The 139,286-nt window shown below is 46.8% G+C and overlaps 7 protein-coding genes, 1 long non-coding RNA gene, 1 other non-coding gene and 1 pseudogene across 21 annotated transcripts in view; 4 read left to right on the top strand and 6 right to left on the bottom strand.

The window, feature by feature from the left end:
- Nucleotides 1-9,036, top strand: part of ELOA (elongin A) — a 20,634-nt gene extending 11,598 nt beyond the window's left edge. Inside the window, exons 4-11 of the mRNA XM_025278743.3 lie at nucleotides 539-1,724; nucleotides 2,071-2,185; nucleotides 3,199-3,354; nucleotides 3,448-3,545; nucleotides 4,363-4,543; nucleotides 4,840-4,951; nucleotides 5,509-5,690; nucleotides 6,586-9,036. Coding sequence (XP_025134528.2) covers nucleotides 539-1,724; nucleotides 2,071-2,185; nucleotides 3,199-3,354; nucleotides 3,448-3,545; nucleotides 4,363-4,543; nucleotides 4,840-4,951; nucleotides 5,509-5,690; nucleotides 6,586-6,647 — 2,092 coding nt within the window. The 3' untranslated portion in view covers nucleotides 6,648-9,036. The remainder of the gene's footprint in view (nucleotides 1-538; nucleotides 1,725-2,070; nucleotides 2,186-3,198; nucleotides 3,355-3,447; nucleotides 3,546-4,362; nucleotides 4,544-4,839; nucleotides 4,952-5,508; nucleotides 5,691-6,585) is intronic.
- Nucleotides 9,037-17,843: 8,807 nt separating this feature from the next.
- Nucleotides 17,844-25,498, top strand: PITHD1 (PITH domain containing 1). The gene is made up of 6 exons (XM_006077944.3): nucleotides 17,844-18,170; nucleotides 18,792-18,835; nucleotides 19,207-19,284; nucleotides 22,952-23,056; nucleotides 23,696-23,804; nucleotides 24,570-25,498. Exons 1-6 carry the CDS (start codon nucleotides 17,973-17,975, stop codon nucleotides 24,669-24,671), a joined length of 636 nt encoding a protein of 211 aa, XP_006078006.1. The 5' UTR covers nucleotides 17,844-17,972; the 3' UTR covers nucleotides 24,672-25,498.
- Nucleotides 25,499-28,011: 2,513 nt separating this feature from the next.
- On the top strand, nucleotides 28,012-32,494 carry LYPLA2 (lysophospholipase 2). Of its 3 annotated transcripts, none has more exons than XM_006077952.3 (10): nucleotides 28,012-28,167; nucleotides 29,636-29,739; nucleotides 29,987-30,018; nucleotides 30,112-30,177; nucleotides 30,655-30,702; nucleotides 30,788-30,858; nucleotides 31,001-31,074; nucleotides 31,156-31,257; nucleotides 31,364-31,537; nucleotides 32,430-32,494. In XM_006077952.3, the coding sequence occupies exons 2-10, from the start codon at nucleotides 29,662-29,664 to the stop codon at nucleotides 32,466-32,468; spliced, it is 684 nt and encodes a 227-aa protein (XP_006078014.1). In that variant the 5' UTR covers nucleotides 28,012-28,167; nucleotides 29,636-29,661; the 3' UTR covers nucleotides 32,469-32,494. The 3 variants fall into 3 exon arrangements, with proteins under 3 accessions (XP_006078014.1, XP_006078013.1, XP_044794062.1); XM_006077951.4 differs by having other exon boundaries at nucleotides 31,617-32,494; XM_044938127.2 differs by lacking the exon at nucleotides 28,012-28,167 and adding an exon at nucleotides 28,300-28,345 and having other exon boundaries at nucleotides 31,617-32,494.
- A 53-nt stretch (nucleotides 32,495-32,547) lies between these two features.
- On the bottom strand, nucleotides 32,548-37,180 carry GALE (UDP-galactose-4-epimerase). Of its 7 annotated transcripts, none has more exons than XM_006077948.4 (11): nucleotides 37,030-37,180; nucleotides 35,191-35,316; nucleotides 34,917-35,032; nucleotides 34,715-34,828; nucleotides 34,329-34,505; nucleotides 33,938-34,051; nucleotides 33,800-33,866; nucleotides 33,622-33,707; nucleotides 33,432-33,509; nucleotides 33,102-33,216; nucleotides 32,548-32,931 (listed from the first exon to the last, which is right to left on the bottom strand). In XM_006077948.4, the coding sequence occupies exons 2-11, from the start codon at nucleotides 35,309-35,311 to the stop codon at nucleotides 32,873-32,875; spliced, it is 1,047 nt and encodes a 348-aa protein (XP_006078010.2). In that variant the 5' UTR covers nucleotides 35,312-35,316; nucleotides 37,030-37,180; the 3' UTR covers nucleotides 32,548-32,872. The 7 variants fall into 7 exon arrangements, with proteins under 7 accessions (XP_006078010.2, XP_006078009.2, XP_006078012.1 ...); XM_006077947.4 differs by having other exon boundaries at nucleotides 37,041-37,179; XM_006077950.4 differs by having other exon boundaries at nucleotides 35,191-35,407; nucleotides 37,041-37,155.
- Nucleotides 37,181-38,668: 1,488 nt separating this feature from the next.
- HMGCL (3-hydroxy-3-methylglutaryl-CoA lyase) lies at nucleotides 38,669-56,925 on the bottom strand. 5 transcript variants are annotated; one of them, XM_006077955.4, is made up of 10 exons: nucleotides 56,771-56,829; nucleotides 52,714-52,797; nucleotides 50,707-50,796; nucleotides 50,470-50,577; nucleotides 49,727-49,822; nucleotides 47,600-47,748; nucleotides 45,036-45,099; nucleotides 41,764-41,952; nucleotides 40,346-40,471; nucleotides 38,669-39,342 (listed from the first exon to the last, which is right to left on the bottom strand). In XM_006077955.4, exons 4-10 carry the CDS (start codon nucleotides 50,536-50,538, stop codon nucleotides 39,241-39,243), a joined length of 795 nt encoding a protein of 264 aa, XP_006078017.3. In that variant the 5' UTR covers nucleotides 50,539-50,577; nucleotides 50,707-50,796; nucleotides 52,714-52,797; nucleotides 56,771-56,829; the 3' UTR covers nucleotides 38,669-39,240. The 5 variants fall into 5 exon arrangements, with proteins under 5 accessions (XP_006078017.3, XP_006078015.3, XP_006078018.3 ...); XM_006077953.4 differs by lacking the exon at nucleotides 50,707-50,796 and having other exon boundaries at nucleotides 56,771-56,925; XM_006077956.4 differs by lacking the exon at nucleotides 52,714-52,797 and having other exon boundaries at nucleotides 56,771-56,834.
- An 11,644-nt stretch (nucleotides 56,926-68,569) lies between these two features.
- FUCA1 (alpha-L-fucosidase 1) lies at nucleotides 68,570-90,803 on the bottom strand. The gene is made up of 8 exons (XM_006077958.3): nucleotides 90,339-90,803; nucleotides 80,466-80,600; nucleotides 78,638-78,775; nucleotides 75,732-75,837; nucleotides 72,629-72,829; nucleotides 71,348-71,532; nucleotides 69,541-69,640; nucleotides 68,570-69,323 (listed from the first exon to the last, which is right to left on the bottom strand). The coding sequence occupies exons 1-8, from the start codon at nucleotides 90,737-90,739 to the stop codon at nucleotides 69,180-69,182; spliced, it is 1,410 nt and encodes a 469-aa protein (XP_006078020.1). The 5' UTR covers nucleotides 90,740-90,803; the 3' UTR covers nucleotides 68,570-69,179.
- Nucleotides 74,732-74,838, bottom strand: LOC112583160. Its single transcript, XR_003107503.1, has one exon. It is a non-coding gene; the product is annotated as a U6 spliceosomal RNA (small nuclear RNA).
- Nucleotides 90,804-93,401: 2,598 nt separating the features above from the next.
- Nucleotides 93,402-94,172, bottom strand: LOC102398041 (annotated as a pseudogene).
- A 5,852-nt stretch (nucleotides 94,173-100,024) lies between these two features.
- CNR2 (cannabinoid receptor 2) lies at nucleotides 100,025-137,590 on the bottom strand. Its single transcript, XM_006077959.4, has 2 exons — nucleotides 136,225-137,590; nucleotides 100,025-102,351 (listed from the first exon to the last, which is right to left on the bottom strand). The coding sequence occupies exons 1-2, from the start codon at nucleotides 136,537-136,539 to the stop codon at nucleotides 101,221-101,223; spliced, it is 1,446 nt and encodes a 481-aa protein (XP_006078021.1). The 5' UTR covers nucleotides 136,540-137,590; the 3' UTR covers nucleotides 100,025-101,220.
- LOC123332233 lies at nucleotides 107,703-111,828 on the top strand. The gene is made up of 2 exons (XR_006549046.1): nucleotides 107,703-108,106; nucleotides 109,547-111,828. It is a non-coding gene; the product is annotated as an uncharacterized LOC123332233 (long non-coding RNA).
- Nucleotides 137,591-139,286: the final 1,696 nt, after the last annotated feature.

Genomic DNA, 139,286 nt, shown 5'->3' with positions numbered 1-139,286 from the left:
TTTTGGTACTGCCTCATGGCTTATGGGATCTCAGTTCCCTGACCAGGGATTGAACCTTGGGCCACAGTAGTGAAAGCCCAGAATCCTCACCACTAGGCCACCAGGGAACTCGAAAGAATAAAAATTTCTAAATTGTACCCTTCAGAGATCAGCATTATTGACATTTTGGAATGTTTCTTTCTAAGTTGGTCTTAGTCATTTTTATACAGTTGTGAATAAACTGACATAAATTACTGCCCCTTTTTAATGTAACAAATTCAATATTTCCCTGTGTTGAAAAGCTTTTTAAGCATTTTCACGTACACAAGATACTTGATCTTTGTAGCCTGTAGTTAAACTCATCATGTTCCATTTATGGAATATTTGAGTTTTCCCAGTTTTAAAACCTAGTTGAGTATCTTTGAGCAGAACCTTCTTCCCAAGCCCATGTTTCTAACTATGTAAACTCTTCATCTTTTGTCATGTTCAGGTTCTGTGACTTTGTCCTGTGAACAAGGATTACCCTGAACTTTTTCTCTGTTTTTTCCTTTTGTTTTAGAACCACAGAGCCTGAGGAACAGAACTTTGAGAAGAGCAGTTCTCGGAAGCGCCCCAGGGATGCCCTAAGGGAGGAGGCAGAGATAGAGGGGGACTACCCGGAAAGCTGGAAAGCCTCCAGCAGCCAGTCGTACAGTCCTGATAATAGACAGAAAAAGCACAGAAAACTCCCAGAGCTCGAGCGGTCTCACAAAGTATCTCACAGTCATGCGAGGAGAGATGAAAGAAAGAGGTACCACAGAACTTCTCCAGTTTACTCTTCAGACCATGAGTCTTCCGATTACGGCCATGTTCAGTCCCCTCCACCATCCACCAGCCCTCATCACATGTCTTTGGACCATTACAGACCCCTGGAGGAGGACCATGAGCCCTTTGTTCCCCACCAGAAGCCTGGCAAAGGCCATAGTAATGCCTTTCAGGACAGACTGGGGGTCAGTCAAGAGCGACACCTGGGGGAAGCCCAGGGGAGAGAAAGCACGAGTCAGAGCAAGGAGCACAGATCTTCCCATAAAGAAAAACGTCCGGCGGATGCCAGAGGAGACGAGAAGTCTTCTCTGATCAAAGAAAAGTCACACAAGGTCGTCTCCAAAGAGGAAAATCGGAGGCCGACCTCTGGGGACAGCACAAAGGAGAAACCGCCCTCTGGTGTCAGGAAAGAGAAGGAGAAGGAGGGCAGCGCCAAGAAGAAGGTCTTACCCGCCTTGGAGGTGGCTTCAGACAACCACCTTAAAAAGCCCAAACCTAGAGACTCCGAGAAAACCAAATCAGACAAAAACAAGCAGAGTCTAGAAAACTCAGACATGGGCAAGGGGGCAGGAGACCTGTTGCCCAAGGCAAAAGAGAAGGTTTCTAACAACCTGAAAACTCAAGAAGGGAAAGTCAAACCTTCGCATTCAGATAGAAAGTCGGTGGCTTCCTTCCCTAAAGGTGAGGAGGCAGATTCGGATGATGAATTTGAGAAACCCACCATGTCTTTTGAGTCATACCTCAGCTATGACCAGCCCCGGAAGAAAAAGAAAAAGATTGTGAAAACTTCAACCACAACTCCCGGAGAAAAAGGACTTAAAAAAAATGATTCAAAAAGCACTAGTAAAAACTTGGACTCAGTTCACAAATTACCTAAGGTGAATGAAAACAAGCCTGAGAAGCTTCCGCCAGTTGGAGCCGACTCAGCCAAGCTGAAAAAGGTAACCCCTGCGGCCCCTTCCACCCAGAGCACCTGGGCCTGCAACCCCACTGCTGATTTGCTTGGCTGGCTTTTCCGTGACTTGCTGAATTTCAATCTGAAATAATTTCCTCCTGGCCTCTCTGGCCACCAGGGTCGGTAGAACCCGAGAAAACTTTTTCTGAGGCATTCCATCGCGCTGGGCCCATCTGTGTGTCTCCTGACTTAGGTGGTATCAGGCATGGCTGCTGCCTCTCCTCCAGGCTGCCTGTGAAGTTACTGCCACATCAGCACTGCTGGGCATCGACTGTGGGAAGGAGCTGTGCTGGTAGAAAGGGGCTCTCCAGTCACTGGTCTCTTCTCTGCAGGTCCCCAGCGATGTGTTGCCAGTATTACCTGACCTCCCATTACCTGTGATCCAGGCCAATTACCGTCCACTTCCTTCCCCTGAATTGATGTCATCTTTCCAACCAAAGCGAAAAGGTAATTTGCTTGTCTTTTTTTTTTTTTTTTTTAAGGAAAAAGTGATTTAAAAAATTTATTATCTGACATCATGAATGGTGCATTTTCTAAGAGCACAGGTTCTAGAGTTGGATGGCTTAGGTTTGAATCCCAGCTCTGGCCTCTACTACAAGTTATATGATCTTGGGCAATAACTTAATTTTCTTGGGCTTCAGTTTCATACTCTGTGAATGGATGGAATAGTGGTGTCTGCCTATGAGGTGGGTTGAAAGTGATAATGCTTGTAAAGCTCTGAGCTCTGGGTTTTTACACAGAGTAAGTGTTCGTTAAATCTTAGCAGCCGCTATTACTAGCAGGCTTCTGGTCTGTACATTCCACAGGGGCTTAAAAAAGGTCTAGGTTTTTTCTGGGTTTGGTTTTTTTTTTTTTTTAAGGTTAGTTTTAATAGCAAAAGAATTTGACACTGCATAGGTGTTCCTTTGTCTATGGGGTCACACAGAGTCGGACACGACTGAAGCAACTTAGCAGCAGCAGCAGCAGGTGTTCCTTAGTAAGAGGCTCACAGATGGATCATGGCTCATCCACACCATGGCATCCTATGCCACTTTTTTTTTTTAAGTGGAAAAATCTATGTATTGAGGTGATTTCTAAAATTCAGTAAATGACAAAATGATAGTATGTTATTGATTAAAAGGAATAAAATGTTAGCTTGTTTTTGCATAGACTTTCTGGAAGGACATAAGAAACTGTCTAATTCTTTTGCTTTCTCAGAGGCACTGGTTGCCTCAGAAAGGGAACTGAGAGGCTGAAGAATGGGGTGGAAGGAGAGTTTTCATTGAAGAGCCGGTGCCTTTTTAAAACTTTTTTTAAAATCTTTTGATGGCAGCACATGGCATGTGAGGTCTTAGTTCCCCCACCAGGGGTTGAACCTGCGCCCCCTGCATTGGCAGCTCAGAGTCTTAACCACTGGACCACTAGGGAGGTCCAGCTTAGTGCCTTTTATAACTTATATTCCTGTTTTTCTTGTCTTGCAGCACTCTCCTCACCCCAGGAAGAGGACGAAGCTGGATTCACCGGAAGAAGAATGAATTCTAAGATGCAGGTCTATTCTGGTTCCAAGTGTGCCTATCTCCCCAAAATGATGACCTTGCACGAGCAGTGCATCCGGGTGCTTAAAAACAACATCGACTGTAAGTCACATGCTTCTCTTCTGCTCCCTGGCACGTTGGGTCACTGGGTGACTTGACCGCTACTCAGTCCCTTTTACCCTCGATCCTCTGCAGCGATCTTTGAAGTGGGAGGCGTCCCATATTCTGTCCTTGAACCTGTTTTGGAGAGGTGCACACCTGATCAGTTGTGTCGAATAGAAGAGTACAATCACGTGAGTGTCCTGCTTGGATGGCAGGAGGGCAGTTTGCTGGCTTGTGTCTGAAAAAATAGGTTTGTCTCTGATTTGCCACAGTGATGGGCAGGCAGCAGTCAGAGCACTGTTCTGGGTTTGCCTATGGGCCTTTAAACAAGCAGAGTGTTAGCCCCTGCCCCTAGCATCTTAAGTAGGCCTCTTAGGCTAGAATCAAGGTGGGATTAAAAGGTGGGAGCGGGGAGAGGTGGACCATTTCCCACACGTCCCTTGCGCTTTCCTAGATTCAGAAGTCAAGGGAAAATTCTAGAAGCACAGCCCGTGGGATCCAAGGCAGGGATTGAGCTTTGTTCACCAGACACCTGAGTGTCTACACGGAAGATTGACTGAGTGTCTTCTAGAGGCAAACAGATCTATCCCCCAGTCCTCCTAAGGCCGGAGACACTCATTTGATTGCGTGAGCTGTCCCTCTCTGGTTCAAAGGATCTGTGGCATCTCCTCCTCGGGCGGCCCCTGGCCATGGCGGTTCAGTGTGGTGCTGGGGGAATGCTTGGACTGGACTTCAGTTCCTTCCCTGCACAGGAAAAGACTGATCTGAAGCTAATTTGGTGTTGTCTTCTCTCCTAGCCCCTCAGCCCCCAGCAGCAGTTAGCAGTGCCTTGCACTTAATATTTTAATTCAGGGATTTGGTTTTTCCCGGAACCAGGGTGCTTCACAGCACTACTGCTGTTACCGTGCAGACCAAAATACTGCGAGGAACCGGCCGCCCCGGCAACTGAGGGCAGAAGGAGGAGGCAAGAGCGCGCGCGTGTAAATGACATCCTGGTTCTGATTTTAGGTATTAATTGAAGAAACGGATCAATTATGGAAAGTTCACTGTCACCGAGACTTCAAGGATGAAAGGCCGGAAGAGTACGAGTCATGGCGGGAGATGTACCTGCGGCTTCAGGATGCACGAGAGCAGCGGCTGCGAGTCCTCACAAAGAACATCCGATCTGCACATGCCAATAAGCCCAAAGGTAAGACTGCAGGCCGGGACTGGCAGAAGAGTGAGCCCTGTGCTCTGCTCATGTCAGGGCTGTGGCGGGCTCAGCTAACCTCTGGCCCCTAGCACTCTCGCATTTGCAGAAGTGGGCAGAGGGCAAGGTGTTTGTTCTGCCACTACCCATGCTACCCTACAGAGAGGTTTCCAGGGCTGGTCGATTATCCACTACCTTTGGAGGCCCTTGAAAAGCCTTTGTCTCTTAACAGCATAGATTATTAACAGTAGCATCTCAGCTCAAGAAGGCAGGTATTAACCTCCATTTATCCACAGGCCGACAAGCAAAAATGGCCTTTGTCAACTCTGTGGCCAAGCCACCTCGTGATGTTCGAAGGAGGCAGGAGAAATTTGGAACAGGAGGAGCAGCTGTGCCTGAAAAAATCAGGTAAGACCTCTGTTCCTCTGTGGTTCTGCCTGCTCAGGGAGAGAGCCCGAGGGCAGGCCCTAGGGCAGGAAGCAATTCATTTTGTCTGGGGGAGGGGGGAGCCTGAGGCCAGAATGGGTTCTGAAGGCTGTCCTTGACCCACTGGGCCCTAGCTCCCTGAGCCGCAGCTTCCATGGCTGCACTGTGGCCCGGATAATGACCCCTGCCCCTCAGAGAGTTCTGGATTACATGGAGAACAGGGCCTGCCTCTGAGACTCATTCCCTAAGGCTTTCCCTTTCTCTGCTTAAACAGAAAACATGTTACTGCAATGACTATGTTATCTAAGTACGTTTGCATTTTCAAAATACAGATTTACACTGAAACAGTGAAAAGTTAGTCAAGATTATCATTCATCCCAAAGACTACCATGTCACTTCCAAGCTATGAGCAAAATCGAGGTAGCCGGTCCACTGTTCATAGCCACAGAACCGAGTCCGCAGGTCAGCCCACTTCAGGCTGTTTGTGCCGAGGGTCGGTTTCTCCTGCTTTTGACTTTCAGCTTTGCTCTGTGTTCCAGGATCAAGCCAGCGCCGTACCCCACAGGAAGCAGCCGGGCTTCCTTCAGCAGTGGCAGCAGCAACAGCTTTAATGCCAGCCCTGAGGAGCCGGCCTACGACGGCCCGAGCACCAGTGGCGCCCACCCAGCTCCAGTGCTCAGCAGCACCGTTTCCTATGATCCTAGGAAGCCAGCCGTGAAGAGTAGGTGCCTCGGGGCTCTGCTCAGTTGCCTCAGCGCTAGTCCCCACGAGCGTCGGCGCCCGTTACGTCGTCAGTGCGGCGCCAGCCGTGCGCCTGGTGTGTCGGGTGTGGCGTGCGTGAGCCTTGCCCGCGGCTGGTCTGAACATCAGCGCCTCCTTCCTCTGCCTTGTTCATATGCGTGTTGTGTGTATCGTTTAAATTTTGAGCGTAGTGAATATTCATTTCGGTGCTCTGCTTGTTGTTTTTTTTTTTTCAGCCTAAATGTAGACTTGCTTCTCTAGGCAACAGCATGGAGTTAACAGCTGAATGATTTTGTTGAAGTTTTATAAGCCCAGCTTCCAAGTATTTATTTTTTATATCTAGTTGGATCTAGTTTGTGTCTCACTAACCTTATTACCATAGACAATCCTAAGTATTCTGCAGGGGTGTCCTGACTTAAGCATTATTCTGTATTGACTTCAGGGCTCGCAGGAGCGTGGGAGCTTTGGCTGGGCTCAGGCTAACCCATTTAGAAGCAGGCTAGTCCTTCTTAGGTGGTATTTGCATTTAGCTCATCTCAGACCTGTTGCTGCACAGGACAGGTATGAGAGTGGGTGCTTTTTGCTGGTTTGGATGTTGGTGAAGCAGAGTTAAATTGCGGCTCAGAGTGGCCTGTAGAGTCTGGCATGGATTGAAGCCCATTTCTGTCACTTAGCGTACAGGGGCAGCCCAAGAGACTTAGAGGGAGTGATTGTCGGGGCCCTGGTGGGTGCTCGGGAAGCATTCGCTTTGGGCTGCTACTTGCATCGGTTCATCTGGCTGCGTAGAGCCAAGAGTAGCAAGCCTTGGGTTTGCCTAAACCACTGGTGTCCAAACTGCCGTGGATCTGAAACAACTGCCTTGTCTCTCTTCACAGAAATTGCCCCAATGATGGCCAAGACGATTAAAGCTTTCAAGAACAGGTTCTCCCGACGATAAATCGAGGACTTACCTTGGAAATGAATTCTGGGGGGAGGAATACAAGGACGGTGGGGGTTGGGGAATGGAACTTCCAGAGGAGACCAGAGCCTTCCACTCCGTGGAAGCTTTCGGTCCCTGAGTCCTGCGCCGTCAGCGGGCGTGTGCCTGAGCCGGTGTCCGCAGCCGCTGCCTCCTTGCCTGGCGAGCACTTCAGAGTTCTGAAGACGTGAAGCTTCGCTCTCACCGAGGATTTTAAGGTCGATTGTACCTTTGTTGTTAATTAGCTTCTTTGTAAACTATAAGACATAGTTTTAATTAATAAATATTGCCCCCAGATTGTATTTATATTACCTCCCTCTGCCCCCAGTTTTTCTGTTCTGTTTTTTTTTGGTCCTCTCCCACACACTTAGCCTTTTATTTTTAGGGCTCTTTGTTAGAAGCCTAGTGGAAGTCTTTCTCCTGTCCCAGTTCATCTCTCCTGAGCGGACTCTGGTCCAGAGAGAGGACTGGGTGTCCCCGGAGCCTGTGCGGGGCACGCTGCGCTGCGGGGTGCCTGTGTTGGAAGGGGAGCCTGGCCTGGAGACCGGCGTGTTTAGGGCGGCCCCCTCCCTCCGGGAACCCGTCTCAGTGTCGCGCTGCAGTCCTGCACAGGTGCATCTCTTCCCTACTCATCACATAGTATTTATTAAGGGACGTTCTAGAGTCTTCCCCCCGCCCCACCATTCTTTTTGCCAGGTCCCGCTTCTTTTGAGGCTTAACTTGAGGACACAGAACCCCAGTATTTTTACAGTTTCCAGTTTCTAATTGAAAACTTGAGGCTCCTTTTCCTCCCTGACTTTTCCCTCTCCCCACTGGCATGGGGCAGAAGACAAACACCTGGCGGGGCTTTTTGTAGGCCCCCAATGCAACTTAAAGAACCAGCACTTTAATCTCTTACTCCCTGTGAATCGCTGAATGGTTTTAAAAAGTAATGCTATGTTGGAAATCGGTTTTGTTTTTGCCTTTTTTTAAGATCATGTGATTGAAAGAGCACAATTTGCTATGTTTTGTAGAGAACTTTGCAGCTTGAAACTGTCTCTATCTTTGAGTCTTTAAGCCAGAATTCGGAGGAAAGGACCAGTTTAAGGAAAGGGTTTGAGCCACAGGGGCATCCACAGGTTTGGAAGGGAGAATCTCACTTTGGAGTTGACATAGGACGAAAGATTAGAACTAGGAGGACAGCGTCAGTGTTCTTGGCTGTTGAAGGGCAGTGACCTAGTAGGAACCCCCTTGGTCATGACCCTGGTAGAAGTAGATACTATAAATTGGAGATGCCCATCCTTTAGAAGTCTGAGAAGCAGATTGAGGGTGTGGTTAGTGTGGCAGCCCATGGAGCTTGGCAGTTGGTGATCCCTTTGACAAGGTCACTCAAAGCTCACAGCATGGAGCCCACTGTTTTTAACCATCCTGTAGACCTCAGGCTAATGCTGAAGGTTGCAGAGCGACACAGCAAGAAGTCTGTGCAGCAAAAGCTGCATTGTTCAGCGTGCATTGCTGCGCAAGGTGCCTGAGGGACGCAAGTATCGCTGTGTTTTAATTTGCTGTGTTTTTGAACTGGGTAAATGCATTCTTTCTCTTGATCATATGTGTTACCGTTCCACCAGTCCCCCGGCCCACTCCCCAAATGTGGCACTAGGAAGCCTCTTCTCTAAAACCACAAGCGCACCAGGGTCAGGCGCCAGGCGTCTGTTGCCTGGGACAGCTTCCTCGGTGTCCACACCTTGAATTTGTCTCTTTACCTGTGTGTTGAAGTCTCTGCCACTGAAACCAGTTTTCCATATTTGATTCAGTTGTGTGTGATTTAATTTCCTTCATTAGGAGTCTTTGAGCAGGGAGGGAATAAAAGACACACCCCAGCATCACTCCCCATCTTTGGATCACCCGTTTACATAGAGCCAGATCTTCCTCCCGCCCCCTCTAAGAGTGTCTGCATCAGGGATATGACTTGGTGGGAAGGGTGAGGGAAGAGGAGAAACCGAGTTTTCAAACGACCGCCTCTCCTGGATTGTTGAAATGGCTGCAGAGCAGACACAGGTTGATGTTGAACCTTTGGTCTCATTTGTGAAAACTTGTGCAATTCCTTTTTTCTGTGCTACACTACACACAAATCACCAAATTGCAAATTAACCCATTGTGATCCTTGGTGTAATGAACAGTTTCTTTGGGGCTTTTTCTTTCTTTCCGGGAAGTGGGAGGGAAAGGAGCAAGGTATTATCTTGCTCTTCATTTGTATTTTGGTCCCAAAATGTAAATACGATTTTCTATGTTACTTTTTTGTGGTAACTACCAAGATGAATATTTTAATTAGATAAGTTATATGAAAAGAAAGGAAAATTCCATGTCTAAATAAAAAAAAAAAAAATACCCATATTCTGTTGTCTTTCTTCCGTTCTTCCTTATTGTGTCAGAATGGTAGTCAGTCACAATGTCTGGTTCCTGGGCTGGAGGCAGAGATCTTAATCCCTGGGCTGGGCCGTAAAGGATGTTGAATTTCTGTCTGTATTGTAGCACAGCTGTTCTGGGGAAGGGGGACTCCCAGCGGGGAGAACCCTATGAGCAATGCAAGGCAACTCAGATACAAATGAGCACTTAGTTTAAAAACTCTTGGCTGGGCTGGGGAACTTGCATGTTCACAGCAAATACTTGTGTTGCCCCTGCTCTGTCGCTGCGTAAGACAGACACGGCCCTGCCTTCATGCAGCAGCATCTAGTAGGGGATACAGTGATGAAATAACAACACAAATAGTTTGTGTTTTTCTTTTATGGCTGCACCGCATAGCTTGTAGGAGCTCAGATCCCTAGCCAGGGATTGAACCCAGCTCCTCAGCAGTTAAAAGTGCAGAGTCCCAACCACTGGACTGCCAGGGAATTCCCAAAATCATTGTTTAAAATACAGATTTCTGGGCCCCACTACAGAAATCTGAATTGGTCTGAAGTATGATCTGGAAAAAGGTACTTTTTCATAGGCCTCCCTCAATGAGTTGCATGGGTAGCCTGGTTTGGGAATGCCTAATACAGTGGGACGAAGAAGGCAATGGCACCCCACTCCAGTACTCTTGCCTGGAAAATCCCATGGACAGAGGAGTCCGGTAGGCTGCAGTCCATGGGGTCGCTAAGAGTCAGACACGACTGAGCAACTTCACTTTCACTTTTCACATTCATGCATTGGAGAAGGAAATGGCAACCCACTCCAGTGTTCTTGGCTGGAGAATCCCAGGAACGGAGGAGCCTGGTGGGCTGCTGTCTATGGGGTCGCACAGAGTCAGACACGACTGAAGTGACTTAGCAGCAGCAGCAGCAGCAGCAGTACAGTGGGAGGACAATGCATGAACTTCGGAGTAAGTCAGATTCAGGTTTAAATCCTGGCTCCACCACTCTAGCTTTGTGAAATCTCTCTGAGCCTCGGCTTTCTCATCTATGAAATGGGAATAATGACACCTCGCAGGAATTCTTAGAAGGATTAAATGAAAGAAGTAGAGCTCAGTAAGTTTTAGTGTCCTTCATTCTCTCCAAAGGTGGAATGAAAGGCAAAGTTTTGTTTCCAATTGACAGGAATTAAAGCTTTAGGGTCACAAGCTAAGCACTATTCTGAGGTCAGTCAGTCCTTCCTGATAACTGAAATCTTAGCCCCTGCTGCCCCAGATAGATTAGTTCAACTTCTCTGTTTTAGACTCCTATCTCTTCCAGGTCCTTTAAACCATAGCCCCCAACAACCACCAAAAAGGCAGCCACTACCTAATTTCTTGTTATCTCAGGAATCACAAATGCCAGGAATTTGGTGTAAGACAGAAGTGGTGGGAACAGAAGGAAAATGAGCTATTAACCCAGCTCCACTTGATTGTTTCCAGGTAGACGGCAGGGTCCAGTGTTGCCACATCTTATGAGTTTTAAATAAAAGACAGAAATCTAGATGGATGTGTAAAATCCCCCAGTTTCTAAAACCCTGTGTCACAACTATATGCGATACTTCAGAAAACCTATATATGAAGTGGATGATTCTCCAGAAATAGAACTTATCAAAATGACCCCTATAGAAATGGCAAATCTAAACAGACTAATTACCATAGAAGAAATAGAGAAAGTGGTTGCGGTGCTTGCCCTATAAAAAAAGCTCCAGACCCAAGATGTCCTAGGGGAATTCTTTCAGCCTTAACGATCAGATAATACCAAGGCCACTTAAACTACTGCAAAGCAAAGAAAGAAGAGCTTGGGGAATCTGGGGCTTGGCTATGGTACAGTAACAACTAAAATCCCAGTGACTCAAAACAACTAAGCTTTGGGGACTTCCCTGGTGGTCTGGTGCTTAAGAATCCACCTTGCAATGCAGAGGACGCTGGTTTGATCCCTGGTCCAGGAACTAAGATCCCACGTGCCCTGGGGCAACTAAGCCCACGCGATGCAACTACTGAAGCCTCGTACCACAACTAGAGAGTCCATGCACCACAGTGAAAGATCTTGCATGACACAATGAAGGTCCAATGTGCTGAAACTCAGATCTGAGGCAGAAAAATAAACATTAAAAAAAAAGTTTGTTACTCAGTCTCCCTTAGGGAGGCCTTTCCAAGTAAGTGCAGAATACTGCACTGGACCCTAGGCTGTGTCCAGAGGATACATCCATCATTTCCATCATATTGCACTTGCTGCACCAGAACTCAAGGGAAGTGCAATTCATCCATATACCTTGATGCAGAGCACCGGAAATATTTGCTAACTCCAAAGGCAATCATAGTAGCCTGGACTCGGGTAATCCACAAGCCCACCCAACTTTGGATCCCACACTTCTGAGTGTCAGCAGGCCAGGTAAGCTCTCTGTGTCTCAATATTTTCCTCCAAAAATGAGGACAATACACCAACCTTATAGAGCTATCATATAATGATTTAATGAGATAAAAATATGTCAAGTGCCTAGAATAGGGCCTGGCACATAAAAAGAGCTCAAAGCATGTCAGCCAGGACATTGATGATGAATTAGGGGAAGTACCCAACATGGAAGGACCCCACGTGGCGCAGTGGTAAAAGAATCCTCCTGCCAATGCAGGAGACCATCCCCAGGTCAGGAAGATCTTCTGGAGGAGGTAATGGCAACACACTCCAGTATCCTTTCTTGGAAAATGCCATGAACAGAGGAGCCTGGCAGGGTACAGTCCATGGGGTCAGAAAGAGTCGGACACAACTTAGCAACCGAGCATGCACACACACACACACACACAACCAGACTTGCAGCTCAGAGCCGCCGCCTGGTTCAATGGGAAATTGCAATTGCTAAGCGGGGTGGATTTGGAGGAAACCAGGAGAATCCCAGGGACGGGGGGAGCCTGGTGGGCTGCCGTCTATGGGATCGCACAGAGTCGGACACGACTGAAGTGACCTTTAGCAGCAGCAGCAGCAGCAGCTGTTGGAAGGGTAGCCTAGCTCTGAATTGCCTTTTGCTTTGGCAAGCAGATTCTTTACCACTGGGCACCTGGGAAGCCTGACAGTCTGGTTAGCAATAAGTAATCAACACTATTTAACCTTTTCCTACCCAGCAGATGGTGTTTCGAACCTTTCTCATACATCATTTTATAAAGCCCTCATAGTAAAATACTATAAAGTAGGCACTCTTTTATATAAGAGATTTAAAGAAGCGAAGCGACTTGCCCAACAGGCCATACCCAGTATTTGTAGGACTGGGGCAAGAGTACAAATAAGGAAGCTTTGCAGCAGAACAGCTTCAAAGTCAATGGGGTAGAGTAGCCAGTACAGAAGTGCGTCTGAGGTGCTGGCTGTGGATTTCAGTGCGATCATTTGCCCTCACGTGTTCATTGTCTGGCTTTTGCTTCTACAGATGCTGCTTTGTATCTGATTTAGACAGACTGTGAACATATCTTTTTAAAATACCTTTCAAATTCTTCGTAGGGTATAATTTTGATAGATGACTGCAGATTTTCCTATAGTTTTTCAAATTAATAAAGACCATATGACTTCCCCCAAAAAAGTTATAAATGGAACTAATGAGCTGTTAAATAATATACAGCCTAGGGAATTCCCTGGCAGTCCATTGGTTAAGGCTCCAAGCTTTTACTGCTGCGGGCCTGGGTTTGATCCCTGGTAGGGGAACTAAGATCCCGCAGACGGCATGGCCTGGCCCCAAATAGCCAAACAAACCAAAAATACAGCCTATTCTGCTACTTTGACAAATAAATACCTTTGCGATGACCTGGGGGCCACATTTAGATTTCTGAGCCTTTGGAGCTCTGCACTAGAAGGTCATGGAATGGGAAAAGGCAAGGCCCTACCCCCACCCTAACCCTCTTCTCAGACCCCTAAATATGTTTCCCTGCAAGGGGGCTTGAGCACAGCTGTGCAGGTGTCCTCATCTGCGTGCACACATTCTCTTGTAGGGTTTATAAATTGAAAAGGTCCATCAGGTATCCAGTACAGTGAATGATGAAAGAGCCACAGCATCACATCTCAGAATACTAGGGACCAAAAGAAGATCTTAAAAGCTTCCAGGGAGGAAATGGAAATCCACACAAAGAATGACACTGTATTTCTCAAAGCTGGGAGAAAACAGAATAATACCTTCAAAATCTTGAGATTCCATCCTCATCCAAACTACCAATTAAACGTAAGGGAAGTTTAAAGACATTTTCAGGGGTCACTTCTGATGCACAGTAGCATGGTAGCCACCTACAAGAGGGCTTCTAATAGGTTCTACCTCTTGGTATTCACAGCCTTATGGTGTTTCCTCTCACATGAAATATGGCTGACGTATGGAACCATGGAATATTGCAGAGTCAACAACATGTGATTTCTAAGGCTTAGTCATAAAAGATACTGTATTTTCTATTTTTCCCTCTCTTGGATCACTTGCTGTGGTGAAAGCCAGCCACCATGTCAAGAGGACACTCAAGCAGTCCTATGGAGTGGTCCACAGGAGGAACTCAGGTCTTGTGCCAACAGCCAGCACCAACTTGCCAGTCGTGCAAGTTCACCATCTTGGAAGTGTATCCTCCAGTCCCGGCCAAGCCATCAGAAGACTTGAGTTTCATGAGAGAAGAGACAGACCCCCCCTGCCCACACAAGGTCAATTGTTGCCTTAAGATTAAATCTGGCAGTGATTTGTTACATAACAAAAGGTGAACAGGGGTTCACTGGGGGCAGGGGAGCAGGGAGCCATAGTATTTTGCAGTTCTTCCAATTAAAAGGTAAAGTCTATATCTCAACTCTTGAATTTGGATTTAGCCAATAAAACTTGTTTTGGCTGATGGAACATTAACAAAAACGATAGAAGCCTGAGGTTATTGAATGCTTGTGTAATTGGCCCTTCCCTCCTGTGCTCCTGGAATTCAGTAACTGCAGCAACGTGAGTGAGCTCAGGTAGCCTGCTCGTGACCCTTGGCCGTCACCTCCGCTAACAGCTCGTATCAACAAGACATGTGAGTGAGGCCATTCCAAACTAATCAGCCCAGCCAACTTGCCCAGAAAACAACTGCCCTGGTGATCTGCAGAACCATGAGAAACAGTAAATGTTGTTGTTTAAAGCTTTTAGGTTTTGGGGTGATTTGTTACACAGTATAAGCTAATTGATACAACATGTTTGCTTTATGTATACCTTTTTGTTTCAGGAAAACAAAGGAGGCTCAAAGCCTAGTTTCTTCTCAGACTTATCTGATCTTGGGCAAATTAATTCATTTCTTTTAGCCTCAATTTTCCTCACCTTCAAACTGGAGAAAATACTGGGCAATACTCCCTATCTCTTAAAGATCATGTGACAAATAATTAAGATGAACCACATGAACTACCCTGGTTGCTCAGCTGGTAAAGAATCTGCCTGCAATGTGGGAGACCTGGGTTCGATCCCTGGGTTGGGAAGATCCCTTGGAGAAGGGAAAGGCTACCCACTCCAGTATTCTGGCCTGGAGAATCCCATAAACTGTAGAGTCCATGGGGTCACAGAGTGGGACACAACAGGCTGACTTTCGTTTCACATGAACTACATGGGCTTCCCAGGGGGCGCTTGTGGTAAAGAACCCAATATTCACTGGAAGGACTGATGCTGAAGCGCCCATACTTTGGCCACCTGATTGGAAGAGCTGATTCCTTGGAAAAGACCCTGACGCTGGGAAAGATTGAAGGCAGGAGGAGAAGTGGACAACAGAGGATGAGATGGTTGGATGGCATCACCGATCAATGGACATGAGTTTGAACAAACTCAGGGAGATGGTGAAGGACAGGGAAGCCTGGCGTGCTGCAGTTCATAGGGTCGCAAAGAGTTGGACATGACTGAGCAACTGAACAGCAGCAGCAGCCAAGGCAGGAGATGGAAGAGACCTGGGTTTGATCCCTAGATTGGGAAGATCCCCTGAAGGAAGGTATGGCAACCCACTCCAGTATGCTTGCCTGGAGAATCCCCATGGATGGAGGAGCCTGGCGGGCTATGGTCCATGGAGCCACAAAGTGTCTGACATGAGTGAAGCAACTTGACACACATGCATACAAACTACATAATGTGCTTAGCATGGCACAGGGTGCAGGATAAATCAGTAAGGGATGACAATGATGCAAATGACAGGAAAGAAGACAAAAATGGGCAGAAGGGCAGGGTAAGGCCTGGGTTAGTCCTGAAGTGGGACACAGTCTTTCCAAAGAAGGACTGCTGAGTGTATCATTCAATTAAACAAGTATTTGCTAAGTGTTTAGCACACGCTGGGCCCGATCCCTGAAATTGTAATGTAAAAGCAGGAATAGGTCATGACATTGAGCTATTTGAATCAGAACCAAGCTTGCCTGCTTCACAAAGAATTGAACTAGGACATCAAAATATTTCTGAATGGAACTTGAGGAGATGGATATTTTGTGGCTGCCCTCAGTCTCGTCTGCATACTTCGGAGCCAGAAGTGAAGGGCAGGGGATATTCACAGTATCCTTTTACTGTCCCTGCATCCTATCTTTCCCCGTCTCCACCAAGGAATAAGCACGCAGTCTACCCCCAAACCAGAATTACTCCAGCTCTAAACAGTGCTCCCCACCCTTGATCTCAACCTGAAACAGAGCAGGTCTACGGTCCTTGCCCCCTTCCATGTCCTCAGCCTGCCTTTTTTTCTGTGGAAAAACACTTTAGCCAAAGAATACGTTTAATCAGAGAAGTGAGAAAACGCAGAAACAAAGAGCAGTCAAAGGAGACCGCATAGTAATAGTGTAGTCGTGAAGCATATTCAAGGACCTTTTACTTCCTTCTCAAGGGCTACAGATAATATTCTGAGCCATATCCTGTGAGCTGTCTTATAGATACTGAAGCCTCCACCAGGTGGAAGAAGTTGACAACACAATGCCATGACATAAGTGGCCATAATTCCAAGAACTGGCCTCAAGAAATGCAAACAAACTGACCTTGGAACTGAAGATTAACTGTGCCTAAAACTATCAAGATGATACTGGTTGGACCACCAATGACCAATCTGAAGATGACTGTCAGGGCTGACTGCTCTTTCTGCATGTAGCCCCCTCCCTCAGTCTAGAAAAACTCTGGCCCCTTAAGTGTCAGGGGAGCTGGGGAGTCAGCCTTTGGACAGGCATTTTCTAAAACCCCTCTGCCTTCCATTTCAGGCATCCAAAATAAAGCAAACTTTCCTTTCCATCAACCTATATAATGACTTCTGAGCAGCAATCAGCTGGACCTGGGTTCAGTAACAAACTCACAAGATGAAAAGCATTTTAACTTGCACCTGAGTATACAAATCTGAAGCTGAAACAAAAGTTCCATAAACTGAGTCTAAAATGTGTAATATATTCTGAGTTTTAAATTCTATTCTATTTAGTTTTTTAAATGCTGGTCACAATCCTCCTCAACGGATTTTAAGACATTAATGGGTCATAACTAGCAGTTTGAAAAAACTGCTCTGAAATGTCATATGAGGAGGGGACTTAAAGGTCATCTAGTCCAATCCTTTTACTTCACAGAGGGTAAACTGAGACTTAGAGAGGTTAAATTAATTGGCCCAGGCCCCACAGCTGGTAAGTGGTAGAGCTTGGATTGAGCCAAGATTTGACTTGACTACTGAATTCTTACCATGTGTCAGCAACTGCGCTTTCTTGAAGTGCAGTGTTTCATTTAATGCTCACTGTGATCGTATGAAACAGATACTACTATTGCCACTTTACAGACGAGGAACGAAGTCTCAGGATGGGGAACGTGACTTACTCCGGCTGTAACAAGGTCAATAACAGACCCGGGACTTGTTTCAGATTCAGCTGTCCATAAAGCCTGTGGTCTCCAACACGAAGCCCACTGTGAGGAAAGTGATCATGTAGGTTCGTGAGCTCTAAGCGCCTAAGCCTGCACATGTGAGGCAGTGATACCCTTGTGTTCCCTACTCTTCAGGGCCTTATCACTGCTATCACCAGCTCCTCCAAAAAACGCTGGTGGGTAAAACGAAAAGAGAACAGACTGTAGCCTAAGGAGGAGGAGGAGGATTGGAAACCCGACCTCACCATTTACTGGGAACACCAGCATAATCTCTCTGCCTTTTTTTTTTTTTCCCCTTAAGTTTCCACATCTGTGAAGCTGGGAGAGCAATAGCATCCATCTTCAGGACTGAAAGAGTCAACGTGAATTTCCCAGGCTTGAAAAGCAGGGACGTTACTTTGCCAACAAAGGTCCGTCTAGTCAAGGCTATGGTTTTTACTGTGATCATGTATGGATGTGACAATTGGACTGTGAAGAAAGCTGAGCGCCCAAGAATTGATGCTTTTGAACTGTGGTGTTGGAGAAGACTCTAGAGAGTCCCTTGGACTGCAAGGAGATCCAACCAGTCCATTCTAAAGGAGATCAGCCCTGGGATTTCTTTGGTAGGCATGATGCTGAAGCTGAAACTCCAGTACTTCGGCCACCTCATGCGAAGAGTTGACTCATTGGAAAAGACTCTGATGCTGGGAGGGATTGGGGGCAGGAAGAGAAGGGGATGACAGAGGATGAGATGGCTGGATGGCATCACCGACTCGATGGACGTGAGTTTGAATGAACTCCAGGAGTTGGTGATGGACAGGGAGGTCTGGCGTGCTGCAACTCATGGGGTCGCAAAGAGTCGGACACGACTGAGCGACAGAACTCAACTGGGAAGCGCTTTAAGCGAACGTCCATACTCTCCGAGCCCCGCCCTCTCCAAGCCCCGCCCTCTTCTTCCCACGCGCATGCGCCACTCAGGGGCGCCTGTTAAGACGCGGCGGCAGCGGCGCGCTTGGCGGCCAGAGCGAAAAGAGCGAGTCGCGGGGAGCGGCGGCGACGGCTGCAGGGCCGAGGGGACGCGCAGGCGGTGGCGTCGCCATGTCGCACGGTCACAGCCACGGCGGGGGCGGCTGCCACTGCGCCGCAGAACGGGAGGAGCCGCCCGAGCAGCGCGGCCTGGCCTACGGCCTGTACCTACGCATCGACTTGGAGCGGCTGCAGTGCCTCAACGAGAGCCGCGAGGGCAGCGGCCGCGGCGTCTTCAAGCCGTGGGAGGAGCGGACGGACCGTTCCAAGGTGGGCCTTCGGGGTCCTGGGCGGGCGGCCGAGGCGAGGCAGAGACCTGCGCGGGGCCTCAGGCCACCCGGCTGCTCTGTCAGCCTAGTTCCTGAAGTTAAAAATAATCGCGGCCCGATTGCCAGGCGCTTTCCCATGCCCGTCTCCTTCCAGCCCTTTGAGAGGCGAACAGGGTTGAATCTCCCCATCTTGCAGGTCGGGGAACTGAGGACCAGAGACGGGAAGGGGCGCTTTGCTTTTACACGGCCAGCGTGCAGTTCCAGGGATTAGGGAGGGGTTAGTGAGGGAGCATGTCCACGAGGGCGTGTTCCTTATCGTTTGACCACCGGTCCCAATGGCTGCCTGATCAACTTAACCACCTGATGAAGACCAAAGACCAGTCTTTGGGAGATGAAGCACGTGATCCTATCTAGAGCATTTACCATTGTGGGGTTGCAGAGCCATTTGAAAGTTGTGGACCGCAGAGGTACAGATCTTTGTACACAATTTCAGGAGACTAGTCGGCCCTGGAATTTAGTATATGCTGGAGAACAGAGGGAGGTTGACTATTTGCATTGCATGCCAGTTGTAAAACAGGGTGGAAAATGTCTGAAATTTGTTGCTTTCTCCTCTCTCCTCCAGTTTGTTGAAAGTGATGCAGATGAAGAGCTTCTGTTTAATATTCCGTAAGTATTTTCTTGGTGCTTGCCTCAGGCTAAATAGGCTGAACCCAGTTGCTTTATCAGGATTCATTCAGTGGTTCTATCGAGAGCACACATCTGTTTCTAGAAATGGGCTAAGTTACTGAGGTGGGTGTGTGAGTAGGAAAGGATCAAAACTTTTCCTGGTGCAAAGAAAGACATTTGTTAAAACATAACTGAGAGGTCAAGGTAACGGCAGAATGCCAGAGGCAGACAGGATCTTAGAAGTTATTTAGTACAAGTCTGACACGGGAGTAAAGTGAGGCCCAGAAAGGGGAAGGGTCTTGCCCAGGGTCACGCAGCTCAGCAGAGACTCTAACCCAGGTTGACAACCCTCTGTTTTTGCATTCTGGCAGATTTACAGGCAATGTCAAGCTAAAAGGCATCATTATAATGGGAGAAGATGATGACTCACACCCCTCTGAGATGAGACTGTAAGTGGCAAGGGTCTTGGCCCTCAAGAAGCTTCTGTCCCTTTTTCTCTGGTCTCTGACAATGCTTTATTCCAGATTGGCAAAATTTTTTCTTTTTACTGGGTTAAATATCCCCTCCTCCTCTTAAAAAAAAAAGTCATATATTTGTTCTGCATCAGAATACACTAATCTCTTTCTGAATTAATGACATTTTTAGATTAGATATCTTTTGGACCAGCAGCTTGTCTCTTTTCAAAGTACTTGTTGTGGCACCATTCATTCAGAGAGCATCCTCTAAATGCCAACTGTTGATGACTTTGCAATTTTCTTAATAACCCAGCTGCAGATCTCAAATTATTTTTAAGGACTCTACTCTTGGGGTTAGCCTCAATGTTTTCCCTTACTGTTTTAGACAATTACAATCTTTCTGTGTGTTTTGTTGAGATGGGATAACTCCAGCTGAGTTTGCATGGCCTTTAGTTAGCAAAGTTCAATATAACTCTTGTAGCAGGTTCCCACGTGGCATAGTGGTAAAGAATCTGCCTGCCAGTGCAGCAGACGCATTGGTTTAATCCCTGGGTTGGGAGGATCCCCCTAGAGTAGCAAATGGCAACCCACTCCAGATTCTTGATTGGAAAATTCCATCAACAGAGGAGCCTGGTGGGATACAGTACATAGCATCACAAAGAATCGGACAAGACTGAGCAAATGAGGTATACACACACGTATACCTCGTTGTAACACTGAATCAGTTGATACCAGAGCTAGTACTCCCTTTCTGACAAGCTGCCTTATTTCAGTGCAGCCTTTCTAGAAGAAGGGGGACACCACTTGTGCTGTAGAAACAGAAATCAGAAGACCTTTACATAAGAAGTTCTTCTGAAAAATCGATCAATTTAAGTGAAAGATTTAAGAACTGGACCTTAAGGAAATGAAGTGGGTTTGAGTTGATGCTTTTTGAGACTCATTTACTTGGGAGATGGATTGGCTGGACAAGACTAGACATCCGTGCTGCATTCTGGTTAAGAGTGGGCGCTGGGATAAACTGGAGTTCAGATTCTGGCTGCGCCACTTGCTAGCTGCATGGCTTTGGGCAGTATACTTTTCTATATCTCCATTTTTTCATATGTAAAATGGTAAAAATAGTTGGAACCTCTTAAGATTGTGGAGAGAAATGAGCTGTTAACATATGAAGAGCTTAGAAGAAATCTGGAAGGTAGTATGTGCCCAGTTTTGTTTCTGGTGTGTGTGTGTGGGTATTTTGGGGGCTCCATCGCACAGCTTATGGGATCTTAGTTCCCAGATCAGGGATTGAATCCAGGCCTTTGGCAGTGAAAGCACAGAATCCTAACCACTGGACCACCAGGGAATTCCCTAGTATGTCCCCAGTCTTGCACCTCAGGTGCCAATACTTACATAGCCCTCCATTCTAAGCACTTTGTACTTTATTAAATCTAAGATATCATTGATTATAAAATGCACCATTATTTTGTGAACCAATAATAAAGAAATACATAGCATCTGTTCAACTATGACATGTCATTGACCCATCTAGAAAAGTTAAATTCAGACTTAAATCAGTGAAATTTGAACACAGACTAGTTGTTAGATATATTAAAGAATTATTGCTAATTGTTAAACTGTTAATTGTAAAATAGTAATCACTGCAGATGGTGATTGCAGCCATGAAATTAAAAGACACTTACTCCTTGGAAGGAAAGTTATGACCGACCTAGATAGCATATTAAGAAGCAGAGACATTACTTTGCCAAAAAAAGGTCCATCTAGTCAAGGCTGTGGTTTTTCCAGTAGTCATGTATGGATGTGAGAGTTGGACTGTGAAGAAAGCTGAGCGCCGGAGAATTGATGCTTTTGAACTGTGGTGTTGGAGAAGACTCTTGAGAGTCCCTTGGACTGCAAGGAGATCCAACCAGTCCATTCTAAAGGAGATCAGTCCTGGGTGTTCATTGGAAGGACTGATGCTAAAGCTGAAACTCCAGTACTTTGGCCACCTCATGCGAAGAGTTGACTCATTGGAAAAGACTCTGGTGCTGGGAGGGATTGGGGTCAGGAGGAGAAGGGGACGACAGAGGATGAGATGGCTGGATGGCATCACCGACTCGATGGATGTGAGTCTGAGTGAACTCCAGGAGTTGGTGATGGACAGGGAGGCCTGGTGTGCTGCGATTCATGGGGTCTCAAAGAGTTGGACACAACTGAGTGACTGAACTGAACCTAACTGATGATAGGTTTTTTAAGAAGTCCTTACTCTATAAAGATATATACAAAAATATTTATGAGTGAAATGATATGTTTGGGATTGCTTTAAAATATCAAGCATAGGGATTTTCTTGGTGGTCCAGTGGTTAAGAATCGGTACTTCCACTGCATGGGACATGGGTTTGATCCCTGGTCAGGGAACTAAGATTCCCACATGCCACTTAGTGAAGCCAAAAATAAATAAGTTGGAAAAAACAACAATAACAAAAAAGCCCCACCAAAAAACAATCATTTGACAGTTTACCCCTCCCCCCAAAAAAGGATCAAGCACACACAAAATGGGGGCGATAGGCAAAATTGGCTTAATGTTGGTTATTGAAACTTAGTAGTAAGTATATGGAGGTTCATTATATTTTTCTCTTTATTTTTGTGTATGTTTGAAATTTTCAGTAGTAGAAATTTTTAACAAGTGTGTCTCTTAAAACTGGTTCAGTTTAACATCCACATCAGCTGTATGGGATATGCACTATCACTAATCCCATTTTACAGATGAGGAACTAAGAGAGAGGTTAAATCACTTGCCCAAAATTACACAGCTGGTCAGTGACTCAGGCTTTAAACTTGGGAAGTCTGGCTTCAGAGCACTGCCTCCCATAATGCTGCTCATAAATGCTTACTGTTGGTAGTAGTACTATGCTGTGCATCATTCTTAGAAACACTTTGAAGCAAACATTTGCTTTCTTATATTGCATGCGTTTTGCTGTAGCTGATATCTAGACCCATCCCATGTGGGTGTGTTAATAAAACACTCTAGAGATTGAGGTGTATGGCTCAGTCTTTTAGAATTTGTGAGTTATAGAGGAGACTGGTCTTCCTTAGATATGTCTTTGAAAAAAAATTTTTTTCCTCATTAGCAGTTTTACTTGACTTTCCAAAGCGCCTTGTGAGTTGATGGCCTTTTATACCCTTTTCAGAATGGAAATCCCCTGGTTGTATTTTTTCTAAGAATTGTAAGGTGACTCGGTATATAGGATAATTTTGGACAGAGAGGAAAGACTGAATGTTGGGTTACCTGATCTTATCTCTTAACTGTGTTTAATATGTTTCTGCCAAAGTATTTTTTTCCCCATGAGTAAGCTGTTTTATTTAACATCCTCAGCTTGGTCCGAATGTGCTGAGTTGCTTATTTTCTCCATGCATTTGCTGCCTGTGACCAGTTTGAGCTGTCTTTTTGTTGTTTTGCTTCTCATGTGATTTTAACCCACTCAAAGATGTTATTGGCTTGTGTTGCAGTTCTCAGCTCTTTTCTTGCTGGGTTAAAGATATTTGTGTATAAATGCCAGTAAAATGTCATTTCTAAAATTTTATCTCCTTTTGATAGAACTGAGGGGAGTCAGTAGGAAGTTTTGAGAACCTGAAAAATGTGATAATGCACATTTCTTGATTTTTCTCCCCTTTCCTTTCTCAGGTACAAGAACATTCCACAGATGTCCTTTGATGATACAGACAGGGAGCCAGATCAGACCTTTAGTCTGAACCGGGATCTTACAGGGGAATTAGAGTATGCTACAAAGTAAGCACCGGGCCTCTTTTCCACTCTCTGGCTTCTCCTGAGAATAGCAGGCACTCCCTTGTTTGCAGGGAGCATCTGTGCATCAGTGCTTACTGGGCTTGCAATTTGGTTTTGGCTGGTCTTCTGCTGTCTTAGCATCAGAAACAAGTTAAAACAGTGGAGAGTCCTGATCCTAGGCTTGGTCAAATTTTGGCAGAGTTTCAGTGCAAGCCACAGACTTGTTAACCTGGAATCAGTAGACAGATCTGAATGAGCTCCTAGGGTGGTCTTAGGAAAAATGTTTTCAGAATTGCTCTTTGCATAGTGGGCTTACAGCAGCCAAGTTACATGTGACCACATATCTCTTCACTGATTTCTTTTTTGAGCTTGCTTTCAAATCCCTGTGTAGCCGCACAGTGGGGGCAGTATTGATTATTTTTCGTCCCTATTGCCTTGGACAAGATCTGGCCGATTTCAGTAAATGTTCACTGTATTAATTGCTTGTCCAGAGGAGAAGAATGAGATGTAAGACCCCAAGATGAGTCTCTGACATTTGTCTGGGTTTTACCACAAGACGGAGCTGGAACTGACATTTTTAACGTGGTGGTGAGCAGGCTCACTGACCTCTAATTGTTGTCTTCTCTCTACTCCATCCTCTAGAATTTCTCGTTTTTCAAATGTCTATCACCTCTCAATTCATATTTCAAAAAACTTCGGAGCCGATACCACAAAGGTCTTTTATATTGGCCTGAGAGGAGAATGGACTGAGGTAAGATGGGGTTGGAAATGTTCTTGCCCTTCCATGATGTGCACGTATGTGTTTGTAGCTATAGGCTGTGTTAGTAGGAGCTTGAAGGAAAGGAAAAAGAGCAAGTGAGACATTGATTACTTTGAGTCTGTATAATATTTCATGGTTTCATCACTGTAAACTATCTCATTTGACAGGCTATAGGAATTTTAAGGGGGTTGAAATAATACAGTTGATACCAGTTTGGTTTTTCACCTTAAAATTCTTCCCTTGATTTAACATTGTTAATAACTTTTCTTGTTCCAGGCAACAGAGATAGGGTGATAAACAAGATAGACATGTTCTTCTTCTCATGATGCCTCCATTATAGTGGAGAAATGAATGTTCTAAGTTACAGGGTGAATCATTGATTTGATCTTATCCAGGCTTCTCACGGGCTTCCCAGGTGGCTCAGTGGTAAAGAATCCACCTGCCAATGTAGGAGCTTCAGGAGACGTGAGTTCAGTCCTTGAGTCGGAAAGATCCCCTGGAGGAGGAAATGGCAACCCACTCCAGTATTCTGCCTGGGAAATCCCATGGACAGAGGAGCCTGGTGGGATGATGCAGTCCATAGGGTCTCAAAGAGTCAGATGCAGCTGAGCACACAGTGCAGACTTCTCAGGATAAAAAACATCAGAACGTGGATGAAATTAGAGGATGATGTCTAGAAATGAACCTGAATAAGGACTACTTCAGTGTATGGTCTGGGAAGTGGCCAGCTGACCCAGCCTCTTAATTTTCTTGCAGCTTCGCCGACATGAGGTGACCATCTGCAATTATGAAGCATCAGCCAACCCAGCTGACCACAAGGTCCATCAGGTTACCCCACAGACACACTTTATTTCCTAAGGGCTGGCCAAGACTCCCACAGAGGTGTTGTGTTGGTGAAGAAGTATGACATCCTGTTGGGAAGGACAAAGAGAGATGGGGCTCCAAAGAGAGTTGGCTGCCACAGCCTCTACCAAGCTTTGTCTCTGGGGCTTGCTGCAGAAACCTGGCCTATGGAAGACACCGCACCCCCAGGAAGGGTTGTGTGGGTGCCAAGGAACAATCGTGGTTCTCTAGGGCCCTTCAGAAATTGGGTCTTGGGCTGGTCAGTACCTGGCGACCGTGGATAATGCCTGCCTTCCCAGTTTATGTGGCCATGGGATCCCAAGTGTCTTGTTGCTTTGTGGCAGGATTATTGTGTGACTTGTTTTTAAAATGGAAACTATTCCTGGGCTGCAGTAAACTTTCTGAAGCCTCAGCATTGTGTTTGTATTAACCATCAGGAGGGTCTCCAGCTAGAAATACTTGTCCTTGCTTGCTCCTTCTCCCTGTCATCTTTCAACATTCTTGTCAAGTTGCCCAGCTTGGAGTTGTCTGTCATGCACCAGTGTCCCGTATTATAGCTTGAAGAGCAGAAATCTCCTGATGTTGCTTAATAGCTTGGGAGGGTCTTTTTTTCCTGTTGCCCAGGTAAGCAGTCTGAGGAGAGCATTGTTTCTGTGTGGGTATCCTGGTCAGGGTAAGATTGGGACTTTGATATGCTTCTCTTTGGGACATCCTTAATGTTTATCAGCTTTTAACTAGTGTTGTAAGCCCAATGGCAGAATTTGGAGATCTCAGTTCTTCTGTTCATGGCTTTTTATTCACTGTGACTAATAAGCTTCCTAATAAATCCTTGCCAGACTTAATGTTTGTATATTCTTTTGTGATCTTAGTAATTATGACACCTTTGTTGAGAACTGTATGAAATTTTGAAATCTCTTGTTATTTTGGACTAGGTAGATCATAAGTGCCACAATTGTATCAACACTAGATTAGTGTCTCTAGAAAAGGTCAGGCCACATTGTGTATAGTAGGGTAAAAAAACTCCTACACCCACTAACCCACATTTTGTAAAGAAGCTGAGGTTAAAACCCTTAGATTTCCTTTCTCACGTAAAGAAGTAACTTGTGGGGTGAAGTTTACAAAAATAAGGGAGAACAGATTCTTGAGTTCATCAGAAGAAACAGTGAGGAAAATAAGTGAGCAGCAGATACAGTCTGATGGTAGACCCAAGACTTTGGACTTAAGTTTTGAAAGTCAGTACACCAGTTGGACTTAAGTATCTTAAAAGAGATTTGAAATAGTATTTTCTCCCTTGCAGAAAATAGAAACACTTGATAATGGGAATTAGTGTTGAATTTGATCCTTTTGAGAGAATTCCTCTGAATCGGCCCACACAGTTGTTCGCCTGTTTCTCCAGCCTGTCCTGGGGAAAGTCTGCCACCACCAAGCCTGTCAAGCCTCAGAATTTCTAAATATGCAGTCTGAAATCAACCAGAATGCAAACATTATTCTTGATGTACTAAGGATAGTACTCACTCTACCACAGGCTTTCTATGTCACTTGGGTCATTTGGAGATAAAAAAGAATGACTTTAATTTGGAATAGGGGGGAAATAAAGATAGAAACGTTAGAGCAGACTAGCCCTTCATTAATCCCACTTATTAAAGCACTAGTCATAGGTAGCCTCTGGGGCAAGGCCTCTGAATTTGAGCTTCCCTTTGAAGAGTCAAGGCTATGGTTTTTCCAGTAATCATGTATGGATGTGAGAGTTGGACTGTGAAGAAGGCTGAGCACCCAAGAATTGATGCTTTTGAACTGTGGTGTTGGAGAAGACTCTTGAGAGTCCCTTGGACTGCAAGGAGATCCAACCAGTCCATTCTGAAGGAGTTCAGCCCTGGGATTTCTTTGGAAGGAATGATGCTAAAGCTGAAACTCCAGTACTTTGGCCACCTCATGCGAAGAGTTGACTCATTGGAAAAGACTGATGCTGGGCGGGATTGGGGTCAGGAGGAGAAGGGGATGACAGAGGATGAGATGGCTGGATGGCATCACCGACTCGTTGGACGTGAGTCTGAGTGAACTCCAGGAGTTGGTGATGGACAGGGAGGCCCGGTGTGCTGTGATTCATGGGGTCGCAAAGAGTCTGACACGACTGAGAGACTGAACTGAACTGACTTGAAGAGTTTGCTACAATTGCCACAGTGTCTCAAGTGATTGGGGTGCAGGAGGAATTGCTTATTTTTCCACAAGCAGACCCAACCAGGAGTCTGGGAGAAGGGGCAGGTGTGTTGTCTTCATCCACTCATTCCCCTTCCAGTCCTGGGTCCTTGGTCTGCTGTGGACCTCTGGACCAAAAGTTTTCCTGTTCAGGGCCACCTCTGACCTAATGAGCGCTTAAAACCAAAGCCCCTCTTGGGAAAAAGTGCTTTGCTGAGCTTTCAGATACTATTTTCTTTCAGTTCAAAGAAAAATCAGCATAGGTTACACTGGGCAAGTGAGTCCTGAGCTGCTGAGGGCTGACTCATTTCTTGTGTGCGGATGTCCACAGGCTCTGTCAGCGACGTGGTCCTTCAACTCAGCTTCCCACCCCTTCCAGCCTTTATGTGGGCCCTGAGTCCCGCTGCATTTTACCGGTGCAACAAGGAGCAAAGAGCGACCTCAGTGGTCCCTAACTGAAACCCTTTTTGTTAACAACTGGAGCCTACCGACGGTAGTATTTTGTGCACTGTCTGCATGCCATAGCTTGCCGAGGACAGAGCTAAGGTAACACTTCCGATTCCTGACCAGTTGCCCCGGACACTGCTGATGCCAGTGTTCCTTCTTTTCCCAGGGTCCTTTTTAGAGTCATTAAGTCCTCACACTGTGATTTTACACTATAAAGCATTTCCACACGACCTCATTTGAGCCTTAGCAAAGCTGTGAAGCAAGCAGGGTGGTTATTACCGCCGTTTTATAGCTCAGGAAGCAGGTGCAGAGGCAGCATTAGAGTAATCCTGAGATTGCTGTTTACTTCCCTCCCCTGAGCCTGTTTCCTTATCTTTAAAAGTAAGACCGGAAGACCAGACAGTCTCAAAGGGTCTTGTCAGCTGGAGTGTATGACTCCATGATCCTGGAATAGGACCAGCGGTGGGTACCCCAAGACCATAATGGATGGGAAGGCGGGAAACAACGCTTGAGAATGCCTCTAGCCTCAAGAAGAATGCCTCTCCTTCAGGAGACCGACGCATGGGTGGTGGTAGCAAGTGGGAATCACGGGTGCGTCGTCTAGACCCTGAGGAAACAACGTGGCCTAATCACGGGGAGTCGTCCCACCGTACCCAACATGGCAGCCCTCATCCGAAGATACCCTGACGCCCACTTCCGGGATCCGTAGCGCTGGCCAGGCTACTTCCGGCAGCGCGATGGCAGGGTTCCCGGGACTCGAACGGAAGTTCCGGCGGGGGCGGCCGAGGGGGGGAAGAGTGTGTGTGTCTGTGCCGGAGAAAGAGGAGAAAATCGCCCGAGAGGTCTTGAAACCCCCCAGGGAGTGGAGGTACCCTGGTCCGGGGCCAGCAGGCGGGGGAAGGGCACTGGGGTGGCCTCGGCTTCACCACGAGGGTCCTGGCGAGAGAGGAGGGGCAACCGCAATTGTGAGGGATGGGGGTGGGGAGTGAGGTGCGAAGAGGCGCCGGCCGGTCTTGGGGAGTTTCGGGGTAGAGACGGGGAAGAAGGTGAGGTCCGGGTATGCCGAGAGGGGCTTCAGGGTCGGAAGTTGGAGAATCCCACTGTGGGGTGGGGTGGGGGTGCTCTCCAGGGTCAAAAGTGGAACGCCCCTGTGTGGGCAGAAGCGGGTCCGGGATCAGGATACAGAATGTCACTGTGAGGCGGGCGACCCTCATTCACAACAGAAGTTCCCACTGTGGGGAGTGGGAGACCCTGAATCAGGGTGGAAGTTTTTAGTGGGGTGGAAGACCCCAGGTCGCAGGGGTTGCGAGGAGGGGAAGGCACCACTCTGAGAGGAACGACCTAGGGTGAGGGCTGGAAGTTGCTCAGTGGGGGAAGGAAGGGAATCCCAGCTTGGGGCAAAAGATGAATTCCTGTGTGGGCAGAGGGACCCCGGGGTCAGAGGTGAGGAAGGATCCTCCTGTGAAGACGGGCACTCGGAGGTCCTAGGGGGAAGGTGGAAGCCCTTTGGTAGGGTGGGAGGGGTGGACACAGGCGGGAAGGGTAGGCACTTAGGCTCTGGTAGCAGAAGCTTCCGGGGAGTTTGGAGGATGCTAAGGATGGGGAGGAGCCCGCCAGCTTGACATTCTTTTGTGTGTTTGGGAATCCCGGAGCGTGGTCGAGCTGGGTAGGGGGGACCTGTTTGGGAGTGGTGGGCAGCAGCAGGTAGACTCTTTCAGGAGGGGTGTGGAGGGCGTCATTTAGCGGGTGGGCGGTGGATCAGAGTTCCTGTGCCTCCTGGGGACACGGGCAGCCCCAGGGGCTCTCAGGTGGTTGAGGAGGACTGGATGGGAGGGGGTTGGACAAAATCGTGTGTGGGGTTGAGGGTAGGGGCCCGAAGCCTCCTTCCCTGGCATTTTTCTCCCCTTCATTCCCAGTAGGGCTGGGAGAAGGCGATCCAGGGCTCTAGAGAAGGGAGGTGGCTGTAGAGTAGGGAGAGGAGGCAGTCACCTGCTGAGGGCTGTCGGGTGGGGAGAAGGCTGCAGGGATCCCCTGGCTCCCCTCCCACCAACGCTCCTGAGCCCAGCCTCTGCCCACCTCCAGCCCAAGCTCAGGCTGTGTGGGGTGCCAGACCTAGGGCTGCCAGGGTGGCTGCCTCTGCTGTTCTGCCCTGGAATGAAGGCACACTTTCTCCCCGCTTGGCCCCAGGACTTTTTTGCCTGCCTTTCCTTTGTGTCCAGGAGCTAGAATCTAGGGTACTTGAGGGGCTCATGGCCCGGGTTTGTGTTTCTGCTCCTGGGTCAGGATGCTCTCTGCTGCCTGGCCTTGCCCTTGACCACTGCCCGGCATTTGCACAGGCCCCAGCCGTGGAGCCCTGCAGTGTATGTGTGGTAACACCATGTCTGTGCCCCTGCTCACCGACGCTGCCACTGTGTCTGGAGCTGAGCGGGAAACAGCTGCGGTAAGGGTCCTCTCCTACCCCATGCAGCCCCCAGGCCACCTGGGAACTGGCTGGAGTGGGTGTGGGGAGAATGGAGGTGGCAGTGATGAGAGGGGAGTAGCCTTGCAGCGGGGAGACAGGGGGCTGCTCCCTCAGTGCCCCCCCCCAGATCCTTGGGGGTGACGGAGGGGTGACCAGAGGTTGGAGGGCAGAGTGAGAGCGATGGCAGGATGATGACTGCTCTCTTCCCCATCTCCAACTCTTCCAGGTTATTTTTTTACATGGACTTGGAGACACAGGGTGAGTGAGCTGGGGACGGGGTGTTTCCGGGGAGGCCCGCGCCCTCCTCCTTCCCTCTCCACATCGGTGCCTTTTCTCCCTTCCCTCCTACAGGCACAGCTGGGCTGACGCCCTCTCCACCATCCGGCTCCCTCACGTCAAGTACATCTGTCCCCATGCGTGAGTATCACCGCAGCACAGGGGCGAAGGAAGGGGGGTGGTCCTGTGGTCCCAGGCCTCTTCTCTGCTGCCAGCTGCATGCTGGGGCCTGGGGCCCAGAGCGGTCTGAAAGGCCCTTTTCAGCCTTCATTCCTGTGGAACCCCCCAGGAACGGGGTCCAGCCCCAGCCCCCAACCCAGGGCCTCCTAGACCCGAGACTCCTAGGACCAGGATCCCCCTGCCCCCCTTCCCCAAGTACTTACCCACTGAGCTGGAACCCTGTCACACCGAGTGCTGGGTTCTGCTTCTCCATCGCTGCTGCTGATGCCCCAACCACAGCCTTCAGCCCCACGTGGCAGGTTGCCTGGCAACACCTTAAACACAGGCCCTGCCCGCTGGGAGGGTTCCCCAGGGGCTGCCCTGCCCCCTCCCGGGCTGTCTGCTGTGGCTGCCTCATCCCTCCTGCACGTGACGGTCGTCCTTGCTGCCCCTCCGCAGGCCTCGGATCCCTGTGACACTCAACATGAAGATGGTGATGCCCTCCTGGTGAGCTTGGGGAGGGGATAGGAGCCAAGGGAGCTGCCCAGGGCCAGCCTAGGTCTCCCAGTGGCTGCCAACTCCTCTACTCCAGGTTTGACCTGATGGGGCTGAGTCCAGACGCACCAGAAGATGAGGCTGGCATCAAGAAAGCAGCAGAGAACAGTAAGGCCCCAGCCCCTCCTCGGCATCTTCCCTCTCCCCCTCAGCCCCCCAGGAAAGTGCTGGGCAGAACCTCTTGTCTGGCTCCCTTCCTGGAGTCCCTCCAGCAGCTTTCCCCCCACCTGGTTATGCCCCCTCCCCCTAGTCAAGGCCTTGATTGAGCATGAGATGAAGAACGGGATCCCTGCCAATCGGATCGTCCTGGGAGGCTTTTCACAGGTGAGGGGAGAGAGAGGGCAGGGGTGGGTGATGGATGCTGAGCTGTGCCCTTCGTGACCCCTCATCCTCTTCTTTCTCCAGGGTGGAGCTCTGTCCCTCTACACCGCCCTCACCTGCCCCCACCCTCTGGCTGGCATCGTGGCATTGAGCTGTTGGCTGCCTCTGCATCGGGCCTTCCCCCAGGTGACCGTCTCCACGACCCTGCTCCTGTCCTCTGTCTCCTCGGGGCTGGGGGTGGATCGTGCCCAAGCCCCGGGTTTTGCCCTCTTAAGTCCTGTCTGGCCCACAGGCAGCCAACGGCAGTGCCAAGGACCTGAGCATCCTTCAGTGCCATGGGGAGCTGGACCCCATGGTTCCTGTACGGTTTGGGGCCCTGACAGCCGAGAAGCTGCGGTCCGTTGTCACACCTGCCAGGGTCCAGTTCAAGACGTACCCAGGGGTCATGCACAGCTCCTGTCCCCAGGTCAGTGTGCAGGGGCTCTTTCCTCTCCCTGCCCATCTCCCTCTGGCCAGGCGCATCTCATAGTCCTCCTCACCCCCAGGAGATGGCAGCTGTGAAGGAGTTTCTCGAGAAGCTGCTGCCTCCTGTCTAACCAGAGTTGCTGTCCCCCAGCACAGTCCCCCCGCTCACGGGGCGGGGGGACTTGGCACGCGTGGCACCATCTTGGATCTGAGCCGGTCGAGCCCCTTTCTCACCCTCCTGGACCCATCCCCTCTTCTCACAGGCCTCTGGGGCAGACAGGCCAAAGCCTGGCCAGGCCCTCCTTCCTGGCTTCAGCCCCCTGGCTGTCTGCCGCAGGGGCTGGGCTGCTTTCTTATCCCATTTCCCTGGAGGTGGGGGCCACCCCCCGGGCAGCAGTATTGGAGGGGCTGTAGGCAGCGGGAGAAAGGGGCCCAGCCGCTGACCCACTCACTCAGGACCTCACTCACTAGCCCCGCTTTGGGCCCCCTCCGGTGACCTCAGGGTTTGGCCCATGGGGCCCTCCCAGGCCCCACCTCCTTCCACCTCTCCCCAACTGATTCTGCCCAGATAATCGTGTGTCTCCTGCCTCCACTCCAGCTGCTTCTCAATCATGAATGTGTCCATGACCCGACCCCTGGCCACTGTGGGCTCCCTGCCCCTGCGCAGGAGTGTGGGTGACGGGGCCAAGTCTTTCGAGGGGGCCTCCCCTCAGCCGTTCTAATGTGGGGGCTGGGCCCTGCCTCCCCATTACCCTCTGCCCCCCGCGGGCCTGGAGCCTGCCGGGCTGGACTGGGGCTCAAGGTCTGCCTCAGCCGCTTCACCCCACGTCGTCCCCACGCTAGGTCTGGGGAGCTGGGAGGAGTCTTGTGTCTCGTCTTCTGTCTCCATGTAGTTTCGGGTGTTTTTCTGGTCGTGTCCTGGATTCCGATAAAATTAAAGAAACTGCTTCAACTCTCAGGCCTGGGCGATTCTATCCAAGGGGTAGAGCGTGACCACGTGCAAGTATCTGCTCCAGTGTAAGAAAACTGTTTATTTTAAATACTTTGGGACGCTCCTTCATAGCAGTATAAATTAGTGCCTGGGAGGAGGGGCTTCGGCGTGTCTTAAGGCTCTGCTGACACCACTCAGCCTTGGTGGTCTGCATGGGTTCCTGGCCCCTGTGGCACACAGACCCGATACCTGGTCAGTGGAGACCTTGGCCTTGTGCCTGGTGGGCTCAGTGGGCCCAGCTGGGGTCCAAGGTAGCGGAGCCTCTGGGGCCCCCGGGTTCCTGCCAGAGGCTAGAGAGCAGGCAGTTGCTTCTCTCCCTTTTCTGGTCCGTGGGAAGCCAGGGTCTCAGGCCTGCGTACCAAAGCCTGAAGGATTCTGCTTCTGCCAGCGCCATAGATCTTCACCTGGAACGGGACAAGGTCCGTGCTCAGGGACCACACTGAGTGCAGGGCCCGCAGCGTCTTGGGCAGCCCAGGATGGGCCAGTCTGGACCCCAGTAGCCCTTTCCTGGCCCCCGAGTCTCTCCCGGCGGTCAGGTAAGCACCCAGGGTCGGGGGTTAGAGCGAGCACTCACACATCCTGTCCAGCCCTAGGGCTGCTGACCAGCCCAGCTCCTTGAGGGCCAGGCTGGGGTTGGCATAACAGGCAGCCACGTCGCCTTCACGCCGGGCCACCACCTTGTATGGGATCTGCAGGAGAGGGGGCGGGTGTAGCCTAGCTGAACCATCCCTGGCATCACCCACCAAGTTGCTGACCAGCCCTCCAGAAATGGAGGTGTGGAGCAGGGTCTCACTCTCAGGCGTCAAGGCCTCAGGCAGGCTCGAGTAGACAGCGGGACTCAGGTGCCCATCAGGTATGTCAGTGTGAGGGGCTGGGGGTGGGGCAGGGTGGGCTGCCAGCCTACCTTCTTCCCAGAGGCCTTCTCCATGGCCTGGACCATCTGTAGCACCGAATAGCCTGTGCCCGTGCCCAGGTTGTAGATCTGCCCAGGAAAGGAGGGCAGAGATTGCGGTGGGGGTGGATGGACTTCCCTCTGGGCCCCATTGGTCCTGGCCTCTGTCTCCGTCTCCCCCACTTCTCCCTTCTCCCCCTACCCGGCAGCCACACTGCTCCTTCAGCTTCCTCAAGGCTGCGATGTGGCCTTTGGCCAGATCCACAACGTGGATGTAATCCCGGACGCCTGCAGAGGAGGAAGTGGTTGCAGGGAGGGGTCCATTACAGTCTCTGTCCCACCTCAGCCTCCCTCCTGGCTCCTCCGGCTCCTGGACTCACCTGTGCCATCCTCCGTGTCATAGTCGTTGCCAAAGACATTCAGTACCTCCCGTCGCCCAATTGCCACCTGGGGTGGAGGTCAGGTTAGCCCTTCCCTGGCCCTCACCCCCTACCCCCTTTCTTTCCCTTCGCCCTTACCTGGGAGACATAGGGCATGAGGTTATTGGGGATGCCCTGCGGATCCTCGCCGATACAGCCTGAGGCATGGGCGCCTATGGGGTTGAAATACCGCAGCAGCACTGCATTCCAGGCCTGTGGGATGCAGGTCAGACAGAGGGGATTGGGGTACAAGCTGTATGGCCCACCTGAATCCAGAGCTGCCTCCCCCACCTCCCCACCTTGCTCGTTCTCTGTCCTTAGAAAGGAGCAGGGGATCCAGCCCTCCCCGAAAGGCCTGAAGTCACCGCTGCTTCCTGAGCCCCAGCTTTGGCCTCAGGGAGGGTGGCTCAGGACCCCATCCTCGGGCTCAGGGGGCAGGCTGTGAGGGGCCCAAGAGTGGGGCCCAGGCTGAGGCAAAAGGGGCCCTTACCTTGTCTGCCTGGCACAGGTCCCGGATCATTTCCTCGATGAAGAACTTGGACTTGCCATAGGGGTTGGTACAGCCACCTGTGGGGTGGGCCTCGTCCAGGGGCAGGTATTGGGGGTTCCCGTACACGGTGGCTGAGCTGCTGAACACCAGGTTCTTCACCCCATGGGCCCTCATGATCTGCCCACAGAGGAGAGGCGTCAGTGGCCCCTGCCCAACCCCCAGGTGGAGGGGGCTGAGGTGTAAGTTCCCATTTACAGAAGGGGAGACTGGGGCTGGGAGCTGAAGACGTGTCCAGTGTGTGAGCCAGCTTGGGCTCTGCTACCGTGTTTGGTACTGCCTGCCTGGCCCGGGGCCCTCCCGGGGTCTGTCCCCAGCCCAGGTCTCACCTCCAGAAGCTGAATGGTTCCTGTCAAGTTGACTCTGTAATAATCCAGGGGCTTCTGCACTGACTCACCCACAGCCTTGAGCCCCGCAAAGTGGATGACTGCCATGAAGCTGTGCTGCAGGGTGGCAAAGCTGGGATCAGATGTGGCTTACAGGCCCGGCCCTCGGAAGTGCCCACTGCTTGCCTTCCTGCCAAGTGCCCACCTTCTTAAAGAGACGTTGTAGAGCTGCCTGGTCCAAGATGTCCATTTCCTCAAACTCCACAGAGCGGCCTGTCAGATCCTGAACCCGCCGCAGGCTCTCAGGCATAGAGCCCCCTCCTGGTTGGGCACACAGAGGCCATCAAAATCAGAGGCGATGGGGAGCTGGGTTCCCAAGGGAATGGCCAGCCATACACCCCTTGGAGGTGGATTTAGAACCCAGGGTTTCCCTTCCATCCCCCCTGGAGCCCCAGGCCCCCTCCCTCTGCCCCGCTCACCACGAATGGCGTTATGGAAGTTGTCAATGACCATGGGCGAATAGCCTGCCTCCAGCAGCTCCAGGACAGTGTGGCTACCAATGTAGCCAGCCCCACCTGTTACCAGCACCTTCTCTGCCATTATGCCTGGCTCAGGAGAGAGAGTCAGAAGTGGCCGAGGCTGTCTGCTCAGAGCCTCCTTCAACCTGGAAACTGGTGTCCGAGACAGTGGTGTGTCCTAGTTAATAGGGTGGGCCTGGAGTCAGCCCTGGTCCAAGGTCAAAGAGCATCACTTTCTGGCCTTAGGCCTTGGAGACCAGTTCTCTCCTGGCCCTAGTTTCTGTCTCTATAACATGGAGTTTACAACTGTATGAGTATGTGGTCATGTAAGGGTCAGATGAAGTGATTCTAAAGGCCCATCCCATGGTATAGGTGGAGATGGACACACAGGCGCCATAACTTCTAGCCCTAATTGGGGGTTGGGAAGATGGAACCCGAGTCTCCACATTGCTTCCCTGAGGGGTCTGGAGATTGGACAATTCTGGACAGAAGGAATGGAGGCAGCAGCACTGGACTTGCAAGAGCCCAGGAAGAGGTCTGTCTGCTCAGACCCAGACCTCCCCAGTCCCTCTGCCACCACTGGGTACAAGCTGGCTCCTCGGTTCAGTGACTAACACCTCCTGGGGTAAGCAGCTTTCCCTGCCCAACTCCCCCCCCGCCCCAAGCACCCTCTCCCGCAAAGGTCAACTGGCAGAGGCAGGAAATACAGCAGATGGCCTCAGGGTAGGGCCTCTGCCCGCGGGCTGAGCCCAGCTCTGGGGTTGGAGCACTGTAGTCCTGGAGTGGGCCCCACCCTCAGGTCGGTCAGGCTGGTTCAGCCAGTGCGGATGCCACTCCTGGCCTGGCGGTAAGAATCCCGCCTCATTGTAGGCGGCACTCAACAGGGTGGTGTAGACGTGGCTTTGGCTCCAGATTTCACTGCCAGGTGTGCACCGCCGCCCTGAACAAACTGCGGGCAGAGACGGTGGGGGGATTGGCAGGGGAGGAAGTCCAGACAGTGAGGCCTTTCACTGGGGCCGCCTGGCCCGCAGCCGCCTTCCTCCAAGCAGTCTTAATCCTGTTCTGGGTTCATACAGCTCCTAACCCCCTAGACTGAACTCATCCCGCTGCGTGCCAGGCTCTGTATTGGGCACTTTTGCATTATCTCTCTGAATTCCTCCAACGTCCTAAAGAGGCAGGTGTTATTACTGCCAGTTTACAGAGAAGGATACTAAGGTCAGAGAGGTTAAGTAATTTGCTTAAGTCACATAGCCAGTGACGGCGGGTTTAGAATCTGGACCTAGTCCCGCCGCTCCCCGAGCAGTTCGCCCCCTGCCCCCACTGGTTCCCGCCGGACTTTGCCCTAGGCTTTGAACCCGCCCCCGCCCCCGCCCCACCGAGCACCAAGCAGTGTGCAGGCCCCCCGAAAATGGTGGCGGGGGCCCCCAGGGAGGCAGGAAGGCCGATGAGGTTGTCCTCCCTCCGACACGCGGGGTGGTCTATGGTCAGCTGTCGCCTCAGTCTTCCCCATCCATAAAATGGAAGGGAGGGGGCGCAGGGCCTTGGGCGCTCGAGTGCCCTAGAGTCTCAGGCCGGGGATTCGGGCGGTGGCTGGATGGGGGCAGAACGAGGAGGCCCCCGGCCGGGAATGAATGAATCCTAGCCGCCCCGGCCAAGGCAGCGAGAGCTAGGAGCCGCGGGGGCGAGCCCGCGTAGGCGGAACTCTGCCCAGAACGCAGCCCGGACCCCCGAGACGCTCCCTGCGGACCACCCGGCCCCTCGCAAACCCGCTCGGCCCCACCCCTCACCAGCTTCCCAAACCTGCTCCGCACCACGCGCCCCGCGCAGTCTCGAACGGCGCCGCCTCCCGTGCTCCGTGACCGGTCCCTTTAAGAGCCGACGCTCCGCCCTGGACCCGACCCCCGTCACGCCCCCAAGAAACGTGTCGGTCGGGAGCCGGCAGTACGGGGAGCCGGGTGGACCAAGAGCGCCGCGGCTCCAGGACGCTTGCGCGGCAGTCCGCAGAGGACGGTACTGACCGGTGCCTGGGCGGTGGGCGGAGGAAGGCGCGGTCGGCACCCGGGCCCGCGAGACCTGGCGTGCTCCCCTGCCCGATCCCTGGAAGCAGGCGCTGCGCCTCGGGAGATGCGGCTCGTCGGCGGTACCCCGCAGCCATCCTGCAGTGGGAGTCACAGCCGGGCGCGGCGCGGAAGACCGCAGCTCCACGCTCGCCCCAGGTTTCCCACCTTTTGTCAGTAAGCCTGGCGTGAAGTAGATGGCTCCCTTTAACGGAGAGGCAGGAGGGGCGGCGCCGATGGAAGACGGCGCCGATGGGTCTCTCATAGGCTGCCGTTCTGGAAAATCTAGTTTTAAAAACCCGCCAAAGGGCTGGAGGGAGCCCTGAGACTAAAACACGAATTACAGCGCCGACTGCGCTCAGCCTTCACGCACACCGTGGCCCCCAACCTCGCGGAACGGTTTGTACCTTGCCTACCATAGCAGGCTAGAAAATAGTGTTCTGTTTCTCTTTAAAATAAAGGGAGGGCTAAGGAATGGTGGGTATAAAGGTGTGACATACTGAATGAGGAGCTTTCCTGGTGGCTCAGATGGTAAAGAATCTGCCTGCAATTCAGGAGACCCCAGTTCCATCCCTGGGTCGGGAAGATTCTCCTGGAAAAGGATATGGCAACCCACTCCAGTATTCTTTCATGGACAGAGGAACCTGGTGGCCTGCAGTCCGTGGGGCTGCAGAGTTGGACACGACTGAGCCACTAACATTCGGAGAAGGCAATGGCACCCCACTCCAGTACTCTTGCCTGGAAAATCCCATGGATGGAGGAGCCTGGTGGGCTGCAGTCCATGGGGTCGCTAAGAGTCGGACAGGACTGAGCGACTTCCCCTTCACTTTTCACTTTCATGCATTGGAGAAGGAAATGGCAACCCACTCCAGTGTTCTTGCCTGGAGAATCCCAGGGACGGGGGAGCCTGGTGGGCTGCCATCTCTGGGGTCGCACAGAGTCGGACACGACTGATGTGACTTAGCAGCAGCAGCAGCAGCAGTAGAGCCACTAACATACACACATACTGAATGAGGAAACCGGAGCAGAAGACATGCACACGGGCGGCCCACAGCCTGGCGTGCCCTGGGCCTGCTGCAGTCACCAGGGATGCTGACTGGTCCCCTGGGTGCCTAGAGCTGCGCCTGCCCTGGCCCAGAGGACCTTGTGCCACAAACAGTCCTGGTCACGGAGCCAACAGCCTCAGAAACCACCTCTCCAGGGTTCCCTGGTCAGTGCTGAGTGAGTCATTACCACCGATTTCCCCAATTCTCAGGAGGAGGAGGAGAGAGAAAATTCAGAGGTTAATTAACTGAAGCCTCCGTTTTCCTCTCAGAGGAAATGTAAAGATGCTTTCCGCCCCGTCTCATGTATACACACATTTGCACAAGAGAACACTGGAATGGTTGTCATTAAACCTTTAATTATGTAATCTGTTTTCAACAATCATGTTCAAAGTGGAGATTTTGCAGAGGTGCTGGAGTTGGCAGGTGGCCACCACAGCTGCTCAGCCCTCACCCCTTCACCAAGTGCCCTCTGCCAGCTGAGGGAAAAATTCCTCCAGGCCCCTTTGCCCTACAAAGTCAGAGCGATGGCCCTCAAGAATATGGCAGCAGCAAGTTGTGGAGAGTGGCCAGCTGGCAGGTTTCACCCAGAGATGAGACTTGAGGATCAACCCAGGCCAGAGAATTGGGTTCCCAAGAGCCCTCAGGCTTTCAACTCCTGGGCCTTTGGGTCCAGGTGGCAGGAGACCTCCAGCTGCCCAAACCTCTCACTCATACTCAGGTCAGGCAGGAAGGGCCTGCAGCCAGGCAGCTCCTGTCCACCTCCTTCCTTCCAGGAGAGACCCATGTGCAGAGCTGACAGTGAAGTGCCTGCGCCAGTTGATCGCATTCCCATTTCCACATGCCATCCATGATTCATCCACAGCTGTCCCTATTCCCACACGGTCCCCAGGGCTCAGGGACCCAGTGGCTCACAGTTTACAGGTAGCCTGAGCCACTTTGGAGTTGGTTCTTCTGTTCAGGGCTTGACAGATGAAGGCCCCGGCTTCCAGGAGCTTCTGGAGGTTCACACCCTTTGAGAAACAAGTCAGAGGATGCAGTTAAGTCACAACCTGCCCTCAACACCCAGGGAAACATCCGAATGGACAGAAAACCGTGCTGCTGAGAAAGTGAAGGTGAAGACAATCATGTTCTTGTTCCCCTAAAACAACCACCGGGTGGCTGTGAGGTGGTGTCCTCCTGGCACATGGGGTTCCCCTCTGACTGCCCTCAGTGTGTGACATGGTTTGAGATGCCGCACCCTGGAAGGGAGCTAGTAGTCCTGTTCAGTACTCCAGGGTCTAGCACAGGCCGGGCCCACAGTGGTCAAACGCTGCATATGAAGTCAGGGTAACGAGGCAGAGCAGCAGGGGTAGAAACACCAGCTAAAAAGGCCACACCGAAACCTCTTTATATTAACGAGCAGCTCCTATTTACTGCTGTGTACTATTTGCTTAGCTCTGGGCTACATTTTCTTTCTTATCCTATGAGATAAGTGCTATTATTTATTCCCATTTCTTAGGCCCAAAGTGCTGAAGTCATCTGTCAGGTCATACAGCCTGAGTGGCAGGACTAGGTTTTAAACCCAGTCTGTCTGATCTCAAAGTACAGATGCTATAGTGTTTCCAGCCCACGCTGCGGGCCCTCACTGACTCTGGCAGAGCCCGGGGTACGGGAGGGGAGGGCGTGCAATTCTATTGCCCTCATTTTTTCCAGAGGAGAAAACAAAGGTCCAGAGAGAACCGACTCATTTCAGGCTGTGGCCTTGCCCCTTCCAGGGCTCTTTCCTTGCACCCTGGTGCCGCCTCAGATGGAATTCTCAAACCCGCGCCAAGGGCCTGGCCTTCTCATAGCCCCCATCGACCACACTCTGTTATCTCAAATCATATGACAGAAAAGCCTTAGTTCCGTGGCACCCTTCCCCTCCTAACTGCACCAACGCCACCACAAAAACCCGGAACAAACCCAGCAGCTCCGGCTTCAGGCAGAGCTCCAGTCAGCTCGGGGCCGTCACCACCAGGGGGCAGGTGGGCTTACCGTGTGAATGCCCAGGCCGGCCAGCATGTAGACCAGGTCCTCGGTGGCCAAGTTTCCCGACGCCCCCTGTGCATAGGGACAGCCTCCCAGTCCTGCCACGGAAGAGTCCACGACACTCACTCCCATCTGAAAACAAGGATGGTGGAACATGGCTGTCACTGTGGGGGGTCTGAGCCTACCAAGCTGGTCCTGGTAAACCTCCCTCTCAGTGGCTGCCTGAAATTCCACTCAAATTATTCATTCCTTCAGTTTATGAAAATCCCACTGAAAGAAACTGTTCCTCTTTTTGGTTCCTAAAACAGTGTGAGTCTTTTTTACTACAGTTTCCTCTGCCAGGAATCTTTCCTCCTTCCTTTCATGGTTGGCTCCTCAACTTCTCCTTCTCAGCCTAAAAGCTGCCTCCTCAGAGACGCCCTCCCTGATCGCTCACCTAAAGTAACTCCTCCCAACTGCTGAGGTTTCAGACTCCTGTTGTTTTCCTGTACTCGTTTACCACCCCCTCTCCTGCACCCCACGTCAGGCCTCTGACCCCAAGGTCGCTTCTCTGGATTAATCCCACTTCTCTCGATCAGTTGCTCCCACTTTCCGAGATGACTGTTTCATTTTCTCTCTCCTTAAGCCTCAACTCTGAGAAAATAAGACCCAGAAAGTCATAGAATCATTTGGCTTAAAGACATGAGCCTCAAGGAGGTAACGTGAGAGATAAAAATGGGTAAAAAAAGGCGGCGCAGGGTTGCTCTACTAACCTAAACACTACACTAGACTTCCTGCAGCAAGGCAGCCTGTGGTCAGACATGCAGAACTTTCTAAGGGACTCTTGGGCCATTGGACCCTTGTTCTTGGCCAACCCACAAGAAGCTAACCTCAAGAGAAACTCAGTCTGAGGTCTTGGTCCAGTCTCTGGGCAAAGAGCATCAGAGGCTCCCCCCCACCCCCCTACTGGTGCACGCATGCGCACTCGCAGCCCTGCATGCCGCGGTGGGGTCAGGGCACCCCAGTCCTCCCGACTCCGCCTTAGTCTCGTTTACAATGCAGTGCTGCCTGGTCACCTTTCCGCTTCCCTTTTTCAACTGCTCAGCTTCATGTCCTTCAAGCCTCGCTGAGGCTTTCTCTGGCGAATCCTCTCTGCCCTCCCCCACCCCCAGCTGGGATGGGGACCGTCCTCAGTCCCCATGACATTGTCACAGTGCATTAGGATTGTCACCTAACTCTCCACTGTCTCTCCTGACAGACAGATGCAGGCACTTTCAGGGCAGGGTGGCATGTCTGTGTCCACCATGGCCAGCCCAGGGCCTGGCACACAGGTGTGGGCACACAGTGAAGGCTTGCTCAAAAAATAAATGAAACACAGCTGTCCTGCTGCCCTGCCCTTTGGGAGAATGGACGTGTGCCTCTATCTGAGGACGTGCCCTGATTACCTGCAGGGCCGTCAAGGTGTTGGCCAGGGCCTGGCCGTAGGTGTCATGGCAGTGGACAGCCAGGGCTGCCACTGGCACCTCCTGCAGGACAGCAGACAGCATGTCCTTCATGGCCCCAGGGGTGCCCACGCCGATGGTGTCCCCCAGGGAGATCTCGTAGCAGCCCATGGAGTACAGCTTCTTGGTGACCTGGGGAGACAAACAGGCTCTTGGAGGACCCGGATTCCTCAAGCCGGGGTCCTTGGCCTACGCAGAACACCTCCATGTCCGAGGCACCAAGCTCCTCCTGGACCAGAGACTCCTTACAACTAACTCTGTGAGTGGGACTGATTCCTCACTCTGCTCATTGGGAGACAGACGTGAGGAGCAGCGCTGGCCATCGGTGCGGGCCCCGGGCTCTAACCCCTGCAGCTTTCCTCCGAGGGTCTCAGACTCCAGCTGGTCCTTCCCTTACCACCTTCACCTACGGTGTCAGACCTGGGGCGGGAATCAGGAGAACTGATTCCCTTCACGTGGCTCTATCCTTGGTAAGCAGATGTGTGAAGTCAGGGGTCTGAAGTGCTAGTTCTCTATTTTTAAGAGAAGGACCTGGCTATGAAAAATTCAGAATCCCATCCATAAACAGCTAAGATCATGGCAGAACCAGAGCGGGATCTGCTCCATGAGGAGATGCTGCCCTCTGCTGCTCTAGGGAGAAGGGGGAGGAAGGATGTGGCAGGGCCGAGGATGGAAACGATACTCGATACTCAACAGTGGTCTGTGGGATGAAGGAAATGGTGGGCCCCCTCCTCCACTGCCCACGCAGGCAGGGTGACAAGGAGCCCGTGGCAGCTGGTGGGCGGGAGAGGATGCAGCAAAGGTGGCGGGTGGCGGAGTGACATGATGCTGAAGTAATGCCCCAGTCCTGCTGCTCACTGGCTGGGGAACCTTGGCAGCGGACCTCACTTCCCTGAGCTTCAATCTCTGCTCCTGAAAAACGAGGACGAGCCTTTGGGGAGGACTGGGGAGCAGGAGGCTAAGGTCTGGACTGCAGTGGCCACTCTCAGGAAGCAGTGGCTCCTGTTAGCCACCGCTCGTTTCTGGCTGCTACCTGGTGTGCAGGAAGAGCAGGAGGGCACTGGAGGCAGACAGACAGGAGCTGAGACCTGCTTTCTCCACATGCAACCTGCATGCAAGTCAGTCGGTGTCAGTTTCCTTAACCGTAAACTGGAATAACAAGAACTCCAGAAGTGCAGGGTGATCTGTTTGTTTTGTTTTGGCCACTCTGTGCCACATGCAGGATCTTAGTTCCCCAACCAGGGATCGAACCCTGGGCCCATGGCATTGAGAGCATGGAGTTCTAACCAAGGAATTTCCTGCAGGGTGGCTTTGAGGACAAAATGACACAAGCTCTTGGGTTGCTCGAACTCATTTCCTGCCCCGTGTTCTTCTCAGTTCAGTTGCTCAGTCGTGTCCTGACTCTTTGTGACACCATGGACTGCAAGATGCCAGGCTTCCCTGTCCATCACCAACTCCCAGAGCTTGCTCAAACTCATGTCCATCAAATCGGTGATGCCATCCAACCATCTCATCCTCTGTTGTCTTCTTCTCCTCCCACCTTCAATCTTTCCCAGCAGCAGGGTCTTTTCCATTGAGTCAGTTCTTTGCATCAGGTGGCCAAAGTACTGGAGTTGCAGCTTCAACATCAGTCCTTCCAATGAATATTCAGGACCGATGTCCTTTAGGATGGACTGGCTGGATCTCCTTGCAGTCCGAGGGACTCTTGAGTCTTCTCCAACACCACAGTTCAAAAGCATCAATTTTTTGGCACTCAGCTTTCTTTATAGTTCAACTCTCACATCCATACATGACTACTGGAAAAACCATAGCTTTGACTAGATGGACTTTTATTGGCAAAGTAATGTCTCTGCTTTTTAATATGCCGTCTAGGTTCATCATAACTTTTCTTCCAAGGAGCAAGCATCTTTTAATTTCATGGCTGCAGTCATCATCTGCAGTGATTTTGGAGCCCCCAAAATAAAGTCTCTCACTGTTTCCATTGTTTCCCCATCTATTTGCCATGAAGTGATGGGACTGAAGGCCATGATCTTAGTTTTCTGAATGTTGAGTTTTAAGCCAACTTTTTCACTCTCCTCTTCCACTTTCATCAAGAGGCTCTTTAGTTCATCTTAGCTTTCTGCTATAAGGGTGGTATCATCTGCATATCTGAGGTTATTAATATTTTTCCTGGAAATCTTGATTCCAGCTTGTGCTTCATCCAGCCTGGCATTTCGCATGATGTACTCTGCATATAAGTTAAATAAGCAGGGTGTCGATATATAGCCTTGATGTACTCCTTTCCCAATTTGGAACCAATCTGTTGTTCCATGTCCAGTTATAACTGTTGCTTCTTGACCTGCATACAGATTTCTCAGGAGGCAGGTCAGGTGGTCTGGAATTCCCATCTCTTGAAGAATTTCCCACAGTTTGTGGTGATCTACACAAAAGCTTTGGCATAGTGGATAAAACAGAAGTAGATGTTTTTCTGGAACTCTCTAGCTTTTTCAGTGATCCAACAGATGTTGGCAATTTGGTCTCTGGTTCCTCTGCCTTTTCTAAAACCAGCCTGAAGATCTGGAAGTTCACAGTTCATGTACTGTTGAAGCCTGGCTTGGAGAATTTTGAGCATTACTTTGCTAGTGTGTGAGATGACTGCAACTGTGCAGTAGTTTGAGCATTCTTTGGCATTGCCTTTCTTTAGGATTGTAATGAAAACTAAACTTTTCCTGTCCTGTGGCCACTGCTGAGTTTTCCAAATTTGCTGACATACTGAGTGCAGCACTTTCACAGCATCATCTTTTAAGATTTGAAATAGCTCAACTGGAATTCCATCACCTCCACTAACTTTGTCCGTAGTGATGCTTCCTAAGGCTCACCCACTTGACTTCGCATTCCAGGATGTCTCCCCAAGCACAAGAAGGAAGCCCTCTGCAGAGGATCCTCACCTCAGTCATCACCTTTCACTGACCAGCCTGGGAACTGAGTCAGAGGCTTCCGCTCTGGGGTAGAGGGCAGAGGCTTCAGAGACTCCCTGTCAGGCTAGGAGTGGCCCCACACTGGGGTGAGTGCAGGGCTGTGCTCTCAGAGGGTCTTAAGGAAGGAGCTGAGTGAACAAATGAAATCAGTGACCCACCAGGAAAGGGCGGCGAGAGTAACCTGCACACTCAGGGCAGGCATGGAAGCCAAGCCTCATGAACCCGCCCCTCCCCTGCCGGACACACGCACACACAGACCTCAGCGACTTTAGCCGGGGAGATCTTCCCTTCGTAGGGACATCCAAGCACACAGGAGACGTACCTGTGGGAAAACAGGGATGAATGGTGTCAGTGCGCCTGGGCTCTCTGGCTAACAGGGCTGGGGCAGGCTGGCTGTTTGACACATCGCCCTGGTTAGCCCCACCCAAACCTGAGGCCAGCAGGAGGCTGAGGGCCCGGGGCAAAGGTTAATTCCATGCTGGTGAGCCAGACGATGGCAGTGGCACTCAGCGCCAGGAGTGGGCAGTGCAGTGCCACGCAGGGAAGGGAAGAAGCCAACGGGCCTGTGGGTGAGGAGGCCGATGATGCCCAGGTCTCAGGAGAGGCAGCCAGAGACCAGCCACAGAGGAGGAGGAGCTCTATGAGCAGCCAGCTGACCGCACGGGGTGAGGAGAGCAGAACGTGGGCCCGGGTGGGGCTCCCCTCAGGAAAGAACCAAGGAAGGGTACATGAAACTGAAGCGGGCACAAGAAAGCTGGGCTGGCCTGAGGCCCGAGGGGTCAGCGGCTCCGGCGGGCTGCCAGGGGGCGCGTACACTCATTTATTCGACTGAGGTTTACTGAGCTGCCCACGGTGCGCCAGGCACTGGAGAAGGGCAGTGAGCAAGGCCAAGCAGGTCCCCACCGCCACGGAGCTTAAGGTTTCAAGTTAGGGAGACAGATGATAAATCAGATCTAGTAGGGAAAGGAGGTAATCTCAGAAAGTGATGTGCCGTGAAGGAGAGACAAGGGAAGTGTGGCAGGAGCACCGGGATGGCCCGGGAAGACTTTGTGAGGATGCGACACTTGACTGAGGTGGCGGGGAGAGCCACGTTCCAGGCAAAGGACCAGTGCAGAGGCCCCCAGGTGGAAGAGCTGTTCAGTCGCTCAGTTGTGTCTGACTCTTTGCGACCCCATGGACTGTAGCCTGCCAGGTTCCTCTGTCCTTGGGATTCTACAGGCAAGAATACTGGAGTGGGTGGTCATTTCCTTCTCCAGGGGATCTTCCTGACCCAGGGATTGAACCTGCAGCCCCTGCACTGGCAGGCAGATTCTTCGCCACTGAGCCACCAGGGAAGTCCAATCAAAGGGTAGGTGTGCTCAAAACATACAACAAAGGACAGAAAAACAGGTGTGGGGAGCAAGGGGCAAAGGGGTGCAACAGGGGGCTGGAGAGGCGGCCACCATCCTGATCATGGGGGCTTGTTGAGCTGTGGTGAGGAGTCTGGATCTTGAGTGTAGATGCTTTCTGAGCCCACTCATCCCACTGAGGCAGAGGCTCCATTAAAATCTTTTAGAGTCTAACAAATGATGCTGCATATTAAGAGGCAGAATAAGTGTTTGCTGGATAAATAATTTCAGACTCAAACAACTCAGTGTATTTTGCCATCTTCATTCTCCTTACTCTCCAATCACTGTTGAGCATGGAAAAGCTAAAAGAAATGCTGAGGAAAGAGCACAGACTTGGGAGTCAGGCAGACCTGACACGTCCTTGCTTTCCCATCCATCCATCTGCCCATCGGTTTCTGAGCACCTGCTATGTGCTAGGCCCAGAGATGGGAGACAGCACACACCAGGGACTGACGGAGATGTGGGCTCCGCCTTCACAGAGCACAGAGTCTAGTGGGAGGCAGGAGGCAGCAGAGAATGTAACAAGCGGTAAGTGCTATGTCAGAGGATGTCCAGGGGACTCTGGGAGCCCAGAGGAGGGGTACCAACTCCACCTGAGGGAAGAGAAGCAAGCTTCTTGGAGAAACTGGCACCAGGAGAGGACCTGAAGGTGAGCAGGAGTGAGCCCTGGCAAGTAGGATGTAGAAGGAAGGGTGGTCTGAGTCTATGGAAAGCACGTGCAAAGGCCCGGGGCAGGAGAGAACTGGCCCATGTGACAGACGGAAAGAGGTTCCCACTGGCTGAACGCAGTGTGCAGAGGAGACAGGGCCGGAGGGGAGACATGAGCTGCAGAGAGCGGCAGGGGCTGAGCTGCGCAGGGGCTGTAAACCCGCTGAAGTCTGCAGTTGACGAGCACTGGCAGACGTTCAACCAGGCAGCAATGTGATCGGACGCGCATTCTGGCTGCAGTCGGTTGTGACCTTACAGCAGACACTTCATCCTTCTGGAGCCTCAATTTCGTCATCTGGAAGCGGGGAGAGTGCCCTCCGTGCTGGGTGCCTGAGAGGCTACCTTCAGATAATACGTGGACAACGCCTGGCACTGCTGCCATTAAAGATGTGATGCTGGAGACACCTCAGAGGCCGAGGGGATTCCTCAGGGACGTGTGACGAGCTGGTGGTGGAGCCAGGGTTACGCTGACCTCCACAAGCCCTGTTTAGGACCCTGTCCTGCTAGATTCGTGGGGTGAAAGGATCCAAAAATCAGGTTTGGGGAAAGCACTTGCCAGGATTTCTTCTGACCCTGTTTACTTGGGAAAAGACGTCTGGGTGTGGAGCTCTGGCTCCCTGCACCCAGGATAAGGAGCCTGTGAGGGAGGTCGCTGGAGTCAGAGGCTGGCCCTGTTCCTGAATGCTCTGAGGAAAGGAGAAGCAGCACCAGGGTGGCCAGACTCACCCCCGCACAGAGATACTGGCTGCCCGAGCTGCCTTCAAGATTTCATCAAACCGCTGCAAACTCTCATCTATGGAGCAGTTGATGTTCTTCTTGGTGAAGAGTTCAGAGGCGGCTCCAAAGATGGCCACTTCCTTGGCTCCGGCAGCAACCTGCCAACAGCCAGGTGAATTCCTTTCAGTGATTTTCTCTTGATGGAATACCCACCCAGAGTGAATTTTATGACATATGAGTACTACTATAAGTTGAATTGTGTCCCTCTAACCCCCAGTACTATCCTGGAAAAGGTCAATCCTCAACCCAATTCCCAAAAAGGGTAGTACTAAAAGAATGTGTTAACCACTGGACAATTGCACTCATCTCCCATGTGAGGAAGGTCATGCTTAAAATCTTAAGATAGGCGGGAGAAACATCAATAACCTCAGATCTGCAGATGATACCACTCTAATGGCAGAAAGTGAAAAGGAACTAAAGAGCCTCTTGATGAGCATGAAGGAGAGTGAAAGAGCCGGCCTCAAACTAAATTAAAAAAAAAAAAAAAAAAAGATCATGGCATCCAGCTCCATTACTGCATGGCAAATAGAAGGGGAAAAAGTGGAAGTAGTGATGGATTTCCTCTTCTTGGGCTCTAAAGTCACTGCGGATGGTGACTGCAGCCATGAAGTCAGAAGACGAGTGCTTCTTGGCAGGAAAGCTATGACAGGCCTAGACAGTATGTTCAAAAGCAGAGACATTATTCTGCCAACAGAGGTCCGTATAGTCAAGGCTATGGTCTTCCCAGTGGTCATGTACAGTTGTGAGAGCTGGACTGTAAAGAAGGCAGAACGCCAAAGAATTGATGCCTTCAAACTGTGGTGCTGGAGGAGACTCCTGAAAGTCCCTTGGACAGCAAGGAGATTAAACCAGTCAATCTTAATATTCACTGGAAGGACTGATGTGGAAGCTGAAGCTCCAGGATTTTAGTCATTTGATGCGAACAGCAGACTCACTGGAAAAGTCCCTGATGCTGGGAAAGACTGAGGGCAGAAGAACAGGGTGTCAGAGGATGAGACAGCTGGATGGCATCACTGATGCAATGGACATGAACTTGGACAAACTTCAGGAGATGGTGAGGGACAGGGAAGCCTGATGTGCTGCAGTCCATGGGGTCACAAAGAGTTGGACACGACTGGGTGACTGAACAACAACAACAACCCCCAAAACCTCAGAATGTGACCCTGTTTGATAGCAGGATCACTGTAGATAGATGTACAGGGTTAACATGAGGTCATATTGGTCTCCACTCTGTAATAAGAAGGCGCTCGTGTGAAGATAGAGGAAAGGCCGGCAAAGGTAGAGGCGGACCCTGAAGTGATGCGCCCACAGGCTGAGGAACACCGAGGACTGCTGATCATCGCCGGAAACTGGCCGAGAGGCAGGAACGATGCCCTCTCAGGGCCTCCGAAGGAACCTGCTGCCACCCTGTGCGGACTTGCAGCCCGCTGCCTGGGAGAGAGAACGTTTCTGTTCTCTTTCACCTTTCATCGAGTGTTTGGTATTGTGTAATGGCAGCCGTAGGAAATTAATACAGTGACTCATATCCCAAAACAAAGACGCCGTGGCCTTCCCCCAAGGACCCACAGTGCTGCTGCCGGCACCACCCGCAAGTCCCTTTTGGCCTAAATTCAGAATCAACATCTCCAAAGAAAGTCTCATCTGAAATGATAAAAAAGTTAGATACTAGCAACTACCTCTAAATTTGCGGACAGCTTGCTTACCTCTCAAGAGGAGATGGACGACAGGAACAGGAGTGAACATTTATTAAGCACTCGCCTTCTACCAGGCTCTTACTAAGCAATTTATGTGCATCCTGTCCTCTGAAATCCTCACAATGGTAGGTACTACCATTAACCTTATTTCATGGGCAGAACCTGAGGCTCAAAGAGGTTTAACAGCTTGTCAAATCAGAGAGCTGAGAGTGGCGGGGCCAGGACCCCCCACCCCGGGTCTGTCTGACAGTGCCCACCACCGCTGGAGACAAGTCGTTCGGACAGAATCCTGGGACAGAGACTGAGGCCCAGGGACGAGACAGGGGCCCATGCCATCCATCTCTTTTCAGGGGCACTCCCCAACCAAAAATGAGTCTCTTACCGCTGCCTGGAAGCCTTTGAAGTTTGGGGTCAGGACTGGGTAGTTGACGCCAGGAAATTTCTGGATGCCTTTCAAGACTTCAGCATGGTCAGCCATCTGGGAGCCAAAGGAGACATTGCCAATTCACCACCAAGGTGGCAGAGAGCTCAGGTAGAGAAAGCCTTTTTAGCACAAAATCTCTGTTCTCCAGGACCCTTGGAGAAAAGAGGCCATTTGCAGAGCTGAGTCTCCCCAAAGCTTTCTCTACTTGTTTGACAGCTGATGAGCCAGAAGGCTCCAGTTTCTCCACGTGGCTAACACTGTCGACTCTACATGAGCCGCACCAGCAGCAATGATACTTCTAGCCACTGGTTGAGAACGTGCTCTGAGCCCGACCCTGGGCTCAGCTCCCTGTCACCTAACACTCAGCTGGACCAGGATCTTTCTTCCCATTTGGCTGTCTCTGTGATGCAGGAGCTGTCCAGCTTCCCCTTTCGACAAACACAGAAGCCACATCTCTAGACAGGGCTAGAGATTCTAGGCTTCTAGAGCCAGAGACGTCACCTTGAACCTGGGGAGGGGAAGGCCTCACCAGGCAAAGCGGGGCACAGCCAAGACCGAGTCTTCCTCCCAAGTCACCCTCCTTCGCCGCACATGTTACTATGAAGCACTGAGAGCTCACGAAAGCGAGGACCTAGAAACCTACATCCTGACCTCCACTTACTTCCAATGCATCTGAGATGTGCCTGCAGGCCGGGGCTCACCTGCGGAACCCATTTGGGAGACACGAAGCTGGTGGCTTCTACCACAGGGAGTCCTGCTTCGGAAAGCATGTCTATCAGCTTGATTTTCACTGGAGTAGGTACAATATTCTGTAATGCAGAGAGAAAACACCAGAAAAAGACAGGCTGGCCAAGTGAGTCACGAAATGGTCTCAGAATGCAGTCAGTTCAGCTTTTTCTACAGCACCCGCTCCACTGTCTCCACTGTCAGACACCAACCTGAATTCACACGTAATCCTGCCAATAGGTGCAGTACAGGCTTGTCTTCCAGCTCCACAGACAGCATTTTGCAGTGGAAGCAGTTTCTCACTTGAAAAGGAGTTAATACTTACAATGGAAACAGTATTTGCCCGTCATACGGGCTTTTAAACTAAAGCTCTGTTACTTTATGACCCCATCAAAACCAGATTGAGACCAGTGAGCCATGGCCTGAAAGGGCGGAGATGACTAACCCTCTGGATCCTATGAGACATGGCCTCCAACGGGCCACACCTTCCTCCTTCCGTCTCAGGTGGCACAGGGTCTCATCCTCACATGCTTCACTACTTCTTTCTCCCCGCCCCCCACGCCCTGTCTAGCTGCTCACCAGACTCTGTGGATTCTTATTTCCAAATCTACTATCATCCCAAGTATGTGACGCCATGGTCCTACCAATTCATCCCACACAGGAATCCTTCTAACACACAGTCTCTATTATCTCACCCTCCTGCTCAAAAGCTTCCCCTGGCTGCCTAGTCCCTACAAGATTGGGTCCAAAATCCTAAAACTCCCAAATCCTTCTCACCAGCCCCTTCCACCCCCAATTTCTCTCCCGCTGTTCTAATTTAATCCATTCTACAAGTAACTTTTTAGAGCTCACCCTACTCCAAGGAATGTGCTAGGAGCTACAGATATAGTGGTGAGCAGAACAGACACAATCCTGCCCTCAGAGACCTTACAACTGACTTTTACAACCAACATTCATTATTAAAGGTAGACTAAGCATGCTCCAGTACTCTTGCCAGGAAAATCCCATGGACGGAGGAGCCTGGTAGGCTGCAGTCCATGGGGTCACTAAGAGTCAGACACGACTGAGCGACTTCACTTTCACTTTTCACATTCATGCATTGGAGAAGGAAATGGCAACCCACTCCAGTGTTCTTGCCTGGAGAATCCCAGGGATGGGGGAGCCTGGTGGGCTGCTGTCTTTGGGGTTGCACAGAGTCGGACACGACTGAAGCGACTTAGCAGCAGCAGCAAGCATGCTTTAAAATTTTAAGGTTTTTATTTAAAAATAATTAACACATGATTACTTCAGAAAAACACGCCCCAAACAAAAGAAAACCACCCTAACACCTGCCAGAGATAACACTCTTAATACCTTGGTAGGTAACTTTTTAGATCTGTGCAGTCCAGTACATTAGACATGAGCCATATGTGGTTATTTAAATTTAAACTAACTGAAACTACATTTTAAAAATTCAATTCCCCAGCCATACAAGCCACAATTCAAGTGCTTAACAGCCACATGTATCTAGTGGCTACTGTATGGGACAGCTCAAATCTACAACATTTCCATCTTCATAAAAAGTTCTATCACACAGCACTGTTCTAAGATCCTTTTCTCGGAAGATGCTTCCACATATATACAAACTTTTTTGTTTATATGTAAGATTAAGTGTATATTAATATATAAATATGTATGTAATTATATATATATACAGTATTGTATAATCTGTTTACATCACTTAATATACTCCTATGCTGCGATTCATGGGGTCGCAAAGAGTCGGACACGACTGAGCGACTGATCTGATCTGATCTGATATCATTAACAGCTTCACAGTATTCCATTGTATGGAGTCATTAATGTATTTGATCCACTTTTCCTCATACTGAACATGTTGGTTATTTGCAACTGTCCTGCTCTTACACCAGGGTTGTAAGGGACACCCCCCAGCTAAATCTTGGCATGTGACCTTCACAACTTCCTCTGGCCAGATCCCCTGACGTGTGGCTGCTGGAGGAGGCGCGCCCTGACCTCTGCCCCCGCACTCCTGCAGCTCTCCGCATGCAGCCCGCCCCGCGGGGCCTTGAGAGGGACCCAGGGTCCCAACACTTGGGGCTGAGCTGTCACAGGCACCTGCCCGGCCTCCCAGACGCGCCCAAAGTCAGGCGCAGCTCTGCACCCACGACATGGGGCGCTCAGTACCTGTGAAAACTCTTTCAGCCGATTTCCGCGTTTACCTTTTCATTTTGTAGTCCGTCTCGAGGACCAACTTCCACAATTTTCACTTGCTTTGGGAACGTACCCACAGATGAGGTGCTGACCTTTGGTTTAAAACAGGGAACAAAAAGTAACAGGAAGAGAGTGTCACGGTTCTCCAGGGGGACAAATCGGAAAGAATGTATCCATCCTCAATACTGAGACTAGAAGCAGTATTTCTCACCCTTTAATCCATATTTGCTCTGTTTTAGAATCAAGAACAAAAAGAACATTTCCCTTAGGAACAGAGTAAGAGATTCATGCTCGCGCTATGGACCATTTGCAACTCCCCTGAAATCCAGACTCATTTCCAACCACCTGGCAACTGGGCATTAGGCTGTTCTTTAAACAAACCTATTTGTACCTCTCAAACTTAGAAGTCCCCAAACAGAACTGATTTCTCCTAAAGCCCAGTTTGACTTGAACCTTCCCAGGTGGTACTGAACCCTCCCAGTGGTTAAGAACCCTGCCAATGCAGGAGACCTAAAAGACGTGGTTCGATCCCTAGGTCAGGAAAATCTGCTGGAGAAGGAAATGGCAGCCCACTCCAGTACTCTTGCCTGGAGAATCCCGTGGAGAGAGAAGCCTGGTGAGCTACAGTCTACAGGGTCGCACGGAGTCGGCCACGACTGAAGTGACTTAGCACACACACCCGGGGCACAGCTGCCCCAGAGGAGGACAACTGCCAAGTGTGGAGAGGAGTCGTCTTGGACTTTGTGGGGTGGCAGGGATGGAAGAGGCTCTGTTCTGTTATGATCACAGGGTGGGTGGTGACAAGGAGAGTGAGTCTGAGAGGAGATAAAACCTTCAGCATTTGAAGATATTAACACAACGGCCTGGAGTCGCCTCTGTATAAAGTCTGCCCTACATATAGTCTTCTATAGAAAATCTTCCCGTCCTCACCACCAAGTAATACAAGGTTTTTTTCTCACTTTCCTCTATTGTTCTTAGTACTACTTATTACTGTTTAAATTAATTTCATTTCACCAGATTTAATCTGGATAAACACACTGCAGTAGGGCAAGGGGCAGGGGTACTGGCAATCTACTTGGTGGTGGAGGCTTAGTTGCTAAGTTGTGTCCGAACTCTTGTGACCCCACGGACTGTAGCCCACCTGGCTTCTCAGTCCATGGGATTCTTCAGGCAAGAGTACTGGAGTCGGTTGCCATTTCCTTCTGTAGAGGATCTTCCTGACCCTGGAATTGAACCTGGGTCTTCTGCACTACAGGCAGATTCTTTACTGACTGAGCTATGAGGGAAGACCCTAGCAATCTGCTAAGGATCCCCATTCCCGAAACCCTTAAGGAAGGAAATATTCCTGGCTATCAATCAGCCGGAACTTAACTTGCCCAAACTGGCCTTGGTTTTAGCCAACAAAGTTTCCTAGAGGCTAAGGTGACGAGCCACTGAATTTCATGAAGTCAACAGGCTAGGTTGGAGGGTCCCTGCAAACTGAATCTCCCTCCAGTAGGGATGTTCAGCCTCTGCTGGTACATTACCCTAAAAGGATCCCACTGGAATGTAAGCTCCAAGAGGCAGGAACTCTGTTTTATTAATTGTTATATTTCCCTGAGGCCCTGAGACCTAACAGGGACTCAATAAATAACTGGTAAATGTTGTTGAAAGAATGTTAAGCTTGTTTCAAGTTCCTTTTATGAGAACAGAATCAACTTGATTCTATAACACACTTCTTCATAACAACTCTTCATATACTAACAACAAAACAATTCACATTTATGAAGCATCTATTATTTTCTAGGCACATAAAAGAGCCTTTTACATATTAACCCATATGATCCTCTCAACACCTTATTAGGTAGGAACTGTTAAAGTCCCCATTTTACTATGAGAGATACGAAGTTCAAGAAGATTAAGTAATTTTCCCAAGGTCACATGGTTAGCTAGTTACTGAGCAGTGTGGATCTAGAGTGCACGCTCTTAAGCCCTAGGCCACATTATCTCGGCCACCCTCTGGTCCCCCCCGTTTTCTCTTGCCTGGGTTAAGTGCTAGTTGCTCAGCTGTGTCTGACTCTTTGCGACCCCATGGACTGTAGCCCACCAGGCTCCTCTGTCCATGGAGTTCTCCAGGCAAGAATAGCGGAGTGGGTTGCTCTTCAGGGGATCTTCCCAACCCAGGGACCAAACCCAGGTCTCCCGCATTGCAGGCACATCCTTTACAGTTTGAGCTACCTGGGTTGCCTGGGTTAAACACCTAGTTAATTCCCTTTGTACAGTTCTGCATAGAAATAATCCCCTCTAACCACACAAATCCTGAGCCACAGCCTCCTGAGCTATGGTACCTATAGCAACAGCTAATCCTGGCTCAAGTCCAGCGCCACAGCCGTCAGCACTTCATTTAGTCCCTATATGATGCTGCGCTGCTGCTAAGTCGCTTCAATATGATGAGGGACTATCATATATTACTCTCCCAACTCCACAGAGGAAGAAATTACCTCAGAAGGACCCCAAATCACACAGCTAGAAGTGAGGAAGTTTGCACTTAACTGTCTGGTTCTGATATCAAATCTATGCTAGTAACCCCATGGAATGCCGACCACTACCATCTCATTGCAATAGGAGTTTTTTCAAACACTGACCTTCACCATCTCATTTAATTTTCTTAACTTTTCAAGTTGGACTTCATGGATTTATTTGCAATGAGCAACTGGTGGGGGAGGGTGGTCTAGTAGACACTGAAGTGGCTTTTTGAGAGCCCCCTACCCACTTCCTCACTGCCAAGACAATGTAATTTTTACCACTACATAGTTTTACGGAGAAGGCAATGGCACCCCACTCCAGTACTCCTGCCTGGAAAATCCCATGGACGGAGGAGCCTGGTAGGCTGCAGTCCATGGGGTCGCTGAGGGTCGGGCATGACTGAGCGACTTCACTTTCACTTTTCACTTTCATGCATTGGAGAAGGAAATGGCAACCCACTCCAGTGTTCTTGCCTGGAGAATCCCAGGGACGGGGGAGCCTGGTGGGCTGCCGTCTATGGGGTCGCACAGAGTCGGACACGACTGAAGTGACTTAGCAGCAGCAGCAGCACACAGTTTTAACTCCTTCTAAACTCTAAAGCAACAACTGACCTATCACTTACTAAGAGCTAGAAAAATGTCAAATGCTTTAGTTCCATTTTCCTGAACCTCCAAACCAACCCTGAGGATTTTTTTTTTCCATGTTAAAGGTCAATATGACTGGAATTTAGAGATTTGTCACTCAACCTAAAAAGTAGCTTCAGAACCCCTGGTCACAGCTTGAGCTTTAACCAACACAATGTATTCAACTCTTTACCCAGTTAGGTCTCCTACACTTTCCCTCCACTCGCTGAGCATGGGAGAGAAGGCGGAACATCAAGATCGAACAAGCCCAAAGTACAACTCCAGGGGAATCACATCCAGCAACACGCAATCCAAGTCCTGCTCAGCTAGCTGGGACCAAGTGTCCCCAAATGCAACAAGAACTAGAAATGGAGTACAACAGAGGGGGATGGCCTGGCTTTTTCCACTTGAACTGGCAGGGTATTCTTGAGTATTCATGACTTTCATTAAGGAGGAACTTTAAGAAGTCTGAAGCTCCATGATAGAAAGATGCCAGGGTCTGCAAGAAGAGCCCTAGCCAGGGAAGCAGGAGGCCTAGGATGGCGTTCCAAGTCTCCACGACCCGGGAGAGTCGCTCCCCATCTCTGAGGGTCAGTTTCCCATGCCTCTCAAGGCATCTGGGCGAGTCAGAGTCGTGTCCAAGACTTCAAAGGCCTCCCAACTCTGGCCTAAAGAGCTGTCCGGCTTTGCCTCTCAGAGAAATGGTATCGATTTTTTTTTAATCATTTGGTTGCGCAGAACTGTCCGTGGGATCTCAGTTGCCCCACCAGGGATCAAACCCCTGCACCCCGCACTGGCAGCGCGGAGTCTTAACCCGCTGAACCATCAGGGAAGTCCTAGGCTCTGCCTCTACGGGAGCAGCCGATAGGGGCCAAGTCCTAGATCCTGACCCTCACGGTGCCTTCAAGACCGGCCCTGGACGTGACGGGGCACTTACAGCCCGGAGGGTCGCCAAGCCCACCAGCCTCCGCGGGAGAACCCTCCTCACTGTCGCCATCTCCGCCCAGCTTCCACCGCGGCCGCTTCAGCGGAGTCCCACGTGACACGGACGGCTAGGTGGGCATAGCACCGCCCACGGGGCGGGGCCTCTGGAGCGCCGTGGTGACGCCATGCGCTGGCTCCGCCCCCAGCCTGTCGACGTTTCTATTCCTTCTCGGCAGTTTCCTTAGCCCTCATTTGTGAGCGCCTTTTGTGTGCGAAGGGCAAGTGAGGACTCTATAAAGATGAACAAAAATTCACCACAGTCTCTGACTTAATGAGTTTTTGTAATCTGGGATGTGTGGAAAGACAGATGTGAACAATCACACGCACCTTCTGCAATAATGAGACCAAGCATTACTATTTTGCCATGCGCTGTTCTGAGTTATTTGCATGTATTAACTCATTGATCATGGTCTTAAGGACTTAAATGCAGGCGGTCGACTCCGGAGAGAGAAGCATCCTTTGATTACATACCTTGAAGAATAAGTAAACTTTACCCAGGTAAAGAGGATACAGGAAAAACTTTTCAGACAGAGCACAGTGTATGCAAAGGCCCCGAGGCGAAGAAATTGAATGCGTAAGAGCGGTGTTTTTCAAAATAATATCAATTTAGTCGGTACTTTTTAAAAGAAACAGAAAATATCAGAGTGCCTTGTATGAGCAGGAAAGCTAAGTAATGCTTTACAAAGCTTCTGTTTGTTATTACAAAACAAACTGGGTTGCACTGTAAAATACATTTCTTACTGTACGCTGCAATTAGATATGTTTGAAAACATTGTTTTAGAAAGATGAAAAGAAGGCCAGAATGACTAGAGAGCAGGCAGAGAAGAGGTCTTCCTACTCAGATGGGAGATACTGGCAGGGACTATACCACAGGGCTTTGGCTAACTCCTTAATAACAGCTATCTTAATAGCAATGCATTCGAAGGATTTTAAGCAGGAAGATACATATTGTGCAAACAGGCACTGAGGCTCCTGGCTGGGTAAGTGCGTTCACTGACTGGCATTCTTGGGGGAGGCAGAGAAGGCACTGTCCTTGTTTTCAAGGGACTCAGATTTTAGCTAAGGAGAAAACAAGACATGATAAGTGTTTAGTTATGCTTCCACAGGCCCCCAAATTTCCTCCATCATAGCAGTTAGAGAACTGCTAGAATCCTCAAGCCTGCAGCTAGAGGGCTGAGAGTGAAAAGTGTTAGTCACTCAGTCCTGTCTGACTCTTTTCGACCCTAAGGACTGTAGCCAGCCAGGCTCCTCTATCCATGGAATTCTCCAGTCAAGAATACTGGAGTGGGTAGTCATTCCCTTCTCCAGGGGATCTTCCTCACCCAGGGATCAAACCTAGGTCTCCTGCATTGCAGGCAGATTCTTTACTGTCTAAGACCCCAAAGTACTAGATGGCATTTAAAATAAATATGACTTTCAAGACCTGTACGCTGAAAACTACAAACCATTGCTGAAATTGAAGAAGACATAAATAAATGAAAAGATATCTGTGTTCATGAATTGGAAGATTTAATACCGTCATGGTGTTAATACTACCCAAAGGTGATACACAGATTCACCCTATTTAAATCCCAGTGATGATTTTGGCAGAAATAGAAAAAAAAAAATCCTACAATTCTTAATCTCCTTGGACAGCAAGGAGATCAAACCAGTCAATACTAAAGGAAATTAACACTGAATATTCATTGGAAGGACTAATGCTGAAGCTGAAGCTCCAGTACTTTGGCTATCTGATGGGAAGACCCGACTCATTGGAAAAGATTGTGATGCTGGGAAAGATTGAGGGCAGAAGGAGAAGGGGATGACAGAGGATGAGATGGTTGTATGGCATTATTGATTTATTAGAATAAGTTTGAGCAAACTCTGGGAGACAGTGAAGGACAGGGAAGCCTGGCGTGTTGTAGTCCATGGGGTTGCAAAGAGTCAGACATGACTGAGAGACTGAACAACAATAACAATTCGTAAGGGATCTCAAGGACCCAGAATAGCCAACACGTTCTTTAAAAGAACTAAGTTGAAAGACTCACAATTCCTGATTTCAAAGCTTACTGTATTAATTAAAACAATGTGATACTGGCATAAATGACATACAGACCAATGGAAGGGGTTAGAAAGCTCAGAAATTAGCCCTTGCGCATATGATCGAAAATTTTCAACAAGAATGCCAAAACCATTCAATAGGGAAAGGGTCTTTTCAACAAATTTTGCTGAGAAGGTTGGATAACCACATGCAAAAAAATGAAGTTGACTTCTTTCCTGACGCCATATACAGAAATTAACTCAAAATGGATCAAAGACTTTAACTGGCTATTCACTGTGGAATACAGAATACCAGGTACATGGTTAGCATTAACTATTTACCCTAAGAGTAATACTAGCAAATGTATGAGAATCTGTCTAGGGTCACTAGCAGTTGGAATCATTTTATTTTTTATCACTTTTAAAACTTTTATAAATTTTGTTGGCGTACAGTTGATTTACGATGTTGCGTGTTTCAGGTATACAGCAAAGTAAATCAGTAATATAGATACATCTACCAACTCTTTTCTTAGATTCTTTTCCCATATAGGTCATTGCAGAGTATTGAGTTCCCTGTGCTGTACAGTAGGTACTTATCATCTGTTTTATATATAGAAGTTTCTATAGATTCCTTATTTATGGTACATAAGCCACAAGGCAATTCCTTGCTGTACTGTCAAATCTCTTACGGATTTTGTTCTATTAAGTGATACTTCAAAAAGCCTCATTTCAACCAGGGTTCTAGGAGTGTTTGTGGGAAGTGAGTGAGGAAGAATCTTATTTTTATTCAAGATGTAGAAAAAGAACAACTGGAAAACTCTAAGTAGAATGAAGGACAAAATAGAAGGTAGAAATTTGAATGACGTAGGAAAAATATTACAGTTGAGAGAGGATCATCCAATTAAAAAAAACAAGAAAAGAATACTGGCTCTTTGAGACCAATAAAACTGACAACATTATGTGACCACATTGGTCACACAACAAAAAGCATGAATAAAACAAGAGGACAGAAGGAAAGACATTGCATGCTGTAATGTACAAGTTTATGGACAATAAATCTGAAAACTTTGTTGAAATGGGTTCCCTAGACTATTATAGCTTTTAAAAGTAGCTTGAAAATAAAAGAATCCTTACATCCACTAGGATGGCTATCACAAAATGGACAGATAATAAATGTTGGCAGGGATGTGGAGAAATTGGAACCTTCATTGCCATGACTAGTGGCAATGTACTATAAAAGGTGCAGCTTCTATGGAAGACAGTTTGGCAGTTCCTCAAAAGTAAAACATAAAATTAACATCAGTTTGGTTCAGTTCAGTCGCTCAGTCGTGTCCCACTCCTTGCGACCCCATGAATCGCAGCATGCCAGGCCTCCCTGTCCATCACCAACTCCTGGAGTTCACTCAAACTCACGTCCATCAAGTCAGTGATGCCATCCAGCTATCTCATCCTCTGTCGTCCCCCTCTCCTTCTGCCTCCAATCCCTCCCAGCATCAGAGTCTTTTCCAATGAGTCAACTCTTCGCATGAGGTGGCCAAAGTACTGGAGTTTCAGCATCAGTCCTTCCAATGAACACTCATGACTGATCTCCTTTAGAATGGACTGGTTGGATCTCCTTGCAGTCCAAGGGACTCTCAAGAGTCTTCTCTAACACCACAGTTCAAAAGCATCAATTCTTTGGCGCTCAGCTTTCTTCACAGTCCAACTCTCACATCCATACATGACCACTGGAAAAACCATAGCCTTGACGAGATGGACCTTTGTTGGCAAAGTAATGTCTCTGCTTTTGAATATGCTATCTAGGTTTGTCATAACTTTCCTTCCAAGGAGTAAATGTCTTTTAATTTCATGGCTGCAGTCACCATCTGCAGTGATTTTGGAGCCCCAAAAAATAAAGTCTGACACTGTTTCCACTTTGCCCATCTATTTCCCATGAAGAGATGGGATCAGATGCCATGATCTTCTTTTTCTGAATGTTGAGCTTTAAGCCAACTTTTTCACTCTCCACTTTCACTTTCATCAAGAGGCTTTTTAGTTCCTCTTCACTTTCTGCCATAAGGGTGGTGTCATCTGCATATCTGAGGTTATTGATATTTCTCCCGGCAATCTTGATTCCAGCTTGTGCTTCTTCCAGCCCAGCGTTTCTCATGATGTATTCTGCATAGAAGTTAAATAAGCAGGGTGACAATATACAGCCTTAACGTACTCCTTTTCCTATTTGGAACCAGTCTGTTGTTCCATGTCCAGTTCTAACTGTTGCCTCCTGACCTGCATATAGGTTTCTCAAGAGGCAGGTCAGGTGGTCTGGTATTCCCATCTCTTTCAGAATTTTCCACAGTTGATTGTGATCCACACAGTCAAAGGCTTTGGCATAGTCAATAAAGCAGAAATAGATGTTTTTCGGGAACTCTCTTGCTTTTTTGATGATCCAGCGGATGTTGGCAATTTGATCTCTGGTTCCTCTGCCTTTTCTAAAACCAGCTTGAACATCTGGAAGTTCATGGTTCACGTATTGCTGAAGCCTGGCTTGGAGAATTTTGAGCATTACTTTACTCGCGTGTGAGATGAGTGCAATTGTGCAAAGAATTGAACATTCTTTGGCATTGCCTTTCTTTGGGATTGGAATGAAAACTGACCTTTTCCAGTCCTGTGGCCACTGCTGAGTTTTCCAAATTTGCTGGCATATTGAGTGCAGCACTTTCACAGCATCATCTTTCAGGGAAATTAACATATGATCCAGTAATTCCAATCTTAAGTATATACCCAAGAGAATTGAAAAGTAGGAACTCAAAGAGAAAACCTGTTCACCAATGTTCTTAGCAAAGTTATTTACAATATTCTGAAGGTGTAAACAATTCAAATGTCCATCAACTGATGGATGGATAGGACCTCCCTGGTGGTCCAGTGGTTAAGAGTCCACCTGCCAATACAGGTTCTATCCCTGGTCTGGGAAGATGCCAAATGCTGTGGGGTGAGTAAGCCAGTGCACCACGACTACTGAAGGCATGAGCACTGGAGTCTGTGCTCCTCAACAAGAGAAACCACCACAGTGAGAAGTCCACACACCGCAACTAGAGAGTAGCCCCCACTTGCTGCAACTAGAGAAAGCCTGCACACAGCAACGAAGACCCAGTGCAGCCAAGAATAAATAGATAAAAACTGATGGATGGATAAAGAAAATGTGGTATATACGTATAATAGAATGTTGTGTGTGCTGAATGAGTGCTAAGTAGCTTCAGTCGGGTCTGACTCTTTGCGACCCTGTGGACTGTAGCCTGCCAGGTTCCCCTGTCCATGGGATTCTCCAGACAAGAATACTGGAGTGGGTTGCCATGCCCTCCTCCAGGGGATCTTCCCAACCCAGGGATCAAACTGCATCTCTTCCATCTCCAGCATTGGCAGGTGGGTTCTTTACCACTGAGCTACCTGGGAAGCCCAAGAGAATGTTCTCTCTGCTCTGCTTAGTTGCTCAGTCGTGTATGACTTTTTGCGACCCCATGGACTGTAGCCTGCCAGGCTCCTCTCTCCATGGAGATTTTCCAGGCAAGAATATTGGATTGAGTTGCCATGCCCCCTCTGGAAGATCTTCCTAACCCAGGGATTGAACCCAGGGCTCCCATATTGCAGATGGATTCTTTACAGTCTAGATTATTCAAACTTAAAAAGGAATAAAATTTTGATACATGCTACAACATGGATAAATCTTGTGAATATTACGCTAAGTGAAACAAATAAGATACCAAAGGACAAATATTGTATGCTTCCAATTATATAAATTATTTTATTATTTTTGGTTGTGCAGCATGTGGGATCTTAGTTCCCTGACCAGCTGCACTGCATGTCCCTTGGTGGCCACCATGGCAGGATTACCTACCATCAGAATATTCCCAGCCCATTAACAGGCTATGGGAGTCACTTTTATCAGCTTTCTAAGATGAACACACTGAAAAAATAATTTGTCTGTTTAGGACTAGATGGCAGATGGGAAGAACTGACCTCCCAAAGGAACTGGCCTCCAGACATGCCTTGGGCCACAATCTTGTAAGGGGTTCAATTCATTCTTTGCTGCAAACTGTCCTGGCCTGGCCTGGCCTGGCCTGGTAATCCCAGCACTGAATTATTTGAGATGTTTGAACTGAAGACCGACCCAAGGAGTTCAACTTACTCCTCTCCACTGAGAAAGATCCTCCATAGTGGACTTATTAAGGACATCTGACACAATCTGGAAGGTTTAAGAGTTGGGAACACACCTTGAGCCTCCATTTTGTAAGGGGGTCCATCCATGTGGCTGCACAGCAAACCATCCTGGCCTGTGACACTCCCCTGAGCTCTTCCACTGAAAGGAAACAGCACACCTCAGATCTCTATTTTGTAAGAAGTTGGATCTACTCATCTCTGTTGTAACCACTTCTGAAATCTGGAATCCTGTCCTACAGCGTGGATTTACTCCAGGCTTTAGGATTGATCTAGGGACTTCCCTGGTGGTCCAGTGGCTAAGACTCCAAGTTTCCAATGCAGGGGGCCTGGTTTGATTCTTGGCCAGGGAACTAGATCCCACATTCTGTAAAGATCACATATGCTGCAAAAAAAAAAAAAAAAAAAAAAAAAGATCCTGCATGCTGCAATTAAGATCCAGAACATATTAAAAAAAAAAAAAATGGCGGGGTGAGGGGGAGATGTGATCTAGAGTTGGAGACACAGTCTGGAGCTCAAGTTGGTGTGGAGTTGGATCTTCTGGTCTCCATTGGAACGATCCTGGAATCAGGTCCAACATCTCGGATTTACTCATCACATTGCATGCAATCCTGAAGACAGAGTTGGAACCCTTCTTTGGGATGAAATTTTTAAGAATTTGGATCTATTCATCTTCATTAGAATCATCCTGGAATCATGCTTCCCCAAGCATTCCAGAGGTTCAGTATCTACTGGAAAATTTACAAGTCAAGGACACACCTGTGGCCGTGACTTTGCTAGGAATTGGATCTGTTCTCAGAGTCTCCCATCATGGTTTACTGGGGACCTTCCATACTGTCAGGGAGACCATGGTGCCAAAGAAACCAAAAGGTGCCAGGGGCCACCTGGAGCCATCCTGTTGCCCCTCCATTGTCTTCCTGGGAAAATGGTGGTTGAAAACTTAAGAGCCCAAAGTTGGAGCTTCGGCTGTTCAGTCTCTTGCACAACTTTTGTAAATTTTGTTTTAGGTAATACTTTATATCTGTAAAGGTAAACAGATATTTTTCATTGTTTTCTAGTTTTTGTACTGTAGATGTGCAATTGTTTTTTACTGATGGAACCAATGATCTACTAAAGTGTCTTATTCATTCTAATAACTTTTTTTCAGCCACATCCCACAGCTTGGTTCCAAATCAGGAAAGGGGTACATCAAAGCTGTATATTGTCACCCTGCTTATTTAATTTCTATGCAGAGTACATCAGGAGAAATGCTGGGCTGGATGAAGCACAAGCTGGAATCAAGACTGTCGGGAGAAATATCAATAATCTCAGACATGCAGATGACACCACCCTTATGGCAGAAAGTAAAGAAGAAATAAAGAGCCTCTTGATGAAAGTGAAAGAAGAGAGTGAAAAAGTTGACTTAAAACTCAACATTCAAAAAACTAAAATCATGGCATCTGGTCCTACCACTTCCTGGAAAATAGATGGGAAACAGTGAGAGACTATTTTTTGGGGCTCCAAAATCACTGCAGATGGTGACTGCAGCCATGAAATTAAAAGACGCTTGCTCCTTGGAAGCAAAGTTATGACGAACCTAGACAGCATATTAAAAAGCAGAGACGTTACTTTGCCAACAGAGGTCTGTCTAGTCAAAGCTATGGAAAACCCAAAACTGGAAAAATCCAGTAGTCACGTATGGATGTGAGAGTTGAACTATAAAGAAAGCTGAGTGGCGAAGAATTGATGCTTTTGAACTGTGGTATTGGAGAAGACTCTTGAGAGTCCCTTGGACTGCAAGGAGATCCAACCAGTCCATCCTAAAGGAAATCAGTCCTGAATATTCATTGGAAGGGCTGATGCTGATGCTGAAACTCCAATAATTTGTCCACCTGGTGCGAAGAACTGACTCATTGGAAAAGACCCCAATGCTGGGAAAGATTGAAGGCGGGAGGAGAAGGGAACGACAGAGGATGAGATGGTTGGATGCCATCACCAACTCAATGGATATGAGTTTGAGTAAACTCCGGGAGTTGCTGATGGACAGAGAGGCCTGGGGTGCTGCGGTCCATGAGTTCACAAAGAGTTGGACACAACTGAGTGACTGAACTGAACTGAACTGAACACAGCTTGTGGGATCTTAGTTCCCCTATCAGGGGTAGAACCTGGGTCCCCGGAGTAAAAGCGACAAGTCCTAATTACTGGATCACCAGGGAATTTAACTAATTCTAATGATTTATTTGTATATATTCTTTGAAGTTTGCTATGTGAACAATCACATCATCCAAGAACAATGATTGTGTGGTTTCATTTTTTCTGACTCTTAGATCTCCATTTTTTGTTTTTTTCTTAACTTGTTTTACTGCATCTATCAGGACCTTCCAACCCAAACAACACTGAATATTAACAGTGATACTTGGCACCCCATCTCACTCCTGGTTTACAACTTAAAGGTGCATATGGTATTCATATTTTTCTATTTCTTCGTTATTTAGTCTTGGTAGATTTTGTGGTTCTAGGAATTTGTCCACATTCATCTAGGTTATACTATTTGCTGGCATACAGTTGTTCATAGTTCTTATAATTTTTCTGTAGAATCGGTAGTAATGTCCCCACTTTCATTTCTAATTTTAGTAATTTGGGTCTTCACCAATTCTTAGTACACTTGGCTACAAGCTTATTATTTAGATTTCTTTGAAAAGACTCAATGTTTGGTTTTATTGATTTTCTCTATCGTTTTTATATTTTTTATTTTACCTCTGCTCTAATCTTTGTTTCCTTCTTTCTGCTAACTGGTTTTTGTCGTTTTTCTAGTTCCTTCCGTTCTACAGTTAGGTTGTTGATTTGAAATCTTTCTTCTTCTTTTTTTGCAATGTGTTTATACCAATAAATTTCCTACCCAGCACTGCTTTTTCTGGGTCCCGTAAGTTTTGGTATGTTGTTTTCGCTTTCATTCATGTCTAAGTATTTTCTAATTTTCTTTGTGATCTCTTTGATAGAGTTACATTGTTTAATTTCCACAATTTTGTGAATTTTCCAGTTTTTCCTGTTACTGATATTGAACTTCATTTGTGTGCCGGCTTAGTTACTCAGTCGTGTCCGCCTCTTTGCGACCCTATGGACTGTGGCCCACCAGGCTTCTCTGTCCACGGAATTTTCCAGGCAAGAATACTGGGGTTGGTTGCCATTTCCTCCTTCAGGGGACCTTCCCCTCCTGGGGATCAAACCCGAGTCTCCTGTGGCTCCTGCATTGGCCAACAGATTCTTTATCACTGAGCCACCTGGGAAGCCTCACAACTTCGTTTAGTCGTGGTCAGATTCTTTATCACTGAGCCACCTGGGAAGCCTCACAACTTCGTTTAGTCGTGGTCAGATTCTTTATCACTGAGCCACCTGGGAAGCCTCACAACTTCGTTTAGTCATGGTCATAGAAGATACTCTGAAAAATATATATTTAAAAAATCTGTTGAGACTAATTCATGGCCAAATAGATGGTATTTTTTTATCTTTTTTGTTTCTGTTCCTCAGACTCAATAATTTCCACTGTCCCATTGCTGTTCTTTCTTCTGCCTGATCAAATCTGCCCTTGAATTCCTTTAGTGAAATTTTCATTTCAGTATTTCACTTTTCAGCTTCAGAATTTTTGTTACATGTTCCTTTTATTGATATATTCATTTTCTTTACTTTCTCTGCATTTTCCTTTAGTGATTTGAGCATTTTAAAAACAGTTCTTTTTAAGTCTTTGCCTGGTATATCTGCCATCAGGTCTTTTCCAGCAAGTTTCTGTTGATTTACTTTTTTCTTTTGAATGGGTCATACCTTCATATTTCTTTGTATGTCTCGTGATTTTTGTTGTTGTTGAGAACTGGACATTTGAATCTAATAATGTGGCAACTCTGGAAATCCAGATTCTCCTCCCTCCCCGGGTTTGCTATTTTGTTGTTGTTGTTACTGTTTTTGTTCATTGCCTTTTCCCCCTTTTTGATGGTTGTAGGTTGTCTCTGTGCCAAGGATAAGTCAAAGGTGTAAACTTAAGGCCTTCTCAGGCCTTTCCTGACTCTTTCCACGGGCAGACATGGTCACTTTTAATATCTCCCATATAAGCAGTTGTTGGATTTCCTAACCTTTAATGTCTAGCTCCCAGAAGGGGGAAAAAATGAAACTGGAGGTGGGGAATGAGCACCAGCCCTTTAAGTCCCCTGTAAGTTACTTTAGCTACTGGAGGAGGGGTTTGCAACAATGGGGAAGACACAATGGTTTGTCCACCTCTCGCCTGTACCTCTGTGATCAAAAGCAGCAGTCAAGAGCACAAATCGCACCCCCCTCCACCAAAAGAGCACAAATCCCTGACATTTGGACAACAGAGTCCTTTTGCCCACCTTGAACTCATAGACTATATGCAAGTTGTTCCAGGAACACATGCACAGCTGTGTACTCAATGATTAGGGATGAGGGATGGGTAGCTGAAACTGACCAGAATTAACCATAATTTACCATACAGGTATTCCTCTGGAAGTTGCAAGCCTTCAGTAGCCTCCAGCATTTCAAAATAGTTACATCAGACAGATTCTTCCAGTACAATTGTTTTCTAGGTGGGGGAAGAGATTCTTGGTACTTCCTCTTTGCCATCTTCCTGGAACCCTCTCTAAAGCAATTTTTCCTAAAAGCTACATTTCACAAGTTTCAATGCATAGCATTTCCATTATTATTCTAAGTGCTTTCTAATTTTCTTGTGCTTTCAATAATAAATAAGTATTTAAAAGTGTTTTAAAATTTCTTAACATATTAGTTTTTCCTTCAAGTTTTTATGGTCCTTTAATTATGTTACAGACATATGATATAATCCTTATGATATTGCTTCTTTGGTATTCACATCTGTAAATGTTTCATATGTGCTTGAGAAAAACAAATTTTATGTAAATATAGGCTAAGGATTTCCAAGTACATCTTGTAAATAAAAAGGAGAAAACTTTATTAGATCTATAACAATTAAAGAGACTGAGTGGATGCATGCACGTGTTAAGTGCTGTGCTGGGCTGCGTTTAGTTGTTCCGTCGTGTCTGACTCTTTGCGACCCCATGGACTATAGCCCGCCAGGCTCCTCTGTCCATGGGATTCTTCAGACAAGAATACTGGAGTGGGTTGCCATGCCCTCCTCCAGAGGATCTTTCCAACTCAGGGATCAAGCCCAGGTCTCCCGCATTGCAGGCGGATTCTTCACCATCTGAGTCACTAGGGAAGTCCAAAAATACTGGAGTGGGTATCCAATCCCTTCTCCAGGGCATCTTCCCAACCCAGGGGTCACACCTGCGTCTCTTACGTCTCCTGCATTGGCAGGTGGGTTCTTTACCACTGATGCCACCTGGTCAACTCAAAAGAATGGGACTAGAAGTGAGGAACAGAAGAACCAAAGGGATTACTTTCTTGCTCAGCATTAAGGAGACTTGGCAGGTACCCAACTTCTACTTTTCTTTTTTCTTTTTAAACAGAAACATAAGGCTATAAGCAGTCCATAGAGAAACTGGAAGAAGAAAGCTACAACATGCTTTTTAGTAGAAAATGATTTGACATACAAATTTATTTGACTGTATTAAAGCAAGGCAGAATCACATTCATTTTCTTCATAGAATCCCTGTAAACAGACTGAATGTCAGAGCTCTTAGCTTGCTTTGGAAACTTCTAAAAAGCTTACTATTAGCAGCCTTGGAAGCATTTTCCTTCCCCTTGAGGCTCTCCTGCTCTTGGGGGCAGATGGGGGTAGCTGGTGACAGCTGATGCTAAATAAATAGCATATAGTCGAGTCTACCAAATCCTTTTCAGCACCTCCCATAGGCAATGGGACGACTTGGCTTATTCTTGAAGTCATCTGAGTAAGCAATTAGGTTATGAAACAGAGGATGGAGGGAAGTTCCCACTGCAGATAATTCCCAGTGTTAGGAATGGATGAGCTTAACTGTTCAGTCTCTTCTGTTGATCAGAGAGAGAGATGTTAGCACTGGATCTCAGATCTTTGATCCCGTGAGACATCAGCGTAACGTAATCCGTTCCATTTATTAAAATGTGTTGGAAAAGAGATTTCTGAGTAGAGAAGAGTCGTTTATTATAACGATGGCGATATAAGAGGAAAATCAAAGTGCAGGCGGTGTCCCTTTCTTTTTGAACTCCAATGATCACTTCACTTCTGTCAGCTTTATGGTCCAAGCAAACTCAGTTGGAAGAGCAGAGGGTGGTAACTGGGGCAGGAACACAAAGAGACCTTTACCTGAGGGATTTAAGGACCACTTCAGATCCTTTTGGATTCCCAGCATTGTTACCTGCAGAAAGCAAAAGGGAATGGGAGAAACATGAATGCACTGATGAGCACAGAATACGGCCTGATTATGGTGGCAAACAACCACGCTGGGCCAGGGCGGGAAGACAGCCCAGAAGGGAAACAGGAGCGATCTGGGGAAGGAAAGAAGGGTCAGAGAAGGCTCGCCAATTCCTTTACAAAGAGCTACATCTCCAACAGGACTGACGGAGGCTCTTTACCTTTGTGGTTGAAGTAGCTATAGGGGATATAAGGCTTAAGATTCCATATTCTGGCCAGTGCAGTAAAATGGCATAAACAGCTAATCCTTTAGAGGTATACCTGGGAAAAAAGAAACATCGTTGTCAAAGATGCCTGGCTTATTATCATGCCACATGACCTTATACATTCCCCTTTCAATTATCTACCAATTGCAAGACCTTCAGTCTGTCACTGCCACTAGCAAGCAAATAACTTTTTAGGTTTGGGCTTCCCTGGTGGCTGAGACAGTAAAGAATGTGCCTGCAATACAGGAGACCTGGGTTCGATCCCTGGGTTGGGAAGAGCCCCTGGAGGAGAGCATGGCAACCCACTCCAGAATCCTTGTCTGGAGAACCCCATGGACAGAGGAGCCTGGCGGGCTACAGTCTATGGGGTCGCAGAGTCGGATGTGACTGAGCGACTAAGCACAGCAGCATGGTTAAGCTCTGTGGGAATTATGTAGCCCTGGAAGACTCTTTCTGGGTGGTATCTTCCCTTTCTTCTCTGTATGGGGTTCTAAGTTTTCCTAAAACATTTTTTTAACTCTTATATTAGTGACACATACTGAAGCCATCTTCCTCATTATTCATATCTTTATCTTTAAATCCATATGAAAACATCTGAGGGTATAACAAGGGCAAGATGTGCAATGAAGACGAATTTTAATTCCTTTTTAAAATTTAAAATTTTTGGTCATCCCACGTGGTTTTGGGGATCTTTAGTTCCCCAATCAGGGATCAAACCAAGGCCCATGGCAGTGAAAGCGTCTAGCTCTATCCTCTGGACAGCCAGGGAAATTCCCAAGACAAATCTGTTGTTCTGAGGTTTCACTATACTTAGAGAAAGTGAAAGCGCTAGTCACTTGGTGTGTCCAGCTCTTTGCGACCCCATACACTGTAGCCCGCCAGGCTCCTCTGTCTACGGAATTCTTCAGGCAAGAATACTTGAGTGGGTAGCCATTCCCTTCTCCTGGGGCTCTTCCCAACTCAGGGATTGAACCTGGGTCTCCCTCAATGTGGGCAGATTCTTTACCATCTGAGCCACCAGGGAAGCCCATCCTTATAGAAGAGGGTGAAAAAAATCACTAAATAGAAACTCATCCAAAACAGAACCATGAACGTGTTTCTCCCGATGCAAAGCCCCCAGCTCTGTGATATAACATGTGCAGAGGTATTTCACTGAGCAGTCAGTATGTACCTGGCACTCTGCTGGGTGCTTTACATAGGTTAGCTTATTTAATCCTCACACTCCAGGAAGTTAGGTATCATCACCCCATTTTGCAGTTGAAAATTTAAAAAATTCCTGAAGCCTGAGATCAAATAACTAGATCCACAATGCCAGGCATGAATCATGCCTTCTTCGCTTAGTAGCTTCGTAACTCTGGGCCGATGATTACTCCCCTGGACCTGCTTTCTCCTTGTAACCTAGGGATAGTGACATTATCCACCCAGTGAGATTGTTGAGGGGACAAAATGAGGAGAAAGAATTTAGGATGGAGTCTACCACATGTGGGTGCTGTACAAATATTAGCTATGAATGTTTTTAGGGGTTGAGCAAATTGATACTTTGTAGCTCCTTTCTTCACCAAGCCTACCCACCTCCCTCACTAGTCAAAGATACCCTGGGGCCTAAAACATAAACCTGGGCACACATTTAATATCACAGAACAGCTCTTGTGTTTCCTCCAGATGAGTCCGAAGCCTGGCTTGTAACCACTGTGGACCCAAGGGGTTGCCAGCTCAGGATGGGCCACCCCCATTCCTACCTGTAACAGAAGACTAGACTCACCATACAGAGTTCTTCTCAGACTGTACTCTCCATGGTTTGGAGGCATAGATAGCCTCTCCATTGATGCTCAGCCACTTCCCAACAGCGAGGAGCCTTTCTTGGAAGATGGGAACGATCAGTCCGTCTTTGGTTGGTCCGATGTTGAGGAGGTAGTTGCCTCCCAAACTTACTGTCTGAACCAGTTCCTGGCGGGAGCAGAAAACAAGGAAATCCCAGTTCTGAATGCCAAGCCTGGCTGAATGCTTAAAACACACAGATGGAGGGAAGAAGAAGAATCTAGGCTGCTCTCCCTGTGTTTTGTGAATGTCCTCTATCTTTTGGAAAAGACAATATATTTTTGTCATTTTCATAGCAGGATGGGCTTACATGAGAAAATTGAAAAATTCTGCTACACGGTTGAGAGATATATTAACTCAGATTCCAGGGAGTGATCATGGGCTCTTACCCGTGAGCTGGCACCTGCCATAGTGCCATATGCAGAGGGAAGTGTCATATATCAGAGGCACAGAGTGTCAGCCAGGGAGCTGAAAACAAAGCACTTGGCCTTGAAAGGATTCTGTGGAGCCAGCCAGGGAGATTAGAGATGAGAGATTTAGAGCAGGTGCTATGGAGACTCGGGGTGGGGTGGTGGGGCGGGGAGGTGTGGAAGAGATCTGATGAATTTCAGGATACCCTGAGCTATATAAAGGTGTATGTTGCCCCTTCAGGAAAACATGCTGTAAAGAGATATAGTCTTTAAGATTTCTGGGGTGGGATGCGTGTGTGTATGTGTTTCCTGTGACCCCATACAGTAGCACTTCAAGGCAGTCCAGAAAAATTAAGGCTACGTACAGAAAATTTTAAAAAGGAGGTTCTGTTAGAGTACCCCAAAGACACCACACCATTAACTTTTGATGTTTCCTCCTGGTCTTTTTCTTGTGCAGTTAATTCTATATAGTTGTGATACTGCATAACTTGTCTTTTCATCAACGCTGTGAGCATTAATCCATATTATGTTCAGAAACATTTTCAAGGTTAAGGAAAATCCCCAAATCTGCTGAATTATTCCTTTATGGTTACCAGGAATTGAAACAGCCCAATGTCAATCTGAAAATAATCCTGGGGAGAACACCTCTGTACAGAACTCTTCAGTAATTCGACCTCTCTCCTTAGGACAAGTGTTATGAGTATGTTCAATAACCCGAACGGGTTCTCCCGGCCCATAAGTCTATCCAGAGTGCTTCCACCGCTCCTAGTCAGAAGGCAGCCTGGGACTGCAGTTAACAAATAACTACCTCTTACCGAAATGATCGTGGATTCGTTTGCAATGTCAGCCATCTCCATGTCTCGACGGTAGCCCCAGGACCACTGGTCTATGGAGGTGCACATCTCCCACTTGTGATCTGGCAAGGTCTCTGGGTGGAATTTATCTTTACAGTTGTAGTATCCTCCGTGGTGACAGGAGCAGTTCTGACCCCATCGGTCATTTACTACGACCTCATCCTAAAGGAGGAAGGAGCACTGAGATCATCAGGGGTAAAACTGTCTAACTCAGTTTGATAAGTCAGGTGCCTGTTTGGAAGCAAGGAGCAGACTCAGTCGAGCACAGTGGTTCTCAACTGGGAGAGACAAAGGGCAAAATCTAGAGACGTTTTTTGGTCATAACTCGGGGTGGTGCCACTGCCTTCTGGTGGGCGGAGACCAGGGATTCTTCTGAACACATTACAAGGGAATCCCCTGGCCGTCCAGCGGTTAAGAATCCCCACTTACACTGCTAGGGGGTGGGGGTCTGATCCCTGGACTGGGAACTAAGATCCCGCATGGTCGCATGGTGTGGGCAAAAAAAAAAAAAATCATAAACATCTTACAACACAGAGAACTGTCCCTTCACAACAAAGAAATATCCAACTCCAAACGTTATTTGTAGTTAACCCCAGTCTAGCAATAGTAATGTCAGAACTGGCAGGGCGTGTTTAGATTATCTAGTAAACCACTTACTCTATCGGAAGAGAAATGTAGAAGAGGAGACCTGCCCGAGATCACATTCCCAGGCAGAGTTTCTGAAAGCTGGGACTATGAATCTGGTACTCGAACCCAGCCCAGGATGCTTTTCACTATATAACCCTGACTTTCTTTACCTAAGCAAGGCAAAGTCAGTAATCAAACATTCTTCTCCTTCCCTTAAGGTTTTGCTGAACTTCGAAAAATCTTTACATAGAATAACTTAATGTCAACATTTAATACTACCTAGAGGCTCATACTGGGGTATCCAGAGTAAACAAGTCACAGTTCTTGCCCTCAGAGATCCAGCAGCGACTAGCTGAGGAGACATATACATGGATAATTATGATGTGACATCACATCATAATGTGAATTCACCCAACACCAGTTCACGAGTGTTTCTTGCTTCTTTCAGGAAAGAATATAAATTTCCAGGAGCCAGATTTAGTTTACATTCCACCAGTACCTACTCTGTGTCTAACTGGGCCAAGGACTGTTGCTGGAGTTGGGGATGTAGGAGTGAATAGACCCAAATTCTTGCCCTCACAAAGGTGATGCTTCAGTGAGGGAGACAGATAGCAACGAGGTAAGTGGTATCTGAAATATGTTGGGCCAGGTAAGTGGTTAAGAGAAAGATAAGGTAAGGAAAGACAGCGTTGATGGAGGCATGCTGCGATTTTAGACAGGGCAGTGGGGAAGGTGTGACCTCCCAGAGAAGACCTGCAGAGAGGTCAGGAGTGGGAATTACAGACAGCAGAGGGGTAAGGATCAGGGTCTGCTTCTCCTAAAAGTCATTTCCTAATATGAGTACATGACAACCCTCTTTCCTAACGCGTGAGAAAGCACGCAGGACAAGAGTGGGTAGAATACGGTCTGCAGTGTCCCACCCAAGGATCCGCATCTAAGCCACCCCAGCCGGGGAACCACCGGGGAAGAACCACCAGGCCTCGCCACTAGAGGTCCCCACGCAGCCCGAAAGTTCCAAAACACCAATGTGAATTTGCTTCCAATTGCCACATAGGATCTTTCTTCCCCTTTTCTGAATTTAGTAATAGCCAGTGACATCCACTCCAGTACTCTTGCCTGGAAAATCCCATGGACAGAGGAGCCTGGTAGGCTGCAGTCCATGGGGTCGCTAAGAGTCGGACACGACTGAGCAACTTCACTTTCACTTTCATGCATTGGAGAAGGAAATGGCAACCCATTCCAGTGTTCTTGCCTGGAGAATCCCAGGGACGGGGGAGCCTGGAGAATCCCCGGGACGTGGGCTGCCGTCTATGGGGTCACACAGAGTCGGACACGACTGAAGCGACTTAGCAGCAGCAGCAGCCAGTGACATCCTAAGAGGTTTATGAACCTACCCAGATAGCTCAGTTCAAACTGGTCTTAGATTTTTTTTTTTTTTTTAATATGGAATGCCTCACAAATTTGCATGTCATCCTTGCGCAGGGGCCATGCTAATCTTCTCTGTATAGTTCCAATTTTAGTATATGTGCTGCTGAAGCGAGCACAGATTTTTCTTTAAAATGCACAACAAAGCTAGAATCTGTGAGATTTTTGAAATTTTCTATGGTGAAGACTGAGACTTCTGCTACTTTGTGTCTTGAAATGTGAACTATAAATGGGCAGCTATTGTGCAGTGTAGCAGGTTGCTTGTGAGGGACAGCACAAGGCAGGCAAAGTTTCCTTCCAACTTCCTTAGAACTTGGACCTCAGGGAAAAGAAATTTCCCTACAGGAGTTAAACTACACAGTCAACATAGAGTAGCTGAGGTCATAGATTCTCACATTGTATTCCTATCATTTAATACATTTTATATATTAATTTTTTGGGTGGTTTTCTTATTTACAATGTCTGTTTGCTTAACAGTTTATTTTCTCTATGGTGGTCTGGCGCTTCTTTATACTATTTCTATCCTGCTACTTAAATTTAAGAAGCTTGAAAACTAGCTTGTAAAAATCAAGAATTAAAGGAGAAAAAGAAAGCTTTAAGGAAAAAAAATCTTAAAGAAAGAAAAAGGAAGGGGCAAAAAAAGAATTAAAGGAGAAACCTTTAACATCCATTAAGTTCCCTCGTCCCTACCGCACCCATATCAATACTGCTATTTATTTATTTGCTTACACTTAAAGTCCTTATTGAATTTGTTACAATATTGTTTCTGGTTTTATGTGTTGGCTTTTTAGGCCCAAGACATGTGGGATCTTAGCTCTCTGACCAGGCATCAAATCTGACCCCTTGCGTTGGAAGGTGAAGGCATTCTTAACCACTGAATCCCCAGGGAAGTCCTGAGATTAGTATTTATTATTGTCACTGTTGTCATTACTGTTTTTACTCCAGATCTTGGCTCCTCACATTGTGTTTTATCATAACAGATAAATAAGAGAGAAGTCATATAATCACATACCTTAACTGGGCTATCATTGTAGAGCCAAGCAAGAAAATTTGTAGAGTTCCAGTAAGTGTCAGGACATTCCCACTCTCCATCAGACCAAATCAAGTCAGGTTTATACCTGAGAGACACACAATTACAACAAAGTTTATCATCTGAATCCAGTCACAGTCAAGTCTGACAGATCTATCTTTGCCACATATATTTAAAAATTAATTTCCTCCTATTTTGAAAGTACCATGGTACAGAGAAAGTGGAAAACTAAAGAGGTGAAAATGACCACACACACACACACACCCCCCTGAGCTAACACAACCACCATTTAATACACAGCATTTTGGTATATTTCTTCCCAATCTTTTTTTAAAATGTCTTAGATTAAAAAGTAAAGCTTTATTCAGTGTGTATACAATTTGGTTTCCTTCCAGAAACTGATTCCAATGAAAAGAGTGGTGCTCCAGAACGACAGGATTACTGCTTCTGCTTTTAAGATGTGTTAAGAGCTCGAACCGGAGAAGGCAATGGCACCCCACTCCAGCACTCTTGCCTGGAAAATCCCATGGACGGAGGAGCCTGGTGGGCTGCAGTCCATGGGGTCGCTAGGAGTCGAACACGACTGAGTGACTTCACTTTCACTTTTCACTTTCATGCATTGGAGAAGGAAATGGCAACCCACTCCAGTGTTCTTGCCTGGAGAATCCCAGGGACGGGGGAGCCTGGTGGGCTGCCATCTATGGGGTTGCACAGAGTCGGACATGACTGAAGCGACTTAGCAGCAGCAGCAGCAAGAGCTTGAACTGTTCCATCAAATGCATTTTGGGGGACAACTACCCAGAGCTTTGATCATAAAAATCTATTGAATTCACTTGAGCCACAGTTGCATCTTTCTCATATTACTTCTCTGAGCCTTATGAGTGTATGTATTTATACCTCTAAGGTAAGCAGTATTAGTCCCACTTAAGAAAGCAAGAATGTATTGCTCAGTAACTTTGTTTTAGGTGCAAAGCTGGTAAGTAATAGGAGCTGGAACCCATATGTAAATCTGCCTGTTAGTGAATCCTGTGCTGTACTCTGTAAACACTTAGGTCAGCATGTTGAGTCCAGGAAAAAGGCTGCCTAAGAGGCGAGAGAAACACAGATGGTGTGTGTTTTACTGTATACGAAAAATCGTAGTAGGCACTTTATACTCGTTAACCTCATTCATTTTCACAACACCCTGTGATGTATAAACAGGTAAAGAAACTGAGCTATAGAAAGATTACGTAGTTTGTTCGAGGTTATACACTCAGTAAGAAAAAAAGAACTGGATTTCTGACTTGAAGCTTTGCTGGTTGGTTTCTTAACAACCGTCCTGTTTCCTTGCAGCAGTCATCTGGGTGCAAGTTTTTTCGTCTTTTGGTCTACAGTGAGCATCCAAGCACAGACAGCTGCCTCTTAATCTTTAAAGGTCCACCGTCCTCCTAAGTGCCCCCAGGAGCAAGAAGGGCAAATGCAGAATAAAACATGGTGAAGACCAGTGACAAATCCCAAAGTAAAAGTCATCATTTTTAAGGATAATTAAGAATAATAATGCCTCTATTATTCTGTACCAGGCACAGTGATAGAAACTTCATGTTGTGCTGAGCCCTACTTAGAAGGCATTATTGTCACTTTACAGAGTGAGAACCTGAGGCTCACATGAGTAACCTGTTTAAGGCTTGTAAGGGAGTTCCCTGGCAGCCCAGTGGTTAGGACTCTGCGCTCTCACTACTGAAGGCCTGGGTTTGATCCCTCGATCCCTGGTCAGAGAACTAAGATCCCACCAGCTGCACTGCTGTGGTCATTGATGTTGCTCAGTGGCTAAGTCATGTCTGATTCTTTACGACTCCATGGACTGCAGCACACCAGGCTTCCCTGTCCTTCACCGTCTCCTGGAGTTTGCTCAAACTCATGTCTATTGAGCTGGTGATGCCATCCAACCATCCCACCCTCTGTCGCCCCGTTTTCCTTTTGCCCTCAATCTTTCCCAGCATCAGGGTCTTCCAATGAGTCATCTCTTTGCAGCAGATGGCCAAAGTATTGGAGCTTCAGCATCTGTCCTTCCAATGAATATTCAGGGTTGACTTCCTTTAGGATTGACTGGTTTGATCTCCTTGCTGTCCAAAGCACTCTCAAGAGTCTTCTCCAGCACCACAATTTGAAGGCATCAGTTCTTTGGCATGCCTTCTTTACAGTCCAACTCTCACATCCATGCATGACTACTGGAAAAACCATAGCTTTGACTAGACGGACTTTTGTTGGCAAAGTAATGTCTCTGCTTTTTAATATGCTGTTTAGGTGTGTCATAATTTTTCTTCCAAGGAGCAAATGTCTTTTAATTTCATGGCTGCAGTCACCACCCACAGTGATTTTGGAGCCCAAGAAAATAAAGTCTGTCACTATTTTCATTTTTTTCCCCATCTATATGCCATAAAGTGATGGGAACAGATGACATGATCTTAGTTTTGTGAATGTTGAGTTTTAAGCCAGCTTTTTCACAAGCTTGCATGGCACAGCCAAGAAAATGCTTGAGGGTAACAAGAGCCAGGATTCAAATACAAATCTGCCAGATGCCAAACCCTGTGTAGGGTCCATTAGACCATGTTGCCCTTCTCCAAGCTCCTGACAAAGAAAGTGGTATGGAAGGAGTTAACTGAGGTTTTGACTTACTACCATCCTCAGTTCTGTTTCAGTTTATAAAATCAGCAATGACCATACTATGGAAGTTTTGAAAAGCAAAAAGAAAAAGTATACTTTGTCTTAACACAAGGATTACTCATTACTATTTTGATGTCTTCTAGAGTTTTTTCATATCCCACCCCTACCCCTTTCCCCTCAACAGTATAAGCAGCTCAGATGTCATTGATGAAAGTCATAAGGCTAAAACAATTTATGTTTTGTACCTGTTAACAAGGTCATAGAGCTCTGGCATTGTTTTTGCATTGACGAAGTACTGGGTTTTGAAGCCATTTTTCTTATCACGTAGGTAGAGAGGATGGAACCATTCTAAAAGTGAGTGATACAGTCCATAGCGTATGTTCCTGAAACAGAAAAACAGGACAGCAACTGTCATTAAGCAAAGAAAAAATATTTTAAGAAAAATCAGTTGCCAGCATTTTCACATCTCAGTGAAATTTACCATTAGGGCATACAGGGGTCAGGACATACAGCCAGTTCCTTAAGTTATCTCTTATCGTTCATTTAAGCAAAATGATCGGCTTACTTTGTTTTTGATGATACAAATAACAAATCAGGCTTCCCAGGTGGCATTAGTGGTAAAGTACTCATCTACCAGTGCAGGAGACACGAGAGAGACGGGTTCTATCCCTGGGTCAGGAAGATCCCCTGGAGGAGGACATGGCAATCCACTCCAGTATTCTTGCCTGGAGAATTCCATGGATAGAGGAGCCCGGCGGGCTGCAGTCCATGGGGTCACAAAGAGCTGGACATAACTGAAGCCACTTAGCAGATAACAAATTATCTTTATACATAAATTATCTTAACACCAAAATGTTATTTAAACCATTTTCTGTCTTTTAAGTCAATTATCTCAATAACATATAGTCCTATTAAAAATGTTTTCTGTTAATCATAATACATATTGAAGAGATACTGGAAAATGGAGACAAATACCAAGAATATCCAAAATCTCATCACTCAGAAAGAATCGTTAGTACCATTTTCTGTGCAGTTGAAATTAATTTATTGTTTCATGTAAGATTTACTAATACTTAATATACCTGAAACAAAATATGGTTAAATTTACCTATTTTCATACACAATAAAACTTGTGAATTAAGAAGAGTGAGTGTTTTGGAAATGCTATAATACAAGAAGTAAGGATAACATTTGCAATGGCATAGATAAAGCAGAAAGAACTGAAGTTAAGAATTTCATCATGTGATTCACTGACTAGAAACAGAGAAGGTGAAAATCAAGGCTCTTAGAGTCCAGATCTAATCAACGTCTCAGACTTTTACAGCAGGACTATTAGCAGAGCACAGTATTAGGGAACTGAATGTTTCACAGTTTATACAAATATGTAGCTGGTCTACCCCTTAAATAGGACATCAAGTTTGCCAAATCACAACAGAGCTGAGTGGGCATGACACAAATACCACTTTTCCTCCTTACAGGCAAATATACTCAGAACAATAGGGTCCAAAATCAGAACACCTGGGTTCAAATCCCACTTCTGCCCCTTCCCAGCTCTTTGACCTTGGAAAGTTACATCTTAAGTGGCAGATATTAGAAAATATTACCTAGAATCACAAGTGATGCCTTACCTTCCTTTTTGTTGCTTTAACTGCCCTCTTCAGCTCTCTCCTGATTTACCACTCATCTAAACCTTCCATGAAAGCCTACAAAGCTCTGGGTTGAGAGCTAAGGAGGACACAAAGATGAGACACAACCCTGGCCTCCACCAGACACTGGACAAGGCGCTAGGTTGGAAGGCTTCCCAGAAAGAATCCTTTGAAGAGCACAAGTGCAGCGTTGTGGTCTCTGCTGGGTATCCTTCGCCTAACCAGAGAGGGCTGTGCACTTCTCTGATGCTGTCACTTTGGGTCACATGAAAACTGCCAAGGTTCAAACACTGCCAATTCAGGGCCAGAAGCCCTCCCATGTACTGGTTAAATGCAAACTTAGAAAACACAGCAGAGAAGAGAAGGCACGGGATACTGGGTGGTTAGATCAAAAGTGAAGATGGGGTGACCGTCCGTGGACACGCACCTCTTCCGGATGGCTGTTCCCAACTCACCAACCAAATCACGATGGGGCCCCACATCCTTAGAATTCCAGTTCCAAGACACAGGGCTTGGCCAGTTTGTGTAGCCTTCGTGATGCTTTGTCGTCAGGACTACATACCTGTGGACATTGAAACCATATGAGCAAAGGAAGTGGGCAGTGGGCCACGAGCACCAACTTACCTGGCACGCCTGAGGCTTTTAAAATGGTTGAGGGAACTCAACCACAGGAAATGTACAGTTGACCCTTGAACAACGTGGTGGTTAGGGGGTGGTTAGCAGGTGTCTGCTGACCCCTGTTGCAGAAGAAAATCCATGTGTAACTCTTGACTTCGCCCTAAACTACTAATAGCCCACTCTTGACTGGAAAGCTTACCAATAACATAAATGGTCGATTAACACCCATTTTATATGTTATATGTATAATATACTGTATTTGTACAATGACGTAGGCTAGAGAAAAGAACACGTTCTTAAGAAAATCATAAGGAAGAGAAAATACATTATAGTACTGCACTGCATTTATTTTTTTATTTTATTGGAGTACAGTTGCTTTACAATGTTGTGTTAGTTGGAGGTTGGGCATACGTACTGTATTTATTGATACCATAAGTTTACACTATCTGTTTACAAGATGAACCACCTGTCAGTATCCACAGCAATATTGTCTTACATGATACAAAACACTGTAGATGTTATAGTTATTCCCAACACTAAATATCAAAGCTGGAAAGCTAATGTGAAAAAGCAATTCATATTTATTTGTAGTTCTAATGATTCATTCATTGATACTGAAGAAACAGCAACATGATTGCTTTATAGTAGCTGAGTGCAATCAATATGATTGCTTCATGATAGCCTAGCTTATAACTGATGAATGAATCATTATAAAATTTTTATGGCATATGGTATTATACTCATATTCAAAATATGGGATTGGAAACATTGTTACATTTTTTAAAAAGTCACTTGAATGTGATGATAGGTTGAGTTTTTTTTTTAATTTAATTGGAGGCTAATTACTTTACAATATTGTAGTGGTTTTTGCCACACATTGACATGAATCAGCCATGGGTGTACATGTGTTCCCCATCCTGAAGCCCCCTCCCACCTCCCTCCCCATCCCATCCCTCAGGGTCAACCCAGTGCACCAGCCCTGAGCACCCTGTCTCATACATCGGTTGAGTTTTGCTTAAAGTTTTAATTTTGTTTTAGGTTTGAAGGATTTGTTAACAAAAGAAACAGCTTCTCCAACACCACAGTTCAAAAGCTGGTTACATACACAATAACCAATCTCAATATTTAATAGATAACTTAATTACAACATACAGTTGTTAAAAGAAAAGAAACAGAAATAACAGAAGTAACAGTGTGCATATCACCAAAATGGGCCACCAACCTATATCCAGACTTGAACAGAGATGGAAAGTCCCAAGTAACAGCAATCTGGAGTCCCAGTTGGGAAAAGGATCCCAGGCAAGTGGGTCTACCCCACCATGAGACTTCAAATTGCAGATTTGGGGGTTCCTGCTAATAACTCCAGGACACAAACTGATATCATCATCAGTTTGCACACAGCTCTGGTTTTCCTTTAACTTTTACAATGCTGTTTCACCTTGTGAATCACAAGATTTTCCAGACCTCCAAGGGCTCAGGAAATTCCAAGATCCTCTCTTATCTAAGGTGCTGCCTAACTTGCTGGTAACAACCGGTATGCTTACAGGCAGACATGTCATCCAGGCAGGGTCCATGCAAGGTTAGAAGTCGGTCAGAGGCCTGCTGTCTTGCTTCTGAAGGCTGAACAAGACTACCTCCATTTTAATTTCCCTAACAGTCTGATACATAGTTATTTAATTATGAGAGGGGACTGGAAGGTGGTGCATCAGTTCAGTTCAGTCGCTCAGTCGTGTCCGACTCTTTGCAACCCCATGAATCGCAGCACACCAGTCCTCCCTGTCCATCACCAACTCCCGGAGTTCACTCAGACTCACATCCATCGAGTCAGTGATGCCATCCAGCCATCTCATTCTCTGTTGTCCCCTTCTCCTCCTGTCCCCAATCCCTCCCAGCATCAGAGTCTTTTCCAATGAGTCAACTCTTCGCATGAGGTGGCCAAAGTACTGGAGTTTCAGCTTTAGCATCAGTCCTTCCAAAGAAATCCCAGGGCTGATCTCCTTCAGAATGGACTGGTTGGATCTCCTTGCAGTCCAAGGGACTCTCAAGAGTCTTCTCCAACACCACAGTTCAAAAGCATCAATTCTTCAGCGCTCAGCCTTCTTCACAGTCCAATTCTCACATCCATCCGTGACCACAGGAAAAACCATAGCCTTGACGAGACGGACCTTTGTTGGCAAAGTAATGTCTCTGCTTTTGAATATGCTATCTAGGTTGGTCATAACTTTCCTTCCAAGGAGTAAGCGTCTTTTAATTTCATGGCTGCAGTCACCATCTGCAGTGATTTTGGAGCCTAAAAAAAATAGTCTGACACTGTTTCCACTGTTTCCCCATCTATTTCCCATGAAGGGATGGGACCAGATGCCATACTGTATGGTAATATAATTGTTTGAAAGCAAAGTTTTAAAAAAGTAAGGAAAGATATTATTAATTTTATAGGAAGTATCGCTTACTTTCTGCTTATGTAAGGATTGGCTGTTTACTTACATGCCAATCTTGCGTGTGATGGTTTACAGATGAACACTTAGGCGGTGACCGCAATGATGATGACCCAAAACGTTTCATACAGTTCTTGCCATTCAGTTCTCAGATCTCATGAAGACACTTATGCACTTACACAACAGATAGGTTTATTAACTGTATGGCATAAGGATTATTTACTGTTCATTAAATGGAAGTGGATCACCATAAAGGTGTTCACGACGAGTACCCTGAGGAGGAAGGGGAGGGGTTGGTCTTGCCATCTCAGGGGTGGCAGAGGTGGGAGAGGAGGAGGAGGTGGACAGGAGGCAGGAGAGGCGGGCATTCAGGGTAATGTTATGGAAATAGCTCATATATTTCTGTCTGACTGTTAGAACTCACTTGCCAGTGCAGGAGATGCAAGTTCAATCTCTGGGTCAGGAAGATCCCCTGGAGAAGGAAATGGCAACCCACTCCAGTACTCTTGCCTGGAGAATTCCATGGACAGAGAAGCCTGGGCTACAGTCCATGGGGTTGCAAAAGAGCTGGACACAACTTAATGACAAAACAATGACAAATATGATACCAATCCTTCCACGATTTGCTTTAGTTTCATATCATATCTTAGAAGGGTCAATATGGTAAAAGAAGTCAAAAGCTGTCCTGAATAATCAGAATCCTTCTGCCAGACTGTCTAATGTCAATGTGTTTTCTGGCACTGCTTCTTCTATATCTTCTTCCACATTGTCTGGCACTTGTTCAGAAGCACTTATCTCCATCAAACTGTCTTATGTTAGTTCCTCAAGTGTGAGGACACCAGCTCCTGAATTTTTCCAAGACCCTATCTTGAAACCCTGCACCTCCTGCCTCCTTCTCTCCCCTCCCCCTTCCATATCTCTTTCATGATCTCCTTACTTGGCTCTGTTGTAAATCCTGTGAAGACATGCACAACATCTGGACACAGTTTTCTCTGGCAGGAATTTTATTGTTTTGGGCTTGATGGTTTTTTCTATAACAACAATGGCATCTTCAATGGTGTAATCCTTCCAGACTTTCATGATGCTGTCTATATCGGGGTTCTCTTCTATTGTGCTGACAACCCTTTCCATCAAGCACCATGTATAATGAGCCTTAAAGATCCTTCAAGTCCACCATGGGGATTTCCCTGGTGGTCCAGTGGTTAAGAATCTGCTGTGCAATGCAGGGGATGCAGGTTCCATCCCTAGTCAAGAAACTAAGATCCCACATGCCCTGGAGCAACAAAGCCTGCATGCCACAGCTGGAGAGTCCATCCACTACAACTAAGACCCAATGCAACCAAATCAATCAAATCAATCAATACAAAAAGAAAAGATCCTTATGACCCTTAGATCTACAGGTTGAATTAGAGATGTTTTGTTTGGGGTAGACCACTTCAACGTCTTTGCTGTTGAACTCTTGGGGTTCTGGGTGGCCAGGGCATTGTCCAATATTAAAAGAACTTTAAAAGGCAGTTTCTTACTGGCAAGGTACTTCCTGACTTCAGGGACAAAGCACTGATGGAACCAATCCAGAAAAAGGGTTTTCGTTGTCCAGGCCTACTTGTTTTACAACCAAAAGACTGGCAGTTTGTGTCATCTTTTCCCTTCAAGGCTCATTGATTAGTAGGTTTATAGAAAAGGACAGTCTTAATCACAAACCTGATCGCATTTGCACCAAACAGTAAAGTTAGCCAGTTCCTTCCTGACTTAAATCCTGGTGCTTACTTCTCTTCCTCACTAATAAATGTTCTTGGAGGCATTTCTCCTCCATTGATGGCCCACTTTAATCTGTATTAAAAACCTGTTCAGGGGTTTCCCTGGTGGTAAAATGGTTAAGACTCGGCACTTCTACTGCAGGGGGCACAGGTTCGATCCCTGGTTGGCCAACTAAGATCTCACATGTCACCTGGGGCCACCAAAAAACAAAAGAAAAAAAAAAAAGCAAAAACTGCATAGGCAGAAATCCTTTCTCCTCAATGATTTTCTCAATGGCCTCTGGGAACTCATCTCCTGGTTGGTAATAACTGCTTCTCCTGTTATCTTGACATTTAAAAAGCCAAACCTCTCTAGAAAATTATCAAACCATCTTTTGTTGGCATTAAATTCTCCAGCTTTAGATCCTTCACCCTCCTATGTTGTCATGTGACGACTTCACTTTTTCTTGAATCATTTTAGTGTCTTTATGTATACCTTTCTTATAGCAATCCTGCACCCACATCAAAGCTGCATTTTCAATAAGAGATAAAAAGATATTTTGCAATAAGTGCAGGGTTTTTCACACCTTATGGCATAGTTGCAATGACAGCTTTTTTTTGTTTTTGTTTTTTTTTACACTGCATTCATTTATGTTGGAAGGGCAGTGGGCAACCACAGCTGCAGACCTCAATCTACAATACATATCAAGCAATTCAACTTTTTCTTGTAATGTTCATTTTCTCCGCTTCTTGGGAGCACTTCTGGCATCGCTAGGGGAGCTCTGTACGGGTGTCCTGGTGTTATTCAAGGTTTATGATATTGCACTAAACAAGATGAAAGATACTTGAGGACATGAGAGATGACTTTTTACTGCGATAGGTAATTTACCAGAGGGATGAGTGCTCATGTGAAGATTAGCATCACTTGGTGTTTTAAGTGGACACGACAGTTGAGCTTACCAACAGGACACCGATAGGAGGTGGCTACAAAATTATGACAGAGGTACAGTATGTACTGTGATTAATTTAATGCATTTTATGATTTAATATGGGCTTCCCAGGTGGCGCTATTGGTAAAGAACCCACCTGCCAATGCAGGAGACCTAAGAGACAGAAGAGCCTGGTGGGCTATAGTCCATGGGGTCACAAAGAGTCAGACACAACTGAGTGACTGAGCAGACACACAGAAATGGTAAAATAAACTAGTATCTATATATTTCATGCATTCGTGACATACTCTTTTCTTAATTTTTGATATTTCTGTGAGTTTTTTCAAATTATAACAAATCTCCCAAAATTTTTCCAATATATTTATTGGAAAAAACTTGCATATAAGTGGACCCATTAAGTTCAAACCTGTGTTGTTTAAGGGTCAACTGAACTTGCATGAGTGACTATATTAGTGATATAGGGAACTGCTTCAGTCACAACACCCCTTGGGTATTGTTCCAGGAATGAAAGCAAATTTGAGGAAGCCACAGTCCTTAGTTCCCAGACAAGCAGGAGACTAGGAAGGAAAGAAGGAAGAAAGGAATAGGTAAGGGAAAATATGTATGCACTGGCTCTCCAGTTCTTGAGCCCTTCTGTGTATTAATGTTAAGCATTAAAAAACAAACAAAAAAAAACAAGCCTTTGCCCTAAAGGAGAAAGAAATCTCTACGAAAAGACCAGATGACAGAAAAGTAAGATGTTTATCAAGCCCATATCAATTTACAGAGATGACAAAAGGCAAAAGAAAAAGGGGAGAAAAGGCAAGTGTTGAAATAACAACCAAATCACTCAACATTTCATTTACTTTTATGGCAGAAAAACAGTTGGTGCCCAATGTGATAATTTAATCCCCGGCTGATGTGGGGAGCTCAGGATTTTAAGGGCTAGACAGTATTTCAGGCTCTGTGGACCACAGTCCTCTCTGTGGTATATTCTTCTTCTACTTTTTAAAAACAGGTTTTTGAAAATGTAAAAATCCTTCTCAGGAAACTTACAAAAAAAGAGGCAGAGGACCGATCCCTCTGGTCATGGTTACAGACCCCAGGTGTGCTGGAAAGAACCTTCATCTTAGGGTCATGGGATCTGGAGTCTTGGACATTAGTTCCCTTCCTCTATCTGGGCCAGTCATCTTGTCCACAGTAAGGGCACTTGTCCTGAACAAAGGAATGTCTCCCAGATTTTAACTTCTTCATTTGAAAATTATGGATTTCTAAGGCTTCTGAAAGACAGTGAACTCCTCCTCTGTTTTGTCAAGCCTTATATTTCCATGCCTTTAATTGCAACACTAAATATCAGTTGTAATTTCTCTTTAGTACATGAGGACTTAAAGTCCAAGAAAAACTAAAAGCTGGAAGTCGTCTGAGACAAGACAACGGTGGAAGACTGCCCTAAGCCAGAGCCTAGAAAACCTACCTGCCTTCATTCTTCAGTTCAGCTCAGTCGTGTTCAACTCTTTGTGACCCCAAGAGTCGCAGCACGCCAGGCCTCCTTGTCCATCACCAACTCTCGGAGTTCACTCAAACTCACGTCCATCGAGTCGGTGATGTCATCCAGCCATCTCATCCTCTGTCGGCCCCTTCTCTTCCTGACCCCAATCCCTCCCAGCATCAGGATCTTTTCCAGTGAGTCAACTCTTTGCATGAGGTGGCCAAAGTACTGGAGTTTCAGCTTCAGCATCAGTCCTTCCGATGAACACCCAGGACTGATCTCCTTTAGGAACGACTGGCTGCATCTCCTTGCAGTCCAAGGGACTCTCAAGAGTCTTCTCCAACACAGTTCAAAAGCATCAATTTTTTGGTGCTCAGCTTTCTTCACAGTCCAACTCTCACATTCATACATGACCACAGGAAAAACCATAGCCTTGACTAGACGGACCTTTATTGGCAAAGTAATATCTCTGCTTTTGAATATGCTACCTAGGTTGGTCATAACTTTCCTTCCAAGGAGTAAGCGTCTTTTAATTTCATGGCTGCCATCACCATTGGCAGTGATTTTGGAGCCCCCCAAAATAAAGTCTGACATTGTTTCCACTGTTTCCCTGTCTATTTCCCGTGAAGTGATGGGACCAGATGCCATGATCTTAGTTTTCTGAATGTTGAGTTTTAAGCCAACTTTTTCACTCTCCTCTTTCACTTTCATCAAGAGGCTTTTTAGTACTTCTTCACTTTCTGCCATAAGGGTGGTGTCATCTGCATATCTGAGGTTATTGATATTTCTCCCGGCAATCTTGATTCCAGCTTATGCTTCTTCCAGCCCAGCGTTTCTCATGATGTACTCTGCATAGATGTTAAATAAGCAGGGTGACAATATACAGCCTTGATGTACTCCTTTTCCTATTTGGAACCAGTCTGTTGTTCTATGTCCAGTTCTAACTGTTGCTTCCTGACCTGCATATAGGTTTCTCAAGAGGCAGGTCAGGTGGTCTGGTATTCCCATTTCTTTCAGAATTTTCCACAGTTTATTGTGATCCACACAGTCAAAGGCTTTGGCATAGTCAATAAAGCAGAAATAGATGTTTTTCGGGAACTCTCTTGCTTTTTCCATGATCCAGAGGATGTTGGCAATTTGATCTCTGGTTCCTCTGCCTTTTCTAAAACCAGCTTGAACATCTGGAAGTTCATGGTTCACGTATTGCTGAAGCCTGGCTTAGAGAATTTTGAGCATTATTTTACTAGCATGTGAGATGAGTGCAATTATGTGGTAGTTTGAGCATTCTTTGGCATTGCCTTTCTTTGGGATTGGAATGAAAACTGACCTTTTCCAGTCCTGTGGCCACTGCTGAGTTTTCCAAATTTGCTGGCATATTGAGTGCAGCACTTTCACAGCATCATCTTTCAGGATTTGGAATAGCTCAACTAGAATTCCATCACCTCCACTAGCTTTGTTCGTAGTGATGCTTTCTAAGGCCCACTTGACTTCACATTCCAGGATGTCTGGCTCTAGGTCAGTGATCACACCATCGTGATTATCTAGGTCGTGAAGATCTTTTTTGTACAGTTCTTCTGTGTATTCTTGCCATCTCTTAATATCTTCTGCTTCTGTTAGGTCCATACTATTCTTGTCCTTTATTGAGCCCATCTTTGCATGAAATGTTCCCTTGGTATCTCTATTTTTCTTGAAGAGATCTTTAGTCTTTCCCACTCTGTTGTTTTCCTCTATTTCTTTGCATTGATCGCTGAGGAAGGCTTTCTTATCTCTCCTTGTTATTCTTTGGAACTCTGCATTCAGATGTTTATATCTTTCCTTTTCTCCTTTGCTTTTCGCTTCTCTTCTTTTCACAGCTATTTGTAAGCCCTCCCCAGACAGCCATTTTGCTCTTTTGCATTTCTTTTCCATGGGGATGGTCTTGATCCCTGTCTCCTATACAATGTCAAGAACCTCCGTCCATAATTCATCAAGCACTCTGTCTATCAGATCTATTCCCTTAAATCTATTTCTCACTTCCACTGTATAATCATAAGGGATTTGATTTAGGTCATACCTGAATGGTCTAGTGGTTTTCCCCACTCTCTTCAATTTAAGTCTGAATTTGGCAATAAAGAGTTCATGATCTGAGCCACAGTCAGCTCCCGGTCCTGTTTTTGCTGACTGTATAGAGCTTCTCCATCTTTGGCTGCAAAGAATATAATCAATCTGATTTCGGTGTTGACCATCTGGTGATGTCCATGTGTTGAGTCTTCTCTTACTCTCCTCCAAACCACTGCTCGCTCAGCCGCCAAGCTCATCCTTGAAGCTGAGGGTCACCATTCCTTGACTTAATACCTGCAACATCCTACCTTCAAGGATGACTCCTTCAGGACCAGCCCCAGCCTTCAACAGACTTGGGAGTCCTTGCCTCCTCCCATCCAAGCTTTACACTTTCAGTTCTCTGAACCATTCACATGCAAGCTGCAAGAGTTCTCAAAACAATTTCATGAGCACTCTCTACATGCAAGGCATTGAGCAGAGCAGATGACACAGAGTCTATATTGTTGCCCAAATACACTGGGCATCAGAACTTCCTTCCCTTTGGGACATATTAAAGTTGAAAGGAAGAACACAATTCCAGGGTACAGCCATGGAAGGAGGCGGTAGGGAGGCAAAAGGCCTTGTTCAAGTTCACAGTTGAACTAGGATCAGACTCCCGACCTCTCGTTAAAATCCTGGAACCTTGATTGTCTTGCTAACCCGCAGGGGACTGACTTTACGTATCACTTAGCTCAATCCTCCCCATATTCAGGTTTTTCCAAGTCCACCAAGGGCTTTCCAAGGCCACCACCAACCTGAAACCTTTATTTCCTTCTAATCCTCAAGCTTAAGATCCGGCGTGACACATAGAATTCTGCATCCTTCGGGAGGCAAAACAGAGTACCCCCGACATCTGAGGTCACAGGGACACCTGTGTGATCCGGCAAATCGCCTCGCCTCCTCCCCGCCCCTACCCTGCCCGATTCCCACCCGCTCAAGGCCCTCCCGGCGCTCGAGGATCAGCCCTCGCCCGGGCAGAGGCGCCCCGCCCGCTCCCGCGGCGGCGTCACTCACTTGGCCCCAGCAGCCTTGAAGAGGTCAGCCCAGCTGTCGGGGTTGAAGAAGCGCGCCGTGAACCTTGGCCCGAAGTCGGCGTAGCTGAAATCCGGCGGGTAGTTCTCTTTCATGAAGCTCTCGTACTGTGGCAGCTTCTCGCCCTGCCAGTGCCACCAGAACCACTCGCTGCCCCAGGCGGGCACCGAGAACACGCCCCAGTGCACGAACACCCCGAATTTGGCTTCATCGAACCAGGCCGGCAGCGGCCGGGAGTCCAGACTCGACCAGTCCGGGGTATAGCGGCGCGGAGGGTCGGTGCAGCGCCGAGGGTCGGTGCAGCGCGGGGGCCGCACCGCTCCGAGAACCAGCACCAGCTGCAGCAAAAGCAACTGCCCGGCGCCCACCACCCACGACCTCATCACGGGATACGGCAGGCACAGCTGCCTCGGTGCCTCGCCGCCCTCCTCTTAACGCGCAGGTTCGGGGCGAGCGGCCACGCCCACCCTAGCTCCTGATTGGCTCGGAAGGGAAAAGGGGGTGGGGCAACCCGGGCTGCTTGGCTACCGGGAGTCTTTCCTCCCGGTGGGCGGGCCGTCCCTGTCTCCGCTCTGGCGCTCAAAGGGAGAAAGAGGCAGGGAGGCGTTGATGGCTCTCAGGTAACCACTGACTGAACACTTCAGAAGAGAATTCACTGCCGGGTGAAATCGTGGGCGGGGTGTGTGTGTTAAAGGTACGGTGTGTGCAGAGAACTGAGAGTGGTCCACGTTGACCTTACTGTTGGGAGGTATTTGTTGTTGCCGTTTAGTCGCTCAGTCGTGTCCGACTCTTTGCGACCCCATGGACTGCAGCACGCCAGGCCTCCCTATCCATCACCAACTCCCGGAGCTTACTCAAACTCATGTCCAGTGAGTCGGTGATGCCATCCAACCATCTCCTCTGTCGTCCCCTTCTCCTCCCGCCTTCAATCTTTCCCAGCATCAGGGTCTTTTCCAATGAGTCAGTTCTTCGCATCAGGTGGCCAAAGTATTGTAGTTTTAACTTCAACATCAGTCCTTCCGATGAACACCCAGGACTGATCTCCTTTAGGATGGACTGGTTGGATCTCCTTGCAATCCAAGGGACTCTCAAGAGTCTTTTCCAACACCACAGTTGGAAAACATCAATTCTTTGGAGCTCAGACTTCTTTATGGTCCAACTCTCACATCCATACATGACTACTGGAAAAGTAATGTCTCTGGTTTTTAATATGCTGTCTAGGTTTCTCATAGCTTTTCTTCCAAGGAGCAAGCATCTTAATTTTATGGCTGCAGTCACCGTCCGCAGTGATTTTGGAGCCCCAGAAAATAAAGCCTATCGCTTGTTTCCCCATCTATTTGCCATGAAGTGATGGGACCCAATGCCATGGTCTTAGTTTTTTGAATGTTGAGTTTTAAGCCGGTTTTTTCACTCTCCTCTTTCACCTTCATCAAGAGGCTCTTTAGTTCCTCTTTGCTTTCTGCCATAAGGGTGGTGTCATCTGCATATCTGAGGTTATTGATATTTCTCCTGGCAATCTTGATTCCAGCTTGTGCTTCATCTGGCCTGGCATTTTGCATGATGTACTCTGCATATAGGTTAAGTAAACAGGGATAAGGGACTTTTTGAGTTGTACTATAGAAGAGAAAGGGCTTTCCAGCTGATGCAGTAGTATAAAAAAAATTCGCAGGCCAATGCAGGAGATGCAAGAGATGCGGGTTTGATCCCTGGGTGGGGAAGATCCCCCAAAGGAGGAAATGGCTGGAGTCCCTGGGATGGCAAAGAGTCAGACATGACTGAGTGACTGAACACACACATACACATGGAAGAGAAAGCCAGGAGGCAGGAAGAGCATTGTTACAGCCCTGGCAGAAATGAAGGAGCAGAAGGACGATGGGAGAAAGCATCATCAGGGGAGAGGTGGGAGGAAAGTGGACACTGAAAGAACAGGTCCTCCCACCTCTGCCCTTATAATGCTTCCTCCCATCATCCTTCTGCCCCTCGTCTCTGCCAGCGCTGTGACAATGTTCTTCCACGTGGTATTCCTGCCTCCTGACTTTCTCTTCTATGTGTGTGTTCAGTTGCTCAGTCGTGTCCGACTCTGCAATCCCTCAGGTGTGACTATTTTGCCTAATATTTTTCTTTTTTTTTTTAAGTACCAAGGATCTTTATTCTTAGGTCTTATATTTAATCTGTGGCTGCAGATAATATGTCACTATTTAGAGAATAAAAGGTCCCATTATCTTCATTCAAGTCTTCAGCCACAAAGTTACACCTTATTCTCATACAAGATAAGGGTTGGTAGGGGATTAAGGAGGTACACTGAGGATAAAAGCAAAAGGGAACAAACACTTTTACAAGCATATCGTCCCAGTTACTGTGAAGGTTACGTTTCAGGTTAATTTACAAAAGTAGTGACAGAACCATGATTTCAGTGAAAATCAACACGTTATACCTTTTAAAAAACCAGAAATACTACATCAGGCAAGCATGCGAAATTCAGAGTATAAAAAAACGCAAGGGCTAGCTGCCCAAACAGGTATTTCCCTCAGAAAGAGGGATTTGAAAATGCTGCACAGAACCAAAGGAATTAGAAGCTGAATTAGCACACCCATTTCCTCAGTTTATATATGAGGCAAGTGGGCAGACATTAACTGGTAAAGCTTACTCAGCCAGATTAACAATGTATAGACATCCAATTCCTGGTGCTATCTGCAACTACATGTATCTAAAATACAAGAAGGTAAATATCCAGAATACATCAAACCCACTGATTTAAAGAAAACATTTCAAGGGAGGGGGTGAAGTTGTTATTATAGCATAGCAGCACATTACACATATTTAAGAGAGTAAATGGAAAGAAATAATCTCTTAATGCTCAGTTTTGATCAACACAAGTTTCCAGCCAACTTTCTGATGTAGAGCAAAACAAGTATATTCTTCAGTTTTCTTCTACATTTTTTGGGGCCTATCTTTCAAAACTGAGCACCGGGTATTTTTAATGGAAGTAATGGGATGTTATACATACATTCTAATCACACATTTTAAGAATAAACAAAATGCATATTTCAGTAATTCATAGTGTATTTATAAAATGAAAAGCTCTCTATCAAAATACACTTTCCACTGGGAAAAATAAATAAAACAGACAAATGGATCTACACAAAGTAAAAATTAACTTTGGTAGACTTCACTGTGGAGGACAGTCCATAACAAGCTTATCTGCCCTTACTCCCCCAGAGCCGATCATCTTCTGAGTTAAGATTTTAAAAATATGTTTTAATTGAGATCATTATGTTGACATTTGTTTCTCATTCCACATCATCTTCAGCCAAGCCCTGAGCACTTACAATTCTCTAATTGTTGGGAGCTTAGTCAGAAGCATCTGGAACACTGGTGGCGGAAGAGTTTGTTGCCACACTTGCAGCACCTGCTGTGGCTGTCCACACACAGCAATCGCATTTGTCAGATGGTCCACACCCTTCTCATACTCACCTTGAGCTAGTAATTCTTCACCAAGCTGTATTTCTTCTAGAAAGAATTTCTGAACGGCTTCAGCATCTTTAAGGTCAGGTAACTTGAAAAGCCCAGCTCTCTCCTTGGCAAGCTTCTGTTTTCTTTCTTCGTTCTCGCAGCCTGTTCTTGAAGTTGGGGTCACTCCGTCTCGTGCGGTCCAAGTAAATGCAGTAACCGATGAAAAGGGCCCCGCACACGCCAGCGGCGATGGCGCTGTTCCGGCCCACCATCTTCTCTCCACCGAGGAGCCGGGTCGGCTGCGGCGGGGCCCGCAAAGAAGCCGTTGACTGCGAAGCCTCGGATCCGAGTGCCCTAATATTTTTCTAGTATGTATTGAAGGGCCTTCCCTGGTGGCTCAGATGGTAAAGAGTCTGCCTGCAATCGACTGGGGTTCGATTCCGGGGTGGGGGAGATCTCCTGGAGCAGGAAATGGCAACCCACTCTAGTATTCTTGCCTGGAAAATCCCGTGTATGGAGAAGACTGGTGGGGTACAGTCCGTGGGGTTGCAAAGAGCCGAACAGACTAAGTGACTAACACACACACACATGTCTTGAACTTGCTTTGGGACTTTTGAGGCTATTCAAAGAGCTTGACATCTACTTAGAAAAACAAGACCTACACACAGGAGGAATCAAAGGAATATTTTTAGAGTAACAGAGTGAAAAAATTGAGAGCCTCAGGCCTAAGCGGTGCCTCTGTGAACCTTGTCTGACCAGAAGGTCACTAGATTCTACAACTGGTAGATGCTGTGCATGTTCAGGTAGGCAGTGAGGTCATGAGGTGTGTGAAGTCTGATGGCCACCCCGACTGCACACTTGGTACCTCCGTTATCAGTGAGAGAACTGCTGCAGGTTGGAGTTGGAAGGAACTCTGGAGATCTTTGACACCATCCTGTTCTTTTCTCGTCTTCCCATTTTATGGAAGAGGAAACTGAGACCCAGAGAGGGAATTGGAGTTGTCCAAGATCATGTAACTAGTTTGGATCAGCAGTGGGATCAGAACCCAGGTCTGCAGATGCAGAACCTGTGTCTCTCAAATGCTGCTTCTCTCTTGTACCCCAGGAGGTGCAAGAGAGCCTGTCAAAGCCTCTGTTGACAGAAGCCAGCACTTCCTCATTCTAGGAGTGATAGACAGAATGGCTGTTGCTAGGTGAACAGCCATTTTATCTTCTGTTACTTCCTTTGCAAGGTTATGTTGTAATATTGTCCACAACAGCAAGCCCAGACACTTAAACAAAACAACAACAAAACATTCGTACATGTCTTCTAGTGATCAGTGTGAGTAATGGTCTTTGATGCTACAGAGCTCATCTTGGGAACGATAAAATAGGACACCATGACCTTTATTCCTCCTTAGCCTCATAGCCAAAACATAAATCTGCAGGCGCAGGTGAGAGGCATTGTAACAGTCTGGAAAATCTGGAAGCTGGGAAACCTAGGTTTCTTGCATTAGACACCACCTTCTTGGGTTTCCTTGGGCAGGTCTTGTCCACTGCCTGGGCCCATTTCCTCATCTAAACAATGAGTTCTCAGTGATATCTGGGGTCCCCTTTCTCCCTTGCTCTCCCCCTCTATAAACTCTACTTCTTTGCTTAAAGCAGAAATAGGGCATGATTGTGAAAGGAGAGAGGAAGAAAATGTGGAAGTGCGTATAGTTCAATGCTTTTTAAACTCTAGCTTTATTCATTAAACAAATATTTACTGAGTATCAATTTATACCAGGCACTTGGGCATTTTTTGGCTAAAATGAGATAAGACCCCACCAGTGAATAAAGAACGGCATGTCCCAAGTTTAAGGAGTCACATAAGTTCAGTTCAGTTCAGTCACTTAGTCATGTCCAACTCTGCGACCCCATGAATCATAGCATGCCAGGCCTCTCTGTCCATCACCAACTCCTGGAGTTCACTCAAACTCATGTCCATCGAGTCGGTGATGCCATCCAGCCATTTCATCCTCTGTCGTCCCCTTCTCCTCCTGACCCCAATCCCTCCCAGCATCAGAGTACTTTCCAATGAGTCAACTCTTTGCATGAGGTGGCCAAAGTATTGGAGTTTCAGCTTCAGCATCAGTCCTTCCAATGAACACCCAGGACTGATCTCCTTTAGGAAGGACTGGCTGCATCTCCTTGCAGTCCAAGGGACTCTCAAGAGTCTTCTCCAACACCACAGTTCAAAAGCATCAATTCTTCAGTGCTCAGCTTTCTTCACAGTCCAACTCTCATATCCATACATGACTACTGGAAAAACCATAGCCTTGACTAGATGGACCTTTATTGGCAAAGTAATGTCTCTGCTTTTGAATGTGCTATCTAGGTTGCTCATAACTTTCCTTCCAAGGAGTAAGCATCTTTTAATCTCATGGCTGGAATCACCTGCAGTGATTTTGGAGCCCAGAAAAATAAAGTCTGACACTGTTTCCACTGTTTCCCCATCTATTTCCCATGAAGTGATGGGACCAGATGCCATGATCTTCATTTTCTGAATGTTGAGTTTTAAGCCAACTTTTTCACTCTCCTCTTTCACTTTTGTCAAGAAGCTTTTTAGTTCCTCTTCACTTTCTGCCATAAGGGTGGTGTCATCTGCATATCTGAGGTTATTGATATTTCTCCCTGCAATCTTGATTCCAGCTTGTGCTTCTTCCAGCCCAGTGTTTCTCATGATGTACTCTGCATAGAAGTTAAATAAGCAAGGTGACAATGTACAGCCTTGATGTACTCCTTTTCCTATTTGGAACCAGTCTGTTGTTGCATGTCCAGTTCTAACTGTTGCCTCCTGACCTGCATATAGGTTTCTCAAGAGGCAGGTCAGGTGGTCTGGTATTCCCATTTCTTTCAGAATTTTCCACAGTTTATTGTGATCCACACAGTCAAAGGCTTTGGCATAGTCAATAAAGCAGAAATAGATGTTTTTTGGGAACTCTCTTGCTTTTTCCATGATCCAGCGGATGTTGGCAATTTGATCTCTGGTTCCTCTGCCTTTCCTAAAACCAGCTTGAACATCTGGAAGTTCATGGTTCACGTATTGCTGAAGCCTGGCTTGGAGAATTTTGAGTATTACTTTACTCCAGGTGTTTCTTGACTTCCTAGTTTTGCATTCCAGTCCCCTATAATGAAAAAGACATCTTTTTTGGGTGTTCGTTCTAAAAGGTCTTGAAGGTCTTCATAGAACCGTTCAACTTCAGCTTCTTCAGTGTTACTGGTTGGGGCATAGACTTGGATTACTGTGATATTGAATGGTTTGTCTTGGAAACAAACAGAGATCATTCTGTCGCTTTTGAGATTGCATCCAAGTACTGCATTTCAGACTCTTTTGTTGACCATGATGGCTACTCTATTTCTTCTAAGGGATTCCTGCCCGCAGTAGTAGATATAATGGTCATCTGAGTTAAATTCACCCATTCCAGTCCATTTTAGTTCGCTGATTCCTAGAATGTCAACGTTCACTCTTGTCATCTCCTGTTTGACCACTTAAAATTTGCCTTGATTCATGGACCTAACATTCCAAGTTCCTATGCAATATTGCTCTTTACAGCATCGGACCTTGCTTCTATCACCAGTCACATCCACAACTGGGTATTGTTTTTGCTTTGGCTCCATCCCTTCATTCTTTCTGGAGTTATTTCTCCACTGATCTCCAGTAGCATATTGGGCACCTACTGACCTGGGGAGTTCCTCTTTCAGTATCCTATCATTTTGCCTTTTCATACTGTTCATGGGGTTCTCAAGGCAAGAATACTGAAGTGGTTTGCCATTCCCTTCTCCCGTGGACCACATACTGATGGTAGTAACATAAATTTGTGCAACCACTGTGGAAAATAGAATAGAGATTCCTCAAAAAACTAAAATAGAGCTCTCACATGATTCAGCAATTCCTCTCCACTAATCCAAAAAGATACATGAGCCCCAATGTTCATAGCAGCATTATTTACAGTAACTGGAAGCAACCTAAATGCCCATCAACAGATGAATGGATAAAGAGGCTGTGGAATGGAACACCACCCAGTCATGAAAAAGAATAAATTCCTAGCAGGTGCAACAACATGAATAAACCTGGAGGCTATTATGCTAAGTAAATAAGCCAGACAGAGAAACATGAATAGTACATATGTTATCACTTATGTGTGGAATCTAAACAAACAAACAAATAAAAACAAACATAAACAAAAAAAATGAACATAACAAAACAAAAACAGACTCACAGTCATAGAGAACAAACTAGTAATTACTGGTGGGAAGAGAGAAGCGGGGAGGGACAAGAGGAGTTGGGGTTAAAAGGTACGAACTACTATGTATAAAATAAATAAGCTACAAGGATATATTGTACAACACAGGGAATATAGCCAATATTTATAATAAATTAATGGAATTTTTTTTTTGTCTAGAAAAATGTTGACTCATTGTTTTATACCTGAAACTAATGTAGTAATAACATTGGAAATCAGCTATACTACAAATGAAAAAAAAAAAAGACACCCAGAAATAAAGAATGGGGAAAGGCCATGTGAAGATAGAGACAGAGGTAGGAGTTATGCTGCCACAAGCCAAGGGACACCAGGAGCTGCCAGAAGTTGGAAAAAGTGAGGAAGTGTCCACCCACTAGGGGCGTCCCAGGCGGCTCAGTGCTAAAGAACCTGCCTGCCAATACAAGAGATGCAGGTTTGAACCCTGGGTCAGGAAGATCCCCCGGAAAAGGAAATGGCAACCCACTCCAGTATTCTTGTCTGGGAAATCCCATGGACAGAGGAGCCTGGTGTGCTACAGTCCATGGGGATGGCAAAAGAGTTGGACACAACTTAGCGACTAAACAACAGCATCCTTCCCGTGAAACTTTGGAGACAACATGGCCCTGTTGACGCTCGATTAGTTTCTAGAGTCCAGAACTGAAAGAATAAATTTCTATTGTTATAAGGCACTCGGTTTGTGGAAAGTTGCTGCAGAAAGTTAATATAGGGCACAAAATGAAGTATGTTGAGACATAACGATAAGGTTGCAGCAATTTGCTGTTGCTGCTAAGTTGCTTCAGTTGTGTCTGACTCTGTGCGACCCCATAGACAGCAGCCCACCAGGCTCCCCTGTCCCTGGGATTCTCAAGGCAAGAACACTGGAGTGGGTTCCCATTTCCTTCTCCAATGCATGAAAGTGAAGAGTGAAATTGAAGTGGCTCAGTCATGTCTGACTCTTAGCGACTCCATGGACTGCAGCCTACCAGGCTCCTGCGTCCATGGGATTTTCCAGGCAAGAGTACTGGAGTAGGGTGCCATTGCCTTCTCCAAATTTGCTGTTATGAAAATTTAATATTATTATTAGATTTATTAAGTCATATTACCACTTATACTTTATACATATTTGTCACTATTAGACTTATTGAAGTCTGATTATTATTTGTAGGCTTGTTTATTATTACTATCTGAATCAAGCATAATTTGACTGAACTGGGCCAAGAAGTTAGTGGTAAAGAGGGTAGGCTTAGCAGTCAAACAGAACTGGGTTGAAAACCCCAGCTTTGGGTACATATCAGTAGTGTGATTTCAGTCAAGTGATTTTTGCCTCTTAGAGATTGTCCTAAATCGGTAAATTGCGGCCACCAAACCCTCTTCATCAGATTATTGTGAGACTGAGATTCCCCATTTAAAACCACTTAGCCCAGGAACTTCCCTAGTGGCCCAGTGGCTAAGATTCTGCACACCCAATGCAGGGGTCCGGGATTCAATCCCTGGTCAGGGAATTAGATTCCACATGCCACAACTAAGAGATCCCTAGTGCCACAGTGGAGCTGGAAGATCCTGTGTGTCTCAACTAAGACGCACCACAGCCAAATAATTTAAAATACATAAAAGCACTTAGCCCAGTGCCTGGCACATAGTAACATCTCAATAAATGCCAGTCAACTCATGACCAAAGCACATAGTAGGTCTACCCTACCTAAAATTGCCTCAAATAATCTCTCTTCCACAACCTTGATGATTTCTTTCTTTGTACCACCATCAACTTTCTTTCTTCACTGGGTCTATTCCCAGCAGAATGTAGAATATGAGCCCCATTAGACAGGGGCAGAGTCTCATTTATGGCTGGACATCCAGGCTCTAGCACAGAGCCTAGTGTGTATTGGTGAGATGGTTGGATGAATGAATGAATGGAGAACACTTTGTCTTGTAAATATTAAATGAAGACACGTTTAATCAATACATTTCCTTTTATTCTATCTGTAGTCCCAAATAATTGCATCAGAATTCTTATGCATCCTCCTTACCATCAACAATTTCTCCTGCCTACTGCTTTAAGCCCCTTTGGTAGGAATCCAGCCTCCCTGATAATGTAAAACATGGGTATCCTGGGATCTTCAAAAGCATGGGGCTGAATCCTTGCTGGAGCTGATGGACTGTGGGACATGAGCCCTATGCTTGTCACATGGTAAGGGAATTTCCCCCTCCTCCCACTTGCTCTGTTTATTATTTATTATAGGGTTCAGGTGGTAGAGGAGACAAAGGGTCTGAATCAAGGGATGGCTGGGAACAATTCGGGGATTTATAAAACCTTTGTGTATATCTTCCTTTTTCTTGGAGTTGGATTAGGCTGGCACACTGCCTGCTTCCAGTGGTACCACCAAAAAGGACTTAGCAAGACCAACAGAATTCTCTGAAGATTCTGCATGCCAAGCGATCCCAGCCTCCTCTGTATTCCCCAGGTCCCTAGGAGACACTGTGATTGTGGGTGGGGATTATCAGGGTGTCAGAGAGGGCCACTGCCCTAATAATAAGATGCTCTGAACTGGAGACTTGTCAGTTACCTTTGCAAGAGGTGGATCGACATCCTTGATCCTCGTCGCATTTTAGTTCTTGGCCCTCTGTGGGAAGGGTGACCTTCAGGTAGGGCCTTTCATAGCTCTAGAACCAAGGAGGCCCCTAACAATTAAGCAGGAAGAAGGGCTGGCCAGCCATCCCATCTGATATCCTGAGATCCCAGGAGAATTATTCATTCTTCCCAGATCTCCTCCAGGTCCCTCATTGCTGAGCGTGAAAGCTCCACCTGGCTCCTGGGGTCTCTGGAGAATTCAGGCACTAAGCTGTTTTATTGGGAAGGTTGTTCTGACCTGCACTGAGCCTGTCCCAAGCCGCCTGCCTCCTGCCCACCTTGCCTCCCCTCACAGGGCCTGACTACCCAATAGACTGTGATCAGGTCATGCAGACAGGCATGACCAGGCTACCTTCCAGGGGTCAGTACCAACACTCAGTGGAAAGGGCTAAGTGTCCAGGCCTCTGGGTCTGGTTCAAGTCAGATGAGAGGATCAAGGCCACTCTTCCTCCTCCGGGGAGTGAAATGACTTCTGACTTGGCTGATTTCATAATGTGAAAAAGTGATCACATCAGTGATCAGAGCTCATCAGGCCAGGATAGCTCTCTGGAATCTAGCCCGGGGGTGGTTTTCACATCAGCCTCTGTCTCAGTGACTGAGGACCTGGGGATCTCTCCTTTTCCTTCTGGCCCAAGGCCCCTCACGCACTTCTTCCAGCGGGCCAGGCGGTGATGGGCAGAGGACCGGATCTCCCCACTCCGCAGGGCATAGATAATGGGGTTGACCATGGAGTTGACAAGGCAGAGCAAGGAGCAGAAGGCAAAGACCTTCTTGACCTGGTCGCTTAGCCTGGCACCCAGGCTGTAGACCATGAGGGCCAGTACCGGGAACCAGAATATGAAGAGCACAGCTAGGAGCATCCCCAGGGTCTTAGCCAACCGCACATCCAGCCGCATCCGGGCCATTCCAGACAGGTGTCTGTCCCGGTGCTCAGCCAAGCTGGCTACGTGCTGGTGGGCCTTCCAGAGGACATGCGCGTAGGTGTAGATGATGCCGGCAAAGAGGGCCGCGATAAACAGGAGCCAGCCCAGCAGATAGTCGTTGGGGATCAGGGGGAAAAGCTCAGAGCAGGGCCTGGGGCAGCAGGTCCATCCCATGAGGGGCAGGTAGGACACCAATGCGGCGAGCACCCACATGATGCCCAGGGTCACCAGTGCCCTCCTGCGGGTGAGTAGAGCTTTGTAGGTAGGCGGGTAGCGCAGACAGAGGTAGCGGTCGATGGCAGTCAGCAGCAGGCTGCCTAGGGAGGCCGTGAAGGTCAGAGTCACGCTGCCGATCTTCAGCAGGAAGACAGCTTTGGAATCCACGCCATCAAAGACGTGAAAATGTACAAAGCTGGAGGCAAAGACCACACTGGCCAGAAAGTCGGCCCCAGCCAAGCTGCCAATGAACAGGTAGGAGGGCTTCTTGCGGAGCCGGTGTGAGGACACGATGAGGTAGAGAACAACCAAGTTCTCCAGGGCGCTCAGCAGGCCCAGGAGGGTGCACAGCACCGCGATCGCGATCTTCTGGGGACCGCTCAGGATCATGTACTCCTTCATGGGGTTGAAATTCAAGCCATCGCTGGAGCCATTGGCTGCCTCTATCTTCAGGCATATCTCCATGGGGTGGGTCCCTGGGCTTCTGCTGGGCTTGCCAAGAAGTCTTTGCTGTAGCACAAGAAGAAGAGATGAGTCTTTTTCATCAGTGCAATGACCTCACACGATCACTGCCAAGTCGATTCAGTCGTGTCCGACTCTAACTCTAGCCAAACTCTTCACCCGAGCTGATGGATCATATCTGTTGCTCTCTGCGTGTCCCTAGTGTCTCAGACCATAAAGAATCTGCCTGCGATGCAGGAGACCTAGGTTCCATCCCTGGGTGGGGAAGATCCCCTGGAGAAGAGCAAGGCAACTCACTCCAGTATTCTTGCCTGGAGAATCCCATGGACAGAGGCGCCTGGTGGGCTACAGTCCACGGGGTGGCAAAGAGTCGGACACGACTTTGTGGCTCACACTGTCACTTTGGCACTTTCTCTCTGTTTTACCCTTTCTCCATCCTAGTGAGGATATACTAGGTCTGTACTGGTTGCCTTAGGAGAGGCATGTGGGAATTCAAGAAGCTGAAAAAGTGAAAAAAGTGAAGTCGTTCAGTCATGTCTGACTTTTTGCGACCCCGTGGACTGACCCCTGTCCATGGAATTTTCCAGGCAAGAGTATTCCAGGCAAGGTTGCCATTGCCTTCTCCAGGGGATCTTCCCCACCCAGGGATCAAACCCAGGTCTGCTGCATTGCAGGCAGACACTTTACCATCTGAGCCACCAGGAAAGTACATCAAGCCAAGGTGGCCTGCAAACTATATGATCTCACATATATGTGGAACTAAAAAAAAAACAAAATTAATTCAAAGATACAGACACTAGCTTGGTGGTTGCCAGAAGCAGGGATTGGTAGGAGGGTGGTGTGGATGAAATGCCTGAAGGTAGTCAAAGGTACAAGCTTTCAATTATAAAAATGTCTTGGGGATAGTTACTAATACTATATTTGAAAGCTGCTAAGAGAATAGATCTTGAAATTCCTCATCATAAGAAAAAAATTGCAACTGTGTAATAATAAGGAAATGGCAACCCACTGCAGTACTCTTGCCTAGAAAATTCCATGGATGGAGGAGCCTGGTGGGCTACAGTCTATGGGGTCGCAAGGAGTCGGACACGACTGAGCGACTTCACTTTCACTTTTCAGTGACTTATTACGGTGATCATTTCCCAATATGTACAAATATGAAATCATCATGTTGTACACCTGGAGATAGTATTATGTCACATGTGAATTATACCTAAATAAAATAAAATAAGAAATAAAAGTGACTTGCAAGCTTTTTGGGTTTAAGCAAAAAACTACGCTAAAGGCTTCATTTTGAAAGTATGGACATGGGGTCGCAAAGAGTCAGACACGACTAAGCGACTGAACTGAACTGAACTGAAGGGTTAGAAACTGAAAGAAGGGCTTCCCTGGTGGCTCAGTGGTAAAGAACCCGCCTGCCAATGCCGGAGACGCGGATTCAGTCCCTGGTCTGGGAAGATCCCACATGCTGGGGAGCAGCTAAGCCCACAGGCCACAACTAGAGCCTGTGCTCTAGAGCCTGAGAGCTACAACTGCTGAAGCCTGCATGCCCTAGAGCCCATGCTCAGCAACAAGAGAAGCCGCCACAATGAAAAGCCCACGTACTGCAACTAGAGAGTAGCCCCATTCTCCACAACTAGAGAAAAGCCTGTAGAGCAATGAAGGCCCGGAAGAGCCAAAAATAAATAAAGTTATATTTAAAAAACTGAAAGGCAATCAAAACCAAGAAAAAAATGGAATGCAGAGTGATAAGGTGGAGGGTTTTTTGCATTTGTGTTTTATTTTGTTTTGTTTGCCAGTTTTGGTAAGTAAGATGCTGAAGGTTTAACAACTTTTTAGGGATGGTTAGACAAGACTTGGGTTTCACACCAGTAGGAATACCAGATAAAATAAATGAGTCCCGATAAATTTGAATGTCAGATAATGAATCATCTTTAGTATAAGTATGTCCTAAGTATTGAGAAAAACAAGCAGGGCACCCGAATATTGTAAGGGACATTATTAGAAAGCAAACTTCGAATTTCTCTAGAGGGATATACTCTCTTATCCAGGTCACACAAGATTTCCACATATAAAGGCCCAGGGAATTTGAGCTCATGATGCAGAATTACAAAATGCACAAGTAAACATGAAGAAGAGTTAGCAGAAATGTCATACGGTAGAATTAGACTTCCAAGAACTTCATATAAGTCTTGGGTTTATGTTATAGACTATGTATATAAGCTTTTTCTTTTTCTTGCAGCACGAAATCTTAGTTCTTAGTTCAGGGGTTGAACCCATGCCTCCTGCACTGGAAGCACGGAATCTTAACCACTGGACTGCCAGGGAAATCTGCATATGTTTAATATGATTAAACAATGAGGAATCAAAACAATGATTACTTAGTGAGAGGCGAGGCAGATTTGAAGAAGAATCAAGTAGAATTTCTGGAAGTGAAAAATGAAGTCATTGAAAATGGAAAGCCTTAAGAGGAGGTGAAAGAGCGGAAGAGACTGGCCAGCCAAAAGCTCTGATCTGGAAAGTGGATCTGAGGAAACTTCTCAAAAGGCTGCACCAGGAGATAGAGAAATGGGAAATACAGAAGAATGGTTAAGAGACAGGAAGGATCAAAAGAAAAGGTTTAAAATATATCCAACTGGAGTTTCATAAGAAAAGAATAGAAATTGGTGGTAGGCATTGGGGAGGTCATATTCAAAGAGATGCTAGTGGAGAATTGCCCAAAATTCTCCTGGATGTGATTCCTCAGGTTCAGAAATCACAGTGAACTTCAAGCAGGGTTTTTTTTTTAACCGTAGTTGATTTACAATGTTGTGTTAGTCCCAGGTGTACAACAACGTGATCCAGTATATATATATATTTTTTCCAGATTCTTTTCCGTTATAGGTTATTATAGGATATTGAATATAGCTACCTACGCTATACAATGAAAAAAGAAAAAAAAAAGTGCTAGTTGCTCAGTCCTGTCCTGATTCTTTGTGACACCATGGACGGTAGCCTGCCAGGTTCCTCTGTCCATGGAATTCTCCAGGTGAGAATTCTGGACTGGGTTGCCATGCCCTTCTCCAGGAAATAAATAAATAAAAGTCAATAGTCTTTTATAAAAATAATATTATATTTATATATACATACCTTTTCAGTTTCTTTTCCATCATAGGGTATTACAGGAGATTGAATATAGTTCCCTGTGCTACACAGTAGGACCTTGTTTATCCATTTTGTATATAGTCATGTGTTGAGCAGAATTTTTAAAACAAATGAATTCCACATTCACATACATTGTAATAAAACTTCAGAATGCCAAAGACAAAGAAAAAATTAAATACAATCAGAGATTAAAAAAACACAATGCCTGCAAAGGAATCACAACGAAATTTAAAAGCAGATTAGCCAAGAGCAATAATAATAGCCAGAAGATAGATGGCAAAAAGCTAGCTGTCACTCAAAATAATACAAATAGAATTATTCACTAACAGACCTTCACTGAAGGAAGTCTAAAGGAGGTACCATCAGAAGAAGGAAATTCTCCATAGAGGGAGGGATAGAAAGGCAAGAAGGAATTGTGAACAAATAAGTGAATAAATGTATGAGTAAATAAAAACATGTCTGTATAAAGCAATAATAGAAGAAACACAAGCTGGAATCAAGATTGCCGGGAGAAATATCAATAACCTCAGATATGCAGATGACACCACCCTTATGGCAGAAAGTGAAGAGGAACTCAAAAGCCTCTTGATGAAAGTGAAAGTGGAGAGTGAAAAAGTTGGCTTAAAGCTCAACATTCAGAAAACGAAGATCATGGCATCTGGTCCCATCACTTCTTGGGAAATAGATGGAGAAACGGTGGAAACAGTCAGACTTTATTTTTGGGGGCTCCAAAATCACTGCAGATGGTGATTGCAGCCATGAAATTAAAAGACGCTTACTCCTTGGAAGGAAAGTTATGACCAACCTAGATAGCATATTCAAAAGCAGGGACATTACTTTGCCAACAAAGGTCCATCTAGTCAAGGCTATAGTTTTTCCTGTGGTCATGTATGGATGTGAGAGTTGGACTGTAAAGAAGGCTGGGCACCCAAGAATTGATGCTTTTGAACTGTGGTGTTGGAGAAGACTTGAGAGTCCCTTGGACTGCAAGGAGATCCAACCAGTCCATTCTGAAGATCAGCCCTGGGGTTTCTTTGGAAGGAATGATGCTAAAGCTGAAACTCCAGTACTTTGGCCACCTCATGCGAAGAGTTGACTCATTGGAAAAGACTCTGATGCTGGGAGGGATTGGGGGCAGGAGGAGAAGGGGACGACAGAGGATGAGATGCTGGATGGCATCACTGACTCGATGGACATGAGTCTGAGTGAACTCCGGGAGTTGGTGATGGACAGGGAGGACTGGCGTGCTGCGATTCATGGGGTTGCAAAGAGTTGGACACGACTGAGCAACTGAACCGAACTCAACTGAATAGTGACTGAGACTGATTTGGAGGGGATAAAAACAGAGCGCAAGTAAAATTGTGAATGACAGTAACATAAGCCGAGAGAGAGGAATAGAGCTGCAGCTTTATTTAGGAAGTGAGTAACGGTATTAAACTGTGGTGCTGGAGAAGACTCTGGAGAGTCCCTTGGACTACAAGGAGATCCAACCAGTCAATCCTAAAGGAAATCAATTCTGAATATTCATCATAAGGACTGGAACTGAAGCTGAAGCTCCAATACTTTGGCCACCTGATGCAAAGAGCCAACTCATTGGAGAAGATCCTGATGCTGGGAAAGACTGAAGGCAGGAGGAGAAGGGGACAACAGAGGACGAGATGGTTGGATGGCATCACTGACTCAATGAACATGAATTTGAGCAAGCTTTGGGGGATGGCAAATGACAGAGAAGCCTGGAGTGCTGCAGTCCATGGGGTCGCAGAGGTGGACACAACTGAGTGACTGAACAATAACAAACGGAAATGATATAATTTAGACTTTTAAAAATCAGGCATCAGGATTTCACTGGTGGTTCAGTGGTTAAGACTTCACCTTCCAATGAAGAGGTGCAGGTTCGATCCCATGTGAAGCTAAGATCCCACAAGCTTCATGGGCCAAAAGGCCAGACATAAACAATAGAAGCAACATTGTAACAAATTCAATAAAGACTTTTAAAATGGTCCAATAAACTTAAAAAAAAAATCAGGCATCATCCTGGCAACTAAAAATTGGCGCTTACCAAGAGCATTGCCAATGAATGAACAACAAAGGCATTTGCCATCTGCCTCTACAGGAGATTGAACCCTGCTGCTATAGCTGTTGACCTTCAACAACCCCTGAGGGAGTTCAGGGTGGAGGGAGGCACTCTGTGCTCCAGGGAATCTGGTGGGACAGGTCTCTAGATAGTTGGATGTTTTTAGGAACAGATTTTATGATTGCAATCCTTGCATCTCCTCATATGTACAGAAGCCCCAAATCCCTTCATGATGACATCAGATCCTCATAACTAACAAAAAACCTTTTCTAAAATGAGTGCTTTGTGGTATCCAACTCCGCCTCCTCCAGAGCCTTATATATTGACTTTCCCCCAAGGCCGCTTTGGAGAAGTCTTTCAGAGCTATCTGAGATGCTGCCTCCTGGGCTGCAGTCCTCCTTTTGTCCCAAATAAAACTTAACTCGCCACTCTCAAGTTGTACATCTTTTTTAGTCAACAGTTATTGCGACCACGAAGGGACCCAGAGTGAACTTCCTTCCTTCATCTGGACTCCACAAGGACCTGGAGCTTTGGTACCAGCAGCGGCCCCTTGTGCCCATTCTTGGGGCGTGCAGATGAATTTGGGTAAATCTCTCCTAGTTCTCTGGAGAAGGAAATGGCAACCCACTCCAGTATTCTTGCCTGGAGAATCCCAGGGATGGAGGAGCCTGGTGGGCTGCTGTCTATGGGGTCACACAGAGTCGGACACGACTGAAGCGACTTAGCAGCTCCTAGTTCTCGAATCTGCTGTATTGGTTGAGATTCTGAGTTTTATTTGGTGGTGGAGGAGGTTCCTGCCCCCTCCCAGTAGGAAAGATACTGGCGGGGGGGGGGGGGGGGGGGGCCCAGGTGAAACATCCGGAGCATAATCACTCATGGTCTAGACACTGAGTGGGGCTTGGTTGAAAGATACTGAGAAATCCCCACCCAGGCAAAAGATACTGGGTGGGGGGCTGGCTGAAAGATGCCAGGGGAATTACCCACCCAATGAAAAGGTACTGTGTAGGGGGACTTGACTGAGGAAAAAAATTAAGGAATACCCAAGGCTCAGCTGAAAGATGCTGAGGTTGCTCCGTTGTAAGGGACTGAATGGTCTTAACTAAGTGGTAAGAGGCTGATCTGACACTTTTCCTCAATTCGACTGCCATTATAGAATTTGTCAGGATAAAAGTGAGGAGAATATATGAGAGCTTTGCTCCAAGGAAAAGGGGCAAGAATCCTCCCGGTTGGTTTCGGTTTTCTCAGATGACTGAGGAATTTACGGGAGTGGTGAGAGCCTAGTCCTCATACTGTGCAGTGGTCCTATAGGGAAACCCACTCGTTAATTAAAATACTTGTTCATCTGGGGGTCGCACATAAGAATTGGCCGTTCAGCCACCTGAGCAGCCAGGTGGTCTTAGATTGCTGGAGGCAGAATCTGAGACACGTAAGAGGAGCTGAAATGACTCTGGGGTGACTCTTGGAGGAATTAAGCTCACAAGCAGCAGATGGGCCCACTACACAAGTTCACTAGTGATTTTTATCCCTGACAAATTCAGCTTAAAATGGGAAATGGAATCTCTCAAAAATAGAAACCAAGGAGTGTCAGAAAGCCAGCCTCTGACTAACACTCTAGCCAGATTCATGTATAATACTGTATGGAGCTCATGTATAATTCATGTATGGAGCTCATACTCCATACAAGTACCTAGTTAATTGAAGAAATTATACTAAAAGAGATCTCAACCTAAAATGGCCCAATTGGGGTTCTTTTGATATTTCAAAATTGATATTTTTGCATGTACAATCAGAAAAGGCCGGCTGTGCTTACTTTGACTGGTATCTAGAAGCTTCTAAAAGAGGAAATGATAGAGTAACTTCTTCACAGGAAACCAACAAGAAATTGCTTGAAACTGTATCAGAACTAAACAAGGCTGCTAGCGCTGAGTCTGCCAGGTCGCAGGTCCAGTGGAACTGGGAAGTCACGTTTGGCATTTACATCATTTGGCCTTTAATTTCTGGGTATCTCTTTGCCTTTTGTTTCAGAGTGTGACTCCTGGCTGGTGAAGTTCTGGTTTGGTTTTGTTTGAGTGTGCAGACATCTGGTACATACTGCTCGAGCTAATATGGGAATTGCTCATTCTAAGGTTCCGCACTCCACCTGGGAACCCCTTGGAAAAACATATATATATATTTTTTTGACTGGTCAATCTATAGCTATGACAAGAGAAATGGCCTAAAATATTAGATCTTTATTGACAATAGGATAGGAAAATGGACTAAAGTTCCCTTATGTCTAGGACTTCCTTCTGTAATTAACAGCCTGGGGCTGATCAAACTAAGACCCTCACTTCCCTAGAGGGACAATCCCTGCTGGGAGCAATCTGCCTTGTTATAAGGACCAAGTTGAGCACTATCTGGTCTAAATTCTGGCTATAAAACTATGATCACAGAAAAATATTATTTTTTACAATGTGGTCACAATATTCTTTAGACTCCAGAGAAAGCTTGAAGAAAAAAATTATCTTTTTAAGAATTCTTGCCCTTAGGAAATAATTCCGCCTGGAATGTGGGAGACCCTGGTTCGATCCTTGGGTCGGGAAGATCCCCTGGAGAAGGAAATGGCAACCCACTCCAATACTCTTGCCTGGAGAATCCCATGGAGGGAGGAGCCTGGTAGGCTACAGTCCATGGGGTCACAAAGAGTCGGACAAGACTGAGCGACTTCACGTTCTTTCATACCTTTAGACCAGAGCTCTCTGGATCACTCTAGACCATCTCTAATTCCTGAAACCAAAAGGAAAAAAAAAAAGGAAACAAAACCTTTTAAAATCTTACTCTTTTTTTTTTTTTTTACAACTAGTATTCATAACTGAGTTTGGAAATTAAGCAGAATATCTTCATTGTACCTAGGTTTAATATAAGTTAACTATTATTATATCTGTTGCAAGTTTGTCAGCAAGGAAATTACCTTGAGTGAAGAAACTTCTAAAAAATGTTAAGAATAATTATTCTTTAGGAATGTCTGTCTAAAATAGTCTCTCCAGATTGGGGTAACTTGAACTTCTAAGGGTTGTGCTAAATTAAGTGTTGGAAGTGTATTGAATAGCTAAGTCATTTCCAAATAAAATAAGATTTTGAAACATTTACTGCTGAGCACTAATTTCCTTTTACAGAGAAACTAAAGATTTCTGGGATTAAAAATGAATGGTATTTGGGGCCCTCCTAAAATGTTCTACAAAAGCAAAGGTTTTAGAAATTATCACTGGTATTTATGCTTACCAATCTATAAAATGCTAAAATAAAAGTCAGTTCTTGGTTGCTTAAGGGAAATAGGAAGTGTGTTTTCGGTAAAGAAGGTATGAGGAATGGAACTGCATTTTGTGAAGGGAAAAGGGAATAAACCTGCTTCACAGGTGGCTTTTTAGGATGGAAGACCAGTCGTGGGTACAGAAAGTGATGAGGTTTGTGAAACGCGAACCATGAAGAAAGAGTTTTGTACATGGTCAGGACTAAGTTTTTCTTTATCTCTTAAATGATCTGTTCTAAAAGCTTTTATTGTTACTTTGACTAAGTGAATAGCTATTGTTTCACAATGACATATAATCCTATCTGACTGAGTTCTAAACCTTTTTGATATTTGTTGACAAAACTTCCTAAATCCTTCTAATGAAGATTTCTGGCTAACTTCTGGATTCTTCAGAGGGCCCCTGAAACACCCCAAAGAGAGATAGTACACTAATTTGGCTCATTTTGTATACAGAATTACATGGGAAATATTGTCAAGTGAGTAATAAGTCTTGGGTTATATTGTATGGTAAATGTTACCAATATAGGTATCCTAGAAACTGTATAATAGGACTTCCCTGGTGACTCAGACGGTAAAGCGTCTGTCTACAATGTGTGAGACCGGGGTTCAATCCCTGGGTCAGGAAGATCCGCTGGAGAAGGAAATGGCAATCTACTCCAGTACTGTTGCCTGGAAAATCCCATGGACAAAGGAGCCTGGTAGGCTTCAGTTCATGGGGTCGCAGAGTTGGACATGACTGAGCGACTTCACTTACACTTACAGAAACTGTATGGAGTTCCTAAAATTCTGATACGTTTGGGTAAAATGTTATCAGGCATAATTCTAGCTACTATCTCAATATTGTCATAGCATTAACCAAGTTTTGTCTCTTCAAGAAGATTTATAAAAAGGACTTTTGAAAAAATACCAGTTTCTGAACTGAGTAAGGATTCTAATAGAAAACCTGATGACTTCACAAAAGTTAACAAAAGGACTGAATGAACTGGTGAATATGCTTATAACTTTTATGGTTTCTAGCTGAAAAATTACCGATTTGAATCTGTTTTCCAGGTGTAAGAAAAAAAAAAAAAGCCTTTCCTCAAACTAACTATGGCAGTAGTTTGGTAAAATTATATTGTATAAACAAATTGAAACATTTATCTTTTCTCTCTTTCTGAACCCTCCAGAGATTGGAATCTCTTAGTTTCCAGTAACTATCAGATAAGTTAAGAAGGTTATCTCAATAACAGGTACAGAAATCTCAAGGAATTTTGGAGACCTTGAGAAGGGAGGAATTTATTTAGATCTGTTAGGCAAAATCTGTGATAAGTCTTTGGCATGACTTTCCTTGCCCTAAAAGATTTTATTTTAAAAATCTGTGATAAGCCTTTGGCATGACTTTCCTAGCCCTGAAAGATTTTATTTTAAAAGTTAAGTCTGAGACTATAAAAGTCTCAGCAAAGCAAAAAAGTCTATGATCAATTTTGGTTATATAAATCATGCCAAGTTTATTGAGACCAGACCTATATTACAAACAGGTCGTAATTAGGTTGTATTTGGTAAAAATGACGGTGATTTTAGGGAGAAGGGGCTTCCACGGTGGCTCAGATGGTAAAGCGTCTGCCTGCAATGCGGGAGACCCAGGTTCGATCCCTGAGTTGGGAAGATCCCCTGGAGAAGGAAATGGCAACCCACTCCAGTACTCTTGCCTGAAAAATTCCATGGACAGGGAAGCCTGGGGGGGCTACAGTCCATGGGATCACAGAGAGTCAGACACGACTGAGCGACTTCACTTTCTTTCTTTAGGGAGAAAAAGATGTTTCAATGAATGTTAAATCCCAGTTTGTTAATGGAGGTCTGTATCTACTAATACTCATTTCCTGGCTAGGTCTTTGCTGTTAGGGTATATTAATGTAAAATTTAATTGAATTATTGAAGGACACTCTAGGGCTGTTTTTGAAGTTTATCTCAGTAATCTGTATTTGGATGAAGATCAGATGCCTCACACATAACCTGCAACCAAGACTGGAAGAAGACATAATTTAAGGAACTCTCTCCAACCTGGATGGAAGGACCTTTCAACTCCATGGTACTCTTAACTAGCTCATGCCCAATGAAATTGAAAGGAAATTGACTCAGGTTAACTCCCACTTCCAAAGGCCCCTGAGCTGGACTGGTCTATAGAGAGGCCTGCTGACCTCAAACTCACCTTAAAACATTGCTCAGAGGAAACTACACTACCCTAGGATGAGAAGAAGATGACATCAGAAGCAGAAAGCTTGCCCAAGATGCTGATCTGACTTGTGTGATCATTTATAATGTTTTCTTGATTCCTTAGACTTATGCCTATCAATCAAATGTTTTCTATCATGGACGTGATTCTATGCTAGTTTAAAACTCAATCCAATTGTTGGTTTGTGGCCAGTTACCTGTGCCTAGTACTTCTGGGTTACCTTGGTGGATTTCTGTTCTCTAGGGCTCTGATTGGATACCCCCTAGGAAATTTATTTTAGATGAGTGTTCAGTCCTGTTCTATCTATTCATTATATTACTAGATGGGATCCTCTCACCTGGCCAATTAATAATACCTGCTCTGATGCTGGCCATAGATTTAAGTTTTCTCTTAGGGTCATTTAAACTCAATTGAGTAATGAGCTAAGTCTCAATAAAAAGTTAATTTCTCATCCATTAAAAGGAAAACTCCCACAATTATGGGGAGGATGTACATGGTTAACACCAGGCTATGGTCATTTAAGTTTCAAGGCTCCTCTATGTTGGGAACGGTTAAATCATACTAAAAATGATCAACCTGGTAATTATGAGGCAAGGCTGGGTACTTTATGAACTATGCCTGTTATTACCCTTAAAGAGAGTGATTGGTATGGAACTCAGTGGATTTGTGGCATTAATTTATGGCCTTGACATCTACAGGGATGGATACGAAGGTGTAGCATGGGATTCCTATGAATTTAAGGTCATACTTGTTAACAAATTAGAAGTGACCCCAACCAATCTATCATTGGTATGATCCCAGTGGGTCAAAGATCTGTATTCTACTAGTATGACCATTTAGCAGCTTGTGTGTATGTGTGTGTGAGTGCGCGCCTTCAATAGGGTTGGAGGATGTAATTGATCATATCTAAGCCTTAACAACTTGCATAAGCTTTAAATGATAGTAATTGGGCTATTAGCCTATTGAATTCTGAGATCTCTATGATGAGAAAGGAAGTGCTACCCAACTTCAAGGTCTTACAGCATCTCAGGGAGATGTCTGTGCTATAATTCAAAGTGAATGCTGCATTTTCATACCTGATAAATCCTTTAATGTAACACATTTGATGACCTAAATGAAAAATCAGATTTCTGCTTTAAAAGACCCATTTCGTAGTCTTGACAATCTTAAAAAAAAAAAGAAACTGGTTTGGTGTGGGAGGCTCATGGCTAAAATATTTACTTTTAATTCCACTAATGTTTTTAACTATATCATTTATATTTTGCTTGTTTCACAAGATTATTATTTCTTGTATTACCAAGTGTATGACTGAGCTTCCAACGAAAATGATGTCTAGACTTGAAGCAGTTGATCAAATGTATAGTTCGATGTATGATCAATGATTGTGATAGTGTAACTCTAGGTATGAAAAGATGCAATGAGAGGAAATAGTTTCCTGGATCATAACTAGAAGAAAGGTGTCCAGAGATCTTTGACTATTAAGACCTAATCCAGTAATAGCACATTGAGTGTCTTATCAACAAACACCTTCTTCAGAACTGGGAACGAGCCTTCCTAGCAACACGGGACAAAATGGTCATGAAATGCCCCCCAAAGTTTGGTCAGATTGATGACCACAAGGGGGCCAGGTCAACTACAAATTGTCACTTACCAAGAGCATTGCCAACGAATGAACAACAAAGGCATTTTCCACCTGCTTCTATGGAGATTGAACCCCCTGCTGCTATAGCTGTTGACCTTCACCAACCCCTGAGGGAGTTCAGGGTGGAGTGAGGCCCTCTGTGCTCCAGGGAATCTGGTGGGACAGGTCAATCCTTTATCAATCCTTGTATCTCCTCATATCTAGAGAAGCACTAAATCCCTTTACGGTGACATCAGATCCTCATGACTAACAAAAAACCTTTGTTAGCACTCAACCTAAATTGAGTGCTTCATGGTATTGAGCTCCCCCTTCACCAAAACCTTATATATTGACTTCCCCCACTGCCGCTTTGGAGCAGTCTCTCAGAACTGTCTGAGATGCTGCCTCCCGGGCTGCGGTCCTCATTTTGCCCCAAATAAAACTTAACTCACAACTCTCAAGCTGTACATCTTTTTTTAGTCGACACCAGCAATGCAGGACAAAATGGTAATGAAATGGCCCCCAAAGTATGGTCGGATTTATGACCACAAGGGGTGAACTACAAATTGGCACTTACTAAAGGCACTGCCAACGAGTGAACAACAAAGGCATTGGCTATCCTCCTCTGTGGAGATTGAACTCCGTGCTGCTGCAGCCGTTGACCTTCAACATCCCCTAAGGGAGTTCAGGGTGGAATAAGGCACTCTGTGCTCCAGGGAGTCGGGTGGGACAGGTCTTCAGATAGTTGGATGTTTTCAGGAATGGGTTTTATGATCTCCATCCTTGCATCTCCTCATATCTAGAGAAGCACTAAATTCCCTCACAGTAACACCAGATCCTCATGATTAACAAAAAACCTTTTGTAGAATGAGTACGTCATGGTATTCAACTGCCCTTTCACCGAAACCTTATATTGACTTTCCCCCACTGCTGCTTTGGAGCAGATTCTCAGAGCTATCTGAGATGCTGCCTCCTGGGCTGCAATCCTCATTTCCCCACAAATAAAACTTAACTTGCAACTCTCAAGTTGTACATCTTTTTTTTAGTCGACAAGCTAAACATCCAACTCATGAAATTAGACAAAGAGCAACAGCAAAAATACAGAGAAGGCGGAAGGCAGAAATAATAAGAGCAGAAACTGATGACACGGTAAAACAACTGAAAATAAGATGCTCTGACCAAGACCGAAACTAGTTCTTTGAGAACATCACAAAACAGACAGACCTCAGGTAAGATTCCTCAAGATAAAGAAGAGAGCCTCCGAATAAGAAAAATATCAGGCATGAAAGAAAACGGTCAATTATCCTTTGAAAAGATGTTTAACCTCAATAGCATCCACAGAAAGGCAAGTTTCACTACCATCAGATCAGCCAAAAAATGAACCTGACACAGTGCGTATTGGAGAGGTGTGGAGGGCGAATGTTCAGCGCTGTGATGGGGGTGTGAGTGGGCACAAACACTGTGGTGAGCAGTTTCCCCAAATCTAATGAAGCTAAAGACAGCCACTGCCCTGGAATGCACAAGTTCCGTGCCTGAAAATGTTCAAGGATGTTAGTTTCAGCATTTTTGAAATAGCAAAAAACCACCACCAACCACGAAAGTCCAACTGGAAAATGCATAGATGAGTTATAGTACATGCCTACAAAGAACTACATAAAGTAGTAAAAAACGAACTAGAACTAAACTCATCAACAGGGGTAAATCTTACCAACACAACGTGGAGCCAGAAGTCTGATCCCTTAGGAGAATGTAGAAGTTTTATAAAGCAGATAAAGGGAACTGGAAGATAATGGCAGAGGAACTAGAGAAGTAGGAGGGAGGGCAGATTTTTTCCAGACTAGACTAGAAAGCAATACCTTGCCTGAGGCAAAGCGAAAAAGCGTGTTCCTCTCTGTAGATGTCTTGTGTATTCTTTACTGGCTGTTTTTCGGTCTCGAAACATTAAATAGTAAAACACTAAAAAGTAGTTATTATTGAAAAGTGGAAAAATAGCTACATTGAAACACAATAGTATTTTATAAAGTTTAAATATTTTACTTAACATTCAAAACAGGATTTATTATAGTTTTTTGGCACTCATTTAAATTTTGTTCCCCCAGTGAGACCCTACTTCTGGTCCTGTTAGAGGTTCTCAGAGGGTGGGAGGTGGGACGAGAGATGTCTGTGGCTTTCTGAGCAGTGGTTTCCTGGTGTGTCTGAGTGGGAAGACCTTAACCGCATTTTCATATCTTCGCTCACAATAACCTCCAGGGTAGGTATGCTTATGCTCCCTTTGTAGAGGAAGAAGACTTAGGAATGATAAACTCTTTGGGCAACCTGGACTCAATTTCCTTATTTATAAAATGCAAATGATGTTGGTAACCTCATTATAAAGACTTAGTGAATTAATACATAAAATAGGGGACTTTGCTTGTGACCCAGTGCTTAAGAATCTGCCTTGCAATGCAGGGGACGCAGGTTCGATTCCTGCCGAGGGGCAACTAAACCTGTGCTGCAATGAAAGATCCTGTGTGCTGAAACTAAGACCCACCGCAGGCTAGTAAATAAATCTTTTAAAAAAATACTTAGAAGAAGTAGAAGAAGTATAGAAGAGATCTCTATACTTTATTGAGCTGTTCCTAACTTGGAACCTGCTCAGGATGACTTAGTTATTTAAGCGTGAGAATTGGGGTTCACAGACTCAATAAACATGAGTTTGAGCAGACTCCAGGAGATGGTGATGGACAGAGAAGCCTGGCGTACTGCAGTCCATGGGATCGCCAAGAGTCAGAACTGGGGTTCAAGTCCAGTACTGTCTACACCAGTACCCTAAGTGTGGTTAATCTGAATGGAGATGTGCTTTGAGTGTAAAATACACACCAGATTTCAAAGACCGTATGAAAGAAAGAAAGTAACATAGCGCATTAGTAATTTTTTTTAATACTAATTACCCGAGATGATAAATTGGGCTAAATAAAAACATTTACTTTGCCTGTTTCTTTTTATTTACTTAGTTTTTCCTGTGGCTACTAGAACATTTAAAATGACGAGTGGCTCATGGGACAGTGCTAGCCCACCCCAACGTGCTGTACTGTTTGCTGACAGCAAAGTCAGAAGTACTCAATCGCAGCCACTGGCAGCCCCAGTTGGACTGTTTACCTAACCATTCCTCAAATAGTTCTGCTCTAAACCCACACCCCGTGCTTTGGAGTCTTAATCTCTGGCCCTTCAGGGAAGTCCTAGTTCTGCTTTCTACCCACCTTTGCCCCAGAGGTTCCTTTCCCGGTTCGTCTTCCTTCCGGACTCATCTTTTATCTTGTGGAGTCTTCCTCGAACCACATCACACACCACTTTCCCAGACTTACTCTGTGTATATTATAACCTGCTCTGATTAGTCTTTTCTGCAGCCAAATTAGTAACTGCACCAACATGCTATGCAATTTAACTTCTACAAAATATTTTTTCTCAGCTACCATCTAATGTGATCCATACAACCTCTGATAGAAGAACTGTGGTTATTGTTCTTGCACAGATAATGGAGGCTCAGCGATGTTACTTGAAGGAGGACACGCAGTTTGTCAAGGTCAGAGACTGAGCCTTCATTATTTCCAGGTCTTTGGTGCCTTGCGCAATGCCTGCTACATGGTCGATGCTCAAAAACTTCTTAATGAATGCAACCCATTTGGGTGGAAAGGGGCTGTCTCCAATGCAGTAGATCCCAAGTAATGTTAGGGGATGCACACTGATTGAAACCGCCCACCCTGGCCATTGCTTGAGTAACCATTTGCTTGAGTTGTTTTATGACAGGAGATCCTGATAAGGAATACGGAGCTGATAAGCCACCACCAACCAGAAGAGTTCGGGAAAGGTCGAAAGGAGACACCGTGTGTCCATACACTTCCCAGAATCCCTCTCACTAGCATCCATCTTGGCTGAGCAATGCGTGTGCCACCAGGAAAGACTCTGAATTAGAATGATTGGCCAAAGACCACCTGGAAACTAATCCCATCACCATAAAATCCGAGACTGTGAGCCACGAGGCAGAGCAGTTCTCCTGGGTTCCCTTACCCTCCTGCTCTCCTCCTGGGAGCCCTTTCCCCATAAAATCTCTTGCTTTGTCAGCACATGTGTCTCCTCAGACAATTCATTTCCGAGTGTTAGACAAGAGCCCAGTTTCGGGCCCTGGAAGGGGTCCCCTTTCCTACAACAGTAAGAGTGTGAAGGGAAAGGGGAGCACGTTGGGTAGGTTCGAATCCTAGCCCGGTGACCTTATTCAAGGTCCTAATGCCTCCATTTTCCCATTTCTCATCTGTAAAATGGGTTTTTGTGAGGATTTAAGTAAATTAATAAAACATATGGAAGTGCTTATTATTATTATTATCTTCAAATGGGATAATTCAACCTGCTTGGTTACTTGTTAAGAATAATGTGCCTGGTGCATTGTAAGAGCTTAATGAGTGGCAGCTCTTATAATCCACTGTTTGGGTTTGGTTTATTTTTTTTAATTTTTTAGAGAGCAGAATGCTTTTTACCCTCAAATAAACCTGTATTCATAAGTCAGGTAAAAGCTAAATTCATGTTACCTATGTCCTCTCTTCCAGGCAGCCCAGATTCCTCTTTGGAGCCCTCAGGCTCCAAGGAACAGATTTAAAATCTCTCATTTAATACACCACTATCATTTTACCATCAAGGAAGCAGTCTAAGGCTGGGGATATAATTTTCTAAGGTCACCTGACAAATCAGCAGCAAAATGGGAGCTAGACCACATGTCTGCGTCCCCCAAGCCACAATCAAAACCCTCATGCTGTGCGCGTAGACGTGACCCTACCTGGAAAAGCTGGAGAGGAGTGCTTCCCTGAGACTGACACCCTTTGCTGAATGTTGCCAAGGCCACCCCTGAGTGAGACCGGAAATGGTGCCAGCCGAGTTCTCAGCCCTGGATTGAATGAGTGAAGACACGGTCTAAGCCTTTATCAGCTCCCTCACCCCCGTTCTGCCACTGCTGGGTGCTTCCTCCCTGCGCCCCTGCATCTCCGGTCCAATTTCCCTCCAACTCTCTTCCCCTATTTCCCTTAGGAAACATCCCCCTTGCCCCCATTAAAGAATGGCTTACCCCACGCAGAGTCCAGCCTAGAAGGGGGATGCTCGGGTGGTGGAGGCCAGTATCGGTACCTCACTCAGGCTTGGCGTGACCACCAACCTATGGTTATTGTCCAAATTAAGTAAGGGCAGGAAATGCAGACTTCTAGAGGGAGGACCCAACAAGAAAACATCCGACAACAGGATGCACAGAGCCACAGGAAACCCAGTTCCCTGTCTGCCTTCCCTCTGAGCAGATAGAAATCTCTTTTGGAGTCAGAGCTTCTGGCTTCTAGACAAGCCTTCCTCCAGGGCGAAGACTGGTCTGAAAGCCCCAGACAGAGACAGACACTCGGTGCTTTGCTGCGCCGCGCCACTGTTCCAGTTCCACCTCTGCCATGGCTGGTCATGTGACTTTGGGCAAGTCCCTTCAACTTCCTGAGCCCCTCTTCTCATTTGTGAAATGACAATGACAAAATCTGTCCCATTCTCCTTGGGAAAACCAAACTGGCTGATGATCCCCACCGCTCCCCCACCCCCACCCCTCCCATGGCTTTTTAACCATGTCCATGGGGAGGCTATGATGGGGTACCAGTCCTTTCAAAGTGTAGCAGAGGCTTCACGTCTGTGTGTTTGTTAGGAGGAGGAAAGGGTTCTTCTTCTTCTTCTTTTTTTAATCAGTTGTGTCAATGGAGTTCCAAATATTAGGTTTTGGTTTTCAAAACCATTTTGTGACCTGACTTTGTACACATGTAATATTAAAAGAGAAACCACCTGATGTATGGCAGAAACCAACATAATATTGTAATTATCCTTCTATTAAAAATAATAAAGGGGAAAAAAAGAAAAAAATTGGGGGGGAGAAAAAAAAGAAACAACCAACCAAGTGCTTTTCCCACCAAAGAAAAATGCCAAAGCCCCCAAACTACATGACTGTCTTTCCCCAGAGAGCACGTCCGCTCTGCAGTGGGTGTGCAGGACCTGGAGTTCTGACTCCTGCCGAGTGTCTGGGAAAAAAGCCTTGAGAGCCAGGAAGCTGCTCAGAAAAGAATCACCTGGGGTTTTTTCTGACCTGAACTGAAAGTGTGAAGTGAAAGAACATCACAGTCCCAGCTGGCTCCTCTATACTGCTGTGCTGAAAGCCCAAAGGCACTGGGGTCACAGGTGAATGAGCCGGCCCTGGCCTTTTGATGGTGGCTGCCACCCCTGCAGTGAGAAGCTGAGATTGTAGACTGGCAGCAATCTTTTTTTTTTTTAAGTGTCAGACCACACTCCACCGCATGTGGGACCTTGGTTCCTTGACCAAGGATTGAACCCACACTCCCTGCATTGGGAGGCAGAGTCTTGGCCCACTGGGGAAGCCCAGGAACCATCATTTTTTATCTCTGACTGGGAATGGGGAGGCCTGGGTTCCAGTCCCTGTTCTGCTACTGAGTGACTTTGGGCAGGTCCTTTCTCCTATCTGGGTCTTTTCTCATCTTCAAAGCAAGTAGATTGCTGGGTCACTTCTTAGGTCTCCTCTGGGAAACTCACCATGTTGGATCCCAGTATCACACAGGCTTGGCAACCAGACCTCTCTGGATTCAACCAGCCCTGGATTCAATTCCAGCTCTGTACCTTGTGGGCTGTGTGATGTTGGGCAAGTTACTTCACCTTCCTGAGCCTCTGTTTCATTCACCTGTAAACCAGGAGAAACACTACCCATATCATACCATCGTGCAATCAAGTAATAGAAATTTACTAAATGTACGGTGGCTTACAGTATGTGTCTAATGAAAGGCAGGAAATAACAGAGTTAGTTTATAGAATTCTTACAGGATTCTGGGCTTGTTCAACTTTTGTCTGAGAACTTAGGCATCTAGAAAGTTCTTCAGGATTTCCCTGATGGTTCAGTGGCTAAGAATCTGCCTGCCAATGCAGGGGACATGGGTTCAATCCCCAGTCCAGGAAGATCCCACATGTTGTGGGGCAGCTAAGCCCATGAGCCACAACTACTGAGCCCACGCTCTAGAGCCCATGCTCCACAACAAGAGAAGTCACCACAATGAGAACCCTGAGCCCTGAGACAAAGAGTAGCCCCTGCTCGCTGCAACTAGAGAAAGCCCACGAGCAGCAATGAAGTGCAGCCAAAAATAAATAAATAAATAAAATTTAAAAGAGAAAAGAAAGTTTTTCATTCATCCTTAGGGGACATTTTTTTAAAAAAAAAAAAAAAAAACCAAAACCAACCTTGTTTGAGCTGCATAAATGATCCATTACTAATAGATCAGAGTCAGGCTCTCTACTTGCTTCCCAGCTGCCTGGGCTCTTGGCACTATACACAACCATAGGAAGAGTGTCATGGGGCCTTCCTGACCCCTTTCTTCTCCTAGCTTCCCTCTGTGCTTGGTAGCACTTGGTTGCAATTGCAACAAGTTTTTCTGGAGTTTTGGACTGTAGGCTATATTCCTTTGCCCAAATCTTATTTATTTTTTCAGGCCCTATATCAAAAGTCACCTCCTCCAGGAAGCATTCTCTGGTTTCTTCTTACCAGTCCACATGGATGAAACTTACTGAGTCCTGCTGCAGGGATCACTGCCCATCTTCCATTATTTGTGCCTATTCCTTGTATTGCTTCCTGGACTGTGAGTTTCTAATTTTGAGAATAGAATCTGGGTCAGGGAGGGGCAGCATCTTTGTATTCTGTTCCCCCTTACACCAAAAAGAGTTTGCAGTAGATTCTTGGTGGAGATCTTCTCACGAAGGGCCTGAGCTAAGCAAAGCTGCCCTATGGAGCTGGAACTCAGCCCACATAAGCAAGGCAGTTCGATGGCCCCCAAGCCACCGCTCCACGTTCCAAAGCCACAGCAGATATTGCCCATTGCTCCCAGTCTTCCTGTGCCCTAAGCCTCACTGTCAGCTTCTCACCACAGTGCTTCTGGCCCGCAGATCCAGACTTCCAGAAAGAGGCGGGAACCACAAGCAGCAGGTCAAAAGCAGAAAGTTAACTAGAAGGTTGGTAACTGTCCAGGCTCTTTAACCTTATAAACAGACCACCAGGATAGTCATTCCTAAAATGGATTTGGCCGTGGAGGTGGGAAGGCATGTGGAGGAAGGAACTTACAATTTCTCCAATGATATGAATCAGAGGAGAAGGTTGTTGATGGGAGGCAGAGTATAGAAACTGCCCTAGGACTCCCCTAGGGGTCCAGTGGTTAAAAATCTGCCTGCCAATGCAGGGGGACCTGGGTTCAATCCCTGGTCCGGGAAGATTCCACATGGCCTGGGACAACTAAGCCACAACTACCGAGGCCTGAGTGCTGCAGCTACTAAAGCCTGTGCCCGCTTGAGCCTGCGCTCTGCAGCAAGAGAAGCCGCCGCGAGGAGCAACCCCTGCGCTGGAATTAGAGAGTAGCCCCCACATGCCGCAAATAGAGAAAGCCCGTCAGAGCAATGAAGACCCAGTGCAGCCAAAAGCAAATATATAAATATAAATATAAATATATATATATATATTTTTTTTAAGAGGAGAGATACAAAGAGCTGCAAAGGGGTTATTTTCCAAGCTGATTTCTCCAGTATATTCCTCCTGGATTTCCAGCCCTTGAGCACAGGGCCCTGGTAAAAAGTAGGCTCTTATGTATCTTAAAATCAACTTATTGAATGAATGAATGAACGTCTATTAGGAAGAAAAAGCGGGTTTCTTCAGATTCTCATCTTTCCTTTCCCCTCAGTGGCCAGGAAGCTCCGAGTTGAATGCAATGCCGGCCAGCAGTGCTGGGTCATTCAAGATTGGTTCCTCACTTACTTCTTGGCCCTTTTAGGGGTTTATAGTGCTTTGCTTCTATTCCCACTGCCCTAATTCATAACACAGGCCACCTCCAGTCCTTTTAGGAAAGAATTTGCAATTTACAGAATTGGGGCAAAAGTTATTGAGGTCTCCTCGATAATTCCTTTCTAAATGCCTATTGCTTGTGGAAGAAACCTAGTCCCCATGAGTCTCCCTTTTGGGGCTGAAGGATTCTCTCCCGAGTCTGCTACCTACACCCCATTCATCATCCCCACCCAGGGGTCCGTGGAGTTACTTCCTGCTGTCTGGACACTCATTCTCCCTGGATCTTCCTTCCTCATCCATCTGCATCATCTCCAGCCTCTCTCCCAGGAGGAATTGAGCTACCTGAAGCCTGAGGCCTCTTTCCACTGTAGTGAGGGTTAAATGTCAAGACTTTGGAATGAATCATTGTAGGATTCAAATCCCAGCTCTGCCACTGATGGGCTGTGTGACCTTAGGGCAAGTTACTCAGACTCTCTGAGCCTCAGTTTCTTCATCTGTAACTGGGGAAATTAATACCTGCATTCTTTTTTAAAAACTGTTCACAAGTTTATTGCTGAGTTGCAAAAATGTTTCCCCTGTAATATCTGCATGCTTGACGTCACATGAGATAATTATTTAAAACAAGCAATAGCTTGGCTGCCTAACTGAAAGGTAGAGTGTGAGTATGATGTAGTAGAAAGAAAAGGATTCCAAGTTAGGAAGCAGATACTCAGGGTTTGAACCTGGCACTGAAAGTAAAAGTGTTAGTTGCTCAGTTGTGTCCGACTCTTTGCAGCCCCATGGACTGTAGCCCGCCAGGCTCCTCTGTCCATGGAATTCTCCAGACAAGAATACTGGACTAGATTGCCTTGTCCTTCTCCAGGGGATCTTCCTGACCCAGGAATTGAACTCAGGTCTCCTGCACTGCAGGCATTTTCGTTACCATCTGAGCTACCGAAGCTGGCTCTGGGACTGGTTAGTTCTATGGAGGAGTCACTAACTCTGTGTGGCCCCTGAACTGCCGTATGAAAAGAAGACCGAAGGACAGTAGTGATGGGCCTTTGTATTGTACTACCGCTCTCTCTTTGATATCTCATTTAAACCTGATCTTATTTTCTGAATTTTATAGATAAAGAAATTGGTGTCCAGGGATGCTAAGAGGCTGGCTGGGGGTTCAGAAATCTGTGCTTTTATTCATTCCTCTGAAGACCCAGGGTCCTATCTTATTGTTTACATTCTTTACAGCTTCCAAACCATTACTCAGTAAATTAATCTGAAATCTACCCACGGGACAATTTTGTTGAGTCTTTTCGATATCTTCTTTTCATCTACCTTCAGTTCAGTTCAGTTGCTCAGTCATGTCCGACTCTTTGCGACCCTATGGACTGCGGCACGCCAGGCCTCCCTGTCCATCACCAACTCCTGGAGCTTGCTCAAACTCATGTCCATTGAGTCGGTGATGCCATCCAACCGTCTCATTCTCTGTCGTCCCCTTCTCCTCCCGCCTTCAACTACCTTACACTCCAGCAACTTCCCTTTCAGAGAATGGACCCATCAGGCCCATATTCAGAGTGTATTTTATTTGACAGTTTGCACAGCAGGGGAGGGCTCATAGCCATTATATGAGGCAGGTGGCATTCCTTGAGCAAACGGGTTCAGAAAGGGCAAGGACTTTGCCCCCGGTTTACAGCAAGTGGCAGGCCAAGCCAGGACTTGAGCCTTCGTGTTCTGACAAAGTCAAGTTGATAAAGGGACAGGATCTGATGCATGACTCTGCCCAGGTGACACCAGACACTGGCAGTCTTTTGTCTTTAATCCCAGGGGCAAATCACATCTCTTTTCTTTTTGTCTTTTTCCTCTTCTGACCAGTTTCACTCAGTCATGCCTCCTTTGCTAGCATTCTCTGGCCTAGATTTTAGTCCTGTCCCCATCAGCCTGGTGAAGTCCCAGTCTCATCTCTTCACCCCAACAGATCTGCCAAACAGGTTGAGATCCAGCCCTGACTCAGCCGACTATTAGCTTTGCACCCTCAGATAAAGTCACTTATTTCGTTTACTTCTTTCCCTCAGTTTCCTCATCTGTAAAATGGGAATAACATATAGAATATATTTCTTCGGTGACAGTGAAGCAAGAGAACTAGCTGGGAAACATCATGCTTAGTACAATGCCTGGCCCAGAGTTTGCCTGCCACCGATGGCAGGCTTTACATATACCTGTAAGGTGTATACATATTGTAACTTTCTCCTCTCTTTCTCAAGTTCTTTGTTAGTTCGCAATGAATGTGAACGACAGTGCCTTGTCTGCTATGCCCTTGGGCTGTATGGGTACAGAGAGGTGGTTCCTGGGAGACAGGAACGAGAGGCGGGACGATGTTAAGAGAACAGAGGGAGAAGATCCTATTTCCATTCAGAATTTTTGGAACTGAGTGAACAGGAAGCTGAGAATGTGTCCGGGAGCCTGGTGGGTTATTAACCAGGCTGGGGCAGAGAAGTCAGCATAGAGACTTCCCTGGTGGCCCAGTGGCCAAGACTCCACGCTGCAATGAAGATCGAAGATCTTGTATGCCACAACGAAGACCCTGCACAGCCAAATAAATATTTTTTAAAAAAAGAAGCAGCAGCAGCCAGCACCATCAGCCTGCAATTATGGGGAGAGCTCTGGGCTAATGAGACAGGAGTCTGGATTCCAGTCCAGATTTTGAGTAGAACTGTTGTGTAGCAACTTCAGGCAAAACAGTCCCCTTTTCAGAATGTCCATCTGCACCAGGTAAGATCTCAAAAGCCTTCTCGTTTGGTCCTTTCAACTTGTGAGTTGTGCAATTAACCTTGTGGGCTGGGGCAGGGCAGGGTGGAGGCGGGGAGTGGGTGAGGGGATCTGTCAGGTTGCAAAAGAGCTCAAGTGAGAAAGACTCGAGCAACAGTTCTCAAACTCTGTGGGCTCAACACCCCTTTACCATCTTGAAAGTTGCCCAGATCCTCAAGGGCTTTCCTTGATACAGGTCTTTCAAACAGTGACTGGTTAGAAACTAAAGCTGACAACTTAAAAATGATATTTAATCGACCTGTTCTGTGTGAAAGAGATAATGTGGTTTTAATGCCAATAATTTTGGGGGGCAGATCTCTTTGCTATCTAGCAGCTGGACTCTCATCTCTGCTTCTGCATTCAGTCTGTTGTGATATATCATTGTGGTTAAAGTGTATGAGGAAAGGGGGTTTGTTGCTGTCCCCTGGAGCTTCCTTTGTGGCAGGCACTATGTGGAGGCCTTTTACCTGCATGCCCTCTCTCCTTTATCCTGCCAACTCCTCTTCGGATAGGTTCTTATTTTCACTGTCTTAGAGATCAGGAGGAGAAGGCAATGGCACCCCACTCCAGTACTCTTGCCTGGAAAATCCCATGGAGGGAGGAACCTGGTGGGCTGCAGTCCATGGGGTTGCTAAGAGTCAGACACGACTGAGTGACTTCACTTTCACTTTTCACTTTCATGCATTGGGGAAGGAAATGGCAACCCACTCCAGTGTTCTTGCCTGGAGAATCCCAGGGACGGCGGAGCCTGGTGGGCTGCCGTCTCTGGGGTCACACAGAGTCGGACACAACTGAAGAGACTTAGCAGCAGCAGCAGCAGAGATCAGGAAACTGAGGTTCAGCTGGAGGAATTTGCCCAAGGTCAGACAGCTTGTAAGTGGCAGAGTCAAAACTCAAAGCCAGGATGCTATGTTCCCCTTGGCGCCGGAACCTGTCCATGAAGACCAGGCCGGCTTGTCTGGAAGGGGCGGAGGTCTTTCTCACACTCCAGGTAACAGTCTCTTCCCTGGTGTCCTTTTCTACCTTCCCTTCTCGGACTGCTTCCTCTAACCAAGGCCTCTCACACCACCGTTAGGGCCAGGGCACTCAAAAGTCAGCTCCAAGAGGGCTGGGGCTCATCGTCTAGTTTGCTTGGGGGCCTAGAACTCCCTGGCTCATGGAAGCTGCTCAAGGAGCATCTGTCAGATGAATTGGTTGAAGGAGTTCTCTCACACTTGTGAAAATCCCCAAGGAGGGTTCCCTTCTTCAAGATGCTCAGAGCAGGGACTTCCCTGGGGATCCAGTGGCTAAGAAACCACCTTCCAATGCAGGGGACGTGGGTTCCATCCCTGGTCCGGAAGGATCCCACATGCAGGAGGATCCCACATGGGGGGTAGATAGGCCCCCCCCAAAATTATTGGCATGAAAAACACATTATCTCTTTCACATGTAACAGGTCGATTAAATATCATTTTTAAGTGGTCAGCAATGAAGTCTGTGAGCCGCTACTACTGAGCCTATGTGCCTAGAGCCCTTGCTCCACCATGCAACAAAGGAAGCCACTGCAAAGAGAAGCCCACACACAACTAGAGAAATGAAGCTGAGCACAGCAATGAAGACCCAGCACAGCCAAAAATAAATCAATAAGGAAAAAGCTAAAAAAAAAAAAAAAATTTCCTGCATAGATACAACCGATCCTTTTAAGGGGGAAAAAATGGCAGATATATCAGCAAGAAGGGCATGGCTGGCTTAACATTTCAAAAGTGCCTCGCTAAGGATCTGTGGCAAAAAGACTTAGGTAAAAGCTTTCAGAGCCTGACCTGCCTGCCTGGCACGTACCTGGCAGAGTGGAATCACAGGGTGGAGGGACTGTACCTTAACGGCGGTGGACCGAGCACTGGGCTTTGCGTGTAAACTCAGTCACTCCGCACCATAAGGTGGGCAGGGTGGTTCTGTTCTCCTGTCTTCATTCACAGACGAGGAGACAGAAGCACACGGAGATGAAGTGACTTGCCTGAGGTCATACAGAGAGCAGAGCCCACCTGGAACCCAGGTCCAGGTCCATCAGCCTCATACCTCCTGCTCAGTGGGGTCTTGTACCTTTCTCCTGGGGACCTCCGTCCTTGGAGGGGAGGGGGCCGGTTCTTCAAATACTGTAAGTACATAGCCTTCCCTGTTTTCTGCTTTAGCAGATCCCAGGGTTCAGAGACTCAAGAAGGGCACCTTGGCAGGCTGTCTGAAACGTGTCTTAGTTCTGGCCTACAGGGAGCACGTCTGTGATTCAGGGCATCACTTTGATTCTGTGCTTTTTATCTTCATATTCATTTATTTTTGGCTGCGTTGGGTCTTCATCGCAGTACACAGGCTCTCTCTGGTTGTGCATAGGCTCAATAGTTGTGGTGCACAGGCTTTGTTGCTCCAAGGCATATGGAATCTTCCCTGACCAGGGATTGAACCCGTTTCCCCTGCAATGACAGGCAGATTCTTAACCACTGGACCACCAGGAAAGTCTCTATCCTCATCTTTATAGTAGGAACTAAAGTTCTATCGTTCTCTTTCAAAGAAAACCCGCTACAGAAAAGTTTAGGAATTCAATCATTAGGGCTTCCCTGGTGGCTCGGGTGGTAAAGAATCCGCCTGCACTGCAGGAGACTCAGGTTCAATCGAACCCAGTCCCTGGGTTGGGAAGATCCCCTGGAGAAAGGAATGGCAACCCACTCCAGTATTCTTGCCTGGAGAATCCCACGGACAGAGGAGCCTGGTGGGCTATAGTCCATGGGGTCGCGAAGAGTCAGACACGACCTAGAGACTAAACCACCACCACCAATCATTACAGTGTAAATGCCTGCTAAGAGTCTATGGCTCCCCTTACCCTTGGGGGTACTTGCTGCTGGTGAAAGCTTGGTCAGGAGTCACTGGGAAGCCTGGTGAGGGGAGTGGATGGGTTTGGGAGCATTGTTAAAACTGTTAATTACACCTGGAAGAGGGTGGTTACCCCTTCCACCTGTGAAGTATTCTCTGTAGGACAAGCAAGCCGTTGTAACCCCGGGGTGCAGAAAGGCCATTAAAATAAGCTGAGGGCTTTTTACAGTGGCTTCTCTGCACAGCAGAGAGTGGGAAAAGGTTAACCACGTGTGGTAAGTATTCTGAATCCCCCTGTGGTTTCTTTGCAGGCTGTTCTGCCTCTTCTTGGCTTGCTCAGATCCCAAAGGGTGGGGTCCCTCCCTAATCTTGATTCTGATTGTTTCTAGGGTTGCAGCAGCCCGGGAGGGGAGGCTGGTGCTGGATCAGAGGCAGCAGTGGTGGGGCGATGATGCGGACAGCCCTGGAGGCTCAGCCCTTGAAACATACCAGTGATCATGACAAAGATAGAAAGTAACACTGAGTGAGTGCTTACTGTATACTGTGGGCCAGACCCCAAGCTACACACTTACACTTTATGCATACATTCTACAGGACAAGCCAGTGAGGGAACCGGTACGACTTCCATCGTATAATTAAGGGAACTGGCACCAGCAAAGCAGCTCTGTTGTCTGTAGGACTTCAGGCCACCAAGATCTGTGAGTGGTGACAGAGTGGGTAGAGGGTCACCAGGGCGGCTGGACAGGGGCTGGTGATAAATTAAACTCTGTGTGGGTACTCAAAGCCACGGAGAGATGAGGAGAGGCCAGCGATCTGGGAGTTAACCCTTACGGGCACTCCAAGATAGCCCTTTATGATACCGTGTGTTCATGTGCTTTGGGGAATCTGTCTGGCTTCTGGCCTCTGTGGCCATGAAGAGGAAAGCACGATAGCATTTCTGGCCTGGGATCTGGGAGCGATCCAACAAGACTGATTCCTTCAGTAACTTGAGTGGTAACCTGGATTTCTATCTCCTGCTTCTGTGAAGAGAGGTGATAAGCAGGTAAGAATCCACTCAGAAGCTTCCCTAGTGGCTCAGAGGTTAAAGCATCTGCCTGCAATGCAGGAGACCTGGGTTCGATCCCTGGGTCGGGAAGATTCCCCTGGAGAAGGAAATGGCAACCCACTCCAGTATTCTTGCCTGGAGAATCCCATGGACGGAGGAGCCTGGTGGGCTACAGTCCGTGGGGTCGCAAAGAGTTGGACACGACTCAGCGACTTCACTTCACTTCAGATAGAGGTTTAAGAGACAGCCCTGAGTCACAGATGTGAGTTCTGATTCTGCTTTTTGTGAAATCTGTGGTCTCCTGGGCAAATTACCTCACCATCCTGAGCCTCAGCGTCCTTGTTTGTAAGATGGGGATAATGAAATTATCTCCCCCAGGGCTGCTGGTGAAGACTGAGTGGGGTGGTGGTATACATACAAAATGTATAGCAAGTTGCCTGGCTGGCGCTTAAGAAATCCTCGTGAACGGTAGCTTTTGTTTTGGCTGTGCTGGGCCTTCGTTGCTGCGTTCGGACTTTCTCTAGTTTCGGTGGGAAGGCCTCTTGTTGCGCTGGCTTCTCTTGTTGCGGAGCACAGGCTCCAGCGTGCAGGCTCAGTGGTTGTGGTGCACGGGCTTAGTTGTCCTGCGGCCTGTGGCATCTTCTCAGACCAGGGATCGAACCCATGTCCCCTGTACTGGCAGGCAGATTCCTAACCACTGGACCACCAGGGAAGTTCAGTATTAGCTATTAATGTTTATTGTTCTTGTGTGCATTTTCTCTGCCAGGTTACTTAAGGATCATATCCAAAATTTTAAAGAGAGAAATAAAATAGAATGAGGTGATTGGATTACACCATCTTTCAGCTTTTCTGACTCAGGAACTATTTCACAGTAATATATAATTTTACAAACCCCAATGAGAATTATATGGACTGTGTCATAATTTTCTATGGTCCATGAAAAAGGAAGTGTTTTAAGTCAAATGTACTATTTGTAATGTGTCTTATTTCCAAAATTTCCTTAACATTTATTTATAAAACTTATATGCCTAATATGTAAAAACAAAGTTTACTTCTCCACGGTTTACAGTGACACATGTGCTTGATTTACTTTAAATTCATGACCGAAGAAAATGCATGGTGGCTGAACAAATTTTAAAATGATGTTTTATGGAGGGACCAAATGGACATTAAAATAGTCTGACATGGGGAATTCCTTGGTGGTCCAGTGGTTATGACTTGGCACTCTTACTGCCAGGGGCCGCAGTTCAATCCCTAGTCCGAGAACTGAGATCCCAAAAGCCTCGAGGGATCATTTATGTGAGTTGAGGTTTTGCGTTCTTGCATCTGATTGCTTAAAAAGCTGAATTGTAGCTTTTAAAAAGAATGTTATGCTTGTTGTATGGTAAGATAAAATAGCTCTCAGATCCCTATGTATAAGCACCTCTCTGCATATGCCTTGCAGGTATAGATCACTTTTCTGTGCAACACAGGAAAATAAAAAGTACATGTTATTTTTTCTTTTTAACCATCTTTGACATTTCGTAACAGAATTTTCCTGGTAAGCCATGTAAGGAATTTGATCAGATAAATACAAATGATAAATCTGGAGGCAAATCTGTGAGGTCATTATCTTCCTTCTTCTACTTCCTTGTTTATTCAGCCTCAGAGTTCCCTTTGCTTCCTTTCTTTCTTTCTTTTTTTTTTTTTTAATGTATTTATTTATTTGGCTGCATTGGGTCTTATTTGCCGTACACAGGATCTTTGTTGAGGTGCACTGACCCTCCAGCTGTGGCAAGCTGGCTTACCGACCAGGGATCGAACCTCAGGTCCCCTGCACTTCAGCACTGGACCACCAGGGAAGTCCCTGATTCCTTTCTTTAATCATTGGTTCATTAGAGGTATAAATTAAACAACATAAGATGAAGATCAGTGTAAAACCATGTATTAGCCAAAGCCACACCAGTGGTCAAAAGATGAACCGCCTGGTTGGAAGTCATGAGAGTATCATTTGTTTGATCACCACTAACTATTGCTTTTGATTCTGCCATGTATTTTATTAAAAAAAATTTTTTTTTGGCTGTACCATGTGGCTTGTGGGATCTTAGTTCCCCAACCAGGGATCAAACCCAGGTCCCTGGCAGTGAGAGTGCTGAGTCCTAACCACTGGAATTCCCAATTCTTCCATTCACCTTAAGAAGTTCTCACACTGAGAAAAATGTCTTTTAAATGGCAAAACAATTATTCACTAATTTTTTTTTAATGGAAATGTTCTAATAATGTGAACCTTCTGGAATAGCTTCTTCCTTGTTGGGATGAGCTGGTGGAAAACAGTGGAAAGACAGACCTGGGCTTGACTCTTGTCTCTGCCATTTACCTGCTGCGTCTGAGCCTTGGCAGCCTCACCTGCGCAGTGGGTGTTATACAACGACTCAGAGACAGTCCACAGAGCCCCAGTCCCTGCTTTTGGCTTCGTCAGATTCCCCAGGATCCAGACAGATCCCCGGTGACCCATAAAGGATGGACTCATTGCGTTCTGACAGAGGTAACACTGAACGCAGCTGTGATTCTCAAAGAGGAACTTTGGGGTGGCCCCAACCCCCCAGGAGAGAAAGGCTGGGGGACTTTGGTGGGAGAGGCTGCCTCTGACTCGCTGGGTGAGCGGATCCGGGGCCTCCTCTCTGGGGGCGTCAGCAGGTGGGGGAGGAGAAGAGAAGCAGGAAAACCCACAGGATGCCCAACCTACCCATGCGGTCACCCACTTGAATGTAATACTCACAGCTTTCTCTCCCATGCTGGGTGTGATGACGCTGGGGAGGCTCCTCCCCGCCTGACCTACCCCATCTATCTGCCCTCATCTGCCATTTTCTTTCCTTTGGGGGTCTTCGCTGCCTGAGGGCGGTGGGGGGGTGGCGGGGCAGGACAGCCTGCAGACACTACCTCTCCAGAATATGATGGGAAAACGGAATAAAGGCCTTGTCTTTTTCTGCTGGAGGACGGCTGACCCTGAGGCTCGCCTTGCACCTTAGTGCTTAGGAGGCACTTTCCACATCTGTTCTCCTGTCTGATTCTCGCCACAATGTACCACAGTTCTGGATTCAGATAGACCTGGATTTAGGGCTTTGCTTTGCCACGTGACCAGCCGTGTGAACTTGGGCAAGGCTTTATGCCTGGGTGAATTTCAGTTTCTCACCTCTCAAATGTGGGTAGCAATAGCATTTCCCCCACAGGCTGCTGTGAGAATTGAAAAAGGTAAGACTGCAGGTCTAGCAGAGCTCCAGCATGCTGTACTAGAATGCTCAGTAAATGTTGCTGTTGTTCAGTCGGTCAGTCCTGTCTGACTCTTTGTGACCCCATGGACTGCGGCACACCAGGCTTCCCTGTCCTTCACCAACTCCTGGAGTTTACTCAAACTCATGTCTGTTGAGTCGGTGATGCCATCCAACCATCTCATCCTCTGTCATCCCCTTCTTCTCCTGCCCTCAATCTTTCCCAGCATCAGGGTCTTTTCCAAGGAGTTGGGTCTTCGCATCAGGTGACTTCAGAAAACACGCAAGCACTCCTTTGAGATGGGTAGGTAATCCTACCATAGCTTCATTTTTAGAGTTGAAGAGATTGAGGTTTGCAAAGGAGATGTGACTCAGCCAAGGTCGTCTGACTAACTGGGGAGACTTGGGTCCTCCACAAGGTTCAGTGATCGACAGCACAAGCTTTGGAGCCCACAGTGCAGGACTGGACCCTGGCTCTTCTTCTCCTTGGCCATGTGACCCTGAGTGACTCCCCATTGCTCTTGAGGCTTGGTTTTCCTTCTCTATAAGGTAAGGCAGCCTGTCTCCCTTCAAAGAGTGCCCTTGGTGTCTCCCAGCTCAGGGACTTTTTGCAGGGGCAGGGGCAGAAAGCAGAAGCTGTTTGAAGACAGCCCTTCTTCCTGTCCTTTGTTAAAAAAAAACCTAAGCTCAGTGAGAAGGTTAAGCTGGTGTCCCATGGGTGGAGAGAGAGGAGCCTGCACCTGTAATCGAAGGCCAGGGAGAAAGGCGATGGCCCCACGGAGGGAAAGCACCCGAGGTCACGAGTCCTGTGAGTGCTGGGGGCCTGGAAATGCCTTGGGGAGATGGCAGGACCTCTGGGGGAAGTTGCCGGGTGGCATACCCTGGAGAGTGAACCCAAGACACAAGGCACTCCAGCCTTGGCAGAGAATCTGGGCTCCAGGCATACAGGGGAAGGGAGGAGGGCTGGACTTCAGGGGATCAAACCCCTTTGGACAAGGGGGCATGTATCATAGGAGGAGCCCAGGTGGCTTCTCTCTCTGTGCTCTGTAAGTGACCCTAAGAGTGAGGAGTAGGGGAGGGGATAGCTCAGTTCACACTGAGATCCACTTTCTGACTTGCTCATTAGGATGGGGGCATGGAGTCCTATTGAATGTGCTTTAATAAGAATGTATAAAAGAACATTTTATGCACATCTGAGATCAGGGAGAAAGGTGAAGAAACGCAACAAGATGAGGAGGGAAGAGAAAAGACTGGCCCCGAGGGCTTCGCTCAGCTGAACCGGGCTGTCATTTTCCACCTTGTGTGTGTGCTGTGCTCAGTCACGTCTGACTCCTCTGTCCATGGAACTTTCTAGGCAAGAAGGCTGGAGTGGGTTGCCATTCCCTTCCTCAGGGGATCTTCCTGACCCAGGGGTCGAACCCAGGTCTTCTGCACTGAGGGCAGATTGTTTACCATCTGAGCCACCAGGGAAGCCCCTTTCCCACCTTAATCTGACCTTAACCCACCAAAGGGTAAAGGACGTGTGTCACCGATAGAAACGGATGCTTGGGCTCGGGGCAGGTCAGGGACCATCTCTAGGCGAGCCAGAAGGTAGTTACAGACCTGGGGCCAGTGTTGTCGGGGTGCCACCTCCCGGGGTCTCCCCCAGTTCCTCCGCAGCCCCTCCTCCACCTCAGTCCTGGTCTTCATGCCCTGAAGGTGTCTACATGCTACCCATTCTAGGGGAAAGCAGCCCCACAGCCTGACTCGTCCTCATCTCTAGTCCAGGGCCAGGGTGGATGGGGTGAAGGTCAGAATCTTCACCTCAGCCAGTCCCTGAGCCCAGCACACGTGCCCACGGCAGTGCTGGCATCACCTCATCAACCCTCCCACCAGCCTGGGAGTGATGGTCTCGGGTCCGAATTTCTCAGAAAAGGAAGCTGAGTGGGGGAGAAGTGGCATGATTTGTCTGAGGCCGCACGACTGAAGCGACCTAGCAGCAGCAGCAGCAGGGTTAGTAGAGGCAGCTCTGGGGTTCATACTCAGGCACTGACTCCGGGGTACACTTGTCAACCCTACTGTTTGCTGAGTGGAACCTCCAGCGAAGTGGATCTCTGGCCTCCTGGGTCTAGAGTGGACCAGACCACACTACACTCCTGAGATGCCCCCCGGGCAAGCTGGGTCTCTCTGTCAGTTTCCCCATCTGTACAATGGAGGCCAGGACTCACCAGATGATTTCCAAGATCTCTTCTGGCCCTAGTCTTTTGGGTTTTTTTTTTTTCCCCTGGCCCATGATCTCCTATTTAAGCCTGCGCCTTGTAAGGCAGGAGAGCCTAGTGGCTGAAGTGTGCGGGGAGACAGGATGCCTACGTTCAAGCCCAGCACTCTTATTTAATGCCCATGTGACTTCGGGTGAGTCACTGAGCCCGTCTGTAAAGTGGGGAATGGCAACAGCACCTGCAGTAGACCGTTGTGAGGATTAAACAGAATTAAACCACGGAAGGTCCGTAGAGCGGTCCCTGGCACACAGCAAGGCTCTCTGAGGCTGCAAGCGCCACTGTGCATCCTGACCCTGGTGGACACAGAGCTGAGAGCTGATTCTTGTCCTAGCTGAGAGGGTGAGGACCACACAGGCCATGAGCCTTCCAGGGGCTAGTTCTGAAAAACTGCAGGAGTCCTCAGAAACATCAATGCCCTGGCCCCAGGCAGGTCCGCCCAGCTTCTTACCACCCTGGAGGGAAGGGGTACGGTGAGAACACAGGTTTTCTAGAATGAGGAAGAAGCCCTAAATAAAACAACAACAAAATCTACTCACAGTTGTCTGGTGGTTGAGCACCCTGATCTTGCTGGACCTTGAGTGCTGGTGATCGCGTCTCAGGTCCGGCCCTGTGTCCCAGGCAGAGCTCCTGGGGCTGCTCTCCTCAAACCAGCTTCCTCGCTCATCTGGTTTCTCACAGATGAGTGAGTGTGGGGAGCTCTGGTCTTCCGTGCCTGTCACCACTTCCCCTCTGGGTTCCCGGTGCCACGGTGTTCTTGCCCTTGCGGTTGAATTGCTTCTCAGGGGGATCTCTGGCCAGGGCATAGGCCCAGGGGTCCTGGGATTTGGGTTCCAATCCAGCCTTGCTGTCATGATCTCAAGCAATTCACTTAACCTCCCTAAACCTTAGTTTCTTCATCTGTAAAATGGGGATCAAGTACCAGCCTTACACAGATCACCTAACAGGACATTCTATGCTAATACTTCTTCCCCATCAGACCAGAGCTTTGAAATCCAACTGCCTTCAGGCACCAGGCAGATAACCGATATAAATGGGTGCAGGGTGCTGGAACGGGGCAAGAGGGACTGTGGTGGGGACGGTGGGGAAAACGGGGACCCATCTCTCAGCTCCAGGCAAGACTTGCCACCTGGGAGTGCAAATCTAATTGCCAGATGTTCCAAGCATTTGGAAGATGTACCACATCTTTTAAGAGACACTAAAAATCGTGACTTTTACGTAGTGGCTTCCATTTTTAGAATGTTGAACACAAAGTCAAATCTGAAAGTGCTAAGTGGGTCAAATCAAACACCATTTTCAGTTTATGCCTGCTGGACCATGGGCTCCCTGAGGGCAGGGAGTGTGTACCCAACGCCCAGTCCTGAACCTGATAGAGTTCAAACGTTCCTCATACCTGCTATCTCAGATAGAATATTTAATGAGAGTCTACTTCTCCCTAGGGATACACAGATGAGTATGATAAAGTTCTTGCCTTTCTGGGGTAATGGCCTTTGATGATCTCATTAGATCTTTTCACCTACTGCCCCTCACAATCCAGGCCCGAAGGGTTAGATTTGGCCAGTAATTCTCAAGAAGGGAGATTTGCCCCTGAGGTGGAGTTAATAGATTCAGCGAGTAAGATTATAGGATGGTGATATTTGGGACCTGCACGTGCTGAAAGATTATTGTTTCTTTTCTGAAATCGAAATGTGACTGGCCCTTCTATACTTTTATCTGGCAACTCTGCCCAGAGGGGACATCTGGCAATATCTGAAGATGTCACACTTGGCAGGGATCCTACTGACACCTAGTGGGTGGAGGCCAAGAATGCCACACACAGCCTACCATGCTTGGGACACGGTTTATCCAGCTCAGTTCAGTTCAGTCACTCAGTCGTGTCCGACTCTTTGTGACCCCATGAACCGCAGCACGCCAGGCCTCCCTGTCCATCACCAACTCCTGGAGTTTACTCAAACTCATGTCCATTGAGTCGGTGATGCCTTCCAACCATCTCATCCTCTGTCGTCCCCTTCTCCTCCTGTCCTCAATCTTCCCCAGCATCAGGGTTTTTTCAAATGAGTCAGCTCTTTGCATCAGGTGGCCAATGTACTGGAGTTTCAGCTTCAACATCAGTCCTTCCAATGAACTCTCAGGACTGATCTCCTTCAGAATGGACTGGTTGGATCTCCTTGCAGTCCAAGGGACTCTCAAGAGTCTTCTCCAACACCACAGTTCAAAAGCATCAATTTTTCGGCACTCAGATTTCTTTATAGTCCAACTCTCACATCCATACTCAACATGTCAATAGCACTGAAGTTGAGAAATGGCTCTAGACCCAGCCCAGGTCCCTTCCAAGCAAACCCCACTCTGGAAGGCCTTTCATTTGATAACTTATCCCTTGTGTGTGTGTGTGGGGGGCACTCCTAGGAGCAAGTAATTGACAGTAAGGATGAGAAGAGACACTGGGGTATTAAGAAAGAGGGAAAAAGAGACAGGATATAGTTGGGGCGTGGGGGCCACCTGCAGCCTACATCAGACTTCTGTCTGCATAGGAGTTGGGGAACACCAGGGATGAGCTAGGAAAGATCCAGGAGATGCTGTCACTGACAGGAGACACTGACTCCTGGACCCCTGGCTTTGAGGAGATCCCATCAAGAAGAAGGGGGAGGTTGCCCTCTCCCCTGAAGCCTGGCTCCCCATTGCAGCCCAGAGAGTGGAAAGGCACGCTGAAGGAAGGTCTATGAGAAATGAATAGTGAATGAAGAAAAGGAGGGAGCTAGTTTTGAGGCTAAGGTGGAAACAACGCTGGGAATCCGGGTCCTGCCGCTACCTGGCTGTGTAACAAGTTACTTCCTTTGCCTGGCCTCCATTTCCCCACTTCTAAAATGAGAGGTGCCATTTTTTCTAGATTCCACATGTAAGTGATATCATAAGGTGTCTGTCCCTCTCTGTCGGACTTTCTTCACTTGGGGTGATAACCCCCAGGTCCGTCCATGTTGCTTCAAGTGGCATTATTTCATTCTTTTTAATGGCTGAATAATATTCTCTCGTATGTATATTCCACATCTTCTCTATCCATCATTCTGTCAATGGACATTTGGGTGGCTTCCATGTCTTGGCTATTGTAAATAATGCTGCTATGAACACTGGAGTGCATGTATCCTTTTGAACCATGATTTTCTCTGCATATATGCCCAGGAGTGGGATTGCTGGATCATATGGTAGTGCTAGTTTTAAAACACACATGTTGGCTGAGGACTTGGTAAAATACTCACGGGGACTTCTGTGCAGATTTTTAGAGCTCTTCTTTAAATTGTTTCTTTTTCTTCATTACTGTGCTGAATACTCTGTTATAACCTAAATGGGAAAATTTGAAAAAGAATAGATATATGTATGTGTGCAACGGAATCACTTTGCTATATACCTGAAACTAACACAGCATTGTTAATCAACTGTATTCTAAAATAAAAAAGAAAAAAGATAGGTGCTTGTACAAGTTTCAGAGTCACCTAAAGGGCTTGTTAAAACAGACTGCTGGCCCCCCCCACCCCAAGTGTCTGACTATGTATCCTGGGGTGAAGGCTGAGAATCTGAATTCCTGACAAACTCCCAGGGGAGTTTG

Source organism: Bubalus bubalis, chromosome 2 (assembly GCF_019923935.1).
Source record: "Bubalus bubalis isolate 160015118507 breed Murrah chromosome 2, NDDB_SH_1, whole genome shotgun sequence".
NCBI classification, from domain to species: Eukaryota; Metazoa; Chordata; class Mammalia; order Artiodactyla; family Bovidae; genus Bubalus; species Bubalus bubalis.
This window is presented reverse-complemented; position numbering and strand designations above follow the sequence as displayed.

Bases quoted from the DNA above. Each gene is read 5' to 3' on its own strand.
- PITHD1 (XM_006077944.3), top strand. From the start codon at position 17,973: ATGTCGCACGGTCACAGCCACGGCGGGGGCGGCTGCCACTGCGCCGCA. The intron at 23,057-23,695 runs GTAAGCACCGGG...TCCATCCTCTAG, and splicing joins GAATTAGAGTATGCTACAAA to AATTTCTCGTTTTTCAAATG. The intron at 23,805-24,569 runs GTAAGATGGGGT...ATTTTCTTGCAG, and splicing joins TGAGAGGAGAATGGACTGAG to CTTCGCCGACATGAGGTGAC.
- LYPLA2 (XM_006077951.4), top strand. From the start codon at position 29,662: ATGTGTGGTAACACCATGTCTGTGCCCCTGCTCACCGACGCTGCCACT. The intron at 30,703-30,787 runs GTGAGCTTGGGG...CCTCTACTCCAG, and splicing joins AAGATGGTGATGCCCTCCTG to GTTTGACCTGATGGGGCTGA. The intron at 30,859-31,000 runs GTAAGGCCCCAG...CCCTCCCCCTAG, and splicing joins CAAGAAAGCAGCAGAGAACA to TCAAGGCCTTGATTGAGCAT.
- GALE (XM_006077948.4), bottom strand. From the start codon at position 35,311: ATGGCAGAGAAGGTGCTGGTAACAGGTGGGGCTGGCTACATTGGTAGC. The intron at 34,506-34,714 runs GTGAGACCTGGG...CTCTGTGGGCAG, and splicing joins GAACCATTCAGCTTCTGGAG to ATCATGAGGGCCCATGGGGT. The intron at 34,052-34,328 runs GTAAGGGCCCCT...TGCATCCCACAG, and splicing joins ACCTGTGCCAGGCAGACAAG to GCCTGGAATGCAGTGCTGCT.
- HMGCL (XM_006077953.4), bottom strand. From the start codon at position 56,830: ATGGCGACAGTGAGGAGGGTTCTCCCGCGGAGGCTGGTGGGCTTGGCG. The intron at 45,100-47,599 runs GTGAGTCTGGCC...GTTTTCCCACAG, and splicing joins GCCAGTATCTCTGTGCGGGG to GTACGTCTCCTGTGTGCTTG. The intron at 41,953-45,035 runs GTCTGTGTGTGC...TTGTCTCCCCAG, and splicing joins CCCCGGCTAAAGTCGCTGAG to GTCACCAAGAAGCTGTACTC.
- FUCA1 (XM_006077958.3), bottom strand. From the start codon at position 90,739: ATGAGGTCGTGGGTGGTGGGCGCCGGGCAGTTGCTTTTGCTGCAGCTG. The intron at 72,830-75,731 runs GTATGTGATTAT...TTCCTCCTTTAG, and splicing joins ACAATGATAGCCCAGTTAAG to GATGAGGTCGTAGTAAATGA. The intron at 69,641-71,347 runs GTGAGTCTAGTC...CTTTTTTCCCAG, and splicing joins TCTGAGAAGAACTCTGTATG to GTATACCTCTAAAGGATTAG.
- CNR2 (XM_006077959.4), bottom strand. From the start codon at position 136,539: ATGACAGCAAGGCTGGATTGGAACCCAAATCCCAGGACCCCTGGGCCT. The intron at 102,352-136,224 runs GTGAGTAGATTT...CTTGTGCTACAG, and splicing joins TGCTCAACCACCAGACAACT to CAAAGACTTCTTGGCAAGCC.